At 41.2% G+C, this 125879-nt stretch overlaps 3 protein-coding genes, 2 long non-coding RNA genes and 1 other non-coding gene across 8 annotated transcripts; 4 read left to right on the top strand and 2 right to left on the bottom strand.

Moving 5' to 3' along the window:
• Positions 1-4259: 4259 nt before the first annotated feature.
• RPL37 (ribosomal protein L37) lies at positions 4260-7144 on the bottom strand. Of its 2 annotated transcripts, none has more exons than XM_045904232.3 (4): positions 6990-7144; positions 6147-6330; positions 5649-5733; positions 4260-4375 (listed from the first exon to the last, which is right to left on the bottom strand). In XM_045904232.3, exons 1-4 carry the CDS (start codon positions 6990-6992, stop codon positions 4306-4308), a joined length of 342 nt encoding a protein of 113 aa, XP_045760188.1. In that variant the 5' UTR covers positions 6993-7144; the 3' UTR covers positions 4260-4305. The 2 variants fall into 2 exon arrangements, with proteins under 2 accessions (XP_045760188.1, XP_045760198.1); XM_045904242.3 differs by having other exon boundaries at positions 6195-6330; positions 6990-7135.
• LOC123836800 (small nucleolar RNA SNORD72) lies at positions 4456-4536 on the bottom strand. The gene has a single exon (XR_006789070.1). It is a non-coding gene; the product is annotated as a small nucleolar RNA SNORD72 (small nucleolar RNA).
• A 159-nt stretch (positions 7145-7303) lies between the features above and the next one.
• LOC135365438 (uncharacterized) lies at positions 7304-12065 on the top strand. Its single transcript, XR_010413297.1, has 2 exons — positions 7304-7692; positions 9465-12065. It is a non-coding gene; the product is annotated as an uncharacterized LOC135365438 (long non-coding RNA).
• A 1136-nt stretch (positions 12066-13201) lies between these two features.
• CARD6 (caspase recruitment domain family member 6) lies at positions 13202-25967 on the top strand. 2 transcript variants are annotated; one of them, XM_045904212.3, is made up of 3 exons: positions 13202-13792; positions 14924-15475; positions 22440-25967. In XM_045904212.3, the coding sequence occupies exons 1-3, from the start codon at positions 13510-13512 to the stop codon at positions 24851-24853; spliced, it is 3249 nt and encodes a 1082-aa protein (XP_045760168.1). In that variant the 5' UTR covers positions 13202-13509; the 3' UTR covers positions 24854-25967. The 2 variants fall into 2 exon arrangements, with proteins under 2 accessions (XP_045760168.1, XP_045760176.1); XM_045904220.3 differs by having other exon boundaries at positions 13578-13716.
• Positions 25968-39568: 13601 nt separating this feature from the next.
• On the top strand, positions 39569-49281 carry LOC129046196 (uncharacterized). The gene is made up of 3 exons (XR_008507071.2): positions 39569-45172; positions 48614-48664; positions 49059-49281. It is a non-coding gene; the product is annotated as an uncharacterized LOC129046196 (long non-coding RNA).
• Positions 49282-54955: 5674 nt separating this feature from the next.
• C7 (complement C7) lies at positions 54956-113341 on the top strand. Its single transcript, XM_045904190.3, is given in 19 exon segments — positions 54956-55111; positions 57430-57485; positions 59407-59482; positions 63235-63376; positions 65494-65641; positions 67016-67154; positions 73106-73276; positions 75374-75617; positions 77998-78108; positions 81508-81610; positions 81612-81669; positions 84020-84248; positions 86315-86486; positions 88272-88359; positions 90758-90890; positions 101998-102189; positions 106765-106855; positions 110286-110470; positions 112104-113341. Coding segments are annotated over 19 exon segments (2526 nt in total). The 5' UTR covers positions 54956-55105; the 3' UTR covers positions 112286-113341.
• The last annotated feature ends 12538 nt before the right edge of the window (positions 113342-125879 follow it).

The following is a 125879-nucleotide window of genomic DNA, read 5'->3' as shown; positions in this document are numbered from 1 at the left end:
TGCTGAATCCCTAGAAAACTGGCTTTATTCTCAATTCTCTACTGAAATAAAGCTTATGGAAAGTAAACACTAACCCAAATTTTACCAAATCTGGAAGTCTTTATTGTTAAAGACTTTATTTATTTGAGAGTGTGTGTGCACACGAGGCGGGGGGAGAGGCAGAAGCAGACTCCCTGCTGAGCAGGGAACCTGACTCAGGGCTCCACTCATGACCCCGGGATCATGACCTGAGCCAAAGGCAGACACTCAACCTGCCTAAGCCACCCAGGCACCCCTGGAAGTCTTTATTTTTAAAATCTTCATTTTCAAAAACCAAAAACAAACCAAAAAAACCCTTCATTTTTCTTGACCTCAGCCAGGTGACTGAGTGCCCCTCGCGTGTTTTTGTTCCCACTGCACCTCTAACATGGCCTGCCACATAGTAGGTACATTACCAGACACATTTATGTTGAATAAATGAATGAACCACTCTCTCTAGTCTATGGACATCTCCCCAAATCTTTCTTTGAGCCTATCTACATTGTCTTTTTTCCTTGAGTTTGTATATTTTCAAACAGCTTCAACTGTCAAGGATGGCTACTGAAGTTCCTCAGTCAAGAAATTGCATCCTCTTCTCTCACCACCATTTCTATATGCCCACTAGGTCTCACCATCACCTCTTATCTCTGTGTAAATTATCTTCACCATTCTAACCCTTAAAATCCCTTTCCCAACTCTATGTTCACTACTTCCAGTGTAGAGCTCCAGCCCCGCCTTCTGCTCCAACTGCCACCAGGTTTACTCAATTCTTCCGGAACATTTCCTTGTGATGTCCCACGGGCATTGCAACAAAACCAACTTTAGTATTTCCCCCTCTTGCCTCCATTCTACTCTACTCCATCTCAGTGAAATGCACAAACCACCTCTTTGCCCTGGTCAGAACCCTATCATCCAAGACTCCTATCTTCCTGGTAATATTTTTGCACATATGACCTCATGGAATCCTCACACAGGCTATGTTACAGAAGGAAACAGGGCTCAGAAGCTCCCTTCAATTCAAATTTCAGGTATTCTCATTAGAGACCTTCCCAATACAGCCAGCCCCACTGCCACTACTTCAGTCCATATCCTTATGATTTTCACATAAACTTCAGAACCTGCTGCCTGATCTTCCAGCTTCAGTGACATCCGTATCACCACCTTCTACACTTATCTTGCTAGTGAAAACGAATCATGCCACGGCAGGGTTGGAACCTTCAATGATTTACCATTCCTTCAGGCTAAAGTCCAAACTCCTTAGCTATGGTACTCGAAACCTTTCATGATTTGTTCAGCTTACCCCTCCAGATGCTTCTCTTGCCAACTCTCTCCCTGTCTCCTGACCTGATAAACCACAGTATCTGTGATTAAAGAGCCAGGTAAATAATACATGAGACATGAAGCACTTGATTATTTCTGCATCTCATTTCAGCAACACACTGGTATTACTCAACTGGTCCTGAGTACCCTCTGCCCAAGAAACAAAAATTTCTCAGCAGTTCAGTATGGGTAACTGAGCTACCTGAGTGGGTCAGGTGTACCTTTTACTGTCTTAATATAATTAAGTGGGACATCTTTTGTCAGATTGGGATCCACTGCCCAAACCTCAACCAATGCTCAGGACATCATCAGATACATCAGACAAGACCTGAACTTTCTGCAAACTATGACTCATCTGAATCCACCTGTTTGCTCTCTATTCTAAATGTGCCAACCCAGCATCATCTCTTTCCCATTTCTTCTCCCTGGGCCTTAAAATCAATTTAACTGAGCAGGGTGGTTTCATTTGGTCCATGAGCCTTCTATGATCTGCAGGGATAATTACCATAGCACCAGAGTAATTTTCCAAACTTAGTCCGTGCTAAGGGCCATAGGCACTGGCAAATGAAGTCAGCTCACCTTACACTCAATAAACACAAGCCTTTGTTAATACATCACTGCCCACCTGGCCCCTTACCCTTTGCACCAATGCTTTTCCTGACCCAGAATTCGTAATTTCACAGGTGTTCAGGTCAGTGCCCATTTGTCCCACAGCCTACTATTTATTACATACTGGCCAATACCTAGCTTAGTGGGTCCCTCCATTACTCAGGAACCATTAGTGACACTGGAAGATTTCAGAAAGATGTTGACAGCTAATCAGATTTCAATTCTCTCAAGTACAGCTGAGTCTGAACAATGCAGGTGTTGGGGTACCAACAGCCCATGTAGTCAAAATGCACATGTAAGTTTCAACTCTCCAAAACCTTAGTCTACTGTTGATTATAAGCGTTACTGGTTAAGTCAACACACATTGTGTGTATATATTATACATTGTACTCTTACAATAAAGGTAGATAAAATGTTAAACTTAGTAAAGTTCATAGTACTGTTACTGCATTTATTGAAAACTCACAATTCAGGGGCGCCTGGGTGGTTCAGTCATTACTCAGGGTCCTGGGATCGAGCCCCACATCGGGCTCCCTGCTCAGCGGAAAGCCTGCTTCCTCTCCCACTCCCCCTGCTTGTGTTCCCTCTCTCGCTGTGTCTGTCAAATAACTAAAATCTTAAAAAAAAAAAAAAAAAAAATTCCAATGTGTGTTGTTCAAAGGCGACCTGTATATTAAAATTGCTGTTTTTCAATTTCATTAACTTGACTCTAATTACTTTAGGTTGTGACTATGGTAAAAGCAACTTCACTTCCTTACTATTGACTGTGCTCACAAGTCCATAAAGTTACCATCAGCCCTCCAGTTTGCCAGTGAACAGAGGCATGTAAGTTAGTAAAATCACACTAACGAATGACAACCAGCCTCCAGGAACCAGGCTCTAACAATACATCTCTGGAGCAGAGCTGCCACTCTGGTCTCACACCGGGAAGTCCAGTATGTTTAGATAAGCTGGGGCTCCCCCAAGTGAATGGAAGCCGTGATCTTAAGGATGTTAGAAGCTAAAGAAAAAAAGCAGGGCGGCGCCTGGGTTGCTCAATCGTTAAACACCCCACTCTTGATTTTGGCTCAGGTCATGATCTCAGGGTCTTGAGATCACTCAGCAGGGTGTCTGCTTGAGATTCTTTCCCTCTGCCCCTACCCCTGCTCACACACACCTGTGCTTGCTCTCTCAAATAAATGGATCTTAAAAAAAAAAAGGCAGGAAGGCAGGACTTAGCTAGTATCTTGGGAAAGCATTACAGGGTGCAGTAAAGGTTAAGGTTGGGAAGGCACTGAAGATCATGAAAGTCCTTTATAGGTCAGGTTGTGATGAATGGGAAGCCGCAAATTACTCAGTACCTGGCCACTTTATTAACACTTGCGCTCCACTTAATCTCTGTTCTCTCACTCAGCAGTCCCAACTACATTGGCCTTGTCTCCTCATTGCAAAATACTGGCAATAAACCACCAGAACTGGGAAAGCGTGGCGAAAAATTTCAGTCTTTTAACACAGAAAAATCAATTATCACTCAGTTGACGGTTAAAGAAACTCTACTGGGGACCTATGTATCATTGCCTTTCATCTACAAATGTTAAGTTTATCTGTTTGGCTTTCCTTTACTTTGTACTCAATCCACTGAATTTGCATGTGACCCAACATTCTCTTAACCCATCCCACTCCAGGGTCTTTGACTCACACCTAGCAAGTAGCTTCAAATACTCAGCTGGCCACCTACATCACACACAAGCCTATATGCTAGATACCAAGCAAGCATTTTAGAGACTAGAATGAATTAAGATCACCTTTCCAAAAACAACTCATTCAATCACTATATCCTTCATGTTCTCACTGGTCTCCAAACCCTATGACGTAAGATTGATGACCACTCCCCAAAGTCATTAGACTATAACAGATGGATACTACTAAAAGCAATTACGCTTTTTCATTTACTTTTTTTTTAAGTTTTACTTAAGTCTCTACACCCCACACGGGGCTCAAACTCGACCCTGAAATCAAGAGTTCCATGCTCCTCCAACTGAGCCAGCCAGATGCCCCTACTCTTAACATCTTAAACACCCATATGTATCATGAGCTCTGCTGTGCTCATACTGCATTCTTTAAATCGTTTTCCAGTGTTATGTGCTTGAAGGAATCCTGGAATTCTGCTTGTTTCTTATCCTTCTAAGCAGTATCACAACCCCAGTTCAAAAGGTAGTGCTCCAGAACAGTCACTTAACAAGTAAATCTAAATATTACGCTGTCCCATCCCCAATCCTATGGCAATTCAATGATACTACAAGGCTATTAAAAATACCTTAGCACACCAGGTATTTTTTTTAAAACCAGAACGTTTATTGTGACTAATCGTTGAAATCCTTAAGATGAACTGGATGCTGCAACAGCTGCCCTCTTGGGCTTAGGTGTTGTTCCTTCACGGAATCCATGCCTGCATTGTATTAAAAATGAAAACCAGTTACTTCAGCAATAATATATACATTTCAATTTTTATTAATACAGATTTAAATGAGCTTATCTCAGTTAAATGCTGAAATCAGTATCAGATTCATATGTTCAGACATTTATTTTTACAACCATCATCGATAAGCTACAATATTTTATTTACTTCCTTCTGCTTCAAGATACCTGTTTTAAACATACACTTAACTGCAATTAGAAAAAAGGTCAAGAATTTATTTGGTTGTCCCGATCACTGGGCCAATACTTCTCTCCTGCTTGCGTTGAGAGACCCATTTCTGAAAATGGGTCCCTAGGTTACCAGGCAGAGACCCTAAGTACTTTCCTTTAGTCAAGGCAAAACAAGGAGCATGTTTAATCGCTGACATTTTCCAAACTGCTTAACTATGCTTTACATTTTAACTCATTTATTATACATACACATCCTAAGGAGAAAGTGTACTGTTACCCCATTTTTAAAGGTTAGTCTGCCTTCAGTTCATGCTCTCAAACTCCTACATTACATAGCAGTGCACTCACTACAAGCCCACACTATTGTATTATGCTTTGAAGTGCAAAGAAGGTCTCCTCAGCACATAAACACATCGAAGGGTGTTGTGTTTACAAAGCCCCAAAATGCCTGGTGATCTTTTAGAGCTAGAAAATCTGGAATTGAGGGGGCAAAGGCCAGGGATTCTGCTAAGTATCACACAGCACAGGACAGTCTACCCAACAAAGAATTATCTTAGTTGAGACCTAAATGACTAACGCTTTAAAAGACACCGTTAAAATGCAGTTTCTCTGTAAGTTGGGGCTGAAATTCTCCATTTCTAACAACTCTAAAGCCTGACTTTAACAAGACAGTAAGATATCTTTCTATACAAATGCAGTAATTATGATGGTTTTCTATAGCAGATTTGCACAAAGCCACATTAAGTGAAGGCCCAATCCCGGACCTCAATCACCACTCTTGTCTTGACGAATTTTGGTAAGAAAGTGAGGTGTAACCTATCCCTAAGAAATATTATTACATTTTGGGGTGTCTAGCTCAAACCGCACTCTAGACATTTACTTATAATGTTGCTCATTGAGAGATTAACAAAATCCAGATTAACTGATCTGAAGGTTACAGTGGCAGCAGAAAAAAATACCCTCCAACACTTCATCCCCACTAACCGGGATAGTATCCTTATTTTAAAGCAGATTAAGGAGGTTCTTCTCCAAGCTCACAGAACCAGTTACGATGAAAACACAAAAAACTGTACCTGAATCTGCGGTATACGATTTTTAGGTGTCTCATTCGACCGGTCCCAGTGGTGTTTCGTCTTTTAGCCTTGGCACTCCAGTTATCTAAATAACACAAATTCAATCAAATGAGAGGGCGCCTGAGTGGCTCAGTCGGTTAAGCGACTGCCTTCGGCTCAGGTCATGATCCTGGAGTCCCGGGATCGAGTCCCGCATCGGGCTCCCTGCTCGGCGGGGAGCCTGCTTCTCCCTCTGACCCTCCCCCCTCTCATGAGCGCGCTCTCTCTCTCTCTCTCATTCTGTCTTAAATAAATAAATAAAATCTTTAAAACACAAATTCAGGTAAGGTTCTGACCTTCCCCACATACGTTATGGGCACCGTTGGTCAACATGCTTAAAGACTGCCTGCCTTGTTTTTTTAAATCCACTTCACCCCTATACAGATGCCCTTTTACGTTAAGTACCAACTAACGTCCCAAGCCACGCCCACTTCCCTACATCGCACACAGACTACTGACCTCCATCCCAACACCGGACACAGTCGGCCCGAAACACAGTCCACTTACACTTTCTCTTGCGCTTGGCAGGATAGCCGCACTTGCCGCAGGTGGACTTCTGAAGGTGGTAGGCCTTCGAGCCACAGCGGCGGCACAGCGTGTGCGTCTTATTGCGACGCTTCCCAAACGATGACGTCCCCTTCGTCTGCAAAGAGGAGGAACGATTTTGAGATCTCCTGATTTCTATACATATCCCGACATTTTCAGGAAAAGAAATTACTAAGATGTAAAGACAGGTAGAGAAAAGTTTAAAGACAATCTAGGGCTGAAACTGTGGCGAACTTCCTAACTCCTTAAATGCAAAATCAGAGACCACTACCAGCATTTCACGGTATCTAAAGCCTTCTGCAGGGGTTGCTTTATTTTGAAATCGACTACATTCTTTGAAGGAGAGAGAAAAAAGACAAGCCGCAAGACGAAATAACGTGGTGGTTTTCCCACCTACCCCGACCCCCAAACCTAAGAGCTCCTGCCAGGCCTCATCAACAATGAATTTTTTTGCTTACAGAGCCAAACACTCCCAGACCACGCTTCTTCCTTCAGTTCTCATCCGAGGGCAACGCTTCTCCAAAGATCAAAAGAAAACAAGGAACCTAGAGTGGCTCCTACTCCACGACTGTAGACTCAGCATCCCCAGGTACAGTTAGGAGCCATTCTTCTGGCTCTTGAGGGCCACCGCATGCCCCTTTCCTGCCCACCCGCTCCCTCTATCAGCGACCTTGCCGGCCCCCTAAGGATGGCAGGGAGCGCGACGCACAGGACGAGGATGGAAGGCGATTCGGAGAACCACTGGAAACAACTCACCATCTTGTTTCCGCGGCAGACCCCAAAGAGGCCGGAAGAGGAGGCACTTCCGCTATATCGTGCTCAGAAGCTTCCGCCCAGGGAAGTACTTCCGGCAGGGCGCGGTGCACCGTTCTCAAACGTCCGTAGCCGCAGTGGGGGTGGGGTCTAAAGGAGGATGCAGAGCAAGGCAGGGCCAATAGGGGTTTCGGCGCTCCGCCGACGGGAGGGCTCACGGCTTCCTGGCGTCGGAACGGGTGTGTGTTCGCCGGACCCGCCGTGGCCGAGAACTACCTTGATGCCAGAACTCGGTTCTTTGTGCGGATGCTCCTGCTCTCCCGCCGCCTCGTGTTCTCGGATTTGTGGCCACATCGCGGATTTCGGTCCCCGAGCTGGTGGGGAACCTGTGGGGGTACCTCCGCGCTCCCGGCGTGGAGGGTTCCGGATGGGACTGGGATTCCCATCTGGGAGAAACTGGCCTCTCCGGATCCCTCCTCACCCGGCTAGAAGCTTGTGGCTGACGCTGGTTCTCCGGGAGGTCGCCGGCGGTTAGGAGGCACGGACCGGCCTCTGAGGAGCTGGGCTCCGAATGTTAAAAAGAAAGGCGAATAATGTTTTTTCTAACTGTAGTAGTTTAGAGGCAAATTTTTGATGTAAAATTTAAGTATGCTAAGGGATCACACGTGGAACCTTTGAATATAGGAAATCTGATTCGCCCCTTTAGGTAGGTAGGGCCTGGAAGTCTGTACTTAAGCCCTTTCTAAATAGATTCTGAGTTGGTGGTTTCCAGATCTTGATAGACGCTAATCCAGTTGTAACCTCTTACCCAGCAACGCCCCCACTCTCGCAAAACAACAAAAAATTAAAACATTTAAGAGTTAACAGGGAAAAAGATCCCAAAGAGCCATATAATGTGCTTACATTCTATGTAAACCGAGAATTCTTTACCTGTCACATGTGAAATAGCAAAAGTGACGGACTAGTCGGTGGCAGAACAAAATGAGCTCTAGGAATCAGGGGTTTATAGGACAGTCCCTGTCCTCATGGAAACGGTAAATAGGGGGTAAAGAGGAAGCCAACTTGTGAATGCTTGGACCAAACTGCCATTCAGGGGGCTTTCTGGATTAGATGCTGTATTAGTTTCTTACTACTGTTCTAAGTAGTTACCACAAAGTTAGTGGCTTAAAACAAAACAAATTAATTAAGCTATACTGCTTTTTAAAAAATTTCATTTATCCAGAGGAATAAATTCTGGAGCTATGTTGTACCTCATTGTGCCTATAGTTAACAATACTGTATATGTACACCTAAAATCTGTTAAGAGGGTAGATCTCTAGTTAAGTGTTCTTCTTAACTGCAGTTAAAACACACATTACGGTTGTGGTCACAAGGCTGAGATTGGTCTCACTGGGCCCAAGTCAAAGTGTGGGCAGGGCTGCATTATTTTCTTGGAGGCTCTGGAAGATCTGTTGTCACCTTTTTAAGTTTCTAGAGGCTGTCAGCATTCCTTGGCTTATTTAAATCCAGTTAAGAGTCTCCTATCACACCCTTCTGTGTCCCTCTTCTACTTTTAAGGCCCTGTTAAGTTAAACAAGGAGGTCATTGAACTGAGGTGGCTCTAATGCATTGGGGACCTACTAAGCAAACAGAAATCTAAGCCCGTAAATGCCTCAGGATTGGAAAACCAAAACACTAAGGACAGGATGCCTGGCTGGCTCAGTCAGAGGAGCATGGACTCTTGATCTTGGGTAGTGAGTTCGAGCCCCATGTTGCCTGTAGAGATTATTTAAATAAAAGCCAACAAACAAAACAACCACTAAGGACAACCAATCACAAACCACTAGGCCTAAAGCTATAGCCAATCAATTTCCTTTCTTTACTTTTGCACTTTCTCCTTCCCCTGGCTCCAGGAGGCTGAGCATTCCTAACCCACTTCTCATTTGGCACTGCCCTGTTAGAACTGAATTTTGCTCAAACTTCAAATTTTAAATATGCCTCTGTTTACTTTTTAACAGCCGCTTGTGATTGCATTGGCCCCACCAGACAACTTCCTCAGCTCAAGATCAGCTGATTTAGCAACCTTTATTTGTAACCTTAATTGTCCCTTGGTATGTAACCTAACATATTTATAGGTTGTATTAATTAGGACATAGACATTGGGAAGGACAGTGGGAGATCATTATTCTGCCTAGTACGGGTGTTAGAAGAAATGCGATTAGGAAAGGTAAGGCAGGTGGCAACCACTGAGGACCCAAGCAAGCAGTTTGACAGGCACTGTGTGAAGTTCTCTTTTACCTCAGACCCTCCCAGAACTGTAGACAAAGTGAAATATTTTTCCTGCTCCTTGATGTAAAGTGGTTGTTTCTGATACCATACTATTTTGGCCCTGATCAGGAAAACCCCTGGCTCTTCAAAGCCAGTTTATAACTTCCAGGTTCCTATCCAAATGCCAGGGTTAGGTGGCATGGATCAACTTTTTTTTTTTTTTTTTGACAGAGACACAGCGAGAGAGGGAACACAAGCAGGGGGAGTGGTAGAGGGAGAAGCAGACTTCCCGCCGAGCCGGGATCGATGCAGGGCTCGATCCCAGGATGCTGGGATCACAACCTAAGCCGAAGGCAGACGCCCAACGACTGAGCCACCCAGGCGCCCCAGCATGAATCAACTTTTGAAACAGATGGTATATGCTATTCCTGACGTATTTGCTCTATGAAATGTTGCCTTTCAGCAGAGAATAATGGAGACTACGTAAATCCTGCATCCGTGATTCTGATACAGTTCAAGTCTCTTGACCAGAACTTGGCACTAGATCTGCTTTTCTCCCCCTACAATAAATGAAATTACTGCTGCCTTTTCTCTTTAAGACATCACATAAATTTCTTAGCTGCAAACAAAATTTTTACTCCTTGTGATTGATTTGATTTGAGGGATGTATTTTCAAATCTGTATCTCCTGGCCACCCTTCCCCAGCTCCCTTACATTTGCATTCTAAGCCAGTGCAATGCGAATTTGCTATTACCAAAGAACTGAATTTAAACTTCCTAAGTTTAAATTTCTTTGCTAAATATCCCACTTAAACACTTTCCTTCCCATCAACTTTGAAATCTCCCAGGGCAGGTTCTTGTGGGAGGGGAGGGTATTTAGGGTGGAGCAGTGGGGAGGAGATGGGGTTTGAGGAGCCTATTATAGAATGCCTTACCAACCGAAGGGAATAAAAAAAGGGTTGGCAAACTTACTGATATTGCCTTGTCAAATTGTTAGTATTAGCTGGGATGCACCTCAAAATTCCTACTTTTTTTTTTCTTTAAAGATTTTATTTATTTGACAGAGGGAGACACAGCGAGAGAGGGAACACAAGCAGGGGGAGCGGGAGAGGGAGAAGCAGGCTTCCCGCGGAGCAGGGAACCCGATGTGGGGCTCGATCCCAGGACCCTGGGATCATGACCTGAGCCGAAGGCAGATGCTTAACGACTGAGCCAGGCGCCCCAAAATTCCTACTTTTGAGGCACATTTAGTTAAAACTCTTACCTAAAATTAATTTTTAGTATTACATAAGGATTTGCTTAATCTTTTTTCAACCTCAGGGACAGTAGAATTGAATTATTATCCTTGATTCTTAATACATCCTCAGTATTGGTCCATGCAGCATTGATCCCTGCCTTTATTTACATATTTAATTACCTTTAATAATATAGTAAGGACCTTTAAACTCATCCCTAGATGATATCCTACGTCTAACTCCATAATCTCCCTGTCCCCTTATCCCATCTTATCCCCAACTTCTCCTGAACCTAGGAAACCACCCTTCTTAACTTCATTATTTCCTTACTTTTCATTTTATATAATTTTTTAAAGATTTTATTTTTTTTAAGATTTTATTTATTTAACAGAGAGATGCAGAGAGAGAGGGAACACAAGCAGGGGGAGTGGGAGAGGGAGAAGCAGGCTTCCCGCTGAGCAGGGAGCCCGATGCGGGGCTTGATCCCAGGACCTTGGGATCGTGACCTGAGCCGAAGGCAGACACTTAATGACTGAGCCACCCCGGCGCCCTAAAGATTTTATTTTTAAGTAATCTCTACACCCAACGTGGGGCTTGAACTTAAAACCCCAAGATCAAGAGTTGCATGCTTTACCAAGTGAGCTAGGCACCCACACTTTATACAATTTTAATGACTCCATGTATATTCCTAAAATGTGTGTATGCATGTGTATGTATTTAAATTACATTCAACTTTTAAAAAGGGTATCATGCGGTATATAATCTTTTGGGACTTAAAGTTTTCCTTTTATATTTTTATGATTATATTGTGGGTCACTGAAGTTCATTCTTTTTGAATAGTGCATACTGGTACATGAAATACTACAGTTTATTCATCTAGTATCCTGTTGATAGTTACTTAGATTGTCTTCAGGTTCTTGTGAACTATGGCACTGTAAATAAAGACCAACTAGGGGAGCTTGGGTAGTTCAGTCAGTTAAGTGTATGACTCCTGGTTTCCACTCAGGTTATGATCTTGGTGTTGTGGGAGAGGCCCTGGGTTGGGCTCTGTGCTCAGCGTGGAGTCTGCCTGGGATTCTCCCTCTGTCCCTCCCTCCCGTGTGCTCTCTCTCTCAAATAAATAAATAAATACTAAAAAAAAAAAAAAAAAAAAGACCAACTAGATAGTTGGGTGTTTGGGTGGCTTAATTGGTTAAGCCTTCTACTCTTGATTTCAGCTCAGGTCATGATCTCAGGGTCGTGAGATCGAGCTGTGTATGGTAAGGAAAATTGTGCCCTAAGATGGCCGACTGAGCCAGTGAGAGTCCCAGTCCTTGCCCTGGGGCTCTTCTGGGTTCTTCTCCCTGCTCTGCTTCCTGCGCACACCAATCTGGGTTCTTCTCCCTGTCCCGCTTCTCGCACGTGCCAAAAGTGCCAAGTATGCGGAAGTAGAAGTGTATAAATTGCCCCCTTTGTACTCGGGGCTGAGACCTTTGGAGACCACTCTCCTCTGAGCGTGCTGGCATTAAATGAACTTCCTGTCCTCCAAGATCTCCAGGTGCCACTTGGTTCTTCCAACGGGCAATCCAGTCCAGGTTCCGTAACATGTAGGTCTCTGTGCTCAGCACAGAATCTGCTTGTCTACCCCCTCCCCCACCTTGCACGCACATGCACTCACACATACTCACTCTCTCTCTCAAATAAATAAATAAATAAAATCTAAAAAATAAATAAAAACTGAAGTCTGCTAATAGAAACAAAAATGTAAACTATTAAATATGCAGTAGTGTTTAAAGTATCCCCAGAGATAACCAGTGTTACAATTGGGGTATCTCTCTCCTGTCTTCTTTTAAATATATATCTATATATACATTTTATATATGTACATTATACACATTTTAATTTTTTAAACAAAAGTGGGATGTGTAACTTTCTGTCTTTCATAACAATATATCATGGATAGCACTAGTTGTCAATATACATAGACTTACTTCATCCTTTTATTTATTTCTTTATTTTTCTTTAAGTAAACTCTACCCCCAATGTGGGGGTTGTGCTCGTGACCCTGAGATCAAGAGTCTCATGCTCTACAGACTGAGCCAGCCAGGCACCCTGCTTCATCCTTTTAAACGGTTCTTTTCTGTTTCACTGCTGATGTATCAACATTTATTCCACAAATCCCCAATTTATGGAAATCCTGGTTATTTTAAGTTTTCCGCTGTTATAAACAATGTTGTCATGCAGATTCTTGCACATATATCTTTGGGCATTTGTCTGATTATTTCCTTAAGATAATTTCCTAGAAATGAAGTTGCTGAGTCAAATGGTATAAATTTGTGTGTTTATCAGCATTTATTTATTTTTTGCTGCCTATTGCCAGATTTCTCTCCTGAAAGAGTTAATCAATTCACATTCTTATCACAAATAGAGCTCAGAGCAGGGAATACCTAGTCCAAACTGAAGTTCAAGAGAGCCTTCTCGGAGCAATTGACCCTGGGGCTGAGTCAAGATGAGATGGACTCAAGTCATCAAAAGAGTAGATAATCTAATGTCCGCCATGCTACGGAAGGGAAAAATGAAGCGGGGGTGGGGGGTGGGGGAGTGGAATCGAAGGGGAGACAAACCATGAGAGACTATGGACTCTGAAAAACAAACTGAGGGTTCTAGAGGGGAGGGGGTGGGGGGATGGGCTAGCCCGGTGATGGGTATTAAGGAGGACACATACTGCATGGAGCACTAGGTGTTATACGAAAACAATGAAGCGTTCAACACTACATCAAAAACTAATGACGTATTGTACGGTGACTAACATAACATGATAAAATAAAAAAAAAGGGGGGGGAAGATAGATAATCTATAAGGAGCCAGGCCTGGGTGGGCTCAGGGCTAGATTTCCACACTGTCTTGCCTTGTTTGTACCCACTCTCTCCAGTGCCGGGCATCTTTGACCTGTTTAATCTTTGACAAATAGAATTATTCTTTGCCATTTTTTTTTAAACCTGTATTTATGTACTATTGGAACGGTTTCGTAATCCATTTCCTGGTCTAGAGGACAGAAGAACAATGGCTGCGGGGAGTGTTCCTTCAGAGATCATAGAAAGAGAACGAAAAAAGTTACTTGAAATCCTCCAACAAGATCCTGATTCTGTCTTAGATACATTAACCTCTCGGAGGCTGGTTTCTGAGGAAGAGTATGAGACTCTGGAGAAAATTACAGATCCCCTGAAGAAAAGTCGAAAGCTGTTAATTTTGGTACAGAAAAAGGGAGAGGTGAGCTGTCAGCATTTTCTCAAGTGTTTACTTAGTACTTTTCCAGAGTCAGCTACCATTTGGGGCTTACGGCATGGTAAGTTGGATTTCTATACTTTTTGGGGGGTGAGAAAGATAAGGCAGATTTCCTGAAAAAAGAAAATGATTGCCTTTTGTTTTCATTGGTCTATTTCCCAGAGATATTTTTCACTGAAATGTGATAGAGGGTAAAAGTGTCCAGGATCTTAAAAGCAGGGAACAATGTATCTTATTGGTTTAGGGGATTGATAATTTTTTGTTGAAACTGTATCCAAAACTTAAAGGTTTTTTTTGTTTTTGTTTTTGTTTTTAGTGCTAGTATAAACTGCTTACTATTCAATAAGTAAATTCATGGATATTTAACAACCCCAAGACCAAAGCTGCCTCTTTCACTTAGTATAACGATTTTGGAAATATCAGAAAAATGATTTTTAGCACACATACATGGTGGATCAGTAATTTCATTTTTTTTCTGTGATAAGAATGCCAGCAGAAGCCTACTTTTCTGGAGCAATTCAAATGCTAATTCTCCAATATTTAAAGATAGTTCGCGGCAGATAAAGGAGTAATTCTTCCAGAATGGATTTAGCAATTCTGTAGATTATCACTAGAGGCAGGTGCAGCTCCTTTTTCTAAAGTTCTAAAAAATATTGAAAATTATTTTAAGAGATATTAGAGAGGTAGAGGCTCAGATAAAAAAGGTTAATGCAAATGATCTCTAATGCAGGACAAGACCCATGTGCTTAGAGAAATAGATACTATTATTTCTAGGACTTACTATTCCAAATTCGAGCTGTTTGCTTCCTGATTAGAAATTATTAGGATCAGATTTCATTAGCAATGGCCCTAGGAAATCTGAGTTGGTTTTGGGTTACAGTAAAACCACAAGTAAGCACTATTTATAGGATTCACATTTTCTGTTTTACTCATGTACTCTTAGAGTTTGTTAAGAAGAACTCAAACTTTTGAGCAAGGTAGGAATGTGATCTGATTTTTTTCCAGTGAGAGAAAGAATGACAGTTGACTTGTTATTTGTGTGGGAAATGCTAGGTATTCCTATCCTCCAGTTTTGAAATAAAGAAGAGAGATGATGCTTTGAGGTCTTGGAAACTCAAGATATTATAAAATTTCTTTTTGTTAATTTGGAAAAATGAAACAACTGCCCCCCCCCCTTTCTTGTTCTTTTCAGAATTTTTAAAGCATGATAATATAGGACCTCCTCAGCCTATAAGGGTAAGCAAGAATTCAGAAGATGTTTTTTCCTCTGGAGAGAAACAGCCTGAGAATCCTGAGATCACAGTGTCCTTCACAGAGAAAGAACACCTGGATATGGGAACCTCTGAATCCTTCGGGGACAAGAAAACTAGTCATAAAGAAACTGCTTGGACCCCCAGGGAAAATGAGGAGGAATACAACACACCCAAAGTCATATTGCCACCTTCATTTGAGAACACTGAATATGAAATTCCAGCAACTATTGCATATTTACAGGATGGACAGAGATACAAGGAGCCAGATGATTCTCTGTACTTAGGAAAAGAGGAATATCTAGAATCTCTTGGATACTCTGAAGATGCAGAGCCTGCTGTGGAAGAAGAGAATTATAATGACTCAGAACACAGTGTTTATGATGGTGAAGAGGGTTCTGCATTTTCAGAAACCACGCACTTCTCTGATGAAGAACAGAGCTATGAGGATTCAGAAACTGGCATGTCATTGGAGGAGGAGAAAAGGATTGAAGGTATGGGAACAATTTATTTTTAGGTTTCCATGCCCTAATGGGGAGAAGGGGTGAGGAAGGGCACCAGATGTCAGCAGAAAAGCAGCTGCTCAGAGATTCTTTATGCCTCCCTAACCTGGAATTTCCTTAGAGGTGGGTGTTGACAGAGAGGAAGACCCAGGACCTACACAGTGGTGGACAGTATAAGCAAAAATAAATACTGATTGTCAGCTTACAGGTTTCTGCAGTCACCTCCATGATATATATAAGAAGTTGCTAACCACTTATTTTAGGTGTTACCTTCTAATGCTCAAATTAAGTCATTTTAGTGCCTTTGTGACCAATGGGATATGGAGGCTATGGGCCTAACTACTAAAGTGAAAATCAGAGAGGAGCCTGTGATGAATGAATAAGATCCCAAAATATTGTTACTTGGTTTGATCTAGTCATAAATTGCCATCGTGGTAAGGGAAATTAAATAAGTATCTTTAATTGGAATATTTCTCAATGAAAATTAGAAAACTGAGAAATGTTTCATTTGGAGAGATACTGTTTATGAAAATAAATATCACCAAATATCACCAAGTTCTGAGTAGAGGAGGGGAAAGGTAACTATCATCGCCCATTCAGTTCAAATCCTGGGGATTCATCATCCAGTTCTAGGTAGGAGAGGAGTAATGTCCTCCTCACCATACCTTGTATTAGTTTGCTAGGGCTGCTTTAGTCAAGTACCACAAATGGGGGACCTTAAACAATAAACAACAGAAATTTATTATTATCTCAGTTTGGAGGCTAGAAGGCAGAAATCAAGGTGTCTATAAGGTTGGTTACTTCTGAAGGCTGTAAAGGAGAATCTGTTCCTAGTTTCTGGTGGTTTGCTGGAAATCTTTGGCATTCTTTGGCTTGTAAAAATATCCTTCTCATCTGCCTTCATCTTCACCAGTTGTCTCCCTGAGTGCATTCCTCTAGGTCCAAACTTCCCCCTTTTGTAAGGACATTAGTCATATTGGATTAGGGCCCACCCTAATGACCTCATCTTAACTAATTATATCTGCAGTGACCCTACTTCCAAATAATGTCACATCCTGAGCTACTGGGGGTTACGATTCCAACATATGAATTTGAGGGGTACATAATTTAACCCACAACACAAATCTTGTCCCACCCCCATACCTCTCCAGTCCATAATTATTTTTAGGCCTCATTATTAATTTTTATTTATTTACATATTTCACTTTTTGTATAGTGTTGACTTAATTATTCATTGCATAGTATCACTATTCTGCAAAAAACAAAACAAAACAAAACAAAACCCTTTTGTCTGCTTATTCCATTTTTTCTTCATTCTCCATTCCTCCATAGGTAACATTCTAATATGATGTGTTTCTTACATGTTACTGTTTGGTTTGTGTGATCTTGTTTTCTGTATCAGTTATTTATTGCAACAGTAGTTCTGCATAACAAAGCTTATCAAAATGGTAAGAGTCTCTGTTGGTGGCTAGGCAGTTCTTCTGGTCTTTCCTGGGTTTATTCAAGTGTCTGTGGTCAGCTGGCTATGGACTGGTCTGTCATCTCTTGGCTGGCTAGTCCGGACTTATTCTCAGACTTATTCTAGATGGGGCATATTCTTTTTTTTTTTTTTTTTTTTAAAGATTTTATTTATTTATTTGACAGAGAGAGAGCACAAGTAGGCAGAGTGGTAGACAGAGGGAGAAGGAGAAGCAGGCTCCCCGCTCAGCAGGGAGCCCGATGCGGGGCTCGATCCCAGGACCCTGGGATCATGACCCGAGCCGAAGGCAGACGCTTAACGACCGAGCCACCCAGGCGCCCCTAGATGGGGCATATTCTTATGGTGAGGACAGAGGAGTATAAGAGAGAGAAGGTGAGAGAGAGGGAGAGAGAAAGAGAGACAGAGAGTGGAGGAGGCTTAGACTCAGAACTATCATGCCATCCATATTAGTTTCCTAGGGCTCACCAAAGTACTACAAAGGGTGGCTTAGAACAATGGGAAATTTATTGTCTCATGGTTATGGAGGCCAGAGGTCTGAAGCCAAGGTGTTAGCAGGGTCATACCATCTCTGCAGGCATTGGGGAAGGAGCTGTTCCAGTCTTCTCTCCCTAGTTTCTCGTAGCCTCAGTTATTCCCTGGCTTGTAGATGACCATCTTCTCTCTGTGTCTTCACATCATTTTCCCTCTGTGCATGTCTCTGTTTTCAATTTCCCCTTTTTGTAAGGATACCAGTCATATTGGACAGGGCCAACCCTAGTGCCCTCATTTTAACTTGACCTCTGTGAAGATTTTATTTACAGATCAGGCCACATACTGAGGTACTGGGGACTTCAACACAACTTTTTTTTTTTTTGCAGGGGAGTGGGGAGTAGACATAATTCAACCCATTACACCATCACTCTGCCACATTCTTTTGGTCAAAGTATATCACAAAGACAATGCAAATTAAAGGACTGGGGAAAATTACATACCACTTCTTTTTTTTTTTTTAATGAAGTTTTTAATTTTACTTCCAGTATAGTTAACATACAGTGTTATACCAGTTTCAGGTATACAGTATAGTGACTCAGCACTTCCATACAACATCCAGTGCTCATCATGATAAGTGTGCTCTTTAATCCCCATCCCCTATTTCACCCATCCCTCACCCATCTCCCCTCTGGTAACCATCAGTTTGTTCTCGATAGTTAAAAGTCTGTTTCTTGGTTTGTCTTTTTCCCTCTCTCTCTCTCTTTTTTTTCCCCTTTTTTTCATTTGTTTTGTTTCTTTTTTCTTTTTTTTTTGCTGATGTCCTTTTTTTTTTATTATGTTATGTTAATCACCATACAGTACATCATTAGTTTTTGATGTAGTGTTCCATGATTCATTGTTTGCGTATAACACCCAGTGCTCCATGCAGTACGTGCCCTCTTTAATACCCATCACCAGGCTAACCCATCCTCCCACCCCCCTCCCCTCTAGAACCCTCAGTTTGTTTCTCAGAGTCCATAATCTCTCATGGTTTGTCTCCCCCTCTGATCCCCCCCCCCTTTATTTTTCCCTTCTTGCTATCTTCTTCTTTTTCCTTTTGTTCAACATATAATGTATTATTTGTTTCAGAGGTACAGGTCTGTGATTCAACAGTCTTACACAATTCACAGCGCTTACCATAGCACATACCCTCCCCAATGTCTATCACCCAGCCACCCCATCCCTCCCACCCCCCACCACTCCAGCAACCCTCAGTTTGTTTCCTGAGATTAAGAATTCCTCATGTCAGTGAGGTCACATGATACATGTCTTTCTCTCATTGACTTTTTCGCTCAGCATAATACCCTCCAGTTCCATCCACATCGTTGCAAATGGCAAGATTTCATTCCTTTTGATGGCTGCATAATATTCCATTGTATATATATACCACATCTTCTTCTTACAAAGTAATATTGCAGAAAGCCAAAATATATCCAGAAAGCCATTAATTGGGGCTAATTTTTGCAACCAATCTAACACCTTTAGGAAAACAGGTCAAGAAAAGTTTCAGTAAGGGGCACCTGGGTGGCTCAGTCGTTAAGCGTCTGCCTTTGGCTCAGGTCATGATCTCAGGGTCCTGGGATCGAGCCTCACATCAGGCTCCCTGCTCAGAGGGGAGCCTGCTTCTCCCTCTCCAACTCCCCCTGCTGGTGTTCCCTCTCTCACTGTGTCTCTCTCTGTCAAATAAATTAAAAAATCTTTAAAAAAAAAAAAAAAAGAAAGAAAAGTTTCAGTAATAATGTAGTTATGACTTGCAATGTAATTCTAATAGCTAACCAATCCACTCTAGTTGACTGGAGGCATATGGCTATCCTCTGTCTCTTTCGTCTGTAATATTTATTTATATATGTAGCTAGGAACTGAAAAAAAATCCAAATTAATCTGATTCAAAGGAGAAGAGTCGTCATGCTTTTTGTTATGTTAAATTTCATGACAAAAAAATATCAGTGTCGAATCTAAGTCTCAGGAAGGCTATGGTGTTGCTCTATGTGCTCTGTACTGTATAAGGTCGACTTGTATATAGACTGTATCAATCTCCTCCCTTCCCTTCCAGTTTATAGTTGAGTTCATCCAGTGGGAGGAACCCATAGATTTACCATTTTCTGCGCCCTTTCCCTCTTCCTGAAGGTCTAAGTTTTTTTTTTTTTTTTAAGATTTTATTTATTTATTTGACACACAGAGAGAGATAGCGAGAGCAGGAACACAAGCAGGGGGAGTGGGAGAGGGAGAAGCAGGCTTCCCGCCGAGCAGGGAGCCCAATGCAGGGCTCGATCCCAGGACCCTGGGATCATGACCTGAGCTGAAGGCAGACACTTAATGACTGAGCCACCCAGGCGCCCCTGAAGGTCTAAGTTTTAATGTGATGTTGTTTCCCTTTAGTCTGAAGAATTTTATTTATTATTTCTTTTAGTGCAGGTCTGTTGGTGGGAAATTTTCTTGGGTTTTGTTTATTGAAAAATGTCTATTTTGCTTTCATTCCAGAATGATATTTTTGCTAGGTATAGAATTAGAGATTGGCAATTTTTCTGCCTTCAGCACTTTATGGATGCCATTCCTTTGTCTTTTGGCTTCCATTGTTTCTGATGCTAGGCCTGCAGTTTTGTTTTGTTTTGTTTTGTTTTTTCATTGTTTCCTATAAGTGTCATTTTTATTCTGGGTGATTTCAGGATTTTTTTCTTAAAATTTTTTTTAGCCATTTTGTTTTTATCCTCGTTAGGGTTTAGAGAGTTTTGTGAATCTGTAAAACTTTTTTTTTAAATCAAATTTGGAAAATCTTCAGCCACTATTTATCCAAATATTTTTTTCTGTCCCAGTTGCTCCCTCCTCTCTGAGACTACAAGTCTCTTTCTAAGACTAAAGTTTTTGTTTTTGTTTTTTTAAGATTTTATTTATTCATTTGACAGAGAGAGAGAGAGAGAGAGTGCACAAGCAGGGGGAGCAGCAGACATAGGGAGGGGGTGAAGCAGGCTCCCTGTGGAGCAGGGAACCCAATGCAGGGCTCAATCCCAGGACCCTGAGATCATGACCTGAGCCCAAGGCAGGTGCTTAATTGACTGAACCACCCAGGTGCCCTTCTAGATTGCTAAATATCTCCAAAGAGACTTAGTTTTTTTGTTTTTTTGTTTTTTAATCTGTTTTAGTTTCCAATTAACCTAACTGGACTCAGATTTGAAATTCTCGTTTCAGTGGTTGGCAGCTAAAATCTCTGATCATTTCTTTTTGCCTTAGCTGGGCTGTTTTCATGAATTTTAAATTTATAAAAATGTATTGGGTTCTAGATATTATTGCTTCTTAACTTTTTCTTTTTCTTTGTATCCAGCTCTGTGCTTATTGATTGTATCATTGTTGCTGTGTATAAGATTTACTCTGTTGCTTCTTGGGGGTATCCCAAATGAGCTCCATAGTAACCCTGTTATTTTTTTTTTTTTAAGATTTTTATTTATTTATTTGACAGAGAGACACAGCGAGAGAGGGAACACAAGCAGGGGGAGTGGGAGAGGGAGAAGCAGGCTTCCCATGGAGTGGAGAGCCCGATATGGGGCTCGATCCCAGGACCCTGGGATCATGACCTGAGCTGAAGGCAGACGCTTAACGACTGAGCCACCCAGGAGCCCCCATAGTAACCCTGTTATTACCTTGTCAAGAGTAGACATCTGGCCTGGCCTGTGTGAGTCCTGGTTTTTGTGCTGAAGAAATAGTGGGTTGTTGTCCAAAGACAAAATAGGTGATAGACAAGAACAGGACCTAAAAGCTTTCCTGCAACCTATCCTCTCACTGCCTCCTCTGGGAATCCATTTTGCTAGCCTCAACTCTTCCCTCACCTTCTTACCCCAAAACATATTCTAATTCAAGCAACTTTTAGACTGCCCAAGGATTTCTTAGAGTTACCTTTGTTAGTTCTTAAAATCCGTACTCTTTGCTCACTTCTGTTGTTTCTTCCAGGGTTTTTTTTTTTTTAAAGATATATTTATTTGAGAAAGAGAGAGAGAGCAGGAAGAGGGGCAGAGGGAGAGGGAGAGAGAGAATCTCAAGTAGACTCCCTGCTGAGTGCAGAGCCCAACACAGGGCTCTATCCCACAACCCTGAGATCGTGACCTGAGCTGAAATCAAGAGTCAGATGCTTAACTGACTGAGCCACCCAGGCACCCCTCTTCCAGGTTATTTTTATAGGGGACCCAAGAATCTTATGCTAGTTTGCCCTCTACCAGAAGTAGAAAATGCTCTCTGGTCTTCTTTCTCTACTAAGCACTATTTCTGTATTCCCAAGAAGTGGTTAGGAGGTATATTAGAAAATGGGAGATCAGGAGAAATTAGGTACAACACATAAATTCTGAGAAATGTTTAATGGAAATAAAATCTTCCATTTCTCCAAACTTTAGCAAGAGATACATTTAAGAAAGAAAACAGTATCAACCTAGAAAATTCCTCACACATGTATATCATGAAGCATTAACAATGTTTTTCATTGCTGCATATAAACATTAGTCAAAAAATTGAAAAACCTAAATGATCATCAGTAGACAATGGTTAAATAAGTAATGGTCCATCTAAATCATGAAATATGATGGATTAGCTAAAATGAATTAAGTCAATCTCTGTATAAACTGATTTGGAAGAATTTGCAAAGAATACCATTAAGTGAAAAGAAGTTGAAGAATCATTTGTTTAGTATAATATCATTTATGTAAAAATAAAATAGCATCCACTAAATCAAAAGGTATATTTCTCTATATGCATGCATACTTATGTACTTGCACGTAATAAGGATAGGAAGCAAACATTCGTAACATGTTGACATCTCTTAGAAGAAAAGTGGAATTGGCAGAGTGGAAAAAGGGCAATTTCACTTTATTTGTGTTCCATCTTTTCATAATGAAAATGTCAATTACTTATTTAATTTTAAAACTCCATGAAGGAAGCTTAGACTCTGAATGTGACATTCACTGAGTATCTTCTTCCCTACAGAAAGAAAAAATATGTTTAAAGATGTCCTGTCATGTTTGAACATGGATAGGAGCAGAAAGCTTCTGCCAGATGTTGTCAAACAATTCTCCTTAGATCGAGGATGTATGTGGACCCCTGAGACTCCAGGAGACTTAGCCTGGAATTTCCTGATGAAAGTTCAAGCTCTGGATGTGACAGCCAGAGATACAATCCTCAGACACAAGGTTCCGGGTGAGGATGGCAAAGAGGAATTGCTGGCTGGAGTAGAGAATTTGGAAATCAGGGACATACAAACCATTCATCCCTTTGATGTTCTTTGTGCCTCTATGCTCTGTTCAGACAGCTTGTTGCAGCGTGAAATCATGTCAAACATGTATCAGTGCCGGTTTGCTCTTCCCCTGCTCCTGCCAGATGCAGAAAACAACAAAACTATCTTAATGCTAGAGGCCATGAAGGACATTGTGAAACAGTGGTCAACACAGTCTTCAGGAGGGCCTACAGTGGACACAGAAACGTTTCCGAAGATGCCTATCATCTCTTTTGTGCGCCTAGGATACTGTAGCTTCTCCAAGTCCAGAATCCTTAACAGACTGCTTGGTCCTGCCCAACCAGGACAATCACACAAAATCTTTCTCCATCAGGATTTTACTGTCCCAGTGCTTCCCCGGCAAATCTCTGATGGCCTGGTTGAGATAATGTGGCATTTTCCTGAGAGCGATAGTCTAAAGGAAAACCCTAGTTTTTTCCAAAAGCCTGTTGCTCTGGCCAACCTCCGTGGAGACTTAGAAAGTTTTTGGACACAGTTTGGTTTTTTGGTGGAAGTTTCCTCAGCTGTATTTTTTTTCACTGACTACATAGGTGAGAAGGAGTGGGACTTGCTAATGTTTTTAGGAGAAGCTGCCACTGAAAGATTCTACTTTGTCCTCAGTCCCCAGGCCCAGGAGAGTGAAGAGGCTCAGCTTTTCCAGAGGATTCTAAAGTTGAAGCTATCACAGCTACTGTTTTGGGAGGGGGAGGAAGCTGGGGAGAAAGGGAAAAATATGGAGGGTCTTCAAGCAGCTCTGCAGGAAGTGATGTCCTCTCCACTCAGATGTGTGTCTATGGAGGACATGGGCTCCCTGGCCAGGGAGTTGGGAATCCAGGTAGACCAAGACTTTGAGAACGTTCAGGGAATTCACAGTTCCCCTAGTGAAAACCTGGCTGGAACAGCTAAAGATGAGAGACAACAAAGATACAGTCAGCCAGAAAGCTCATCTGAAAGCCCAGCTGAGATGCCTGTAAGAGAGCCTGGGGCTAGCTGGAATCTTCAGAATTTCCACCACACCCCAGTATTGGAAAACTTCTGTCCTTTACCAACCAGAATTGGAGGTGACTTTAACCATGTTTCTTTGAAAGCCCCCTGGGTTATGGGCTCCTATTTTTGGTCAGAGCAGAGGTCTAAGTGGTTCCGTCCCTGGCCCTTTCAGAAAACAAGGGACTATGGTCGAGGTAAATGTTTTAGGTTTCAGGACTTCCAACCCCAGAGATTTTATTCACCTGAAAGATTTATGAAATTTTCAAGAACTGCTTGGGGACATCGCACGGATAAAACATTTGGGAGACCACCAAGACCTAAATCTCATCATGTACAGGCCTGGCCTGAGAGACCACAGACAACGGGAGCTCTTGAAAGATCTGGGGAAGTGGTCTCCCACTTAGGTCACTTCCATTCCCTGAGTTTGCAGTCAGCAGGAACAGCTGGGAAGCCACAGCCTAAGCAAGCCTATACCCAGAGAACACAGCCAACTAGGGCAACCGGGAAGCTTATGAAAACAATACCCCATATTGAAGGTCTTTACCCCCAGGCCTTTCAACCAGCAGGAGCCATACAAAAACCTGTAAGACCTGCTTCTCAGCAAGGAGCCAAACTGAAGACACAGGATGGGCCTTCAAATCCAGCTTTCCAAATGGGATCCTATCCCAGGCCCAATAGCAAATGTTTACCCAGCTCCCAGTTCACATCCAACCAGCCCAAGCCATCCCAGTTCAAGCAATCCCAACCTGTGCCCTCTCAACCCAAACCCACTCACACAAAACCCACTCAGCCCTGGCCCTCCCAAGCTAAACCCTTCCCACCCAAACCCACTCAACCCCAGCCCTCCCAAGCTAAACCCTCTCCACCCAGACCCACTCAGCCCAAGCCATGCCCACCCCAGGGCTCCCAATCTAACCCTTCTCAGCCCAGACCCACTCAGCCCAAGCCATGCCCACCCCAGGTCTCCCAATCTAAGCCTTCTCAGCCCAGACCCACTCAGCCCAAGCCATGCCCACCCCAGGTCTCCCAATCTAAGCCTTCTCAGCCCAGACCCACTCAGCACAAGTCATGTAGGACCAGTCCTTCACAGGCTAAGTCATACAATCCAGGAGCAGGGCCCAAGAGGGCAGGGAAACGTTAAAATGCTTACTATGAAACAAATCCTTCACCCAGGCCGTTGCTATCATACGGCTACCTAAAGAAGAGTGGCAGTGATGGTAAGAGATTCCTATCATTATCATGACAGAAAAAAAAAAAGATATGCACAGCCTAACTGGTATCATTAAAATATCTATAAGAATTGTGTCTACCAAAAGGAAAAATATGAAAAGAATTAAGAATAGAATCAAGGAGTAAATAAATTAACTGAACCCAATCTTAAGTATTAGGTAATATATAACCTGAATCCGAGGACTGGGGCTGTTGAGACCACCCCATAAAATAAGGCTCAGGCAGCCTCAGTGTTGCAAGAAAAACTGCTTTAGATGTTGGCTGCTCCAGAGGTGCCTTAGTCAAAGCTTTTTGGTTCAATATCAGCCACTAAGCAGATAATCTTGTTTGTTTGGGATGTTTAAATCCATTTACTTGTGATAACAGCTCCAATTTGCTTTGATGATGTAAATATCTCATCTGACCCTTACAGAAATAATGAGCTAAAAACCAATGAAATAAGTTATTTTGCATTAACTTGGGTATGATTTGTGTATGTTTTATATTTAAAGTACTTGTAATAGTTAAGGTAATTTGGCTTATTAAAAGATCTGATATCCTCATGATTTCAACTTAAAATGTATAATTAAAATTTTAATTTTAGAGTTATAAAGCTTGTAAAGAGCATTGCAATGTTTTTTTTTTTTTTTAAGATTTTATTTATTTTTTAGAGAGCGAGCGAGAGAGAAACAGCATGAGAGGGGAGAGGGTCAGAGGGAGAAGCAGGCTCCCCACTGAGCCCGGAGCCCGATGTGGGACTCGATCCCAGGACCCTGGGATCATGACCTGAGCCGAAGGCAGACGCTTAACCATCTGAGCCACCCAGGCGCCCCAGAGCATTGCAATGTTTAAGAGAACATAAGATTCACAAAATTTTACAATTTTACTGTATTAGATTCATTCCTGTCCTAAACATTTGAGTAAGTTCTGCCAGTGAAGTTTAGTTAAGTTTGTAAATAATAGCAAATATTAATAAAGGGCCACTTAAAGATTGATGTTAAAATTTGCTAGGTGTAGAAATAAAATAATAAGATTTGTAAATTGGATCAAGACCTCTTGTTTTTGAATTTACAACTTTTAAAAAATTAATACTAATTTTAAGTATTAAAATAGCCCCACATTGTCTTTTCTGGGTTAAAAAATTTTTTTCACCTTCAAGGACGCCAAGGGAAAAGAATCATATTGATAAATAGATGAAAAATGATCTTTGAAAAGGAATAACTAATTTCTGAAAACATTCTCATACTACAATAGGCATCCTTCATTTATGAATGTTTTAAACAATTAATATTGAGTATTTAGAGGGTGTTAAATCTCTAAAGTTACTGTAAGGATGAAGAAAGAAAGGACTATGCATGTAGATTTTTTATCTTTTCAAGAGAAAAAGCATAATAACTAGTTCATAACTACAAAATCTTTGGTGTAAAACTGGAGTTCCTCAATGAGAATAATCTTTTTGTTGTTTAAACCTTTTTTTTTTTAAGATCTTATTTATTTATTTGACAGAGAGAGACACAGCGAGAGAGGGAACACAAGCAGGCGGAGTGGGAGAGGGAGAAGCAGGCTCCCTGCTGAGCAGGGAACCCGATGCAGGGCTCAATCCCAGGACCCTGGGATCATGACCTGAGCCAAAGGCAGACGCTTAACGACAGCCACCCAGGTGCCCCTTGTTTAAACCTTTGAAATGAGCAATACTTGGTGATGTTTTTAAAAACATTTTTCTGAATCCTTCAAGATTAGTTCCTGGAGGACAGAACTTGTTGGATTCTTTTGTCACCAACAGAGTCTTTATCAGTCTGGGTCTCAGCAATATATAAATGGTACATCCAGTTTAGACACTTTGAGGAGCGTCTCATAAAGGAACTATTTATAAAGGGCTGGACAAGATGTAAAAATGGGGCAAAAGAGAGTGCAGCCCCTTGCATCTAGTTAAAGTGAGGCACATTGCCACCCCAAGATCCAAAGGGAGAGAGGGGGCAATGCTCTGTGTGGGAAGGGTCTTGGGTCTGGTTGGTTGAGGGGGACAGCAGCCTGCAGTGACCCACAGGGAGCTGCCCTAGGGAATACATAGCTATTTATTCCACACCTCTGATCTGTCAGTGCATCCCCTTGGCCAAAGCCAACTGGAAACCAGAGAATAAGGAGCTCACCAAGGCAGTTCATGCTGGTCAGTCTTCGGGTTCAAAGGAGGGTGGAGAGTGAATCTGGAGGGGCAAACAGATGGTACCTAGCAGATTTCTCCCTTTCCATTTCATTCTTCCTTTTCGTTTTTTTTTTTTTCCTTTCTTCCTTCTCTTGCATTTATTTATTGAGCATCTATTATGTGTGAGGCAGTGCAGTAAGAACTGAGAAGACACGGAAAGAGAATGAGAAATCCTGCTACAGTAGTGAGATCCTATAGATCTGTTTCCTCTTTATTATAAAACTATAAGCTCATTATATATAGTTTTGAAAATGCAGAAATAGACAAGACAGGAACGTAAAAATAGTCTGTAATCTCATAACTCAGGGTAAGTGGTAATGTAGTCCTCTAACTCACTAATGACATTTTCATGTATTTTTTCTGTGTAAATATGTTTACAGGCAGCACTCAGTTACATATTCGAGTCTGTTTTGGGGTCGAATGTGGCAAAATCAAATACAGTGTTGGGGCAGGCAGTATGAGCAGTATGAAATGTTGGTTTTCCAGATGTCTTAAGAAAGTCTGAATTCAAGACATGAAATACAGTTTAAGGGCATCTTTATATAATGCACAAGTTCAATTGTTTTAAGTCAAACATATAAAAACTCAGAACCACTTTTTTGTATGTGTGTTATTTACTAAATTGAGAGCATTCAATTTGTACCTTTTTTTTGGATAGCAAATTGAAGAGTCTACTCAATGACTTACCTCTTTCAACACCCGAAAATCCTTTCTTAAACACCTTAAATCAATTTATATTTTGTACAAGAAACCAAATACTTTTTTTAAACAGTGAAAAAAGTGTGCTCTTTGTTGAGATGCTTGAAAGGAATATATTCCAATGGGATACAAAGACAGGTCCTAGGGACAAAGCTGCCTCATAAATCATACTAACCTCATAAATCTAGGTTTTACCTACATGCATAGTGACCTTCTGCATTTGCTTATGTCTTAGAATTTTTTTTATAGTCCCCTTATGTGTTCCATTGTCCATGTACACATAGTGTCTATTAGGGAGGATAAATATGACACTGACTTAAAGGATTCAGAAATCTGATTTAATGGGTGGCTTTAAGTGGTAATTGGCTAAGGGTAGTTTTTAGTGTTCGTTAGGGTAAAGGCTGAGATGCTATAGCAAAGAGAAGGCTAAAACTTAGTGGCTTAAATAATTTGGGAGCTAATTTTTCCTTCATGTAACAATCCAGCCTGTCTAAGCTGGTGGAACATCTCTTCTCATTAGGGTTAATCAAGAACTAAGTCCCTTCCGTTTTGTTATTCCATCTCTTTGGACATGGTCTTTTTCTGCACGATTGAAGCCACTTTCTCGTTTCCTTGATGCGATTTACAGAATGTGAGAAAAGCCAAATTCCAGAGAGACCAGCCTGACTTAAGTTAGGGATGATTTGGAAATTGTATACATCTTTCAATCACACTCCATTGGCTCAAACTTGGTCATATGGCCACATGTGGCTGTAAATGAGGTTGGGAAATGTAGTCACCAGCTGAGTGGCCATGCATCCAGGAAAGAGAGAAGCAGCATTTTGCCAAAATATCATAGAATATCAAGAATATCAGAGAGAGGGGCGCCTGGGTGGTTCAGTTGGTTAAGCGACTGCCTTCGGCTCAGGTCATGATCCTGGAGTCCCGGGATCGAGTCCCACATCGGGCTCCCTGCTCAGCAGGGAGTCTGCTTCTCCCTCTGACCCTCCTCCCTCTCATGCTCTCTGTCTCTCATTCTCTCTCTCTCAAATAAATAAATAAAATCTTAAAAAAAAAAAAAAGTGCGTCATTTAATTGACAGTACTTTTAAAAAAAGAATATCAGAGAGAGGCCCAGAAGAGGAAGATAAAGTCACCAGATGGAATCCTAAAACACATCAAATGTTCATTCCTACCACCTGAATCATAATTTTTTGTTATTTATAGAATATATTATTTTAGTGATGGGAAGGGGTAATAATTACCTGAATTGATGGGAAGATTTTGAATGATGTTGCAGTGAAGAGAAGATTTTAGTTTATATACTTTTTATTTAAATAAAATAATTATTCTATAATAGAAATATAGACTGTTCCCTAATGCAAGGTGTCAACATTCTTCACACCCTCTTGGCAAGTTTCCTTAAATTCTGAGGCAGTGAGTGTATAATCTGAGCATGCATAAAAGTCACCTGAGGTGGTTGTTAACATTGCATATTATTAGGGTTCCCCTTAGAGATTGATTTAGTAAGTCCGGGGTAAGTCTGAGGAATGGCCTCTTAACAGGGACTATCACTGTTGCAGAAGATCGAGGGCCACATTCTGAAAACCCAGATATGGCCTGGGCTACAAACCTGTTTTCTGGTGCTCAGAGAAAGAAATTTTCATCTGCACCAGGAATTCAGTCTGGGATAATTTCCCTTCATTATCATTTTTATTAAATTCATTATTCATCTCCTGCTGGAAAATTGGGCACTAAAAAGCTGGTTTAATGAAGCAATAATGAGGTAAAAAGTCTTAGCCATTTAAGATCAGGACTGTTCTGTTCTACCCATAGGTTTCTTTCTTTTTTTTTTTTTAAGATTTTATTTATTTATCTGAGACAGAGAGAATGAGAGAGACAGAGAGCACATGAGAGGGGGGAGGGTCAGAGAGAGAAGCAGGCTCCCCGCCGAGCAGGGAGCCCGAGGCAGGACTCTATCCCAGGACTCCAGGATCATGACCTGAGCCGAAGGCAGTCGCTTAACCAACTGAGCCACCCAGGCACCCTACCTATAGGTTTCTATATCTAACATTTCCCATTTTGTTTGCAACTTTTGTACCTGATTAAATTTATTTATTTATTTTTTTTAAAGATTTTATTTATTTATTTGACAGAGAGAGAAAGACAGCACAAGCAGGGAGCTGCAGAGGTAGAGGGAGAAGCAGGCTCCCCACTGAACAAAGAGCTGGATGCGGGGCTTGATCCCAGGACCCTGGGATCATGACCTGAGCGGAAGGCAGACACTTAACCGACTGAGCCACTCAGGCGCCCCTGTACCTGATTAAATTTAAAACGCATCCTTTTATTTTTCAAAATGTGCTTTCTCCTCGCTCCATGCCTAAGACTTGATTTTTTTTCCCCTCAAGCCTCAGCCCTTTCTTCTTCCCCAATGTCACCAGTTAATATCATACTATTCTTTCACTAATTGGGTCTTGATTTGACACTCCCATGTCTCTAGGCCTCGCAGACCAGATAAACTTCTCTGGGTTGGCAGAAGCAGAGAGAAAGGAGAAGAGATCAAGATACTGACATGTTGTGTGTGTCCTCCAGATGGGCCCTTGCTGCCTATCCCCAGTCCTTGGTAAATTCCCCACTCCCACTTCTGGACCCAAGGTGGGAGCAATACAACCCAAACAGATGTGAATACTGTGGGCCTTTAATGTCTGTTCCACTTCCCATGTTTGGATTGGGTTAAGGGATGAGGTAAGAGAGGAGTAAATACTATTAACAAAAAAGTATATTAATTAGTCCTTCAAATATCATCGCGACCCGACAGGAACCTGGGTAGTGGGGACAGAATGCCAGCAGCTTGAGGAAGGGCTGCATTTAAGGGACAGGCAGGGGGCACCTGGGTGGCTCAGTTGGTTAAGCGACTGCCTTCGGCTCAGGTCATGATCCTGGAGTCCCTGGATCGAGTCCCGCATCGGGCTCCCTGCTCGGCAGGGAGTCTGCTTCTCCCTCTGACCCTCCCCCCTCTCATGTACTCGCTCTCTCTCATTCTCTCTGTCTCAAATAAATAAATAAAATCTTAAAAAAAAAAAAAAAAATAAGGGACAGGCAGGGGATCAGTGAGGTGCCAAGGGGAGGACTGGATAGAGAAGAGCCAAGAAGGGTGTGGAGGACGCCCCCGGGCGGGGTGCGTTTCAAGAGGACAGCGCAGTCTATCTCGAGCGTTTTCTCAAATCAGGGCCCATTTCCTTACTTTGAGACTAGACTTACTTTTGATGCTTTTAAGATAGGAATGAGATGAAAGTTTCAGAAACGAAAAGGAAGACCTGTCAAAGGGCTGTTATGCTGCCTCTTCACTCTGCCCCCACCGTATTTGAAACTCAACTGCCCATACGGTTTCAGTCCTGGGCAGCCCTGGCTTGCGCGGCTCGGTTCTCTCGACCGCGCTTGCCGCGGTGCCGCCTTGAGAATCCACTGCAGCGTCCGGAAGCCACACGCGGGGGCGCTGCTCCCGCCAGTGACTCAGCATGGCGCGGGTACTGGAGCTGGGGGCGGGGAGCCTCCCCAAGTGGGGGGACTCCAGCCGGCCGCCTCTGCGCTGGGCTCTGTGCCGGCAGAGACCTCTGAGCTGCACGGTGCTCTGAGGCTCACACACCCACCGTGCCCCCCCCCCCCCCCCCAGTCCTGCCGCTTCTCTTTGCCTCCCGGGGTGTCAGGCCCGCATGGCAGCGGGAGGCCCTTCCCTGCCCACTCCTGCTACCTTCTCCCTTTTGCTTCACAGACTTTTCTCGCACGTGAATTCTTTTTTTTTTTTTTAAAGATTTTATTTATTTATTCATGAGAGACACAGAGAGGCAGAGGGAGAAGCAGGCTTCCCGCCGAGCAGGGAGCCCGATGCGGGACTCGATCCCAGGACCCTGGGATCATGACCTGAGCCGAAGGCAGACGCTCAACCATCTGAGCCACCCAGGGGCCCTCTCGCACTTGAATTCTATCTTAGCATATGCTTCGTGAAGGACTTGAACTGGCACAAGATCTTTATGAAAAAAGTTCCTTCTTTTTTCCAAATGTCTGTGCCTTCTTGGACACATCTCCTCCTCCCCCAACCCTTCCATGAGAGAGCAGACCCGGCGAATGTTGTCTATCATGCTGAGGGTCAACTTCAAAGAGGGAGGAATGCTTTGAGTCTTTTTAATGACCTCTTTTAGGCTGGACTTTAATTTGGAACATGGAGGGTTTGTTTGTTTGTCTGTTTTTACAAGATCTTGGCATGCACTGCATATTTCATCTGTTGCCCTGTCTTTAAGCATTCTTCTTTGCTTCAAGATAACAAAAAATCATTCACAATCTGCTATTCTCTTGTAGCCCATAAGAAAGAAGAAAAAAATCATAATATGGTGAGTGCCAGAATATTGCTTTAGGTCCCTCAGATCTCTTACAACGCGGGCTAACCGTGTCAAATACCTCTGAAAGATCCATAGGCTCAGAACCGAGCCAGGTGTCCTTGCATTGTGTGCTCATGTCAGTTCAGTTTTGGGAAGATAAAGGCACAGAAGCCAGGCTGAGCAGGGTCAAGATGGTAATGGGAAGCGAAGTGGACACTTCAGGAAATTTGATTGAGAAGGAAAGTGCTTCACTTATTTGGTCAAGAGAGGCTTTTCTGGGGTGCCTGGGTGGCTCAGTCAGTTAAGTATCTGCCTTCGGCTCAGGTCCTGATCTTGGGGTCCTAGGATCGAGCCCTGCATCAGGCCCTGTGCTCAGGGGTGAGTCTGCTTCTCCCTCTGCCTCTGCCCCTTCCTTGTCCACCCTCCCATCCCCCGCCCTGCGCTTGTGCTCTATTTATTTGACAGAGAGAGAGAGAGAGGGAGAGAGAGAGAGCATGTGCACAAGTAGGCAGAGCCGCAGGCAAAGGCTTTTCTTTTTATCATCCTCCTCCCTGCCTCTCCCCCTCCCTTTTTCCATCCTTCCTTTTCCTTTTCCCCTTTTTCTTCTAATCCATCTTCCTGTTTTCTAAAAAAAAAAAAAAAAAAAAAAAAACCAAGGTAAAATAATATTTGGAAAAAATTTCAAACACTGGGGAAATATATGTTGTTAGAAGTTCCTCATAATTCTACCCTCTGGGAAGCAGGAGTTCTCAATATCGGTTGCATATTAGAATATCTAGAGAGATACTTGAGCCTGATGTCAAGCCCACAGCCCATGTCAAAAACATGGCACCCAGATATCAGCATTCTTTAAGATTCTCTAGGTGGTTCCACTACACAGTCACGGTTGAGAACCACTGTTCCAGGACTTTGCTACTCCAAGTGTAGTCTGTAGACCAGTGGCATGAGCATCAGCATTTAACAGAATCTCAGCTCTGCATTTTAACAAGATCCCTTGATATTTCATATGCACTATAAAAATAGAGAAGCACTTTCTATAGAAAAATCATAAAAAGCAATAAGGAAGACTTTTTTTTTTTTTTAAGGTGGCATTGATTCATGCTTATAGACTGAGAGGAAAAAGCGATAAAGGGGAAAAAATAGAAAGTATAAAACAGGATGTCATAATTGGTAGGGGATTGTCCCAGAAGTGGTGGGAGGTATAGAGCTGACAGCCTGTTGGGAAAAATGAACTTTGAAGAGGAAAGGGTATTTGTCATCTTATGACCCTGGAAGGAAGGATGATAGACTTACAAGCAGATCTGAGGGCGGGGACAGCAGTTGCCTCCTGATGGCTTTTGTTTTCTGCTTTCCTCTGGGAAGAAAGAGGAGAGGTCATCTGCTAAAAATGAAGAGGGCAAAGAGGACTAATGGCTACTGAACACTCACTTTGTGTCACACAGTCTTGTTTTTTTTTTTTTTTTAAGATTTATTTATTTATTTGAGAAGGGGGAAGGGGCAGAGGGAGAAGGGGAGAGAATCTCAGGCAGACTCCCCGATGACTCTCTCTACCCTGAGATCATGACCTGACCCAAAATCAAGAGTCGGTTCCTTAACTGACTGAGCCATCCAGGCGCCCCTCACACAGTGTTTTACATACAAAAATCATATGTAATCCCTCCAACAGCCCTATGACGATTCTGTTATCCAGATGGGGACATTGATGAGGAAAAACATCTGTAAACATCTGTCCTGAGGTTCCTTCTCTATGTCTTCACTCCTTGGGTGACATGACTCAGTCTCCGGACTGTAAATGTTATCCACACGACCTCTAGTCCCCGATCTGTGCTACAAACTCCCCCCAGTCGTCAACTTGACCTTTCTAAAATGGTGCCTGCCTGATGGGTATCCCAAACTAGGCAGAAGAGAACTCATCCCAAAGCTGCACCCCAGCCTGGACCGCACTCACCATAATAAAGCTGAAAAGCCAGGACTTCTCCTGGTGGTGCTTCCTCCCCTCCCTTTACCCGTCCCAGGTCACTAAGGAATCTTGTCAACTTGATCTCCCTAGTATTCTGAGTCCCTGCACTTGGCTAACATCTCCGGTGTTACTGGGCCAGCCTAAGCCACCGTCGCCTCCTGCTGGGCCAACTGCCCTCTCCTCCCTTGCCATTGACTCCCTCTGACCTGTTCTCTGCCTCTCAGCCAGAGTGAGGTGTGTGAGTGTACGTGGCCATTTAACATCATACCCCCAATCAGGGTGGTATAACCACCCCATCACAGCTGCTCCGAGAGTGATCAATCATTTGCCGATCTTGTTTTACCGATGTTCACACCTTCACATTTTTCTTTCTTTCTTTTTTTAAGTCTTTAAAAGCAAATCCAAGATATTCATGTCATTTCAATCATAAATATTTCAGTGGATAGCTCTCATGGAGAAGGATTTTTAAAAGAACTAGAAGCAGAATGATGATGGCATTCTTAGTGCCCCAGTATGCTGTCCACGTTTATATATTTTATCGCATTTAGCCTTCACAGTGGTTTTGTGGGGTGGGCATTGCTAGATGATTTTACCTACAAGAAAACGTAGATTTAGAGAGTAAGGGACTTGCCCAGAGGGCTGAAATTTGAATCGGGAGTCCTTAAATTCCGTGGTGGTCACCCTTCCCACCTAGTCCCTGTTCCTCTTTCCTACGTGTGAGGGCTTCTGTCCTCATTCCTTAGTGCCTTGCATCTTGTGATCTTGCACTACTGTAAGAAAAGAGAAAATAAAAATGGGAACAATCCATATATTTTCATCGCTGAAAAAACAAAACAAAACCCATATAGTTTCAGATTTTCCTAAATATTTTCCTCCCAAAATTTAGGAAAAACATTATTATGCTGCCATCTTCTGGATCTTTTGAAATCTAACACATCAACAATGATACAGACCATTTAAAACCAGTTCTGTCCCGCTCTTTCTAATCTAGGGCTGACATACTAAACTGTGTATAATTAAAAGTATTTAGTTAATTGGAAAATTCTTTAAAAACTTAATACCTATCAAATAGGAAGTCTAAAGCTATATGTATTTATATATATAAATCTCAAAATATAAGTTATTTTTCTTTATAGGGGATGGAGACAAACATACACAGTAAAAATTTACAAGTAATTCAGCAGCCATTAATTTCAACCTCATCCAATGATAGTTTTTAAGATTAATGTTAATAGAGGTGGTGGGTAAAAAAGCTATTCATTGCTGGTGGGAGTATAAATTATTATAGTCCTCTGGGAAGGCAATTTGACTACATATATAAGAAATAAAGATAAAACACGTGTAACTCTTGGCCCAGCAAACTTACTTTATGAATTAATCCTACATATATTCTTTTTTTTTTTAAAGATTTTATTTATTTATATGACAGAGAGACACAGCGAGAGAGGGAACACAAGCAGGGGGAGTGGGAGAGGGAGAAGCAGGCTTCCCGCGGAGCAGGGAGCCCGATGCGGGGCTCGATCCCAGGACCCTGAGCCGAAGACAGACGCATAACGACTGAGCCACCCAGGTGCCCCTAATCCTACATATATTCTTATTGATATATGCAAAGATGTATATATGTGAAGAATGTACAATCTCACATTGTTTATAAAGGACTAGAAAAACCCAGAATACTTAAGCAAATGTGTTACTACACCTGTATGTAATTCTGTGAAGTTGGTTGAAAATAATGTTGTAGTTGTTAATATGCTGGTAATAATAACTGATCTTGTAAGATTTTTTTTAAAAAGACGTTTTTAAAAAATACTTTGGCCCAGAACTGGAAATGCAGTTTTGCATGCTATGCTATGCAAAATAAGTACCCTTTCCTATTTTTTTTTTTTTTACCAGCAGACATTTATGTAGTAGAATCTACATTTGATTTCTGTCACTAGAAGAATGATACACTCAGATTTTTAAGAATGGAACATGAGGCAGTAAAGTATAATCTTAGCTTCATAATCTGATACTATAAATAAGATAAAAATGATTTGAGTGTAAGTTATATTGTGTGGTTTTTACTCAAGAAAAATTTAAATTAACAGGAAGAAAACTTTGGTGCTCTGTGAAATCCGTACCATGAGGCTAAATTTATAGTGCAATGTCTTTTTACTTACTCATTATTTAATAATAAAATATTAGAGTAATCATGACTGATATTTATTGAGTTTTTTCTATGTGCTGAGTGCTGTTCTAAGTGCTTAGCATTGGAGATGTCGGTTGACTCCTCCAGGACTCTGGAAAGACAGTGTAAAGATAATATTCCTTCTTATTTAATAAAATTGAGAGTAAGGGAAGCTGAGTGACTTGCAAAGATCACACAACCAGCAAAGGGTCAAATCAGGAATTGAGTCTAAATACTTTGAATTCCTATGCAGTGTTCTTTCTGTTATACCCAAAAGGGTCAAAGGGAAAAAATCAGTGCAAATGTCTGTACCGAAATGTTTCATAACATGTAAGACGTGCTAGGCCCGCTGCTAGGCTCATCGTAAGTACTCAGAAAATACTGACCATAATTCTTCTTGTTGTTATTATTATGCTAAAAGGAAACAAGCCTAGGTATTTTTCTGAATGACACTGACAAGCATCCTTTCCCCACAACTCTTCCACTGAAAAGTCTCAATTGCATTGTAATGTTTTCATACTAGTATGCAGCGTAAGACCCCTGAGGGCAGGTGTTTGGTCTGTTCTGTTTACTGCTACACCCTGACGCCTAGGTCACAGCTCAGACTCAAATGCTCAGCAAGTATTTAGTAAATAGATTGGGAAACTGGAAGTTTTTCTTGTTCTTCTTTTCTTTTCTTTTTTTTTGACTGTGACATCGTTGGCCTACTATTGGTCTGCCATTCTGTATAATTTTTTTTTTAAGATTTTATTTATTCATTTGCGAGAGAGACAGAGAGAGAACAAGCAGGGGGAGAGGCAGAGGGAGAGGGAGAAGCAGACTCCCTGCTGAGCAAGGAGCCTGATGCGGAACTCGATCCCAGGACCCTGGGATCATGACCTGAGCCGAAGGCAGAAGCTTAACCATCTGAGCCACCCAGGCGCCCTGCCATTCTGTATAATTTGTATGCTTTAGAGTAATGCTTCTCAAGTCTTAGTGGTTATGAAACTTCCTTGTCCAACATATAGATACCAGAAAAAAAGTAGATCCCTAGAAAACTTCATTAAATATTTGTATACCTTGATGAATACACCTCCACCCAGGGTTTGGTTTGGGCCTCAAGACTGATGATGCCATGCACACATCAAAAGGGTATAAAAATACATAAAGAAGTTTCTGGGGATAAGATATCCCCTGGGTAGGCTTCCCAGCTGGCCCGAGAATGGTGTGAGAACAGGGAGAGGGGCTGGCTTGATGTTTTATTGTGATTTGGGTGTGAGACTGGGGTCTCTTCCAGGAAGCTGCACACATCACTTTTGCTGGCATCCTTGGCCAGAGCTTAGCATCATGTCCTCGCCTAACTGCAAGGGAGATTATAAAATGTAGTCTTCACATCATCATGTGCCCAGTTCAACATCAGAGTTCCATTACTGCATAAAAAGGGAAGAATGAACATCAGGGGACCAAAACACTCTTGGATCCAGTTACTGAATGACATTAGGTGGAATAACATTAATTATTTCAAGTCTTCTGTGTATAGTTTGCTACTTTTATAATTTCTAGTTAGTGTTCCAAAGGTTGCTATTTTGTAACTTATTTATGGGTTTTAATATGTTCCATAGCATACTAGGTAGGCTGGGGAGATGAAGTTTAATGGAACAGAAAAGGGGGAAGGTGCTTGGGTGGCTTAGCTGGTTAAGCCCCTGACTCTTGATTTCAGCTCAGATTAATGATCTCAGGTTTGTGAGATTGAGCCCCGTGTCAGGCTCGGTGTTGAGCAATGGGGCCTGCTTAAGATTTTCTTTTTCCCTGTGCTCCTCCTTCCTCCCCCCGCCCCCCCAAATAAAGAAAACTAAGATTTATTTCTGGCAATATGCCAGGTACCTGATTGGAGACTTTCATATATATTTTCTCATTTGGACAAGGCAAGAGAGACAAGCAGAAAGAATTATTTCATTCAGGGCCAATCATTGGCAAAATGGTAAAGAAGGCAGTTTTTTTTTTTTTTTTTCCATAACTCAGGTTTTCACTTTCAATAGGTCTTTTCTAAAACGTGTTTTTTTTTTTTCCCCAAGATTTTATTTATTTGTCAGAGAGGTAGAGAGAGAGGGAGAGAGCGAGCACAAGTAGGGGGAGTGGCAGGCAGAGGGAGAAGCAGGCTTCCTGCTGAGCAGGGAGCCCGATGCAGGACTCGATCCCAGGACCCTGGGATCATGTCCCGAGCCGAAGGCAGATGCTTAACCGACTGAGCCACCCGGTGTCCCTCTAAAACGTGTTCTGTGTGTCTATTCTTTTACAGCAAAATATCCAACATAGAACATAACTGAAAATACTCTGCTGTGCAAAATGGTATGTAGGACTTAAGTACAAGTGGAAACGTCATTTGTCCAAATAAATACTTAGACATAATCTGGGGTCTTATAAAATAGTATTTCAATTAGATGGTTTCTAAATCTGATTGGTTGAGTTGCCTGATCTCTGGACCCCAAATAACAGTCGTTCTTTCCCTGCCCAAACTGAAATAACCAAAATGTGGGAGCATCAGGGCCGGTGGTTGGTGTGATTGCACTTGGTTCCTTTTCCTAAACTTTTCCCTTCCATCATACAAAAATGAGTTGACTTGGGTAAAAGACAATAGAATTTTCTCAAAGGAGAGTGGTTCATATGGTAAATATGGTGAGTATTCTACACGAATCCCTTGGTTCCTATTTCTAGTGAGATTGCAACCAGATGACTTTCTTTGATTTATTATACAGAACAAAAACAAGGGCTCTGTGATATTGTGATTCATAATAAGAAATTTATATTTGGTCTTCTTCCCCTTTCTGGCACGGAGATCCTAAAACTCTTAGAATGTTCCTGTGATGAAAGCCATAAAAGTATGTCTTGTTATGTCAATGCAATGACTTTTAGACAGCACCTAAGTGTCAGGGCTGATTGCCAGGCGAACCAACCATGTGATTAGAGGGTTGGAACTTTCAGTCCCACCCCCTGACCTCTAGGGAGGAGAGTGGGACTAGAGGTTGAATCAATGGCCAGTAATGTAATCAATCATGACTATGTAATGAAGTCTTTATAAAAACCCAAAAAAGGGACTCCTGGGTGGCTCAGTCGTTAAGCGTCTGCCTTCAACTTGGGTCGTGATCCCAGGGTCCTGGGATCGAGCCCCGCATCAGGCTCCCTGCTCCGCGGGAAGCCTGCTTCTCCCTCTCCCACTCCCCCTGCTTGTGTTCCCTCTCTCGATGTGTCTCTTTCTGTCAAACAAATAAATAAAATCTTAAAACAAACAAACAAACAAACAAAAACAAAAACCCCAAAACACCGGGTTTGGAGAGTTTCCTGGTTGGTGAACAGGTGGAGGTGCTGGAAGAGGGCATAGAAACTCTGCATCCTTTCCTCATGCCCTGTCCTAGGTATCTCTTCTATCTGGCTCTTCCTGAGTTATATACGCTTTTATGATAAATTGCTGATCTGGTAAGTAAGATGTTTCTTTGAGTTCTGTGAGCCTCTCTAGCAAATTAACTGAACCTGAGTAGGCGGTCATACGAACCTTTCACTTATAACCAGTCAGTCATAAATATAGGGAAAAACCTGGACGTGAGGTTGGCATCCCCGGTTGGAGGGGGGCTCCTTAGAACCTCCAATTTTTAGTCGGTTGGTCAGAATGCAGGTAACAGCCAGGGTTTGCAACTGGAAGCTAGAGTGGTGTGGGGGTGGGGGCAGTCTGGTAGGACCGAGTCCTCAACCTGTGGAATCTGGAGCGATCTCCTGGTAGACAGTGTCAGAATTGAGTTGAATCCTTGGACACCTTACTTGTGTCCTAGAATTGCTTGGTGTTGTATGGAAAGACTCCCCCAGCCCCATTTTCAAGTTGAGTCTCAGAACACTGGAAGGGGCTCCATCCAGCCCTTGAGAATGCTGGATCATGCACCTGGAGAAAGGCTCTTCCACCTGAGGGTTTGGCAATCCTCCAGCATTCGAGGCGCCCAGGGTACGTGACGTCAGCTCCTTTGTGTTCACGCTGCAAAGCCAGCCACCGGCTCACAGTGTTGCAGGCATAGGAAACCGCCTTGGCTTTTCAATTCGGCTTGCTTGGCAGATTTTCTAACATCAGCTGCCGGACTGGGAAAATCTGCTGGGTAGATGAAAGAGAGTGAAAGCTGTAGCTGCTCCACGAGAGGCCGTATTACCAGCAAACTCCCTCTGGTGCTATGTGTGCTTGCCTCTTCTTCCTAAGAACACCTCCTTGTAGTTACCCTGAAAGGCAAAGAGCAGGGCTGGAGCAAGAAATGTCTGTTGACACTTGTCAGAGTGGCCTTCCAGAAGGAGAACACCTCTTGCCCTTTGGGAAGATGGAATATATAATCCACTGTGCCTTCGTCCAAGGAGTCAGCAGCAACCTGTTGGCTCACACGTGGCATCCGCCATAGCAGCTTCACCCACTCGCTGGGCCACTGCAGTCGTGGAGATGGCAGTGGTGATGCTGTCGTCAAGAAGCAGCTGACTTGCCGAGTCCCGGCAGCAGAATGGGCTGGAGGGGGAGGTGAGGCCAGAGTGGGAGCTTTGAGAGCCGGGAGTGTTGGTATCGGCTGGCTTGGCCCTGCCACTGCCGAGACGGAAACACTAAGGTGTTGCTTGATTTCTTTCTTAGGTTTTTCCTTGCCTTTCTTTTTTCTTTTCCCTTTCAAGTAGGACTCTTTAGTGGCCCAGCCCGGAGAAGGATTATTTGAAGCAAAGAATAAATTGTTGTTGTTGTTTTTTTAAGATTTTATTTATTTACTTGACAGAGAAAGACATAGCAAGAGCAGGAACACAAGCAGGGGGAGTGGGAGAGGGAGAAGCAGGCTTCCCGTGGAGCAGGGAGCCCGATGCGGGACTCGATCCCAGGACCCTGGGACCATGACCTGAGCCGAAGGCAGACGCTTAATGACTGAGCCACCCAGGCGCCCAAGAATAAATTGTTAAAGCTAAATTTTAGGCTTCATGACGGATAAATATTTGGATAAAAGGTATCTGGAAAGTATACCCTGAATAAGTGCGTGAAAATCGGCATGGGGGATTTTTTCATTGAAAGAGAAGCGAAAAAAGAGAGGGCAGAAGACAGAGGCTGGGGCACCTGGAAAAGTCTTTGCAACGTGCTAGGGTTGCTGCTAACTCAGGAGAAACACTGCTTTACTGTACTGAATCTATCCTAGAAACAACAGGCTCAATAGCTCCTTTCATTACCTGGGAGCGTAATTCATCCCTGGCATTCTTTCTGCATGTTTTGAAGGCTGTTCTCAGATGGAATATAAAATGCTTTAGAAACCAATTTTAGTAATTGGCAGCATCATATTTTTTATATTCTTGCTGAAGGGACTTAGGGTGAACAGTGGGTCAATTTTATCTTTTTTTTTTTTTTTTTTTAGCCAAAAGGGCACATCACTCAGCAGAATACTTAGTGGCTATGAGAGTGAAAACCAGTTCCCCCAGCATAAGGTGTGAGCAACATATTGGATTAGAAAGCATAATATGCTTTCTTTCATGAAATAGGCCTAATCAATATACTTTTTATACTTTATCAGGATCATTCATCAATTATTATTTATTTTTTTTTAAAGATTTTATTTATTTTTTTGACAGAGAGAGACACAGTGAGAGCAGGAACACAAGTAGGGGGAGTGGGAGAGGGAGAAGCAGGCTTCCCGCGGAGCAGGGAGCCCGATGTGGGACTCGATCCCAGGACCCTGGGATCATGACCTGAGCCGAAGGCAGACGCTTAACGACTGAGCCACCCAGGCGCCCCTCATTCATCAATTATTGATGAAACACTAGGCAAAGCTTTTCTTGAGAGCGTTAGAAACTCTGGCTGGAGTTGCAGCCCTGGGATCTGGGATTGTATCTGTGAATGTTATTCTGCAAAATACCCTGAGCACTCACTATGGGCCCAAATGAAGAGTGTCACTGGGTCTCAGAAATGCACTTGTTTGGGGAAACATTTAAATATCTCTGCTGGAACGAGGGTCACATAATCATTCCATCACGCAATGCTTACTTGTAAAGGGAATGGGGATGCAGTCTCACTGAGTGCAGGGTTGTTTCCAAGCAGAGTTTTTAAGGATAAGGAAGGCTGGCTCCTTAGGTTCTTACCGTGAGTAGACAGGATGGGATCTGGGCAACAAGGGGAAGAATTGGCCTCAGTTAGGAGCACAGAGAGTTCACCTGTGGTAGCAGAGGGGAAGGCAGAGAATTGGAGCACGGATGCTGGTGGGCATATACAATGGGAGCGTGTGGAAGTCCTCTTATAATGCATTCCGTTTCATTAATGAAATAAGAAAGGTGTGGGTTAAGAATGAGTGTGAGGCAGTAGATATCAGAGGTATGGTATGAGGGAAAAATTAAGTATGAAGTACTTATCTGCAAGTGTTCCCATGTAAGAAGTCTTGGATTCTTTTTAGTCTAGGTTACACTCACCAACTTTCCCCGTTGCACCCACTACCTATCCCTAGCATCCTGATTATCAATATTAACTAGAAGCCAGTGAAGAAAGATTGAATGTCAAACTTGACAAGATGCGTGAGAGAGGAATGTCATAGGGGACGGACATGCAAGACAAAGAATGGTTAAGCCCAGGATCGATTCTTCCAAGCCCTCAGGGGCTGAGAGAGAGCTCTGTTTCTGTCACTTAAAATTACTCATTTTCATGTTTACCCCAGTGCCTCAGAAGACACCAGTTTAGTTCCAGGGGTGAAAGTTGGGGCAGAGGCACTTTTTCTGGATAGACTGAGTACTGTAAACCAATTTTCTCTGACAGGCATTGCGGGGAATCTGGAGATCAAAAAGACTCGGTGTGGGGCACCTGGGTGGCTCAGTCGGTTAAGCGACTGCCTTCGGCTCAGGTCATGGTCCTGGAGTCCCGGGATCGAGTCCCGCATCGGCCTCCCTGCTCGGCGGGGAGTCTGCTTCTCCCTCTGACCCTCCTCCCTCTCACGCTCTCTGTCTCTCATTCTCTCTCTCGCAAATAAATAAATAAAATCTTAAAAAAAAAAAAAAAGACTCGGTGTGAGTCCAAAGTTACCTTCCTTCTCTTCAGAGCTTCTGATTCTACGTGAGGTAGAGTATCAGCTACTGAGTTAGGAGTATAAAGAACAAATACATTGTAACCAGAGGGGACACAGTGTACATTTGTTCCCTGGGAGTAGTGGAAGCTCTCAGTGAAATGGAGAACAAGGTTATTACCAGAGACAGGAGTTAAGTTCATAGGAGAAGTTTAAAAAGGGAAGTGTGAAATAGTCATACGGAACAACTGAATGGACTAGGCAGAGTAGTGTGATTACCACTTAAAGAACCACCTGAGGCTCATGGTCATGAATTTAAAGTAAGACCAGTCAGAGCGTACAGGAAGAGAAGTGGACTGGATTTAACCAGGTTTGTGATTTTGATAAATAAATAAATAAGTACACACACATACACATACACACACACACGCTAGGGATCGATGATGGGATGAGATGGGGAGAATTGACTAGGGGAGCTTCAATCAAAAGAATGCAAGAATTCTTACACTGAGGCGCTTGTGGATAACTACTTCATCCTTTTCCTCTCTTCTCATGCATTCAATCTCCCTCTTTTTCCCCCTCTCTCTCTTCACACATACACACACACACACAGTTTAAATATATAAATTATATGTAATAAAGAGGGGAAATAAAAGCATAAATTTGTATTTTCCTATATTTGCATAAAAGAAACCCCAGAAAGATATACTAAAACTAATACAAATGGTTACTTACCCAAATGCTTACTAATAGGAGGGTAGGGGGACAGAGATGGAGTCCTTCCAGTCCTTCAAAAATTCTTCCCAAAAATAGTAGAGGGCAGAATATGTTCCAACTTACACTATGAGGCTAGTATTACCCTGATATAGAATCTAGAGATAGACATCACAGGAAAACTACAGACTAATATCTCTTATTGTTATAGCCACAAAATTTCTCAAGGAAAAACTAGCAAACTAAATCTGGCAGCACATAAAAAGGGTTACATACCATGGCTAAATGGAGATTTATTCCAGGAATGCAAGACTGGTTCAACATACGAACATTAATCATTGTAATACACTTTATTAAAAGAATAAAGGACATAACCCATACAATCATCTTAAGATGCAGAAAAAGCTTTTGACAAAATCCAATGCCCTCTCATGATATAAACACTTAACAAAATAGGAGTAGAAGAGAACTTTCTCAACATTTATGAAAAACCACATTATAAAAAACATTTATGAAAAACCCATAGCTGCCGTCACACTTTTCCATTATTATTATATTTGTTATGGTGTTCTGCGCTCGGTGATTACAGATTGCTGAAAGCTCGGATGATGGTTAGCATTTTTAGTAATAAAGCATTTTTTTTTTAAAGATTTTATTTATTTATTTGACAGAGAGAGACACAGCAAGAGAGGGAATACAAGCAGGGGGAATGGGAGAGGGAGAAGCAGGCTTCCCGCGGAGCAGGGAGCCCGATGCGGGGCTCGATCCCAGGACCCTGGGATCATGACCTGAGCCGAAGGCAGACGCTTAACGACTGAGCCACCCAGGCGCCCCAGTAATAAAGCATTTTTTAAACATTTTTTATTGTTATGTTAATCCCCATACATTACATCATTAGTTTTAGATGTAGTGTTCCATGATTCATTGTTTGTGCATAACACCCAGTAATAAAGTATTTTGAAATTAAGGTGCGCACATTGTGTTTTTAAACTTTATGCTGTTGCACATTTAATAGACTACAGTATAGTGTAAATTAACTTTTATATGCACTGGGAAACCAAAAACTTTATTTGATTCACTTTATTGTGATATTTACTCTATTGCAGTGGCCTGGAACCGAACCCACAATATCTCTGAGGTACGTCTGTATATTCTCAAGAAAAAAAAAATGAAGTGGTATATATACAAAATATTATTGATATATATCCACAGACTATTGTATATTCTGGTACATCCATAGAATACTATTTAGCCATAAAAGGAATGAAGTACTGATACATGGGCTACAAAATGGATAAACCTTGAAAACATTATGCTAAGTAAGAAGTCAGACACAAAAAGGCACATATTAGTGATTTTATTTGTATGAAATATCCAGAAGAGGCACATCGATAGAGCCAGAAAGTAGATTAGTGGTTTCCAGGAGCTAGAGGTTGTGGGCAATGGGGAGTGACTGCTAATGGATATGGGATTTCTTTTGGGAATGATGGAAATATTCCGGAATTAGATAGTGGTGATGGCTTCTCATCCACGTGAATATTTTTTAAACCACTAAGTTATGCACTTTAGAAGGGTGAGTTTTATGTTGTGTGAATTATATCCCAATAAATAAATATACCGGACAGTCAATAAGGGAGGAAATGATATGGAGGGTGGGGCTATCCACTGACAGTATGGATGAATGAAGGGGTATATAAATCAGAGATATATTCTACAGAACTGATGACTGATTGGGTGTGGGAGGCAGTGAGAGGGAGGAGAAATTCAGGAATGATTCAGAGGTGCCTTATCATCTTGTATTTCATTGATTTATTTATGTATCTGCCCATCCCATTAGAATACATCTTCCTCCACCTACCCTGTCTAAATACATAGGGTCCGTTCTGCAGGGAAAGGGAAATAAGTGGCAATTTCAGACACACTTCAGATAAAACATCAACAAGGATTTCTATTTTCATGGTTCTGTTTTATGCACTTCAAGAGCGTTGCTCAGTTTCCCCTGGGAAGAGAGAGGTTGCTTCCTGTGGACATCCTTTGGACGATTTTGAGGTTTCCCCATTTTAGTCTTGATGAGAGAAGCACTAACCTTTATTGACTCCACATTAAGTGTTGGATGTTCTTTTTCCCAAAGAGGTGCTGTCTTTACTTCACCTGGCCACAGGTTTTGGAAAACTTTTTTTTTTTTTAAAGATTTTATTTATTTGTCAGAGAGAGAGCGTGAGCACCTGAGCCAAGCAGGAGGAGCAGCAGGCAGAGGGAGAGGGAGAATAGACTCCCCGCTGAGCAGGGAGCCCGATGCGGGGCTCAATCCCAGGACCCTGGGATAATGACCTGAGCCAAAGGCAGATGCTTAACTGGCTGAGCCACCCAGGCGCCCCTGAAGACTTTTTTTGGACAATAAAAACTTTTATTAATATAAGTTGATTTCACTTTTTGCTTAATCAAAGTTATAATAATGCAGCTGTCAGCTGGGCCTTCTCATTGGTATGAACCATCACTCACAATGCTAGTTGATACAATTTTAATCTAAAGAAAAGGATCTTGATACTTTGATAAGCCTGTACATTCTCATTAAATTTAATTAATTATTTATTTTACATTCTCATTTTAGATCATGTAAATTTCAATCAGTAAAATAGCTCTTGGTCCTGGTGACTATCTTCACAGACCCGTAAGAATCTAACGTCACATAGTTGGTAATTTCCCTGGTAATTAATTATTAATCAGTTTCCTTCTGATTAATTGCAAGTTGATTGTTCTCAGGAAGTCACTCAAATTGTGTATCATTGGAGGAATATCTCTGGATAAACTGGTTTGCTAAAATTTTTCTTTGGTTCACATTTGTTTATGGATATATTTTAAAAACTCACTTATTCATGAGTGTGGAAGGTGTGGAGTTCTATATGTACTCAAGATGCTTCAGTGTGCATTTTACATATTTTGAATTTCATCAGCCCTACAAAGATTTCGTCATCCTTTTATTTTTCTTTTAAGAAAACTGCAGGTTGGGGCAGCTGGGTGGCTCAGTCGGTTAAATGTCTGCCTTCGGCTCAGGTCATGATCCCAGGGTCCTGGGATCAAGCCCTGCATCAGGCTCCCTGCTCAGCGGGTGTCTGCTTCTTCCTCTTCCTCTGTCTCTCCCCTAGCTTGTGCTCTGTCTCTCTCGTGAGCTCATTCTCTCTCCCTCTTGAATAAATAAATAAAATCTTTAAAAAAAAAAAAGAAAAAAAAAATTGAGGGTTAAGGGGCACCTGGCTGGCTCAATTGGAAGAGCATGTGGCTCTTGATCTTAGGGTCATGAGTCCGAGCCCCACATTGGGTGTAGAGATTACTTAAAAATAAAATCTTAAAAAAAACAAGAAAGAAAATTGAGAGTTAAGAGGAGAACCCAGACAGCAAGTGGTAAAACTTAAATTTGAGACAGGGTTTGTCCGATGTCCTTCCTGGCAAACGACATTCTCCCGAGAAGCAGGCCCACACTAGCTGAAGCTGAAGAAGGAGCAAGAAGAATGTGAAACGAATTTCTTGATGCATATGGGTGTCTTACTACATCTTCACGTGTACTGAAATACATATGACCAGTGCCTGTTATTCATATGCTCACTATGAAATGAAGTAGCATACATTTGTAAACATGATCACATAAAAATTTAGGAAATATATCAACGGTGCACTCAAGTGAAGATCTATGAATCACCAGATCCACCTGGCCTCCAGACCAATCTTTCGGCCCTGGTAATCATGAGGCATTTCATTAAGATGCTTGTTTCTATTATTGCAGTGTGCATCCTCACAATCTACCCCAACTCCTTCACACAAATGAATAAGCAAACAAGCCAAGGAAAGACAGAGAATCTTTAGGATGCTATTCTACAGTACTATGAGATAAAACAATGACAGAATAAAATTAAGTAATTTTCAATTTCTTTTTTTTGAATAGGTAATGCATTCATTAATGTATTAGAAATATAAGCTAGGATAAGGTAAAAGGTCTTAGTCCCATCTCTTTTTCTATCCTATTTCCATCTTTCCACCTAGTGCCCTTCTCATATGTATGCCCCATGAGATAACAAGATAACGATTTTTATTAGTTTCTTGTGTATTCTTCCAGCATTTCTTCATGCAAGTATAAACCAGTATGAATATATACTCCTTTTAACCCCAAAGTAACTACTGCTCTGTATTTTTCCTTTTTCTCCTTAACAGTGTATTTTATAGATCTTTCCATATCAGTACGTAGAGAACCTCTTCAGTTTTTTAGATGTGTGTAATGTTCTATTTAATGTGTATGCCATTATTTACCTAACCAATCCACTATTGATGCTTGTTTGCGTTGTTTCTTTCTTTTCTTTTTTTAAAGTAGGCGCTATGCCCTATGTGGGGCTTGAACTCACAGCCCTGATATCAAGAGTCACATGCTTTACTGACTGAGCCAGCCAGGCGCCCCTAATCTTTTGCATTCTAGTTCACATTTATGGGATGAGGCTTACTATAGTCTAGGCATGGTGATAATTGCTTTACCTGGATTTATTTAATAGAACAACCCTATGAATTAGATAATATTATTTCTACTTTTCAGATGGCAAGGAAGGAAGCAAGAGGATCAAAGAGGCTGAGCAGCTTGCCCAAGGTTTGAATCCAGACTCTCTGCCTTTAGAACACGTATTTGTACACAGATCAGTGCCTTATTGCTTTCAGGAGAATTCTTACTTTTAAGAAGTCTCTAGTTATGTATTTGTGACTGTTCTTCACTGTTTTCTAAAACTTTTTCACAAACATTTGAAGAGTTGTATAAGTCAGGATTTTATTTCTTTCTACTACTCATTCTTTATTTTTTTCTTGGCCTGTGGAACATGTAATGATTAATCTGATATCTAAATATATCTCTAGAGACAGCTTAAGGAGATAAAACTTAAAATCATGACATAGATTTGACATTTTCCGAAAGTGATTACTTTTCATTTTAGAGCTATAATATGCTGAACTTTTTTTTTAAAGATTTTTTTTATTTATTCATTTGTCAGAGAGAGAGCACAAGCAGGGGGAGATGGGGCAGAGGGAGAAGCAGGTTCCCGCTGAGCAAGGAGCCCGATGCGGGACTCGATCCCAGGACCCTGGGATCATGACCTGAGCCGAAGGCAGATGCTAAACCGACTGAGCCACCCAGGCGTCCCAATATGCTGATATCTTGATCTGGATAAACAACAACAACAACATCAACAAACCAGCTTTCTGCATAGACACCCCAAGGTACTGTGCAGATCAGATAAATGACCTTGTCCTTTGCTATTCACCCTTCCTCTGCAGGTCTTTACACAAGGCAGGTGTGGAACCACGAAAATCTTTGCATTTTGTGTCTTCCTTCTCAGAGCTCTTTGACTTAATTCAAATTTAAACCAAATGAACTATATCTCGGCCTTGCAGACTACTGCCACAGGGTGATTGCAGAAAACTGAAAAACCCAGATGTTAGAAACCCAAACCAAGCCAGGCCTTCTCCTAAATTTAGCAGGTGCCTGCCACTATTGAAAACCTTGAAACGCATTAACGACAAAGTGTCGTATTGCTTCCTGATTGTATTTGGATCCTTGCCATCTGCAGCCATCGGGGCCACCGAGGCAAAGGCTAGTCCTGTGTTGTAAATGACAACAACTGTCTACAAGGAAGTGTAATGCCCTGGAAGTATTTCTTAATCTATTTAAACCTTAAACATCATTCTTAGGGACTGGATACCAACGGAGAGTACTAATCTTGCGACCCCACTTTTTTTTTTTGGTGACCTCACTTTAATGCAGGCAGATAGTCTCTCCTTTGCTGTCCTGCCCGCCGCTCCCTTGTGGTGTATTCAATAAACTTCTATCTCCTTTAAAATAAATAAGTAAGTAAATAAATTAACTAAATAATGCGCAAATCACAGTATTGAATGCAGTGCTCCCAGCAGAGATGGGCAGCTTCTTATTAGGTATATAATAAAGCCATTTAACAGTCATTGTTTTGCTGAAAAATTCCTTTAGATAAGGAATTGCCTGCCATATTTCATTCTCAAACTATTCACACCATGACACTTTAATGGAAAAAGAGATACCACCTGGAGTACTTACTAGCTTAACAAGCACTTGACTGGGAGACTAAGAAGATTCAACGGTTCTCGCTCCTGAGCGGTTTAACTCCAGAGCCTAATGCTATTCGATTACTCGAGGCACTGCAGCATGCCTGCCACTAGGGGGTAGTGTTGCTTTTTGCTCCAATTCCTGGCCGGTTCAATTCTGACCTTATCAGACTTAACAGAAGATAGGAAAGGAGGCTTTATTTTTCCTCAGCAAGTTTATTCCTCTTAGGCGCCTACAGTCAGCGGAACAATTTAGGATAAGATGAATGGCTAGCAAATGAAATAGGCTTGTTAAAATGTTTTCAAATATCTCCCCAAGGTGGACCATAACAGCTTCTTGATATCATCAGCGGTCTGTTTCATTAGGGTCTGGGGATGTTCAAGTTTTTGAAGTGCTACCAAGGGAAGTGAAGACTAATGGGGAATAGGGAGTGTGTCATAGCAGGAGATACGGAGAGGCCTGAGCCCTTGTGGACCCTTCCCCAGTCTGGCAGAAATCTGCTTTCCTCTTCCCTGGATTCAGTATTGGCTCCGATACCATTTGCTAAAGCATGTCTGCTATGCCAGTTTTGAAGCTTGTCAGAAATACAAGTTCTGGGGTCACATGAGTTTGGGAAATTCTGGTTTGAAAAAAGTTTTAAGAAATTTTACTTGGTGTACAACTTTTAGAACATTTACTTTACAAAGCACTGTGCAGTGTGCTTTGTGAATCTAAGGCTGAGCATTTGCTAGAGGTAGACACCGTAACAGTGGTTCTCAATGGAGGAGGGCTGATTTTGCCTCCTGGGGGCATTTGGCAATATTTGGAGACAATTTTGACTGCCATGACTAAGGAGGAGTGTTACTGGCATCAAGTGGGTAGATACCAAGGATACTGCTGAGTGTCCTCCAGTGCACAGGACAAACTCCCCCAACCCCCCTCTACCAACCAAGAATGATCACGTCCTAAAGGCCAATAATTCAGAGGTTGAGAAACCCTTCTCTATAATATATGCAGCTTCTTATACTTATTTTTTTTTAAAAGATTTTATTTATTTATTTGACAGAGAGAGACACAGTGAGAGCAGGAACACAAGCAGAGGGAGTGGGAGAGGGAGAAGCAGGCTTCCCGCCAAGCAGGGAGCCTGATGTGGGGCTCGATCCCAGGACCCTGGGATCATGACCTGAGCTGAAGGCAGACGCTTAATGACTGAGCCAACCAGGCGCCCTTCTTATACTTATTTAAACATAAAATTAATTATTTTTCTTGAGGTATCTTGTAGCACCAGAGTGGAAAATATGTGGGGAAACTCTGCCCTCAGTTTATCCACAGTGTTTTAATTATGTTTCAATTGCAATGTAGTGTGGTTTTCCCTCAATACTCCTTCTCTTTGATCTCCACTTGTCATTGTTGACTGACATCTCTGTGATTCTCCTGAACTGGTTTGACAGTGTGTTGTTTTCATTTTACTTCTCCTTCTGTAACCTCTCTCTTTCCTTTTTGTCTCTTCCCCGTTCTTCTGCTCCCTGGGAAGTGGCATGTCTTATGGTTTTATACTTCATTGTGATCATTGTCCCATGACTTCACTTCTCTATGATCCTCCTGCCATTGGCTCTACCTATATCCCTATCCAAGGTATTTTTTTTTTTTTAAAGATTTTATTTATTTATTTGACAGAGAGAGACAGTGAGAGAGGAACACAAGCAGGGGGAGTGGAGGGGGGAGAGGCAGGCTTCCCGCCAAGTGGGGAGCCCGATGCGGGGCTCGATCCCAGAACGCTGGGATCATGACCTGAGCCGAAGGCAGGCGCTTAACGACTGAGCCACCCAGGCGCCCCCAAGGTATTTCTTATATTCCTTTTCAAAAAGATAGACATTTCTGGTTATGTGTTGGTTGTTTTCTCCAAAATAAAATGTCCCCTCTCCAAAATCACCTCTTCCTCTTCAACTTCCTGTTTCTCTCCTTTATTAATTTGTTAAATTTTTCCAGTTTTCTCAGTCAGACGTGGAACCATGTTTAATCACTAAGCCTTGTGAATTTCCTGGTCTTTTGTCCATCTCTTCGTGAATGAGGCCTTGATTACCCTTTGTCTGACCACTCAGATAAATTCCAAATCATGTGTCCTGCTTCCACTCCTTACCTATGTGGTCTGTGTACTACCACTGTTTTGATCACCTGAAAACATCTCTTTGATTCTTTCTTCAAAACTTCCATTGAGTGAGTTCCCGTTGTCCTTTGAATAAAGTCCATACAACTTACACCAGTAGTCACATTTCCCACAGTAAGGCTCCCACCTGCACTTAAAGCCTTTGTTCTAATGACTCCTCCATTGAAATTCCTCCTGTTGAAGAAACACTGTTCATGTGAGAGCAAAGATATGGAGATGGGAGAGTGCAAAACACTTGGGGAAAGGAAGGTTTTGTAAACTTTTTAATTGATCTCTGGGATACAGTCTCTGTGAACTGAACAATTCAAGTTCTAAATTATTGTAGATACACTATATGCATGTGACATCCTCTAGACTAAGGATACTCTATACATGGGCTCATATGATCTTTATAGCATGTAAGGAATAAAAATAATAAGAGATATTGCTCAAGGCTTCTATCTGTCAAAATCTTTAGCCTGTTATATTATGCGTCCTCAGTAAACATTTGTTGAGGGGCGTCTGGGTGGCTCAGTCGGTTAAGTGTCTGCCTTCGGCTCAGGTCATGATCCCAGGGTCCTGGGATCGAGCCCCTCATCGGGCTCCCTGATCCGCGGGAAGCCTGCTTCTCCCTCTCCCACTCCCCCTGCTTGTGTTCCCCCTCTCTCTGTGTCTCTCTCTGTCAAATAAATAAATCTTTAAGAAAAAAAAGAAAAAATAAACATTTGTTGAATTAGAATAAACAAATTAATGAATGCATTCATGTACGAATGACAAGCTACCACAGCAGTGCTGTTGGTATCTACTTATATCCCCTCAACACTCATTGCTACGTGACAAAGGCAAATATCTGCAAATACTGCTGATACCTGCAACAGTCTACTTGAAGGCGCTTTCCCCTCCTAGCTACCAGTGCTGCTCAGCCTACTGCCAAGGCAAACTAGAAGTGTTGGAGAGTTGAGTCTAGAGCCACCCTCAATCAATGATAGGGTGTTGGTTGATATATCCGCTTAGTTGGAATAACTCTGAGAAGTACTCTGCAGTGTCCCCCAGATTTCCACACTGGGACTGAGTTTTAATTGCCACAGTGGTACCTTGCAAGGTAAAGTACCATTTACTGACTACCTCTCCTTTCTTGTCTCACTTTCCCACCCCTCAACAGTGCTTTGTAGGAGCACTTCTCAAAGCAGAAAACAAAACAAAAACAAACAAAACCCAACCAAAACCCAAACCAAACCCCCCCAACCCCCCAAAAAGTCTACTTGCAATTGATTTCCTGTCTGAGAATCTGCTTTTGGGGGAATGTAAATGAAGCCCTTGAATGTGGAATTGTACATTGAGTACTTTTTTTTTTTTTTAAAGATTTCATTTTTCAGTAATCTCCACACCCAACACTGGGCTTGACCTCATAGCCCTGAGATCAAGAGTCACACACTCCACTGACTGAGCCAGCCAGGCGCCCCTGCACAATGAGTACTTTAGAAGAGTCCATAACATTTGGAAATCATGCAATTGGAGTTCAACAACAACAACAACAAAATCTTTCAGGAATTATGGGTCATCTTCTCTGTGGCAAAATTTCTTCCACACAAATCACTAATGGTTTTAACAAAAGATATGGAAGATTTGTCTCTGGAAGCCCATTAATTTATGAGGGTAGGGTAGGGGTTGGTCTCTATTATTCAAGTTCTTTGGATAAAGAAAGAAAGAAATCATTAAAACTAGAAAATATTCACTAATGGAATGTTTAGTTATAAAATTACTCTCAACTCAAAAAACCCTTCCCACTTAACACTTACGTCTCTCCTATTAATGCCCTAGCAGCAAGTGTCAGAATATTTGGCCAAACCATGTGAATCAAACCATAGCTTCAGAAAATCTGAAATATTGCCCCCAAAATGCAGCATTCATGCAATCTATGAAAGTGATGTTGAGAACTGCTAGGATCAGTGCAAACCTGTGGGGATCGAGGATCTGGCAGAATTAGCCAAGATAATAACCAAAGAGGAGACAATGGACAGAGGATGATGAACATGATAGGAACTTTCCAACAGTGATCTCCACATCAAAGGATTAGGGTAAGAACTTGGGAAAATTAGTGAATGCTCTTTAATATGTTTGCAAAACATGATGCTGTTTTTGACCTTTCTGTTGAAGTCAAGCATGAGGGGATGGATATAATATTGTGTTAGGCCATTGTGTGTGTGTGTGTGTGTGTGTGTGCCTGTGTGTATTTGTTGTTTCGTTTTCCTTTTTTTGTGTGGGGGGAGGGGTGGAAATTCCACCCCAGAATATTCCATTTATATTCTGAGTGACAGAACTGCATTTAGATCTTTTTTTTTCTCACAGTGTTTAATCTCAAAGTCTAGTGTACAACACCCTTTAAGAGAATCATGAAAACATCCGCTTAGTTTAGAAGATTGAAATAGAAAGGAGGCTTATCCCTTGCCTTACACAGAGTCTCCTTTGGTTGAAAATCACTTAAACATCAAACTGAGAACATTGGCTGCCTTTCTTGATTTACAGATGTTTTCTTAGAACTATACTTCCAAACAGTTCCAGCTGGCTATAGTTAAGGCCTGTGTAAGTTGATAAGATGCATCTGGCTTCAGGACATGGACTAAATAGAGGCACAGGCTCTTCGTGTCCCCAGAGAATCTGGTTGGGGTAGGAGCTAAGTCTCAGAACCACTTGCTTTATTTATGAGTGCCAAGTTAATCTCCAGCAGGGAGAGACAGGGAGGGAGCAGGCTGCTGGGCTCTTCCTGCTGTTGAAAATTCACCAGGCACTCAGTGGAAATTTTCTTCCTTTCTTCTGCCCTGAATGTTTCCCCAAACATGAAGGTAAGATAATAATTTCATTACTTTTGTAAATGAAGCAATCTCAAAAGGGAGTGAGGCTTAACCAAAATGACTCAAATAAGGAGAAGACATGGGAAAATAGGAAAGAGAAAGATCTGGGGATAACTTAAAAAAAATCCTTCTTTAAATATATTTAACAATTCAGCCAAAGTGAATTCCTTTTTCTTGTTTTGCAGTAAAATTACTGGTTCGGAGGTCTGGGAATCAGAGATTGGAGACAATGTTTATGAAAGTCCTGAGAAAGCCATTGAGAAATACAGTAGTACCATTGTTATTTCTTAGGGAAAAATTCCCTCCAGTGTATTTTGTTCGTTTATTTGTTTAATTTGGGGCCACGCCATGAAACCCCATGATTTGACTTATCTAAGAGCTTTAAAGAAGCGAGTTTGGAGACTTGGAATTTTAGAATTTGGAATCCTGGATGAAAGAAAGGGTCAGGAATGTGAGAGTGGAAGATACAGATGGATGGAAGGCAATTGAAAGTTTACCAAGTACACGTGTTGGTCCAGTGCAATGTATCCCTCTCCCAACTTGAAAGTATATAATCAGTCACCTGTCACAACCCCAGTGCAGCTCCTTCTGACCAGGGGTCCTGTCCCTGTGCTTTAATAAAACCACCTTTTTGCACTGAAGACATCTCAAGAATTCTTTCTTGACCGTTTGCTCTGAACCCCAACATTTCCACATCAGGGAATGATACTCTAGTCATGTCTGGGAAAATCTAAAGGCACAAGCTAACAGACAGAGTAAATCAACACAGCAGTATTGGTTACATCCTGGATATCCAGAGTTTGACAGGATCAGGGTGTGTGCAGATCTCCAAGGGACCCAGTGTGGACCCCCTTTTTGGCTCTTGCTCTCTCCTTCCTGCTGCTGTGACTCTGGAGAAGACAGAGGCAGCTTGGAGAGGTGGGGAAGGAAAGCAGAAGAACGAGGAGAAGGAATTCTGAAGCAAACACCACCCCACCTGTGTTAGGAGCATCTGGGACAAGGGAGTAGGAGAGAGATTTAAAATCAGATGCTGAATTGAAATTTGCCTATTTAGATTGTTTCAGAATTTTTGTTTTCTGAAAATGCGACTATTTGTTAGTGCCTGGGAGTGACTAAAAAAGCTGTAAGACAGGCTTTCCCAGAGGGAGGAAAAATGAGTTGACATAGCACAGAGTAAAGACATTATTGAAAAATAATTATTGTAGTTTTTAATTAAAAAGAAGAAAACCCTTTAAAGGACTTTTACACTGGGTCATGAATTGGATACATTTGATAATGTACAGAGTCTCTAGTAAAGATTTGAATTATATTCACGGACACCTTCAGTGGTCAAAGTAGGGAAATACATAAAAATAAAAATAAGATAATAGAAATCACCTATAATTTTGTAACAGAAATAAATGATTACTCTTTTTTTTTACTCTTTTTTTTAAAAAGATTTTATTTATTTATTTGACAGAGAGAGAGACATAGCAAGAGAGGGAACACAAGCAGGGGGAGTGGGAGAGGGAGAAACAGGCTTCCTGCTGAGCAGGGAGCCCTATGTGGGGCTCGATCCCAGGACCCTGGGACCATGACCTGAGCCGAAGGCAGACGCTTAATGACTGAGCCACCCAGGCGCTCCATAAATGATTACTCTTTACTATATTTCTTTCTAGATTTGTTTTTAATACATGTTTGATTTTTCAAGCAAAATGTAACCCTATTTTACATACAGTTTTGTGACCTGCCAGATCTTCAATATTTAGGCTGGTGCTATCACATAAAGAAGATTACAAAAGGCCTTGGAGGTGTTTTACACCTGAGCCAGCCACAGAACTAAGGGTCACGGTGAGCATCACCGCCCTCTGGCTAGAGAAGTGCTTCAACTTTGGTTAACTTTTCATTTATAAAGCTTATTTCCCGTCTAACTACTTATTCTTGGCTGGTCTTTCTTCGAGGCTTCCTCCGCTCCGCGTGTCCTTAATGAGTGTTGAGGTTAGAACGAAGGAGAATGGAGAAAGGAATGAAAAGATCCCTAAAGAAATGCTCTAATGAGTTAAGTTTTCTATTTGTTTGGCCACGACATTCCCCTGCCCCTAGTTGTCTTTACCAGAATGAAGAGTAGGAGATGAGTTCAACAGAACTGTATTAAACTTTGATTTAGAATGGAAATTTAAAGGACAAGCAGAGTCGTTGAGCCTGGCCGTGGTTCCTTCCTTCTTTATATTCCCAACTCAAAAATCTTGACTTGTACAAATGTATTCGCTTTCAACTCATTAAAGAAATGCAAACTAATGTTTTATTCCTCCCTCCCTTGCCATCCCCAGGTAATAACTTTATTCATCTTGGTGGGATTTACAGGAGAGTTCCAAGTTTTTTCAAGGTGAGAGTTTTTTTGGGATTGTGTTGGAAATCATTAAAAATTGTTTTTTTATTTTTAGGAAGATCTTTAATACATGACCTGATTTTTACATTGCAGCCTGAACATCCTTATCCCTTCAATACTTTATCTTTCCACACTTTGAGAAAAGGCAATGATAGCGAAAGCTTGTTTTATTCTTATTCTTATTTTATTTTTTTCCCGTAAGGAAGAAACCTGAAGGCTAAAAATACCTAAAGGTTTTCTTCTTGTCCTAGTACCATGATTTTCCCTGCAATTCAGATTATTACACCAACCTTAGAATTGACGTATCTTAGAGCAAAATTTGATTTTTGAATGTAGTCATTGCAAAACATTCTTTGGATTTTAAAGGTTGACAGGTTTTTTTTTTTTCTTAATTGAAATATAGTTGATACACAATGTTACATTAGTTTACGTTGTACAACATAGTGATTTGACAAGTTTATACGTTATGCTATGCTCACCGCAAGTGTAGTTCCCATCTGGTTGAGAGTTGTTTTTTTTTTTTTTTTTTTTTTAAGAAATTAGGTTTATTGACTCTTGAGATCTGGAAAAAAGCCAACCTCATTTATCCATGGCCTTGTTTTGCTCTTACTGTCGGTTGGATGGGATAGGACCAGGTCAGTTCACTTTATCGAGCTATCAGAATATGTGCCAGGAGCTGATCTAGTGACGGGGATGCAAAGCGGACCAACACAGTACTGAGAGTCCACTGGATGATTCAGATCTTGAAATAGTCAATTTCAGTACAGATGTGCTAAGATTTCTGGAAGAGGCCTGCATGCCCTACTGTGGGAGCACAGACGAGAGAAGGCCAAGCTAGCTCCCCTTCCTAACCCTTGCTGTTTGGGGAAGGCTTCTGTCTGTCCCTGGGACGCAACATAGAAAAATAGCAAGTTCCAATTGTTCAAAGGTCACAAACACTGAGGAATTTGGATCATTGTTGCCATGTCACAACGACAGATTAGCAAGCTTGGCTCCATAAAAGCATGTGAGGGACACACACTACAGGGGGGACACCTTACTTTCAGGGTCACCTCACAGACTTAAGGTGAGCACAAATCACCTTGACTCCAGATGTCTCCAAGGCTAGGAATGTGCTCGAAATCCAGGAATCAGGAGTCTGAGTTCCTTTACCCCTTGTAAAATGTGCTTTTGGGCTAGGCCAAGCCGTGTGATCTTCTTGACAAAGCTGGAGTTAAGCATCACATGAGAACGGACTCTCCATTTTTCATGTATTTTAGTGGAGTGGAGTTGTTTAAACTCAAATTGACCCTACTTGGGTGTGTTCTTGAGAAGTAGCCTAAATGAACGGGGGAATATCTAAAAATAAATTTCTGTCCCTTTAGTCTTGGCCAGTTTTTAGTTTCTCACTTCTCATAGGGTCTTTTTAGAGCTTTTTCTCTTCCAGTGAAGAGTTTCTGTATAACTCTTCCATTCATTATTCAGAATCCTCTCAAAGGCCAGAATACCTTCCTTCTATATGTTCTCACCTACCCTCCCAAATGTGAACACTCCCTCATCTATATTTCCACAACACATTGTACCGGACACATTTCTGTTATGAAATCGATCAAATTAAATATATTGTATGATCGTATTAGGATTATTTGTTTATACCTCTGCATCTTTGTCCTCTCCTCTATCCATAGTCAGTGACCTATCTCTCATTGTGTCTACAGCTCAGGTGTCTAAATAGTGTCTGGTACATTATAGATGCTTAATAAATGTTAATCTCTAAAAAAGCTGGTCCCTTCCCCGTATATTTTTATATGTCTCGGGATGCTTTTGGTGCCTCTTACAAAATTGTGAAGGATTTTTTTTTCTTTTTTTTACTATTTTTGACCATTCTTTGTGTTTCCCCTCTCTTTATCTTTCTATCTGATTTATAACAATTTGACAGAGCCCCCACTCCAGTCACTTGCCAGTGGGATTCCTATGGATCGTGGTCAGAATGCAATGGTTGTACCAAGACTCAGGTAGGACCATACAAAAACTTTGCTCTTGGGGCGCCTGGGTGGCTCAGTCATTAAGCATCTGCCTTCGGCTAAGGTCATGATCCCAGGGTCCTGGGATCGAGCCCCGCACCAGGTTCCCTGCTCGGCCAGGAGCCTGCTTCTCCCTCTCCCACTCCCCCTGCTTGCATTTCCTCTCTCGCTGTCTCTCTCTGTCAAATAAATAAATAAAATCTTTAAAAAAAAAAAAAAGATATTCATGAGACCATATAACATTGGAATATTTTAAAAGGCAGAAATTAGACTTGAGAGCCATGGAAATAGCTTTTAAAAATCTACCTGTGTTAATACAGATTGTGTATTTATACATCATTAAGGATATACCAAAAATAGGGGTGCCTGGGTGGCTCAGTCATTAAGTGTCTGCCTTCGGCTCAGGTCATGATCCCAGGTCCTGGGATCGAGCCCCGTGTCGGACTCCCTGCTCGGTGGGGAGCCTGCTTCTCCCTCTCCCACTCCCTCTGCTTGTGTTCCCTCTCTCGCTGTGCCTCTCTCTGTCAAATAAATAAAATCTTAAAAAAAAACAAACAAAAAAACCCCACTTTGCTCTTATTCTTTATTTATTGTATATATTGTTTATATTGAAATAGCTGATGTATAGACAAATGACATTAGCTTTTGACATGTTATTTTTTGTTTCTTAATATAATTATTAATTTAAAGGGAGAAAAGTATGGCTTTAGTAATTAATAATGTAATAAAGTAATTCCTGCATTCTTATTTTTCTTGCAGGACTTTTCTAAATCTTACATTAGAGCCTAGAAACATACATAGGATAAAGCAATTCGCTAACTCTTTAACTATTAGAGAAATAGAAGAGCATGAAATGAAGTTAGTAGGTAGTTCAAAATCTCACTACTGGGTTCAACTTTTCTTCTTATTTAAAACTAACACTAGCAAGTACAAAATGGCTGCTTTGTTTTACCTCACAAATAGTGAATGACCACAAAGAGTGAAACATTTTGCACTTTTTTTTTTTTTTTTTAAGATTTTACTTTTAAGTAATGTCTACACCCAACGTGGGCCTCGAACCCACTACCTGGAGATGAAAAGTTGCCTGCTCCACTGACTGAGCCAGCTAGGCCCCTCTGCATTTTTAAACTTTTTAAAGTTTAATTTCTAAGTAATACAAATAAAATGCTGGACTTGATCTGGAGATAATAGAGTACTTCTAAAAGTGTCTGTTTTATTCCCTTTATTGTAAGTTATTCACTGGAGAAAACATGGGAAAGTATATATAAAGAAGATGCTACTTATAATTCCACCATTTAAAAGAAACCAATATACCATCATTTGGTATTTATTTTCTCAATTTATCTTCTCTGTGTGTTTATAATTTTTAAAAATAGAATTGTTTGATTAAGTTTTATATTCCACTATTAAAAATTTTTTTTGTTTATTTAAAAAAATTTTTTTTAAGTAAACTCCATGCCACACGTAGGGTTTGAACTCATGACCCCAAGATCAGGAGTCACATGTTCAACCAACTGACCCAGCCAGGGGTCCCTATATCTTACTGTTTTTTTGTTTTTGTTTTTTTTTTGTAAGTAGCCTCTGCACCCAGCATGGAGCCCAACATGGGGTTTGAACTCACAACTGTGAGATCAAGATCTGAGCTGAGAGCAAGATCGGGCGCTTAACCAACTGAGCCACCAAGGCACCCCTCTACTATTTTAAAATTATACTTTTGGCATGAATTTTAACAGCTCTATTATTTTCCATTATATGCATATACCGATCTTATTTATCCACTTTCCTATTGTTTGAGACTTAGGATATGTACATTTTTGTTATTATAAATAAAACTTCAGTGAACATTTTTGTACATAGAAATCTGTCCTCTGTTCTGATAATTTTCTCAGGATAAATTCCAAAAATATAATGCTTGTTTTAAAGGTTCTAAACATTTGAATGATTAAGTATGTTTTTATTGAAATATAATTAGCACATGACATTATTTTAATTTCAGGTATACAACATGATTCTATATTTGCAAAATATTTTAAAGGTGGTTCAGCTTGAATAAAAATGTGTATTTAAAAACCACTTTTTAATTATTAAGAAAACAGAACCATATTACAGAAGATAATTTCTGTTTTGAAGCATCATCATGATCATCATTTTCATCAAGCATTTGGTACCTACATGAGTGGTATTTACAAAGCAAGTTACACGAATGCAGAATTTGGCTCTGGGGAAATAGATGACTACTCTGATTACGTGAATAACAAGGCGAAAGTCAAACACCAACTACAGAAAACATTTTTATAATTTAAAAACAAGTTAAGAAGGAATGCTAAAAAGAAAGAGATGGAAAGTATTTTTCATATTAGCAATTTTTTTCTTTGCATGAAGGTCATCATGCAATGATTACGTCCCTAGGTTATAACGACAAAATTTTCATCCAGAAAGAGACAAGTGAGGATGAAAATAGGGTCATAAGATCAGAATCTGTCAGGTGAGAATTTGATTGTTTGCAGTGGGCAGCACCATCCAGAGAGAGGGAAGCACTCTTTAGACAAACAACACAATCTGTGCTTTGGAACTTCAGAAAAGGACAATTTAATAAGACACATGTGAGAGGTGTCATCATCAATTAAACAGAGAGACTAAAAACTTATCAAGGAACTGTACTGAGTCCCATTCCCCACTCCTGTTCCTCCACAGCTCCTCTGCTTAGACACAATGGAAGGTGCCACTGTCAGGCCCAGGCTGACAAAGCTGCTCACAGAGTAAATTACACTACTGCGACCCTATGTCCGAAAGAATCCCCACTTCTAACCCAACTTAGGATGGATGAAAAGATTCAACTTTGGCTTGTGATGAAGGATAGAAGCAGAAGTGTGTTCACAGTTAGCCCAGAAGCCTGACCTATAGCCTGCATAGTTCCCACAAGGATCAGATACTGAGGGTCTCATGATTGCCTGTTCATCTCGCTGATAGTTAATACTGAGCCCAATGATAAGCACCAGAGAGATCCTGCAAAAGTAGTTTTATGAGTAGAAATTCGAAAAAGACATTTATGATCTGATACTCCCTGCACGTCTCCTCCCCCTTGAGACTAAGTATATAACCACCAGCTTCATAGAGCAAAAGTACAGCTCCTTCTGCCCATGGGCCCTTGTCCCTGCGCTATAATAAAAGCACCTTTTTGCACCAAAAGCATCTCAAGAATTCTTTCTTGACTGTTCCACTCCTGGCCCCACATCAGTTTGTATATATCCTGTCTTCCCTGTTGGTATTTGCTCAAGGCTTAAATTCTCTGGAAGGTCAGATTTTGTTTATTTTTTTTTAATAGGGAAAAGGTGAGTACAGGAAGAGGCTTACACAATGCATTTGATTGCTGTTGGGAGGGAAAAGGATTTTGTGGACCTCTTTTTGTTTAAATATTAGATACATGTCTTCATATTGATTAAGTGAATTTTAGAATGAATTATTTGTTTCTCAAGTAGCTTGATGAGTTCCTCTATTTTTCCCATACTTTCTTTCCCAGAGATTTGCCTTGACATATTTCCCATTTCAGAGGCCATTGATTTTGATTGTCTAGTAGAATTCCATTGCAGAGGTAGCTTCATCTTTGGACTAGGAGGTTTTACATCTGCCCCCCAGAACAATTTCCTGAACACTGATTCTTCAATTGTATTAATGTCTCTTAGATTTTGTTTCTCAGATAAAGGAAAGGACATGTCAAAACGCATTGCCTGTTTTGTGTTTAGACTCGCAGGCGGTCAGTTGCTGTTTATGGGCAGTACGGGGGCCATCCTTGCGTTGGAAGTGCATTTGAAACACAATCGTGTGAACCTATAGTAGGATGTCCGACAGAAGAGGGATGTGGAGAGCGGTTCAGGTGTTTCTCAGGTATCTATTTTCCATTGGCTTGGACACTCCAAGCAGAGTGTAGATTCAAATGCTATTTGATTAACTTGCTCAGTATGTATTTGTTCAATTTTACTGAATTTATAGTGGCCTAAGAATTGATTTTATTGGCATATTAATTATACACTCAGCTATCATTATTTCAAATGCAATATCATTATTTCATCTGGTAATAAAGGTGGAGCTACTCCTTGCTTCTTTGAAAAGAAATATGACTATTGACAGACCCAAGCAGCCCTTGACACTGCATTTTTGGTGAAGATGCAGAGTGAGTCTGGTACATCAAGATTGGGCAAAAACAGCGTTACTGCCCAAATTACTACTATGTTCACAAAAAAGCAACACTGATTACCTAGTCAAGAAGCAGTACAGGTCACTCCTATGCACAGGGTGATTGAAACCTAATTTCAAGTTTGGGCACTGAGTATTTTTTGCCCTACTGTTTAGGTAGTGTTTGTGCAGTCAGATTAATTCAACAACCTTTAGCAGATATTTATTATTCTTATTAGGCTCCAGATATAGTGGTGAGGGTTGTGGATATGTAAATGAAACACATAGCCTCTTCCTTCACAAATATTGAAGTTTATGGGCAGAATAGTACATAAATAATCCCTGTGTTAGAAGTGCTCCTCCACAATACCTGTTGAACTCCTAGTTTTCTTTCAAAACCAAAATCAGATGACTCATCTTTTAGGAAGCATTCTTTAACTCCTAAACTGATAGAGATAACTAACAAATCACTTCTCTGTGTTCCCTATGTACATCGTACCATCTATAATCTGGAGTTATCTGTTGGCCTGGTTATCTCTCTTGTGAACTCCTTGAGGATATGGATAATATTCCTTTAATTTTTGCATCTGAAGTAACACAGTAGACTCTCAACAAATGTTTTTTTGCGTTGGATTGAGTGAGACCCCAGTGGGGTGCATGCTTTACCATCAGAACAGTTGTATGCAATACATACTCTGAGGACATAAACGAAGGACTTGTATTATAGCCTGTGGTGTAGGGATGGAGATAATATTTAATTTGATTTTTGAGGAACAAGTATGTGGCAGGTAGAGAAACCCTCCTAGGCTGAGAGAAGTGTAAGTGCAAGGTCAGTGGAGATGACAGAAAGCCTGGCCTTTTAGTCATGTAGGTGTGATGAGGGGATAGGAAGCAGGTAGAAGAATGGCTGCGGACGATGCTGGGGAGGTAGGCAAGGGTTAGATCATCTGGTGCCCTTCAGTGCTTCCTTGGCGCCTGGGATGTAGATCTATCAGAACAATTACATTGCAGGATTATAATGATCTATGTCTTCATAGTCCTTCCTACTAGATTGTAAAGTATATGAAAAGCCCAACATACCATTTTTATTTATATTTGTGCCCTAACATCTGGAAGAGTGCCTTGCCCAGAGTAGGTGCTAAAGAAATGTGGAATTTTAAACTTTTGACCCAGTTTCCATGCTCTCAAAAGCTTACACATCAAATCACCAAAAAAAAGCAGAGCTTTGGCATCTTGGTCAGTGATTACAAAAAAATAAACTGAAAGTTGAAGGGCAGGATGTCAATGTATCCTCCCAGTGGTTGGCGCCTTTTGATTTTGGGAAGATTCAGACAAACAGCTTGATTATGGGTGGAAGGCTGGATTTTGAATTCAGCTTTTATTTTCAATTTTGTTTCCAGATGAGATCAGAATCAATTTTGTGTGTTAGAATATGAGGGCCAAAATAATCACCAGGCCTTTCCTGGACACCTTGAAAATTGATCTCAAATTCACAGTAAAATATTAATGCAGTGTTGGGGGTCAGGGGCAAAACCTTTTTTTTTTTTTAAAGATTTATTTATTTATTTTAGAAAGAGCAATCATGAATCGGGGGAGGGGCAGAGGGAGAGGGAGAGGGAGAGAATCTTCAAGAAGACTCCCTGCTGAGCACGGAGCCCCACACGGGGTTCCAACTCATGACCCTGAGATCAGGACCTGAGCTGAAGCCAAGAGTCAAAGCTCAATCTACTGAGCCACCCAGGCACCTCTGAGGCAAAACTTTTTTGATCCCAGGTAGTTTTTGCCTTCTTCCCTCTTTTATTTTGTGTGGGGGCTTGTCTTGTGTATAGGCCAGTGCATCAGCAAATCTTTGGTTTGCAACGGGGATTCTGACTGTGAAGAGGACAGCGCTGATGAAGACAGATGCGAGAACTCAGAAAGCAGAACTTCCTGCGACCTTGATAAACCTCCTCCCAACATAGAACTTACTGGAAATGGGTAAGGTACTGGGCAGCTTCCTGTGCATATGGATGGGTTGTAGCTTTTCATTTTGTTTTTATTTTATGGCTTGGTAAATCTAATAACAAATCATAATAGCTAAGCTTTTGGCTCAGAGCTCTTTGCCACATCCTAAAACATTTAAAACAAAATTTTTTGAAGTTTTATTTATTTAAGTAATTTCTACCCCCAATGTAGAGCTCGAACTCACAACCCCGAGATCGAGTTGCACGCTCCCCGACTGAGCCAGCTGGGTGCCCCAGAACTTTTAATTCATACCTGTATACCTGAAAATATATGTGGAAAATGTAGAGTGTCCAATTGTCCCTGGACTATCCTGCTTTTAGCATTGGAAATCCTATGTCCAGGGAAACCCCTCAGACCTGGGAAAACCTGGATGTTGGTCACCTTCTGGGAGAGAGGTAGAAATAGAGAGACAGAGGGAGAACTGGTGCAGTGACAATGATGGGAAGCTACTTAAGAGAATGAAGAGATAATAGAATAAGAACAGAGAAAGAAGAGAGAAAGTGGTGTGTTGGAATATTTAGGCTTGAAAAGTAATTGTCTAAACCAGCTGGAAACTTTCATTTTCAAGTGAAGTTGGGACAATCCCATGTTTGTCTTTTCAAAAAGAATTGTGAAGAACTTTTAAGGGTCAGATCCAAGCTGAGATTTCAAGGCTTTAAAATAGTCTATTTTAGAATGATAGTTAGAGGTGGTTTTTCTATAATATTTTAAAATTCATTAACAGAGAAATGGTAAAATTACTCTAAAGGGTATACCATTCAGTATGCTAAGAGGCAATTTAGTTGAAATTCCCTGTAGAAAGTTCCCTTTTGGGGCACCTGGATGGCTCAGTTGGTTAAGCATCTGCCTTCGGCTCAGGTCATGATCCCAGAGTCCTGGGATTGAGCCCCGCATCGGGCTCTTTGCTTAGTGGGGAGCCTGCTTCTCCCTCTGCCTGCCGCCCCTGCTGCTTGTGCTCTCTCTCTGTCAAATAAACAAAATCTTAAAAAAAAGAAAAGAAAGTTCCCTCTCCTCAAGAGTAATCTTAATTGTATTGGTTTTATCTATAGATTCAACTCAAAACCAGCTTTTGCTATAGATACAAAAGGGCTGTGTGTTTCCCAAACATGTTCTTAGGCTGAAGGGATGTTGGATTTCCCCAGCTATTAGTTTTAGCTATTACACCACCCAGGGGAGGTGGATAATGTATGGTGTGCATTAGGATACTGTTCTCTTTATTTGAGCTCTCTTGAAGAGATGCTTAACTGTAATATATTTCAAGATTTTCTAGAATTCCTTTTTCAGCAAGTGCTGTTTCTGGTTTTTAATCATCTTTTCTTCCTTCCTTTTTTTTTTTTTTTTAAACAGTTACAATGAACTCACTGGCCAGTTTAGGAAGAGAGTCATCAACACTAAAAGTTTTGGTGGTCAATGCAGAAAAGTGTTTAGTGGGGATGGAAAAGATTTCTATAGACTGAGTGGAAATATCCTTTCCTATACATTCCAGGTACTTAATTTCATTGATTTAATTTATTTTTAACGTGTGAATTATTGCCAGAGATCATTACTTATATGATATTGATTTTTTGGTATTTGTTGAGAATTTATTTGTGGCATAATACTTGGTATTTGTTGAGAATTTATTTGTGGCTTAATATTTGGCTTAAACAAATGTTTTATATGGGCCTAAAAAGGATACATATTCTTTAACTCTGGGGTACAAGGCAATGATACTTTAAATTTGTCTCATTTAAACTGAACTATTCTGTTGTCTCATTTTCAAGTCTGTGGACCATATGGGCCCCAGACTGGATGGTCTGTCCCTGTGTGGGTGTCAAAACTCAAGGCCCTGGTCAGGACTGGTTGTAATAATCTTAGTGTCAGCTCACTTAAAAATGCTTTTGTTTTTAAATTGTGAAATATTTCATGTATACAAAAGTGTGACAAATGTAAACATACAGTTTGAAGAAAACTAATAAAACAAATACTCATATATGCCCACCACCCACCTTAAGAAATAGAATATTGCCAAAGACTGATTTAAATGCTCTCATCTACCCCTCTCTGGCCACATCCTCCCCACCCCCACTCCCTAGACAACCACTGTCTTCTGTTTTGTATTAATCACTTCTTTGTCTTTCCATATACATTTATCTCATATGTCTTTGTCCCTAAATAAAAACTTATGATTATTTGTGCCTGTTTTTTGGCCACTTATAAAAGTAAATCCTATAGTATATATTCTATGACTTTTTTTTTACTCAAAATTATGGTTTTGAAATTTATTCATGCTGATGTAGATGACATTTTTATTGCTGGTTCCATTTTTTTTTCTTATGAAAATGCCTTGCACATTCTTGTGCATGAGTTCCATGCAAATGAGCTAGAGTTTCTCTAAGGCACTTGAGTTGCTGCCACACAGGTTATGTATAGGTTACACTCTGCTCAGCAAAGTTTCCAAAATGGATGTGCCATCAACTTATACCAGATCAGCAGTGTGGAAGGGGGGCCCTGTGCTCCCTATCCTTAGCAATGTCTGCATTGCCAGAATTTTCCATTTGACTTAGGGTCGCAGGGACTCCATTCCAGGCTTCTGCTTCTTGTAAGCTGTTTCTGTCATACACACCTAAACTTGTTCTGTTCCAGGATTTCCACACAAAATCCACTCACACAGAAACAGTTATGGTTTTAGGGGGAGAATCCTGAGCATATGAAGGGAATATAGAGGAAAGATTTTCTGTTGCAGTCATGCCAACGCATTCAACAAAAAAGGTTGACATCCTCCATCACAAAACATCTATCCTTCTAGAACTTCAACAAATCAAAGTTTCTGGTCTCATCCTATTTCAGCCTCTTGTTCTCTTCTGCCAAGACCTCCTCTTTCACTTCTTTGCTCTCTTCTTCCCAGAATTCTGAAAATTTCCAGTTCAGTGCTTCTTACCTATTACTCCCGAATTTGTAGACCAAAACTATTAGGATGTTCAGACAGAAGGGCTTTTTGTTTACCAAACTTAACCCTCTTCAGAATGCAGTTTTAATTATAAATAGCAAACAGCATCCTCCTCTGACTTACAGTAGAATAAGTTACATTTACGAACTACTGTGTCATGGGGGCACCTGGGTGGCTTAGTCGGTTGAGCATCTGACTCTTGATTTTGGCTCAGGTCATGATCTCATGGGTCATGAGATCGAGCCCTGTTTTGGGCTCTGTGGTCAGTGAGGAGTCTGCTTGAGATTCTGTCTGTCTCTCTCTCTCTCCCCCTCCCTTGCTCTCTCTCTCTTAAATAAATAAATAAAAATTTTTAAAAGACTTTATTTATTTGACAGAGAGAGACAGTGAGAGAGGGAACACAAGCAGGGGGAGTGGGAGAGGGAGAAGCAGGCTTCCCGCCGAGCAGGGAGCCCGATGCGGGGCCCGATCCCAGGACCCTGGGATCATGACCTGAGCCAAAGGCAAATGCTTAACTGGCTAAGCCAGCCAGGTGCCCCAAAGATAAATTTGGCCAGAAAGAAAGTCAGTCGTTGAAGAGGTAACCCAGTGTGAAGATTGGGATAGTAAATGCTCTCCACAGCTCAGATAGACCTGAGGCCCCTGGGCATTCAGCTCTTTTGAGTGGAAGATGGCTTTTGGCTTGTTGGCACATAAATATTAGTAAATAAACATGTAACAACAATCAGTCAGTCCATCTTATAATCTCTGTTTCAGTTATCAGGAGTGTAGTTTATCCAGGGCAAACCTGGTTTCTTGTTGACTAAGCCATTATCTTTGATGCCATGCACTTTCTCTGTTTGCTCATATTTTTCTTACCACAAGGAAGCCTTGGACACAGAAACACGTTCCTCTTCCATGGCCACTTTGGGAAGGTACCACTTTGCTAGTTCAGTCTGGAGAATGTTGAAAGACTGTTATGTTCATCGTCAGCTTGGAAAGAGTTGCAGAGGGGAGTAAAGATGAAGGTAGAGAAAATGAATTACTTCCTGGATCCTCCTGTATTTAGTCTTGAATGTACTTCATTATATTTTTGGAACAGAGATCCTATGTGCATATCAAGTAAATAACAAAATCATATTCTTTTTAAAAAGACTTATTTATTTATTTTAGAGAGAAAGAGAGAGAGAGCATGAGCAGGGGGAAGGGCAGTGGGAGAGGGAGAGAATCTCAAGCAGATTCCCTGCTGAGCATGGAGCTCAGTGTGGGGTTTGATCTCACCACCCTGAGATCATGACCTGAGCTGAAATCAGGAGTCGGACGCTTAGCCGACTGAGCTACCCAGGCACCCCGGATCTTTTCTTTTCTTTTCCCTTCTTTTCTTTTTTAAAAAATACTTTATTTATTTATTTGACAGAGAGAGAGCGAGGGTGAGAGAGCACAGCAGCGGGAGGAGCAGAGGGAGAGGGAGAAGCAGGCTTCCAGCAGAGCAGGGAGCCCGATGTGGGACTCGATCCCAGGACCCTGGGATCATGACCTTAGCTGAAGGCAGATGCTTAACCAACTGAGCCACCCAGGTGCCCCCTTCTTTTCTCTGTAATAATCTAAAAATGTGGGTACTGTCATTTCTATTTTACAGTTGAGGAAACTCAAGACAAAAAATGCTGAAGAGTTTACCCACAATCATAAAGTTAATAGATAACAAATATGGACTCTGAACCCAAGAAGTGTGTGTGCAGAGCCCTTGCAGTACACTCTACTTAGGTGGGGTTAGAATATACATACATTTGATAGGAATGAGCCAGTAGAGAATGAAAAATTGAAGCTGTGGGAGAGGGAGTAAGCAATCAATTTAATAAATCCTTAGAAGTGGTGGGAGGGAATGCAATAGAGATGAGACAGAAATTAGCTTTAGATGGAGGAAGGACACCTGTGGAGGAAAGGAAGTGAAGAAATGTAAATACATTTGTGGATTTGTTAGCCAGAAGTTTAGGAGCTCTCATGTCTGATAATGGGAATGTTTGGAAAGAAAGAGGTTAAGGTCATTTTCTGAGAGTGAGGGAAGTGGTTCTAAGATTGAGGGACTGAGGTAGGTGCAGAACCTTTGAAATAGATACTGTAGAGAATGGGAGAGAAAGAGAATGGAAATATAGGGCTGCTGCACTGCTTTGAGGGTTCCCCTGAGACTGGAAATCATGAGTGGACTTACAATGGTACTGATCGGTTAGCTGTGTGATTTTTCTATCATAGTGCTAAGCAGCTTGGCTGCGAGCATTGAACCGGGGCTGGAATTCTGCCAGGCAAACATGATGGCAGAGCAGATCTAGGCAAGGGAGTTAAGGTCATTGGCGAGAGACTGGTTGAAGTCATGAACCATGAGGTCTATCTGAAAAGGAAGGAAGTGAAAAAATGAAGGTGCTGATAGAGAGAGAGAAGGGAAGCCAAGTAGAGGAACTTGTGTCTATAAAGTTGAATAATGGCTCTGGTGATAATAGAATGAGAGTCAAACGAGTAAGAGGTGGCAGGATGTAGGATGTTTGAATTTGTGATTTCAGAGGAGGGATCAGTCTGGGTGAGTCTAAGTTGGATGGAGAGAGTCATTTTAGGTCATTTAAGTCAATTAAGGGTCATTTAAGAAGATCACATTACCTTGAAAAAGATGACTCTTGCAGCTCTGTGTAGAGTAGATGAGAGTGAGGAGATGCTGAACTAAAGCAGCTAAAGAGGCTTATTTGCATTAATCAAGTACTTGAATTGCAGATTTGAAGATGAGGGAAAATAGGCTTTTTTTTTCTTGCATTGAAAGGAAGATAGATAACTTCTCTTTCTTAAGAGAGATAAAAAGTAAATTTGTGTCGATCTAAAACCAAATAGGACCGAAACACTATCTAGTGGTTGCAGAAATCTCTGATGGCATTCTTATTAATGTCCTCTTTCTAGTCAATAATAATACATATATTCTCCATCTCAGTCTGAGCTGAATTTTTGCCTTTGACTTTTAAACAAACCAATTTCATAATGTAATGAAAATAATGCTCTAACAAAAGATATGAGTAAATCTATCTTTTCTTGTCTTCTGGCATGTTCTTAGCATGCATGCATAATTTTTAACATGGGCAGTGATAAAAGTAATACAATATTTTCTGGCATTTTGATGAATTTTTTTCTAGTCTCTTCTTCTTCTTCTTCTTTTTTTTTTTTTTTTTAAGTAGACTCCATGCCCAGCATGGAGCCCAAGGTGGGGCTTGAACTCACAACCCTGAGACCATGACCTGAGCTGAGATCAAGAGTCAGACACTTACCTGACTGAGCCACCCAGGCACCCCTGAATTTCTTTCTAGTCTTTTTTTGACTGGGGAATATACTTGTATGGTTGTAATGAACAGGATTATCACATTTATACCCACTTTCTCATTTAACATGAATATTTTTCTTCATAGGCATCATTTAAAATGGCTACATGGTATTCTGTCATTTTCATTCTTCTTAGGTTTGTGTTTAAAGTGTATCATATCCATCAGTTTAATGTTCCCTGTGCTTATTTATACTTTGATCTCAAACACAGATGTGTATGGCTATATGCTAAGAACACAAATGCTTGTGGAAGGACAGTTACTGATTTGACTATTTATGCAGAGCAGACACTGAGAGAGGGAGTCAGCTTGTGTGTCTTGTTTTATTTTCATGGTGCTTGACATTTTTTAGCAAATTAATTGCCCACAATTTAAAAAAAGTCTGGAAATCTTTGTGTCAAGATTTCAGATTTTTCTCTTTTCTTGAAAACAGATAATCTGTCAATGCTAGAACTTGTAGTTACATATGGTAACTGTATGATGGATTTGAGTGTTGGTGTCCCTTTTCAACAGTGTGTGTGTTCACTTCATCACCCTGCCTTCCACGGGATGCCTCCAACATTTATATTACATGCCAGCCCCCATGGACATTTTATTTTGACACTTGATCTAGGATAAAATAAGGAAGGGATAAATAAATGATTGTCTTCTTTGTCAGTGCTGGGGCTCTCCCTTCCCTGTTAGCCACATGTGACTATCCTGTTGTCTGCCTCAAAATTCCTTTGGGATGGCCTTTTCTTCTACCCTCGCTCATAAGGAAAAAAAATTGCATCTCTGTTCCCCTCTTTTAGCTGAAAAATCAAGAACCAAGGGCTTTTCAGTTCTCTGTTAGTGTAATTCTGTTGATTTGCTGACTTCTGGGTTAACTGTTGACATTAAAAGAAAGTGGGAGATGTTTGTACACAGATGTGTTCTGTGAATTACTTGGAATTGCCATTATTGACACCATGTCTCCTTCTTAACTAAGAGTGGTTGTAGAATGGACTCTATTCCTTATACTCATATGGGCCCGGTTGTAATGAGAGCCACAGTCATTTTGTGTCAATGAAGAGCTTTGTCTTTTTGGAGAAGACTGTTTGAAGAAAGTATCCACGTTAAAGGATCCATGGCAAAAGATTTTTGGTTATATCCAAGGCCTTAATTTGGTCACAGCAAAATTTTTCATTTTCTTTATAGGTGAAAATAAATAATGATTTTAATTATGAATTTTACAACAGTAGCTGGTCTTATGTAAAGCTTACCTCGGCAGAACATACATCATCTAGTAGGAAAAGCTCCTTTTTCAGATCTTCATCATCTTCTTCATCTACTCATACTTCACATACCAGTGAAATCCACAAGAAAAAGGTTAGTATGAAATATTAGTTGACTTTTCCATATTTTACTGCTTAAATATTTCTAACATTAACAAAAGTGTATTTACCAAACAGATCAGCTTTCTTTTTTAAATTAGGGTAATAATATCCTCTTCAAAGGGACAATGTAATATATTTCTTTAAAAGGTAAGATTGTGTCTTGTTAGTTCTCTTGGATAATATATTTATTTATACTTTTTCTTTTCTTTTTTTTTCTTCTTCTTTTTTTTAAGTAAGCTCCATACCCAATGTGGAGCTCGAACTCAGGACCCTGAGATTAAGAGTTATGTGCTCCACTGACTGAGCCAGCCAGGCGCCTCTATACTTTTTCTTTAAGATTTTATTTATTTATTTGACAGACAGAGAGAGAGAGAGAGAGAGCTGTAGGCAGAGGGAGAGGGAGAAGCAGGCTCCCCGCCAAGCAGGGAGCCCGATGGGGCACTCGATCCCAGGACCCTGGGATCATGACCTGAGCCGAAGGCAGACGCTTAACGACTGAGCCACCCAGGCGCCCCCTTATTTGAAAATCTTAAAAAAACATTACTTTCAGATCTACTAGTTAAAATTTTCTTAAATTTCTAATTCATGATTACTATACATGGTTATATAAATGTTATATACAGTTTAAAAAATCCAATTAGTATGTGCTTCCTAAACACTAACACTTAGAAGGTGCATAAAACTAAAAGATTTTGGAACACTTTATTACTTTTGAAATACCCAAATTTTTGTCTGAGGAAGTTAAAAGCCTTATTTTTAGATACTTTGTTGTTTTGAGATACTAAAACTTTTACCTTGGGCAAGCTGAACAGTTGTGAGAGATTGCACTGGCTGATGCACACCCTGCTGAAGAAGTTTTCATGCTGACCATCATTCTAAATCTGCATATTTCATCTCATTCTTGAAGTCAGTAACTTGATTAATAAATCACAGGAAGTATAAAGGAATAGTGGTTTTGCTTGTTTCATGACTAAGAAGCTGACTGTGGAGATAGGAGTTATATAAACATTTATTATTTTTATACTACATTGTTCACAGAAGTGAGGATTTGGTATAAGGTAGATCTGTCTTGGACATCATTACAAGGTGCTTAGGAAGTGTTCAAAGACCTCATTGTATCCACTACTGGGTACTTACCCAAAGAATACAAACACTAATCCAAAAAGAGAGATGCCCCTATGTTTACGGCAGCATTATTTACAATAGCCGAATTATGGAAGCAGCCCAAGCGTCTATGGATAGACAAATGGATACAGAAGATGTGGCATATTTATACAATGGAATATTACTCAGCCAGAAAGAAGAATGAAATGTTGCCATTTGCAACAACATGGATAGATCCAGAGAGTATGATGTTAAATGAAATAAATCAGAGAAAGACAAATGCCATATGATTTCACTCATATGTAGGATTAAGAAAATGAATGAACAACAACAAAAAAGAGACAAACCAAAAAGCAGACTCTTAATTATAGAGAACAAACTGGTGATTACCAGGGGGGAGCTGGGTGGAGGGATGGGTGAAATAGGAGATGGGGATGAAAAAGTGCATTTGTTGTGATGAGGACTGGGTGATGTATGGAATTGTTGGTTCACTATATAGTACACCTGCAACTAATACAGCACTCTAGGTTCATGACCTTAAAATAGAAAAACCCCTCATTATGAAGTGAGGGACCCCAGTATGGAATATAATTTATATGGTCACCTTACCTATAAGTCATTGTGTACACCCTAGGGTCATACTATTTTACATACTTATTTGTGAAATTGTTTAGCAGTTAACGGAGCTGATTCTCTTTTTTTCTAGTTGGGAAGGGCATAACTCCTTGGTTTTGAGATTTTAAATGTCATATATGCAAGAAATTACCATGTTATCACTCAGATATTATTCCTGTTTGGGATTCCAAAAATCCCATAGACTGCGTCAAGTGAGTGGACCCAGAAAAGACCTCATCAAGCATCAAAAATAGAAATTCATATAGTCTGGTTGGGGGTGGCAGCTGATGGAGACACTGGGCAGCAAACTAATTCCACTGCCTTTTTATCACCAACCTAAAACTCTTTTTATGCTCTCTTCTTTCCATAGAGTCATCATTTGTTGGTTGTCCAGAACACCGTGGAAGTGGCTCAGTTTGTCAATAACAATCCGGAATTTTTACAACTTGCGGAGCCATTCTGGAAGGAACTCTCCTTCCTTCCCTCTCTGTATGACTACAGTGCCTACCGAAGATTAATCGACCAGTATGGGACACATTATCTGCAGTCTGGGTCCCTAGGAGGAGAGTACAAAGTTCTATTTTATGTGGACTCAGAAAAAATCAAAAACAATGGTAAAGTATTAAAAAATTATTAAATACAAGCATTGTAGGAATTTTAATGGGGGAAATAACATGTAGTTAGCTTAAACTTTCAGAGCTTTAAAATGTGACAAATAGAGATTAAATTACAAAGGAATCCAAAATGGCAAGAATCCATTATATTCTACTCAAAATTTTTAGGCTCTAAGAAAAGCCAGCCTACTCTTTTGGATAGTACCCTGAAACGTGAGATAGTCATCATCATTGGCTATCCTCAGAGGGTGTTGATTGGGTTTTTGGAATACTTTTTAACCTTATCCATTTCTCAGCTTAAGTAATATTCTTCAAGGAAAAGCTAATGAGGAATTATATTTCAGAAATCAAAATGTTTTAAAGAAGTATTTTGTTTACCTCTGTTATTACCACTCACATTCCTTTAAGAAAATCTGCTCTGGATATCACAAGTTTGCTTACTACATAATTCTTGTAACAATAGCTTAAATTTATCAGAGGCCTTTCTTTCTTTCTTTCTTTTTTTTTTTTTTTTAAAGATTTTATTTATTTATTTGAGAGAGAGAGAATGAGAGAGAGCACATGAGAGGGGTTAGGGTCAGAGGGAGAAGCAGACTCCCTGCCGAGCAGGGAGCCCGATGCGGGACTCGATCCCGGGACTCCAGGATCATGACCTGAGCCGAAGGCAATAGCTTAACCGACTGAGCCACCCAGGCGCCCTATCAGAGGCCTTTCTTACAACAGGCAAGTTACATATGTTAGCAATGATCCTCACTGCTACCCAGTGAGGGGGCCACTACAATTCCTGTCTTACAGACTGAGAAACGGCGACTCAGTGCTATGATAAGATTCATCCTAGGGCATATAGATTGTAAGGAGGTCTAACTGGCTCCAAAGTCAGCTGAGCTTTTTCCTTATGCTATGTTGTTGCTAGAATTGCCTGATTTTTGTTAGAACCAGTGCACACCACTGAGTTTATGATTTTTTTGACCTCATAGAGGAGAGTCCTCGCCAGCTGTCCCAGTGCGGGAGGGGAGAGGGTGATGTCTCAGTGTCCATTCCTTCTCTCCAAAGACCTTTTGGCTCTGGTTTACTAATATTCTAAGTCAAACCTTCTCCTTCCCAACTTTGTTAAGTTGATATTCACAAATCCTTCTCCATCCAAATCACCTCTTTAGGGTCTTTCTCTTCAGTCAAGCCTCTTTACAACCGTGGAGGAGAGTAAGACTTATTACATGAGATTCAGGGGAGATCTTGTAACCTTCCTTCCCTTGTGGCTGAACTACAATATTTTTCTATGTTTCTATTGCCTTATTTTTTTTTCCATTGAGCTTAATTTTTACCAATTAAGATTTAGCCAGAATTTGAACTTTTCTAACTTCCCTGGTTAGAAATGAATGTACAAACACAGGTTTTTTGTTTGTTTGTTTTGTTTTTGTTTTTTGTAGCAACAACAAAGGCAATGTTTCTTTGGAAAATTAGTCCAGCAATGGCTTAACCTAAATTCAGTTTCACTGTTCCCCCCACTTTTTTCCTTAGTATTTAAAGAAATGGAGAGAACTTTTTTAAAGCTTTCCAAGTTGGTCAAAGTATTTTTTTTGAGTAAAAATTTTACTCTTGAGCAGTTTCTGTTCTTCCTAAAAGTTCTAATGGAAATATAATTAAAACTGCTGAGTTATAATAATATATGCCCCCAACTGTTCTTTAAGAAATATTGAGATTATTATAGTAGAGTTAGCAAAATTATATGAGAAAAATATATTTTCACACTTTATTATTTTCTATCCTTCTTAAAAAATGCATTGGCAAAACTCTATTTGATAATGGATAGAAATTGTTACATTCTAAGGTTATGAGTCATGAGAGGGAAATGTTGGAAACCAGAGATGGTAAAGATATTAAAATAGAGAGATTAAAGCAGTAGACCTCGGGTTTTAGGAATTAATTACTGTAGAACCAGAACCCAGTTTGGGGTTTCCAGCAGGTGGATGGGGACGATTACATGCCTACTTTTATTGATTTGCTGTATGCTTGAGCAGCTGACTGTGGATGGGCCAAAGATATCACTCTTTGGGGTGTTCAGTTTCTGTTCCTTCCGCTGTTTCATGTAGAAATCATCCCAGTCTTCTCCCCTCTCTGGTCAAAGCTAATAGGAGCCAAAATTTGCATTTGAAAGTAAGTTTCAGACACATGATGCTTCATTCCTAGATATATACATGTATGATTATTTTGTTTAATAACAAATATCAAATATTCCTTTTTCTGACCCTTGACCCTTCTAGAGCTCTTGAGCTCAATAGTAGGACATAACCTCTTATCTCCATTCTCACACCTGGCTGCATCTCAAAAGGAGTTTTTTAACAAATGCAAAAATTAAGCACCTTTACAACTTTTCCCTCAGGTCTTGGTTCAGCAGATCTGAAGAGATGTGCTTCCTCAAGTTTCAAATTTTTCTTTACATCATCAAAGGGCAAATGCCAAAAGCTGGAAGAGGCCTTAAAATCAGATTCAGGTAAATAAGAAAGGGGCAATTTGCTTTACAAACTTAATCTCCATCCCTCTCTCTTGTGGCTAATTCCTGGCCTCCAAGGGCCTTTGAGATTTTAACAGGTGTTCTATTTTATGTTTTTTATGTATTTGGTTATGTTTGCCTCTGATCTCTCTTTCATATGTCATGGCAGTGAGACATCATGCAGAGTGGGAAGTTCACTGGTTATCTCTGTGCACTGTAAATGTGTCCTCAGTGTATCCTACCTTTGTCCCCTATGATGACTGCTGGCAATCAAGCTTAGAAAAAGGACACCAGCAGGAGAAGATTCAGTTCCACTCTGACATGGATGCTCAGTGCACTTTTTGGTGCATGCTGCTGCTGGTGCTGGTGCTGGTGGGAGAGGGAGTGGGGAAGGTGGTGTGCTATTCTTTGAGTGATTGAAAAAGGAACTGGAAAAATAAACTGATTTAGATTGTATCTAGATGCCATGTTCAGGAATTGGGATTTCATTCTGATGACAAGGGGTGCCGTTAAAGGATTTAATACAGGGAGTGACTAAATGAAAGATTACAAAGAACATTGTAGAGAAAGAAGAGGGACTGAGAAAGGATAAACTGATAGGATAAGAACCAGGAAAGAAGTGCCTGGCTGGCTCGGTTGGTAGAACATGCGACTCTTGATTTCAGGGTCATTGAGTTTGAGCCCCACGTTGGGCATAGACCCCACTTAACCAAAAAAGAAGAAAAAAATTAAGAAAAACAGGAAAAAAAATGAACCTGAAAAGATCAGTGATATTAAAAGTAAAGGAGAAGGAGAGATAAACAGAGAAATTCTAGAGAGAAGCTAAATAAGAGAAGGACTGGAGACTGACTCTTCATTGAATTTGGTGATTTCAACTTACTGGCCTTACAGTGAAGAGATTCTTAGTGTGGTAGCAATGGACTGAGTGGTACTAGAGCTTAAGTTCTCCCAGGGTGGTGGCAGAAATTGGGGCAAAGGTGAAGACTGACTCAGGTGTCAGAGTTCTTACCGAGGAAGTGGGGATTCTTGGGATGCTGGCAGATGACTGCAGGAAGGAGGGAGACAGAGGAGTGAAACCAGGTTTATTTACTCATTCACCTCCTTCATTCATCAACTGTTTCTGGGGCCTGGGTGGAATTTGTTCTAGGCGTTGGGGTACAAGCGGTGGCATGCCCAAGAGAATGCCTGTCTTCATGGAGCTGACATGACAAAGGAGGAGGACAGGTTTTTGAAAGAAAGGGAAATATAGTGATCTGGAAATAGAAATGAGAGTGGGAGCTTTGGGAAGCTCAGTAACATGAGCAACTGGAAGCTGCTCACTGATTTTATTTTATTTTGTGTTTAGCAAACACATAGTGTTTACTATGTGCCCAGCACACTTTTAAGTGATTTACAAAAATTAGCCAACATATTCTTCCTATCTAAGAGTTAGGTATTATTCATATTCCCATTATACAGACAGGGACACTGAGTCACGGAAAGGTTGCCCAAGATCGCAGTTGGTAAGTGTCAGACATGAGATTCAAGGGCATGACATTTGGCTTCACAGTCAGGGCTCCTCATTGTCGCACCAGGCTGATTGTCTAGGGGAAGACAGATTGCCAGCTGGAGCAGGGAGCTCACTGAGGTGTGGACGCAGAGGCTACAGGCTTAAAAATAAAATTAAAACTGATTTCTTAGAATCTGTAATTCGTAAAAAGGTCTGCCAGTGAAGCCCGCGATTTCTCCAACTTTAGTATACACCGAGATAATCTGAGGAAGCTTGTTAAAATGCTGATTACAGGGCTTTCCTCCCAGCTGTTCTCTCATACATCTTGGAGCCCAGAAATGTGTAGTCATTCCAGGTGGTTTGGAGTCAGGTCCTGCAGGGACTGGATGTTGTGACACGCTGCCTTCAAAGGGAGACTGTTTGCATATTAAAAACAGAGCTAATGATGAAGATGAGGAAATACTTGGTAATTTATTAAAAACATCAGGCTTTAATAATTTCTGATAAATGTACAGTTTTTGAATTTGAAAAATTTTATGAAAATTTTATGAAATTGCAAAATTTAGTTAAAAGAAGTGAACTGAAAATCACCCCAAATCCGGTCTGCAAGAGAGGAATTTCCAATCATGACCAGTGTAAAAATCAACCACAAATGGAGACAAAAAGATTCCTGAAATTATAGGGCACATAAATGTGGAAAAGAATTCAATTAATATTCACTGCTTAGAACACTCTTCATGTGTTAATGTATGCCTGTTAATTAATAGCTTTTTTGCTTATTGTTAGTATTCCAGATGCAATGAACTCCCCCCATTTTATTATGAAAAATTTCAAACAAACAGAAAGAACATAGTAATAAATACCCATATACCCACCTCCTCTATGTAACGATTATTATGACATTTTCCTGTATATAATGGACATATAATATTTATAATGTGGATTATTCAACAATATATAAATATTATATATTTAAAATATTTATAATTGTACTTGAACCATTTGGAAGTAAATTTCATGATGCTTCATCCCAAAATTTATGCATATATTTTCTAAGAAGGAATACAGTCTCCTATATAACGTAATGCTCTTATTATACCAAGAACATTAAGAATATGAACAATAATTCCCTAAAATCATCTACTTTCAGGTAATGATTATGATTTTCTTTTTTTTAAGATTTTATTTTTTAAAAGATTTTATTTATTTATTTGAGAGAGAGAGAGAACGAGCATGTGTGTTCCTGTGCATGCACAAGCAGGGGGAGGGGCGGAGGGCAAGGGAGCCAGAGAATCCCGAGCTTAATGCGGGGCTTGATCCCACAACGCTGAGATCATGACCTCAGCCGGAGCCAAGAGTTGGATGCTCCACCGACTGAGCCAGCCAAGCGTCCCTTCTCTTTTCTTTTAATAGACATTTTTTTTAAAGAGTAGTTTTAGGTTTACAGCACAATTGAGCAAAAAGGACAGGGTTTCCATATACTCCTGTCAGAAACTGAGGCCTCCCCACGATCAGCATTCCCCACCATAGTGGAATGTTTGTTCCAATTGATGAACCTGCATTGACACATCATGATCACCCACAGTCCACAGTTACGTTCAAGTTCAGCCTTGGTGTTGTACATTCTGTGGGTTTGGACGGATGTCTAATGCTCTGTATCCACCATATAGGATCATACAGTGCATTTTCACTGCTCTAAAAATCCTCCGTGCTCCACCTATTTATTTCTCTCACCCACCACTGCTGACAATCACTGATCTTTTTACTGTCGCTATAGTTCTTCCTTTTCCCGAACGTCATAAAGTTGGATGGGTTGTGTTTTAGTGCTTGATAGACTTTTCACTTTCATGTTCTCCTTTTCGTTTCGTTTGTGCATCCTGACTTACTTGATTTGATTTCTCCTTGTGTAGGAACTCAGCTCAACGTGCTGCGAGGGGACCCGTTTGTCAGGGGGGGAGGTTCAGGCTTCGTGTCTGGTCTCAGTTTCCTGGAGCTGGACAATATTCCTCCTGGGCAGATATTCCTCCTGGGCAGAATCTGTGACTGGTCTTCCCCAAGTCATAAAACAAAAGGTATGTCCTGCTCTGTTGAAAGCAGCACAAAGCAGGCATGTTTCTTCGCACTGGGAAAATGAGATTAAATCAAGGTGGTTAAACAGAGACAGCTGTGATTAGCATTTTCTGTATCCCAATTATGTTTTGTATAGTGAAATGAATGCATACATAATAATAAACAGAAGCTTCATTATCTTCTATGTCCATAATTCAATTGTAAAGGTTAAATGTCTTGTAAATACCAAGAGAAATTAATAACGAAATTTGCATATTAAGCTTTTGACCAAAATTTGATTATGTTTTCCTTGGTCTCTTATTCAGAGAATTATAGATTCTTGCAAGAGGAAAGCATTTAGGCTTGTCTAGTGTCCCATCAGATTACCTTTCTTCCTCTGGCCATGGCATGTAGGCTCTTGGAGACGTGTACATTAAGATAGAACAAATTTGTCTGGCCGAATTTTAGGATGTTTTATTGACACAGTTCTTTTATAATGCAACATATGTGCTTCTAAAAATCCGAGAACTAGGCAGAATTGCACAGTAAAGACCACCTGACTTATGGGGAAAATGGGGTTAAGGACACCAAACTCAAAAACTTATCTGTGATAACTCATTTAAAAAAAAAAGACAGACATCAGTAAAAACAATAGCATGGGTTTCTATGTGTTAAATTGTTAAGAAATGCAGCTACTACATTAAGGTGGCACAATTCCTAGAAAAAGACTTGAAGCTTGCTGGGTGATGGGAGGGCTGGAGCTTCTGAATGATTGTGAAGCGTTAGAAGGAGAGCTACCAGAGGACAGACAGCTGTAGCCCCAGATGTGGATGGGTGAAGGTTAGTACAGGCAGTGACCCTGATGATGTCTGAAGTGTGTGTTTGTATGTGTGCGTTTTGTGCAATCCTATCTTGGGTTGTGTCCACTTTTCTGATTTCACCTGGTTTTTCTTGTGGATGAAATTGTACATAAGAACACGCAAAATTTGCGATACGATCATAGTGTTCCCTAATACATCTGTCTCAATGCAACAAACTCACATTTTCAAAACAAATGCTGTAGCAGAACTGATTCTCTGATCTGTTCACTGTCATGGGAATCAAGCAATGTCCCAGGTGAAACTTGGATACATTTTACAACCCCCCAAATCACAATAGCTCCTTGAGTACCCTCCTAACACCACATGCACCCACTTGCCTCGGAATAAGGGTGAAGGGAGGAGGGTAGTTTTCCCAGCAGGTCTTATCCTGAAGTGCCACCATCGATATTCACAATGACCTATTTTCAATACCAGAGCCCCATAACAAATCTTGAAAAATTCGAAATTGTTGATTAGGGAGAAACAGACATTCCTTCTCATTCTCACCTCTGCTCTTCTCCACATCGGACTGTAACTATCATAGGTAGCTGTGCTAACTCACTATCAGTGTATGTCCACGCGAGGCCATGCAGTCTGTTCTTTCATGATGCGGTGTAAGAGAGCTCGGGCCGAGATGGAGGGAGATGTGGCTGAGTTTTTGAGTTATCCTCATCCTTGCAGTGATGTGCTGCCACCAACTCAGACCTTCACAAGAGCCAGTGGTGCCTATATCTTCCCAATTCCACGGTCATTGGCATTCCAGTGGCAACCTGAGATTGGCCATGGGGAGAGTTCTTATACTGCAGAAACTGGCAAATGCTACAAATCAGAGCATTTTTGCTCTTAGGAGAGCAGATTGTTAAAGCTTAGCCAGCACATCTAGGGTCTCCAAGTTGCTTTTCACTAGACGTATTCAACACAGAACAATAATGCCTATCTGTTTTATTTTTATTATTTATATTTTATTTTTGGGGGGGCAGCAAAACAAGGTTTATTGAGCGAGAGTAAAGCTTATTGAATGATAGAATGCAAAGCTCCCAAAGAGGGAGGGGACCCGAGAGGGTTGCCCTATCTATCTGTTTTAAACTTCTTCAGGGAAAAATAGTCACGGTCTCCATTAAGAGACATGTTAAGTCTCTTAGAGTCAGGGTATTTAATTGTAAATTTATTTGCACTTGCTTCTTCACTGTAATTTAAATGTATTTCCTTTTCTTCTGTCCTCTGCAAGGGTGGAAATGTACTGCCTTCAAAATAATCTTTCAATAACTAGAAAATGGATGTCTTGTTGGTTTTGAAAAATTTTATGCAAAATACTTCTTCCTTATTTATTCCTATTTTTCCTTTTGCCTTGCAAAGAAAGTGAATTGCTTTCTTTTTGTTTGAACAAGAAACAATTGGAATTAACATGAGTGGCTTTTCATTTTATTTTAATGGGGATTGATCCTAAATGCCAGAAGAAAAGTGTTCTTGCCTAAAACCCTGATTATTGACCATGATGTCTTTATCTGTATAGCTGACACCTTTGTATGAGCTGGTAAAAGAAGTACCCTGTGCCTCCGTGAAAAGACTATACCTGAGGCAAGCGCTTGAGGAATATCTGGATGAATTTGACCCCTGCCATTGCCGACCTTGTCAAAATGGTGGCATTGCCACCGTTGAGGGGACCCAATGTCAGTGCCACTGCAAACCATATACATTTGGTGTGGCTTGTGAGCAAGGAGTCCTCGTAGGGAATGATGCAGGTCAGTGTGCTGAATTTTTGCTGGTTATGCTGGACACCATGAAAAGGGAATCACTCTTTCCGTCTGGCCCTTGACATTGTGCTTCTTTGTGTATGGGCATTTTAATTTAGTGTCTCCCTTCCTATTTCACTTCTGGGTTCAAGCTACTGGGTCAAGGCCCTCTGTTGTCTCTGTTTTCCTGTCTTTTTTTTTTTTTTTAAGATTTATTTATTTATTTGAGAGAGTGTGCACGCAAGGAGGGGGAGGGGCGGGAGAAGAAGAGAGACAAAATCTCAAGTCAGACTCCCTGCTGAGCATGGAGCCTGAGGGATGCAGGGCTCGATCTTACGACCATGTGATCATGACCTGAGCCGAAATTAAGAGTTGGACACTCAACTGACTGAGCCACCCAGGAACCCCTCTGTTTTCCTGTCTTAATTAACAGACCCACCATGCCCTCCATTGGAATGGATTAATGCCTAATACACCTCTGTCCTTCCATAGTCATCTCATTAAAGTTTTGTCATAACATAGGTCTGTGGAGCTGGTGTATGCATAGCTTAACCTTTCTGATGGTAAGCTCTTTGAAATATCTCTTTTTATTTTATATTATGTTCCATCAATCAATTATTCACAAATACTTTTGAACATCTGCTGAATGTGCCCAACTGAATGCTTGGTACTTTAAGTACCTTAGTACAGAACTATGTGAGGTTGACTTTATGAGTAGACAACGTACGAGACAATTTTGTATTTATTTATGTCTCTCTCCTCTAGGAAGCTCATTTCTTAAGGTCAGAACGATGATTGCTTTTTTTATCCCAGAGCCCACAGGGCTTGATTCATAGAAGTCACTTAATAAATGTTTGATGAATGAATGACTACATGACTAAACTATGGTTGCTTATAGACAAGCATCAAGAAGGCATCCTTGCCTCCCATTCTCTTCCCAAGTGGCCTGTCTGGTCAATTGAAATTCCACCACTTTGATTTCATTTCTTTGTGGCTTGGATGTCCTGTTATTTGAGAAAATGGAAGCTCCCCCTGCTGGTAAGGGTTGGGGTAACAATCATAATATATCAAGCTATTATTACGCCCTGTTAATATGCTCAGGGGACTACTTTATTAGCTCAATTTCTAATTATGGAAGAAAGCATAAGGAAGCTCACGGGAAAATATTACAAAATTAGTTTAGTTTTGGCGTGTGTGATACTGAGGAGTGGGTCACACAGTAGAAATAGCTAAGGAGCGGTGAACATATCTGTCTATCATCAGGAAGTAATGCTTCGGCGGCATGGTTTCTGAGATCAGTTTCTAACTAGGAAAGCCAAGTTCTTAGACTATAGTGCAAGTTCTCTCTTGCCTCCCCCAAGGAATATGATGGGGGGAAATTGTAAAAGCACTGTTAGTGGTGAATTGGCCCTGAGTTGGAAGGTGGCCAGCCTGGGCTGAGCAAGTGCCTCTGGACTGAGGGATGTGGACAGGAGGCAGATGCATTTCTCCTGCTTAGGCACTTCCTCATTTAATAGTGCCAGCTCTGGGGTCAGGAGTAGGGAATACTCAGTAGATTATGTTCTCATGCTCCATCACTGCTTTTATAATAGAAAGGTTCACAATAGGAACTGCTGTAACGAGAGGAGCCTGGACTCCGCGGTAAGGCCATGTTGCTGTCTGGACGTGGCTCTTGGCAGCCATTAGGGCACTGGGCATGACGTTCAACCACCTTGTCTTAGATTCCACACCTATCAACTGAGAATGGTCACAGACCTCCTGCCCATCTCGATTCATTCTGGAGAGAATTAAATGAACGGTAGAATGTCTGTAAAAGTGCTCTGAAACAGTTGCAAAATAATAAACAAATTTAAGATATTATTGCAAGAAGCTCGTTAATGCAGCCTTAATCTGGACAAACCTAGTCGGGATGCAGAGACATTCTGGTCATTGTAGAAGAACTCCTGAACCGAGTGAAGGGAGTGGGTGCCCAGACCGTCCCCTCCCCCAGGAACCACCTGAGCGGGAAGCTCAGCACTAAGCTCTGAAATCTTCCTCTCCGAGGCTTTCTGAACCAGCTCTCTCTTATCTTACAGGAGGAGTGGATGGGGGCTGGAGTTGCTGGTCCTCTTGGGGCCCCTGTGTTCAAGGGAAGAAAACAAGGAGACGAGAATGCAATAACCCACTGCCCAGTGAGGGTGGGCGATCCTGTATTGGAGAACCATCGGAAAGCAGCCCATGCGAGCATGAGGAGCTGGAGCATTTGCGGTAATAGCGGCCGGACCTCCTGGCAATTGCATAGAACGCAGTGCCCTTGGCAGTAAGCTTGAGGCCATCTGGCCGAGGAGATCTGAGCAGCTTTGGCATCAAGCAGATCCGCCACCTACTTGCTGGGTGACCTTGGGCAAGTTACTTGCCACACCTCTAAAATTAGTATAATCATAGAAGGTAAAACAATGGTAGGGTGTTGTCAGAATTAAATGAGATTCAGCACAGAAAGTGATCAGCACCGTGCCTGGCACATAGTAAGCATTCATTAATAGTTGTATTACTTTTCAGATATACCAATCCTATTCATTCATTCATTCATTCATTCATTCAGGAGTAAGCATAAAGCCAGATGCTGGATACGGGCTAATATCAAGACTGATTAGCCCAGCTGTCTGACACCAACTTCTCATTTGCCAGGACCTTGCAAAAGCTATCTCAAAATGCTTAGTTGATGAATTATACCCATCGGTCAGAATTCTTCAGGCCACACCTTACTGTTTTACACTGTCTTTACTAACCTCTTTTGATCAGGAATTGGCAAAACATTCTAGTAAGATAATTGGAAGGTCATGTGAGTTGAAGAAAGCTATAAGATAGTTAGGTATCTGGTAGAAGCATAGGGAGGTGGGATGCCTTTTTCCTAGGTATTTGGTGCTTCATAATCCAACAATAATGAATATCTCATGACCAGGAGGCTGGTGAGCATATGGCATTATGGTAGGAGGAAAAGATGAGGGTCTCCATTGGAGAAGCCCTCTGCCAGAGTTGCCATATTTCCCCTGCCTCTAGACAGAAAGCTGGAGGGAAAGGAGCATCCTAAGGAAGGCATTGAAGGAATTCTCGCTCTTCTTGGTGCTTAGAGGGGAAATCTCCTCCTGTTCCACACAAAGAGGAAAATTACAACCAAGACTTCACACTTGTGAGTTTCCTCAGAATATGGCAAGCGTATAAGGAACTCAGCTGAGGAGGAGGCAACACTCAGAGGCCATTTGTCATGTTTTCCCTCAGATTTCAAATCTCTGGAGTGGGGGTAATACTGGTGGCATGCTAGTTTTGGGGGAACTACTGAAAACTATTGTTTAATGTTGGATATCACTGTGACTATTATCAGGAGCTTCGTCTAGAGATGGCCTTGTGGGAGGTAGAAAGAGCATGACTTTAGGAGCCTAACTGACTACAATGTGAATGCAGCCTTGATATTTATTACTTTATAACCTTGGACAAGTCATTCAAACTTCCTGAGCCACTGTTTTTTTCACATACCTCTTAGGGCTACGGTGAATGTGAGTAGAGATAATGCACATTTGTAGAGCGGCCGCCAAGGTACCTAGCATATAATAAACGCTCAATCAAAGCTCGTTACTATTTTTGTGTTACTTCTCTTGCAGGATCGGTGTTACTGCCTTATTTTTAATACAGAGTTAATTCTGTGTTAAAGGCATTTCAGAAGCAGACAGCAGGAGAAAAAGTAGGTCTGAGACAGGTGACCTCTAGAAATCACATAAAGTAGGTGTGTTGTCCAGTGACTTCTATTTTCTTCTCTTTCTTTTTGTTCTTCATACTACTGACTTACTAGCTATTTTTTGGAAGCTTGCGTTTATATTTGAGTCTTCTAGTACAGGATATGATCAGATAGCGATTCTGAGAATGGCAGTCACATCCACGTATTTATGTGGATGGAGTCCCTTCAGATGTAAATGAAAAACTCACTGTGCTGTAAAATATTTATTCTTCTGTGGAAATCCATCACATTAATTATGTTTTGTTTCCTTTTCCTTTCAGATTGCTTGAACCACATTGTTTTCCTTTGTCTTTGGCTCCAAAAGAATTCTGTCCATCACCTCCTGCCTTGAAAGATGGATTTGTTCAAGTTGGTTATGGAAGATATATTATTTTCCTTTACATATATACCCTTTGCTCCAAGTTCTCTCTCTCTACTGATGTCATAATCTATTTCCTTCTTCCATGACGAAACAGAGCTAAAAATAGTTTATATGTGCATTTCAGTTTAGTGGTTTGTGACTTTTCTTCTTTGGCCCAAGGTGATTAGAATTCTGCAGAAGGCAGTAGATCTTCTGTGGTCAGGTAAATTAGTACTGCTGCCCAGTGAAATTAGAAATGTAATCATGCCAGAGGGCTGCTGAACATTTCCATTTTGAACACTAAAATAGGAATCCATAAGCAAGTTCTTCAACAAAGAGAACTTTATTCTTGCCACTGAAAAATGTCTTTAAAAATTTTTTTCATAAATATGAGGTTTGGGATGAAATACTGGGTTTATTCCAGAAGCCAGTAAGACATTTTGCCAGTGTTGGTGAGATACGGGTCATTATACTTTGAGCAATTTTCTCGTTCAGGAAGGAACACAGGTCATCTGCCACTTGTCGTTCTAGGGCATTTTTTTGGCTTTGGGGCCATATTAATTCATGTTCTTCTCACTGCTTGTTATGATGAGGCTTTGGCCCCAAGCAGTGAAGTGTCTTTCTGGCTCACATAAGAGATACTGTCCATCAGGACCCTCTCAGTGCTGCCAGTCTTTCTTTCTCCACAAGGATTTGCCTTTCAAATTCCAGGCCCTTAAACATACACTCACTGACATTTCACTGAAGTTTCCCCAAATGTAGGTAATGGAAATGGAGGAGGTGTGTGTGTGTGTGTGTATGTGTGTGTGTGTAGAGAGAGAGAGAGAGAGAGACAGAGAGAGACAGGGGAATGAACCCAGCCTCTCTAACACTCATATGTCCCAATACAGTTACCACAATCGATAAAATTCCTGAAGGAAACATAGGCTTGGAGAACAAGGCCAAGCAAACTTGTGTGGTTCAGCAAATTGTGAACTGTTGTCCCAAACTCCAGTGCATGTGTGTCCTGTAAGGAGCCAGGGGTTCTGAACACTGCCCCACAGATGGGCTGCATCACCCAGGGAACTTAACAATAGAGATTGCTGCTTGTCCCTTATCTTCCATTTTTTTCTCATTTTGTATATTTAGGGTAGAGCCTGAGAGTTGTGTGGTTTTTTATTTTTAAGTTTTTACTTATTTATTTGAGAGAGAGAGTGAGAGGGCATGAGTTGGGGGGGGCGCACAGGGACAGGGAGAATCAGACTCCCCACTGAGCAGGGAGCTTGATGTAATGGGGCTCCATCCCAGGACCCTGAGATCATGACATGAGGTGAAGTCAGTCACTTAACCAACTGAGCCCACCCAGGTCCTCCCCCCGCCCAACTTTTAATTGCTACTAGTTGTTCTGATACAGAGTTAAGTTTGGGCACTGTTGAGTTCAACTTCCCCATATAGCAGTCCCCTTTGCAAGGCAAAGGGAGGCCTAGAGACTAGCACCTTAACAAATCAAGTGTCCTTCCCCATTTTCTTCAAACCTCGGTATTAACTTGGGCCCTCTGTTTCCTACCAACTCCCATGATGGAGCCAGCCTGGGCTAGGACTGACAGTGAAGAGAAAAAGGCACCATGGGATTTTGTTCTAATACCTGGAGCAGAACAGGTCCAGCTTCCAACCCTCCCCTTGGGGTCATTCCTAAAAGATGAGGAAAGGAACTAAGAGAAACCCCAGAAGAGCATGATCACATCCTTAGGTCTTAGACTTCAAATTCTTCCTTGCTTCACTGTGAAAGCTCACCTCCTGGGATCACAGGCCAACACCATGTGCTTGAATCTGGCCCAGTCCCAGCAGCACTTCCCAGACAGGGTAGGGGTTGGAGGGTGGAATGGGAGAAGATCAGCGTTCTGCTTCCTCTAAACGTCATCAGTGAGAAACTTAAACTTTCATGCACACGCTGATAGGATCTGAATATTTCTGTCTGTTCCTACTGGCTTTTATTAGGCAGTATTGCCAATGAAGAGTCCATAACATCTTAGTGTGAAGAATTGACTGACAAGTACCTTTCCAAAATCCAAAAACAAACTGTCTTTTCCTGAAACATGGGGGAAAGCAGTGACGTGGGCAGTGTCCACTAAAGTAATTTTAATAAATGCTTACGACAGTGCTTGGTATCTTGGGGACAATCAATAAATTATAGTAGAGTAGCGTTAATGGCTTTATTTCAATTAATGGTAGTACAAGTGTTGTTGATTAGGACCGTACAGGGAAAAATGTTTTTATAGATAATTTTCTAAATTAGTTATTTGAACTTAGTTTGCCTGATGATTCAAAGAAGGCATGATTGATAGGCCAAATATATCTAAAGAAACATTCTGTTAATGCACAATAGACATATTTTTTTCTCTCTGTCTCTCTTTCATTTCTGTATAGGATGAAGGTGCGATGTTTCCTGTTGGGAAAAACATAGTATATACTTGCAATGAAGGATACTCTCTTATTGGAGACCCTGTAGCCAGATGCGGAGACGATTTACAGTGGCTTGTTGGGGAAATGCACTGTCAGAGTGAGTGGCCTTGGCTGTAGTGTATAACTTAAAATGAGAGAATCATGGGGAAGAGAATGAATCAAGATGAACCTCTGCTCACTGTGTGGCCCGTGTCTTGACCTCCCTTTCCTGAGAGGCTCATATGATCCTGTCCAGGTTTCAGTTGTGTCTTGAAAAAGTCCTCAGCGCTCTCTAGCTGATAGTGCTCCTGTTAGGGGAGGCACATTTTACTGCAATTTTAAAGTTTCTGGTGCAAATTAGAATAGGTCAGGGAGCTCAGGTCTGGCGCAGACCTTCAGAACATCCTCTATAACTCAATTTCTAGGGATGTACCATCATCAGTGTACTTCTTCAAATGCTTTGGGTCCTATTCTGTTCAGATGTAGGCACCTGAGTACGTGCTTCTGCTAACCAAGCTAACGCTACTGTTGGCCTTCCATCTCACTCGTACTGCAGTGTAAGTTGGTTTGGTGGATGGATAGAGCTGTAGAGACATATTTTTCCTCTATCAGTTGGTCTATGCGATGTGAAAAAAGCCCTAGTGTACACATGTACATTTTTTTTCTCTTGGGTATGTATCTCCTAGTGAAATTTTGAATCATAGGGTGTATATACATTTAGACTTAGTAGATGCTACCAGTCTTCCAAATGGTTGTACCAACTTACATCCCTACCAGAACCTGGGAAGCCAAGATAGCTCTGTATCCTCACCAACACTTGACATCATCATTCTTTTAAAAATTTTAGCTGTACTGGTGAGTGTGTAGCAATAACTTATTTTTTAATTTGTATTTTTTTCTGGTGACTATGATGTCATGCCTGTTTTCATGTTTATTGGCCATTTGCATATCCTCTTTGATGAAGTGACTGTTCAACTTTTGGCCCCTATTTTCTGTTTGTCTTCTTCTTTTTGATCTGTAGAACCTCTCCTCTTCCTCTTTGTCTTTGTCTCTGTCTGTCTCTCACTCCTAGAGTCCTTGAGCAGAAATTACTGAAATAGAATATAAACATTTCCTACCTCGGAGTGATAAAGCCAAAAGTTAGTTCTTCAAAATGTTTAATGAGATGCTTGTGCTTGAAGAGCTTTTTTCCTTTATTGTGAATCTACTGATAAGAAATGGTCCCAGTCTTTGTTCATCTTAAAATGTCTTTATTAAAAAAAAAAAATGTCTTTATTTTATCTTTGTTTTTGAAGGATATTTTTATTGGGTAAGGAATTCTAGGTTAGCAGTTATTTTACTTAAGGCCTTTAAAGATTTTATTCCTTCCCTTTTGACTTCACTGTTTTCTAGTGAGACATTTACTCTGAATCTTACTGTTTCTGGTTTGAAAATCTTATGTCCAGCTACTTTTGAGAATTTCCTTTTTTCCCCAGTGCTTGGGTCTCAGAAGCACCTCCACTGTGATGTGCCTAGGTGTGACTTTCTTTGTCTTTACCGTGGTTGATATTCGAAGCACTTCTTGAATCTGGCTTTAGTGTCTTTTGTCAATTTTAGGAAATTCTTGACTATTGTGTCCTCATTGACTCTGTCCCATTCTTGCTCATTTCTCCTTGTGAGACACAAATGATGTATTTTTTAGACTGTATATATTACCTACATTCTTTTCTTTGTTTTACATCATTTTCCCCCACTCTTTGTTCCATTCTAAATGATTTTTTAGATTTTATTTTTTATTTATTTGAGAGATAGCGGGTGAGAAAGAGAGAGCACAAGCAGGGGGAGAGGCAGAGGCAGAGGGAGAAGCATGGGGCTCCATCCCAGGACCCTGGGATCATGACTTGAACTGAAGGCAGACACTTAATGGACTGAGCCACCCAGTCGCCCTCTCTGTTTCATTCTAAATACTTCCTATTGATCTACCTTCCAGTTTATTAAGTCTCTATACGGTTGTATATGATCCGCTTTTAAGAACTGTTGTGTTCTTAATTTCATTTTCCAATTCTAGATATTTAATTTGTCCACTCTTCTATACTTTCTTATTCTCTGTTGAAATTCTGCACCTTGTTATTTAATTTTTTCCCAACATGTTAATCACAGTTATTTCAAGGTCTGTTGCTGTTAATCCCAATATCTGGACCTGCTGTGGATCTGTTTCTATTGTCTTTTTTGGGGAGTTTGTTTAATTCTTGTCCTTTTGAATGTTAGATTAGTTTTGATTAAATGACAGACTTTATGTGTAAAAAAATAGAGGAATCATTTGAGGTTTTGGGTGATGTTCTTCTCTTCCTATAGAAAAGATTTGATTTTGTTTCTGGCAAGCAGTGAGGCTGTTTTATGTCTTGTTTACCTTTATTCCTAGGGTGTGGCCATTAAGGGATCCCAATAGAAAGTCTGGGATTTCTCCCTAGGTTCCTCCTTTGTGATGGGAGTAGACTTAACTCTTGATCCCTTAGTCCTATAAGATTGTTAAAAACTACCAGCTTTTCAGCCTCTGAGCTGCAGTTCCTCCTTAGTTCAGCAGTCTTTCAGCTTTTTTTTTTTTTTCAAACTACAGATACCTCAAGGAGAAAGGCATTACCAAATGTTGTAGACTTGTATCTGTTACATCCCCAGCAGCACACAACATAATTGGCTAAATATAGGCACTCAATAGATGTTTTTTTTTTTTTTTAAGTTAAGCATGTTTAATATATTTAAAGAAAAAAAAATTTAAGGTACAGAGATTATGAAAAATAAACAGGCATATTTGAAAGCCAACCAAAAAGAACTTTTAACAAAAGACAAACATAAAAACTGAAATAAGAAGAACCTCAAATGATGATTTTTTTTTTTTGAGTAGAGAATAAAGAATGTGAAATGCTTTATTTGATTTATTTTCTCCTTTTTTTTAAAAAGATTTTTAGAATTTTTTTTTACTAATATATATATATTTTTTATTCTTATGTTAATCCCCATACATTACATCATTAGTTTTAGATGAAGTGTTCCATGATTCATTGTTTGTGCACAACACCCAGTGCTCCATGCAGAACGTGCCCTCCTCAATACCCACCACCAGGCTAACCCATCCTCCCACCCCCCTCCCCTCTAGAACCCCGTTTGTTTCTCAGAGTCCACCATCTCTCATGGTTCGTCTACCCCTCCGATTTCCCCCGCTTCATTCTTTCCCTCCCGCTACCTTCTTCTTCTTCTTTTTTTTTTCTTAACATATATTGCATTATTTGTTTCAGAGGTACAGATCTGAGATTCAACAGTCTTGCACAATTCACAGCGCTTACCAGAGCACATACTCTCCCCAGTGTCTATCACCCAGTCACCCCATCCCTCCCACCCCCCCCCACTCCAACAACACTCAGTTTGTTTCCTGTGATTAAGAATTCCTCATATCAGTGAGATCATATGATACATGTCTTTCTCTGTTTGACTTATTTCACTCAACATAATACCCTCCAGTCCCATCCACGTCATTGCAAATGGCAATATCTCATTCCTTTGGATGGCTGCATAATATTCCATTGTATATATATACCACATCTTCTTTATCCATTCATCTGTCGATGGACATCTTGGCTCTTTCCACAGTTTGGCTATTGTGGACATTGCTGCTATAAACATCGGGGTGCACGTACCCCTTCGGATTCCTACTTTTGTATCTTTGGGGTAAATACCCAGTAGTGCAATTGCTGGATCATATGGTAGCTCTATTTTCAACTTTTTGAGGAACCTCCATACAGTTTTCCAGAGTGGCTGCACCAGCTTGCATTCCCACCAACAGTGTAGGAGGGTTCCCCTTTCTCCGCATCCCTGCCAACATCTGTCGTTTCCTGACTTGTTAATTTTAGCCATTCTGACTGGTGTGAGGTGGTATCTCACTGAGGTTTTGATTTGGATTTCCCTGATGCTGAGCGATATTGAGCACTTTTTCATGTGTCTGTTGGCCATTTGGATGTCTTCTTTGGAAAAATGTCTGTTCATGTCTTCTGCCCATTTCTTGATTGGATTCTTTGTTCTTTGGGTGTTGAGTTTGATAAGTTCTTTATAGATTTTGGATACTAGCCCTTTATCTGATATGTCATTTGCAAATATCTTCTCCCATTCTGTCAGTTGTCTTTTGGTTTTGTTGACTGTTTCCTTTGCTTTGCAAAAGCTTTTTATCTTGATGAAGTCCCAATAGTTCATTTTTGCCCTTGCTTCCCTTGCCTTTGGCGATGTTTCTAGGAAGAAGTTGCTTCGGCTGAGGTCAAAGAGGTTGCTGCCTGTGTTCTCCTTTAGGATTTGGATGGACTCCTGTCTCACATTGAGGTCTTTCAACCATTTGGAGTCTATTTTTGTGTGTGGTGTAAGGAAATGGTCCAGTTTCATTCTTCTGCATGTGGCTGTCCAATTTTCCCAACACCATTTGTTGAAGAGACTGTCTTTGTTCCATTGGACATTCTTTCCTGCTTTGTCGAAGATTAGTTGACCATAGAGTTGAGGGTCCATTTCTGGGCTCTCTATTCTGTTCCATTGATCTATGTGTCTGTTTTTGTGCCAGTACCATGCTGTCTTGATGATGACAGCTTTGTAATAGAGCTGGAAGTCCGGAATTGTGATGCCGCCGGCTTTGCTTTTCTTTTTCAACATTCCTCTGGCTATGCGGGGTCTTTTCTGGTTCCATACAAATTTTAGGATTATTTGTTCCATTTCTTTGAAAAAAGTGGATGGTATTTTGATGGGGATTGCATTGAATGTGTAGATTGCTCTAGGTAGCATTGACATCTTCACAATATTTGTTCTTCCAATCCATGAGCATGGAACGTTTTTCTATTTCTTTGTGTCTTCCTCAATTTCTTTCATGAGTATTTTATAGTTTTCTGAGTACAGATCCTTTGTCTCTTTGGTTAGATTTATTCCTAGGTATCTTATGGTTTTGGGTGCAATTGTAAATGGGATCGACTCCTTAATTTCTCTTTCTTCTGTCTTGTTGTTGGTGTATAGGAATGCCACTGACTTCTGTGCATTGATTTTATATCCTGCCATTTAACTGAATTCCTGTATGAGTTCTAGCAGTTTTGGGGTGGAGTCTTTTGGGTTTTCCACATAAAGTATCATATCATCTGCAAAGAGTGAGAGTTTGACTTCTTCTTTGCCAATTTGGATGCCTTTGATTTCTTTTTGTTGTCTGTTTGCTGTGGCTAGGACTTCCAATACTATGTTGAATAGCAGTGGTGATAGTGGACATCCCTGCCACGTTCCTGACCTTAGGGGGAAAGCTCGCAGTTTTTCCCCGTTGAGAATGATATTCGCTGTAGGTTTTTCATAGATGGCTTTTATGATATTGAGGTATGTACCCTCTATCCCTATACTCTGAAGAGTTTTGATCAAGAAAGGATGCTGTACTTTGTCAAAAGCTTTTTCTGCATCTATTGAGAGGATCATATGATTCTTGTTCTTTCTTTTGTTAATGTATTGTATCACATTGATTGATTTGTGGATGTTGAACCAACCTTGCAGCCCAGGGATAAATCCCACTTGGTCGTGGTGAATAATCCTTTTAATGTACTGTTGGATCCTATTGGCTAGTATTTTGGTGAGAATTTTTGCATCCATGTTCATCAGGGATATTGGTCTGTAATTCTCCTTTTTGATGGGGTCTTTGTCTGGTTTTGGGATCAAGGTAATGCTGGCCTCATAAAATGAGTTTGGAAGTTTTCCTTCCGTTTCTATTTTTTGGAACAGTTTCAGAAGAATAGGTATTAATTCTTCTTGAAATGTTTGGTAGAATTCCCCTGGGAAGCCGTCTGGCCCTGGGCTTTTGTTTTTTGGGAGATTTTTGATGACTGCTTCAATTTTCTTAGTGGTTATAGGTCTGTTCAGATTTTCTATTTCATCCTGGTTCAGTTTTGGTAGTTGATACATCTCTAGGAATGCATCCATCTCTTCCAGGTTATCTAATTTGCTGGCATAGAGTTGTTCATAATATGTTCTTATAATTGTTTGTATTTCTTTGGTGTTGGTTGTGATCTCTCCTCTTTCATTCATGATTTTGTTGATTTGGGTCATTTCTCTTCTCTTTTTGATAAGTCTGGCCAGGGGTTTATCAGTCTTGTTAATTCTTTCAAAGAACCAGCTCCTAGTTTCGTTGATCTGTTCTACTGTTCTTTTAGTTTCTATTTCATTGACTTCTGCTCTGATCTTTATTATTTCTCTTCTCCTGCTGGGTTTAGGCTTTATTTGCTGTTCTTTCTCCAGCTCCTTTAGGTGTAGAGTTAGGTTGTGTACTTGAGACCTTTCTTGTTTCTTGAGAAAAGCTTGTATTGCTATATACTTTCCTCTTAGGACTGCCTTTGCTGCATCCCAAAGATTTTGAATAGTTGTGTTTTCATTTTCATTGGTTTCCATGTATTTTTTTAATTCTTCTTTAATTTCCAGGTTGACCCATTCATTCTTCAGTAGGATGCTCTTTAGCCTCCATGTATTTGAGTTCTTTCCGACTTTCCTCTTGTGATTGAGTTCTAGTTTCAAAGCATTGTGGTCTGAAAATAGGCAGGGAATGATCCCAATCTTTTGGTACCGGTTGAGACCTGATTTTTGACCTAGTATGTGATCTATTCTGGAGAATGTTCCATGGGCACTAGAGAAGAATGTGTATTCCGTTGCTTTGGGGTGGAATGTTCTGAATATGTCTGTGAAGTCCATTTGGTCCAGTGTGTCATTTATTTTTTTTTTTAAAGATTTTATTTATTTATTTGAGAGGGAGAGAATGAGAGAGAGCACATGAGAGGGGGGAGTGTCAGAGGGAGAAGCAGACTCCCTGCCAAGCAGAGAGCCCGATGTGGGACTCGATCCAGAGACTCCAGGATCATGACCTGAGCCGAAGGCAGTCGCTTAACCAACTGAGCCACCCAGGCGCCCCCAGTGTGTCATTTAAAGTCTTTATTTCCTTGTTGATCTTTTGCTTAGACGATCTGTCCATTTCAGTGAGGGGGGTGTTAAAGTCCCCCACTATTATTGTATTGTTGTTGATGTGTTTCTTTGCTTTTGTTATTAATTGCCTTATATAATTGGCTGCTCCCATGTTAGGGGCATAGATATTTACAATTGTTAGATCTTCTTGTTGGATAGATCCTTTAAATATGATATAGTGTCCTTCCTCATCTCTTATTACAGTCTTTGGTTTAAAATCTAATTTGTCTGATATAAGGATTGCCACCCTAGCTTTCTTTTGGTGTCCATTAGCATGGTAAATGGTTTTCCACCCCCTCACTTTCAATCTGGGGGTGTCTTTGGGTCTAAAATGAGTCTCTTGCAGACAGCATATCGATGGGTCTTGTTTTTTAATCCAGTCTGTTAGCCTGTGTCTTTTGATTGGGGCATTTAGCCCATTTACATTCAGGGTAACTATTGAAAGATAGGAATTTAGTGCCATTGTATTGCCTGTAAGGTGACTGTTACCGTATATTGTCTGTGTTCCTTTCCGGTCTATGTTGCTTTTAGGCTCTCTCTTTGCTTAGAGGACCCCTTTCAAGATTTCCTGTAGGGCTGGTTTTGTGTTTGCAAATTCCTTTAGTTTTTGTTTGTCCTGGAAGCTTTTTATCTCTCCTTCAATTTTCAATGACAGCCTAGCTGGATAGAGTATTCTTGGCTGCATATTTTTCTCATTTAGTGCTCTGAATATATCCTGCCAGTCCTTTCTGGCCTGCCAGGTCTCTGTGGATAGGTCTGTTGCCAATCGAATGTTTCTACCATTGTAGGTTACATATCTCTTGTCCCGAGCTGCTTTCAGGATTTTCTCTTTGTCTATGAGACTCGTAAGTTTTACTATTAGATGTCGGGGTGTTGACCTATTTTTATTGATTTTGAGAGGGGTTCTCTGTGCTTCCTGGATTTTCATGCCTGTTTCTTTCCCCAAATTAGGGAAGTTCTCTGCTATAATTTGCTCCATTATACCTTCTGCCCCCCTCTCTCTTTCTTCTTCTTCTGGGATCCCAATTATTCTAATGTTGTTTCGTCTTATGGTATCGCTTATCTCTCGAATTCTGCCCTCGTGATCCAGTAGTTGTTTATCTCTCTTTTTCTCAGCTTCTTTATTTTCCATCATTTCATCTTCTATATTACTGATTCTCTCTTCTGCCTCATTTATTCTAGCACTTAGCGCCCCCATTTTTGACTGCACCTCATTAATAGCCTTTTTGATTTCTACTTGGTTGGATTTTAGCTCTTTTACTTCTCCAGAAAGGGTTTCTCTAATAACTTCCATATTTTTTTCAAGCCCAGCTAGTATCTTTAAAGTGATGATTCTGAACTCTAGATCTGACATCGTACTAATGTCCATATTGAGTAGGTCCCTGGCAGTCGGTACTACCTCTTGTTCTTTTTGTTGAGGTGATTTTTTCCGTCTTGTCATTTTGTGCAGAGGAGAATAGATTAATGAGAGAACAGAATGCTAGCAGAGTAACCACGTCCCCAGAAAATATACTCTAAACAAATCAGAAAAGACCTGAAGCAGTGGGATAAGAAAGGGAAAGAGAGAAAAAAGAAAAAGAAAAAAAAGAAAAAGATAAAGATAAAAACAAAAACAAACAAAACAAAACAACAACAACAACAACAAAAAAAAACAGAATGTGATCAAATATGATCAGGCTGGTATATAGATCAGTGCCACACACTAGATTTGGGGTGTATTTTCGTCTTTTAGAAGAAAGTGCCTCCCAAAATTTTAAAGAAAGAAAAACTTATATATGTACAAAAATAAGGGTTGATATGATGAAGGGATGGACTATGACTGTAAAAATGGAAATTATAAAAAATTTTATAAAAGGAGTTGATAAGAAGTTGTTTGAAAAAAGAAAGAAGAGGATTTAAAAAAAGAAAAAAGAAAAAGAGAAAAAAAAAGGGAGAGGATGTGATCAGGCAGGGGAATAGAAAACACCATATACTAGAGATTTAGGGTATATTTTAATCTGTTAGAAGAAACTATCTCAAAATTTTAAAGGGAGAACAACTTATATATATAAGCCAAAAATATGGGTAACTACTATTAAGGGATAGAATATGACTCTAAAAATGAAAAATAAAAATGTTTTTTTTTTAAAAAGGGGTTGATAAGATGTTGGTTGAAAAAGGGAAAAAGAAAAATTCAAAAAAGAAATAAAAAGACAAAAAGACAGTTAAAAAAAATTAACTTTAAAAGACTAAAGAATCATGGTAAAAAAGCCGTGAATTCTATGTGCAGTATTCCCCTAGCGCTGGAGTTCTGCCGTTCTCATTGATCGGTAAACTTGGTCTTGGCTGGCTGTTCTCGCTGATCTTCTGGGGAGGGGCCTGTTGCCGTGGTTTCCAAATGTCTCTGCCGGAGGCGGAATTGCCCCGCCCTTGCCCCCTCCCGGCTGAGTAATCTGCTCGGGTTTGCTCTCCGGGGCTTTTGTTCCCTGCGAGCTTTCCGTGCAGCTTTGGAGGCAGAGAGTGAAAACGGTGGCCTCCCAATCTCTGCCCCGGAGGAGCCGAGAACTCGGGGCCCCGCTCCTCAGTGAGCCCCCAGAGAAAAGCCGTCCGTCACTCCCGTCTCCCCGGTCTCCGGCCGCACTCCGTGCTCTCCCGGCCTGTGACCGCGCGCCTCTATCTCTGGCCCCCGACCCCGGGTGGAGTCTCCAAACCCAGCCGATCCCTGCGGTGCACTCCCGCGCGGCTCCTCCCGGGGGAGGAAGGGGAGTCTCCCCGGATCTGCCGCTTGTTGGGTCCCTGCTGGAGGAGCAGTGGCCCGGCTGTGCCGCGGATCACGGTTTATGGCCACCCCGAGCTGAGAGCCCGCGCCTGGGCTCCGCCTCTGCAGCCGGCTTCCCTGCTCCGATATTGGGAGCTCTGCCACACTCAGGCACCCCCGGTCTTTCTGTGACCCCGAGGGTCCTGAGACCACACTGTCCCGGAGGGTTCCACCCCCCACTTAGCCACCAGAGTGACGTCCCTCGGCGGAGCAGACTTTTAAAAGTTCCGATTTTGTGCTCCGCGGCTCTATCACTTGCCAGAAGCGGCCAACGGAGGCCCCTCCCCCGCCGTCTATCCTCCCGAATATCGCCTCGGATTCACCGCACGTCCTACCTTCCAGAAAGTGGTCGCTTTTCTGATGAGAGAGTTGTTGCTCTTCTTTTCTTCGATCTCCTGTTGAGTTTGTAGGTGTTCAGAATGGTTTGATCCCTATCCAGCTGAATTCCTGAGAGGAGACGAAATCCAGGTCTCCTATTCCTCCGCCATCTTGCTCCGCCCCCTAGATGTTGTTTTTGAATTAATGAATGAATGGAGTTTCTGATGGAAATGGTAAAGAAACAGAGCAGGATTTTTTTTTTAAAGATTTTATTTATTTATTTGAGAGAGAGAGAATGAGAGAGAGCACATGAGAGGGGGGAGGGTCAGAGGGAGGAGCAGACGCCCTGCCGAGCAAGGAGCCCGATGCGGGACTCGATCCAGGGACTCCAGGATCATGACCTGAGCCGAAGGCAGTCGCTTAACCAACTGAGCCACCCAGGCGCCCCAGAGCAGGATTTTGTAGAATATTGTCCAAAGTCATTAGAGAGATTGCCAAGATTTTTTTTTAAATCATAAATTATGACTTGCGTCCCATAACTATGCATGTTTCTCATATTTCTCTTTTGCTGTTTTCTCAAGTAGAAGATTTGAGCTAATGAATGTAATCGAGTGAGAAAGACTAGAGATGGAAAACCAAAGACTAATACTTGTATGGTTGTAAGGTTAAAGGTGGTTCTTTAAAACTTTCAGATAGTAAAAATATCTAATTGGATATATGTTAATGATATGCAGATGAATAGTGCTTTTGGGAAAATTTTGGTGGGACTTCACCAGACCCGAGAGATAAGTGGCAGCTGTGATAATCGTGGTACACAGCAGCCTGGGCTTTAGGACTCTGTTTATAAGTCTGGTTCATTTTAAGTGAGCATGTTGCTTTGAGGGTAGGGGTGGAGGATGGGAACTGTTTTGGTCTTCAGTCTTTCACTGGTTAATTACATGCCAGGCACTGTGGGACATGTCTTTCAGGGTATCCCAGGAGTGAACTTACCTCTTCGAAGCTCTTTGTCCTCTAATGTGAAAAAGCAGAGCATGTGTATTAGCACTATTCAAAGCTATCATTAAAAAAAAAAGATGGCTTAGGAAAGCAATGACCCTTGTATTCTGTTTTCTTTTATCTTTAGAAATTGCCTGCGTTCTACCTGCACTGATGGATGGCATACAGAGTCATCCCCGCAAACCATTCTATGGAGTTGGTGAGAAGGTGACCATTTCCTGTTCACGTGGCATGTCCTTAGAAGGTCCTTCAGCATTTCTCTGTGGATCCAGCCTTAAGTGGAGTCCTGATATGAAGAGTGTTCAGTGTGTGCAAAAAGGTGAGTAGCTCATAGGTCTGTCCAAGGACACCTGCACTCAGTGCCACTCCTTTATGGCACTGAATGGACATAACTGTGAGTCATTCCCTCCATCCCTGCCCGTCTACAAGAAGGTCAGTTCGTAGACTGGATAACAGACTCTTTTTCACATGGCACAGGTAGACTCATGGGATGCAAGGAACAGCAAGGAGAGCCCTGGTGATTCTGAAACTAACTTAAATCCTTCTTACCGAAGATTAGATAAGTTTTGGTGCTAAGAAAATAAAGAATTTTTAAAAAATAATTTCTGGTTTTCTCCAGATTTTTGGAATGTAATTTTATTAAGTACAGAGTTGAGTTGAAGATTTATAAAAAAATCTATGTTTCACTCCTGGGCTTTCAGAGAGTTTATTAGCATTATTGAAATAGAAAATTTAGAAGCATTTACACTTAACACTGCAAAGCAGAAGTTATTGAAAGCAAAGTGTTGTGGTTTGTACGGATGTTCTTAATAGTGGAAATCCAAAAATTCAGTATTTTGAACACCAAGCGAATTAAAATGATCTTTTAAGAAGCTACAGTGAGAAGAGGTTTAGAAAGCCAAACCATTTTTTTTTAGAGGTATTTAAGGTAGGATGGATTTATTTTTAAAATCACCTCCTGTTTCTTCTTTGTTTGCATTTTAAAAAATAAATGGAAAACACATGTTTGTGACAATTAAGAAACAGGAAGGAAGGAAAACGCATTTACATTCCATTTTGTATGGTATTCTTATTTTTCTGGTGAATGACTTTAATCCAATGCTAAAATTTGCCTTTTATGGTGAGGATGAAGTACTAGATTCTGTGAGTGATACCGTCAGGTGAATTCGATGGTCACAGCTAAAGAGAGGGCAGGCTGTACAGAATCCTCTGCAGCTGAAGGTGGACGTGGGCTGTGGTGTTAAACATAGACATTAATTGTCATCAGGAGGCAGCAGGGCCAGCCGGGTGCCCGCCATGCTGGTGCCCATGTGCTCATTAGCTGTCAGAGGTCCACAGCAGAGACAAGTGCTTTGTTTTCTACGGCACTGACACATCAATATGAATTTATCAGGGATATTTGAAGTAATGGACCTGTACCAGGAATTCTAAAATTAAAGAGAACAATGTACACTTGCTGAGGTTGCTCTTTCATTCCAAAGGAGATATTACATACTTGTCTTTCTAAAATGTCTGCTCCAGTCATTTTGTAGCACAATTTGGTATGAATTTTCTCCTACTCAGTAGCAAATTCTATTAAAGTTTCAGTTAAGGATATTCTTCAGGCCTGCGTGTTTTTCAGAAGACATTATGAATAAGAATAGTAACTTCCCTTAAAATAAGCCTATCACAAATAGAAAACTCCAGGTTTGTCAGCCTCCAAGGCTGATGTTTTAAAATAACTGCTATCAGTAGTTAGTCTTTTTATTTTTATTGCAGTAAAACAGACATAACATAACATTTACCATTTTAGCCATTTGTCAATGTACAGTTCAGTGCATTAAGTACATTCCCATTATTGTGCAACCATCATCAGCATCCATCTCCAGAGCTTTCTCATCTTCCCAAACTGACACTCCGTGCTCATTAAACACTAACCACTCATTTCTCCCTCCCTCCATCAATATGTAGTCTTGACGTAAAGATATATGAACATAACCAAGCTATATGTTCTTTCTTTCTTTTTTTTTTAAAGATCTTATTTATTTATTTGACAGAGAGAGAGATAGCGAGAGCAGGAACACAAGCAGGGGGAGTGGGAGAGCGAGAAGCAGGCTTCCTGCTGAGCAGGGAGCCCGATGTGGGACTCAATTCCAGGACCCTGGGATCATGACCTGAGCCAAAGGCAGCCGCTTAACGACTGAGCCACCCAGGTGCCCCCAAGCTATATGTTCTTAAATGCAAAGGTCTTTGGTCTAGCTAATTCTACCAGTGATTTTTCATAAAGAAATTATAATAACTTCTAGAAAACATTTAAAATCTAGAATTTCATTCTTATGAATGATTAGTAAATAAAGTTTAAAAAATATTTTTTCGGGGCGCCTGGGTGGCTCAGTTGGTTAAGCAACTGCCTTCGGCTCAGGTCATGATCCTGGAGTCCCTGGATCGAGTCCCACATTGGGCTCCCTGCTCAGCAGGGAGTCTGCTTCTCCCTCTCCCACTCCCCCCTCTTGTGCTCTCTCTCTCTCTCAAATAAATAAATAAAATCTTTAAAAATATATATATATTTTTTCTAGTTTTATTGAGAAATAATTGACATACATCACTGTAGAAGTTCAAGGTGTACATCATTGATGGTTTGATTTATATCTATTGTGGAATGATTACCACAGTAGGTCTAGTTGACATCCATCATCTCGCTAAAATACAATAAAAAAAAAAGAAAATTTCTCCTTGTGGTGAGAACTCGCAGGATCCACTCTCCCAACAGCCTACCCGTATATCATAGAGCAGTGTTAACCATAGTCTCTGTGTTGCACTTTACATCCCCAGTACCCATCTGTCTTATAACTGGAATTTTGTACCCTTTGACCACCTTCTTTGCATTCCCTCTCCCCTCTCCCCTGCCTCTAGCAAATAAACTTCTAAGCGTAATGCAGAACTCATTTATATGACTTTATCATTGAACTTTAGTTTTGGTACATTTAGATTAGACTTTCTCATCCCCAACACTATTGGAATTTTGAACCTGGTAATTCTTTGTTGTGGGAGCCTGACCTGTGCATTGTAAGATATTTAGCAGCATCCCTGGTCTTCACCTACTAGATGCCTGTAGCACCCCCTCACCCCTGGTTATGCAAAAATGTCTCTAGACATTGCCGAATTGCCACTGGTTGAGAAGCACTGATCTAGATAACACCATCTTTTTGTTGTTGTTCAGTGAGGGAGGGGCAGAGGGAGAGTGTGAGGGATGGAATCTGCTAAGTGTGGTGGCCCAAGGTGGGGCTGGATCTCATGACTCTGAGATCATGACCTGATCCGAAATCAAGAGTTGGACACTTAACCGACTAAGCCACCCAGGCGCTCCCTGGAGAACACCATCTTAAAAAACATTTTATTTTGGAACAATATTAGATTTCAGAAAAGTTGCAAATACAGTTTTTGTATACCCTTCACCATGTTCTCAAAATATTAACATCTCATATAACTTGACATAATTTAGTGGGTTAATTAAGACATTTAATATTAGTATAATACTATTGACTAAACTACAGATTTTATTTTTTCTACTATATCCATTTAATGGTCTAGGATCCAATTCAGAATACTACATTGCATTTAGGATAATAGACTTTTAAAGGGAAGTGTTTAAAGAATGAGTACTCATTACAGATGTGGCTGGACATGGCAGGCTATGCTTTACATTGCTGCCATTTTTTACAAGTTATGAATTGTTCATGAGATTTTACTGTCATGTCTAAAGCTCTTACGTTTTCCAAATTAAGGAAGTATTGCACAGTTTGTGCATCCATAAAAATATGCTCCTCAGATAAATTACCTTTATAGATATATCCAACAAAGAACTAGTTTTATGATGGGAAAGTATATGCCACTGAATTCCATTGTCATGAAGCTGGCAGGCAGTGGAAATAGCAGGATATTTTAGGCTATTCACCTTGTAATCAGGGATAGCTGAGGAGATGGCCGTCAAATCAAGCTCTTGTAAGCTGGACCAAGGTGTTTTCCTGTCAAAATTGGAATGATGGTTGACTTCGATCAGTTTGTAGAAAGCACAAAGCAATGGAAAGGATTTTATTAAATGTAAATACCTCTAGATATTGATTCACTATTGAAGGGAAACCAATTAGACATTTACATGTGAGAGGTTATTATACATCTTGGGGTACTAGGGAGTTCTCCATGTATAGATCACATTATGTTGCTTTCTGTCCCACTATAGACAGAGTGGGTAAAATGCAGTCCAGACAACAGTTTATAAATCGCAATTTATTAATGAAAGGGAGCCTTCTCCCCTGGCCTTGAGTTGAGACAAACATGGACTTAAATCCTGGCTTGGCCAATCTGTTAAATATGTGAACTAGCACTAATTTCTTAGCTTTTCTGACCCTTTGTTTGTTTCTTTTTTTTTTTTTTTAAGATTTTTATTTATTTATTTGACACAGAGAGAGCACAAGCAGGGGGAGCGGCAGGCGGAGGGAGAGGGAGAAGCAGGCTCCCCGCTGAGGAGGGAGCTTGATGTGGGGCTCGATCCCAGGATCCCGGAATTGTGACTTGAACCGAAGGCAGACGTTTAACCGACTGAACCACCCAGGTGCCCTTGACCCTTAATGTCTTTAACTCTGAAGTGGGCATCTGTTAAGGAGGATTAAATATCACAATAGTCAATGCTCACACAATAGGAAATGCTCAAGAAGTGGTAACAATGAAATTATTTGTAGGGTACTCCTAGGAATGCTCTGTCTCCTGTAAAATGCTTTACAGCTTTGTTTTTCAACTGTACAAATTTGTGGCAGTTGAGAATATTACAGAACCTGGTTCAACAATTAAAATAACATCTTGTTTACCATAAAGAAGCTCTTCGAATGACTGCATCTCCCTTATCCTTTTCTTTCAGAGGCCCCTTTGCCACCAGCAGTGCCCGAATGTCAGCGCTGGGAGAAACTGCAGAATTCAAGATGTGTTTGTAAAATGCCCTATGAATGTGGGTAAGCTCTGCTTTTGCTTTTTTAAAAATTTTTATTTTATTTTATTATTTTTATATTTTATTTTTATTTGTTTTATTTTATTCAAGATAAAAAAAAGTGTGTCAATAGATGCTAGTCTCTCTGTTAGATCGAAGGTGCTGCTGACCAAGGGTTAAGGATCTTTGTTTGCGTCTTAGCCTGGCCCATCTACTGTCTGTTATTTGCCTGGGTCACCCCAGGCCTGGCAACCAGCGGCGTTACGCAGTGTTCTATTCCGTCTAGAGAAAGGCTGAAGGACTCGGGCACTGCTTGTTTTATACATGAAATGGGGCAAAATGAAAACACTGTTACTCGAGGATTTAGAGCTTGAGGAAATTAGGGTTGAAATTCCCTTGAAATATAAACTCTTATGCAGTGTTCCAACAGAGATAACAAGTAGCTGCTTTTCCGATTCTCGAAATGGCTGTGTCTTGAGATGGGCATTATAAGAATGCCACCCAGCTTGCAATCACTCTGCTGTAGGTGGATAGCTGAAGTAGGTACTAGATGTCTGGGTTATGGTCCTAGTGGGACAAGGGAGTCTGACTGCCTTAGGACAAGAGGAGCTTTCCCTAGCGGGACTATTTATAGACATGTGGGCAGAGGGAAGGAAACTGCACGCCAGGGGGCAGTAGTCCCTGACTGCCAACAGCCAAGGTGCATATCTGTGCCCGGGGCCTGAAGCAGTGACAAGAGGGGCTTTTATGCAAAGCTGGAGACAGAGAAGACTGTGCAGATGGCAGCTGAGGAAGAGCTGAGTCCCTCATTTTAGGAACCTCAGAGAACGCCCCCCCCCCCGCCCCCCGCCACCCTGGAGTGAGCCAGGGCACTAAACATCCCTCCAATCTCCTGCCATTGATCAAATGCACCTGAAGCTAGAAGATAAGGAAGTGGTTCATAGTGTCAGCCTTCCTGGCAGTGGGGCGGAGAATGGAGAGTGAATCTGGGGAGGCAAATGGGAGAAATCTAAGCCCCCAGATTTATTGGTCATCTTTAAGTTTGAATCAAAACATATGATTACTGACGAACCATGAGAGACGATGGACTCTGAAAAACAAACTGAGGGTTCTAGAGGGGAGGGGGGTGGGAGGATGGGTTAGCCTGGTGGTGAGTATTGAGGAGGGCACATTCTGCGTGGAGCACTGGGTGTTATGCACAATGAATCATGGAACACTTCATCTAGAACTAATGATGTAATGTATGGGGATTAACATAAGAATAAAAAAAAAAACCATACGATTACTGACCAATTACAGTTGACCCTTGAACAATACGGGGGTTGGGGTGCCGAACCCTTCACACAGTCAAAAATCCACATACAGCTTTTGACTCCCCCCAGAACTTAACTACTGATAGCCTACTATTGGCTGGAAACCTTACCAATAACATAAATATTTTTTTAAAAAAGATTTTTATTTATTTATTTGAGAGAGAGAGAGGGTGAGAGAGCACAAGCAGGGGGAGTGGCAGGGAGAGGGAGAAGCAGACTCCCTGTTGAGTAGGGAGCCTGTTTTGGGGCTCCATCCCAGGACCTTGGGATCATAACCCGAGCCGAAGGCAGACGCCTAACCGACTGAACCACCCAGGCGTATATACTGTATTCTTACAATAAAGTGATCTATAGAGAAGAAAATACTATTGAGAAAATCATAAGGAAGAGAAAATACATTTGTAGTATCAAAACAAATCTCTGTATAAGTGGACCGGCAGTGCAGTTCAAACCAGTGTTGCTGGAGGGTGAGCTGTACTTGGCTTTCAATTATTATTGTCCCCGAAACACACACCTAACTCCTTGAACACCTACAGTGGGTAATGGTGATTGTGGCAGTATCTTATTTTTTTTTCTTTTTTAAAGATTTTATTTATTCATCTGAGACACAGAGATAGAGAGAGAGCACGAGCAGGGGGAGAGGCAAAGGGAGAGGGAGAAGCAAGCTCCCCGCCAAGTCAGGAGCCCGATGCGGGGCTCGATCCCAGGACCCCGGGATCATGACCTGAGCCGAAGGCAGACGCTTAACCATCTGAGCCACCCAGGCGCCCCTGTGGCAGTATCTTATAAGAAGTAACTTCTTTCAAGAAAAATATAGCCAAACAGTGTAAATTGTAGTGGTCGTCCGCCCAGGGTGTTCTGACTGTGGTGTTATTTTTTTATGAATCATTGTTGACTTTGATTCACTTTCATCCTCTTTCCAACTTTTCTGATTCATTTACTTTATCTGTAGCCTGCTGTTTATAGACATGGTGTGAGCTTTCTATCAGATACTGATAACAAGGTGGCTTTGCCAGGTCTCTGCCCTTTGAGCTGTTCTGAGTAGTTCAATTTAAAGCTTAAATAAGCAGATAAAAGAAAGATACAAGGATTTGTTTTTGTGATGTAAATAACTCCAAGTAAATTTAGCTCTTGGTATTGAAGAAAATATTAGAGCTAAATATATATAAAAATAAATATAAACTCCATCTACCATACAAAAATACTTTGTTGTCTAAGCGTTCACTACAGTAATGCCTTCCTTATCTATCAACATTCAGGAAGGTGTTTGTTTTTATTAGTGACCTTTCCAAAAAGCCGAATCTCACCATTTTAGCATGCATGCTTAAGAAACAAAAAAGTAATATATTTTTATAGAAATATTTCTAAACTACTTTGTAAACATCAATACTTTAAAAAAATCCCATTGATTATGTTAACTTTGTTTTCGTTTTTTGAGAGACAATGAAAGACTAAGGAACTGGTCCAGGTTAAAGGAGATTAAAGAGACATGGCAACTGAATGGAGTGTGTGATCCTTGGACTTTGGAGAGGGAAAAAAAGATGTAAAGGGCATTTAGGGAACAGTTGACAAATATTGTCTATGAAATAGATAGTAGTATTGTATCAATATTAAAAATCCTGATTTTGATAACTATACTGTAAAAAAAAAATCCCATTGAAAAATACAATTTCATCTTCTCTTGAGGATTTGGTCATCAAGTGTTGGACAATGCCATACAGGCCTGCTGGCTTGGGAGGACCTAATTTCTGCAGTCAACAGTCCCAACAGACTACAGTCTCTGAGTGTGTGATCTTTGCTGATTTTCTGCCTCCTTCCTGCTTGTCAACCCACCAGTGTCCTGAGCAGACCTTGCCTTCTCTTCTAATTTGCTGTATCTGATCTGCTCTAGATGAAACTAGAGCAACACGAGACACCTAAGCTTGTAAAAATTGTGAGCAAATAGGAGCAAAATATGTTCATTTTGAAGATCTGAGGAGGGTGAGCCCCAGGCATGAAGGAGATCGAAGTTTCTGCTCCATCTTTTTGCTGTGGCTGGTAACGTCAGAGGCCCTGAGCTCAGAGCCTCTCCTTTCGCTTCTCATCCTCCATTTCGAAGACTGAAAATCTTCTAAGTAATGTAATTTAAAAAATTTGTTTCAGATCCTCCTTGGGTGTATGTGCTCGAGATGAGAGAAGCAAAAGGATACTGCCTCTGACAGTTTGCAAGATGCATGTTCTCCACTGTCAGGGTAGAAATTACACCCTTGCTGGGAGGGACAGTTGCACTCTGCCTGTCCCCACTGAGAAAGCCTGTGGTGCCTGCCCACTCTGGGGAAAATGTGATGGTAAGGGGCATTTCATATTTGTAACTATAACAATGCGAAGGTAGTAGTACTGAGGTTTTTAAAACTGGGGGTTCTAGTTTAGCAGCAAATCCAAGCAGATCCCTGAGGATGTGAAAGTCTAGGCTGGTCCAAGAGTGAACTGTCCTTGCCCACAGCCTTCCCTGGGGAGCCGGGGCGGGGGGATCGAGTACCTAAGAGAACAAAAACCCATCCTCAATGGTTTGACTGTCCTCCCAAACCCTGGTGCTTCCCATTTCCCCTTCATGGTTCTTGCTCCTTGTATTATCCAGATTATGTATTCATTTTAAAAAATAGACTCACATAAAAATACCTATTTTTAAAAAAGGACATTTTCTTATCACTTTCTTAAAAGGAACTATCGCGTGCCATAAATATTAGGTAACTATAAAAATACATGTAAAGAAACAAAATAAGGTTGTAGAGTCTAGCCAGATGGGGCTGGCAGCTTGAGGAGTACTGCTTCTGTGGGAGAAAGGGAGTTTAAAAGATTTTATTTTTATTTATTTGAGAGAGAGAGAATGAGAGAGAGAGAACACCTGAGAGGGGATAGGGTCAGAGGACGAAGCAGACTCCCTGCCGAGCAGGAAGCCTGATGTGGGACTCAATCCAGGGACTCCAGGATCATGACCTGAGCCGAAGGCAGTCGCTTAACCAACTGAGCCACCCAGGCGCCCTGAGAAAGGGAGTTTAGCAAGTGTTAGGGGAGTGTTAAAAGCCTGTCAGTGCCAAGGTGACACTTTCTCCTAGAAGTACTCAGAAGAATTTGAAGACGATAGAAAAAGGAGTTACTTTTTCAGCTCGTGGCTCGAGATTTGCCAGCACTACGTCCCAGTAGCACTTAACGATGATCTTAAATAGTACCCTTGCATGGCCTTCCTCTCAGTTTTAGCTACACTACTAAGGGGGAAAGCCTGCGTGGCCGGAGCCAAGTCACTGCCCTCAGTTTCCCCATCTGGGGAAATTTGGGAGCTGGACTGTGTGATCTGTGAGATCTCTGCCAGCAACTCATGCCCTCCCCGTGGCCTGTACCAGCGGGGCCCTTTTCCTCTCACTCCGGGACAGTTCGTGGCCCAAGCCAGGACGTACTGAACCCCAACCACTGGGTCACATTAGGATTGGCAGTCACCAGTGGGCTGGCCAGCACCTGCAGCGCACACGGTGAATTCCTCCCCAACTCATTTCTGGCTTATTTTTACAGGCTATATGGCCTTTTGCGTTTTATGCCCTGTGTCTCAAAGCGAATTGAATTCTTTTCTTTGTCCTTGTTTGAGCCTTGCAGCAACTTGGTCTTTGCTGAGGTCTGCTTATCTGTCAGGGGTTGAGGGATTTATATTCAGTTTCCGGCTTCCCTAGACAGCACGAGAGAGGACTGGGGAGCCCTTGACTTGGAGAGAGCTGGCGCACGTGGGTCCGGCCAATCGGCCTGGCCAGCCTCAAACCCTGCTTATCCTCACTTTCCCGGTCCTACTGCTTTCCCAAGGGGGGCTGGTTGCGGCCCCCGAGGCAGGCGCTTCTAGAGATCTCTGTAGAGCATCGTGATTTTGGAGGTTATGTGCCTGGACTCTCCCCGCTCCACCGCGTGCCATTAAGCCTGCGTCGTTTATGTTTCCAGCCCAGAGCGGCAGGTGTGTCTGCAGAGAAGCCTCGGAGTGCGAGGAAGGCGGCTTTCGCGTCTGCGTGGAAGTGGACGGCGTGGAGCAGACGATGAGCGAGTGCGCGGCTGGCGCGCTCAGGTGCCGAGGGCAGGACGTCACTGTCACCAGCACAGGGCCCTGCGCCGCGGGGACCCCGTAGGCTCCCGGGCCCCGGGCGGAATCCCACAGCCCGCTGTGGCTGAGTTCAAACACACGTAACTGAGTGCTTGAGGCGACTCTGCCCGCCGGGGGGCCCCTTCCTTCTCCGGGCCCTGCACCGTCTCTCCCCAACGCCCAGCTGCGCGCACCAGCACAGCGCCCCCCGCCCCCCGCCCGGTTCTGCCAAACCCGAATCCAGATAATAGGCCTTCTCTTCTTATGTAAAGTGTCAGTCAGGATGAACAACGCACACGAACCTGTGCAAGAGCTGACTGTGTGTGCTTGGACACATTGCTCACTTGTCTGGACCTTGACTTTCTAAATCCGAAAATTAGAGGCTTAGACCAGAGAAACTCGAATCCTCCGTTCAGCCCTAGGATTCTTTAACACATGATCGACCCCACCCATGGGCCAGAACACACTGTACAGATGGATTAGGAGAAGAGGTAAGATGAGAGAGGTTGGCTTCGCTCAGGGAAGCTGAATGCTTAGGGGACCGTGAATGGAAAAAGACAGATACAATTATCCACCCCAAGCAGCCGTCTCAGGCTTCCCCCTGTGACTCCAGCACCACAGGCAGGGATCCGAACCCCGGAAATGTCAGAACCACTGTGCTATCCTCTCTGGCACCTTCTGCCTTCTTGTCTGAGCACAAATACAATCCCCTCTTCTCTCTGGGGCTTTTCTCTAGGGCGTGTCAAGCGCAAGAACTGCAGTTTGCCGCCTTTCCCCCCTTTTCTTTTGTAGGAAGCGTGAGTTCATGCCTGAGCTATTGAGAGATTGTGTATTTGACAGCTCAGTTTTCTCGCATATGAATACATGCTTGGATTTTTCAGGGGCCGCACAGGTACATCAATTTGAGACATTGGCCTTTTTATTCCTTATTCATCTTTCTGCAAAACAAAAAAGCAGCTGTGGGAGATGGAATGAGTGGGCTTAAGTGGAATTTAAAATATGCTTTCATATACAAATAATAACTGTACTTTTCTGGTACTGATAAATACATTTCAACAAAAGCTTAGTTAAAACGACAATGATTAAAATCTCATTAAAGATACTATTCTTTGGAGTTTTTTTCAACCGTATTATGTTTAATTTTAAAGAATGTTTCCACGAAGAATGGCTAATATGTTCTTTTTAAATATATTTTTACTTTTTAAATTACTTTACAGAGGTATGATTGACATGTAAAAAGCTATACAAATTTAATGTATACAACTCCGATGAGTTTGGGGATAAGTACGCATCAATCAAGACCATAAACATCTATCACCTCCTGAAGTTTTCCCCCACCTCTCTTCTCATTGTTGTTGTTATTTATTTATTTTATGGTAAGAACACAACATAATATCTTCCTTCTCAGAAAACATTTTTAAAAAGAGTTTATTTATTTATTTTAAAGAGAGGGCTTGCACGGGACAAGGGGGAGGAGCAGAGGGGAAGGGGAGAGGGAGATAACCTTCAGCAGACTCTGCATGCTGAGTATATCCTGAGCGTAGAGCCTAATGTGGGGCTCCATCCCACCACCCAGGGATGATGACCTGAGCCAAAACCAAGAGTCACGCACTCAACTGACTGAGCCATGCAGGCGACCCCTTCTTAGAAAATTTTAAGTATATGTTAAAGTATTGTTAGCGATAGGCATTTTGGCTAACACATAGCTACAGCAATGCCGTATAGTGGATCTCCAGAACTTCCTCATCTTGCATAACTAAACCTTGCTACTCTTTGACCATCATGTCCCCAAATCCCCCCTCTCCTCAGCTCCTAGAAGCCACCATTCTACTACTCTTTTCTTTATGAACTTGACTATTTTAGGTTATACACATAAGTGAGATTATATAGTATATCTTGCGCTGTTTGCTTTATTTCATTTAGCATAGTGTCCACTACGTCCATCCATATTGTTGTAAATGGCAGGATTTCCCTCTTTTTTCTAAGGCTGAATAACATTTCATTGTATGTATATACCACATTTTCTTTATTTACTCATCCATGGATGGACACTTAGGTTGTTTCTATATCTTGGGTATTATGAATACCTCTTCAGGATCCTGATTTCAATTCCTTTCGATATTTGCTCAGAAGTAGAATTGCAGATCATATGGTAGTTTTTTTTTTAAAATAATTTTTCGAGTAAACTCCATACTATTTTCCACAATGGCCATGCCAGTGTGTTCTTACCTGAAACCCAGGTCTGATTCAGGTCCAGCTTTATATACCACATTGTCCCTTGAATGAAGATTCAGATAGAATATATGGAAGTTACAAGGAGGCAGGTTTTGGGATGCCTGGGTGGCTCAGTTGGTTAAGCGTCTGCCTTCAGCTCAGGTCATGATCCCAGGGTCTTTCCTGGGATTGAGCCCCACATCGGACTCTCTGCTCAGTGGGGAATCTGCTTCTCTCTCTCTCAAATAAACAAAATAAAAAAATACAAGGAGGCAGGTTTAAATAGATTGAAAATGATAGCGTTCAGAAATGTTTAATTGAGGCCAACTGCATTTGTTAGAGGTTATTAGGGAGTTAATTTCTATCCTGGGTAGGGGGATAGGTTTGAAAATGCCAGGACCACATGTAGATCCCAGAACAAAATTGAACAAGTAATTTCTTTGGGAGGAAGAGATCAGTATCCTTCCAATAACTTCTCCTCTTGTCTTACGCTAGTATAGAGTTAAACGTCTACTACTTATGCACCATCACCCTCCTTTCCTAACTAGTACAGAGGATATGGTCAAATTATCAAGTGCTATAGGAGAGGTCAAATGAAGTCTGAAAAAAAACAAATTAGCAGATTTGACAACTAAGGTTTGAGAAAGAAGTTTCCCAGAGTTAATGAAGGAAAAGTAAGGGGTTAGTGAAGAGTTGGTGGGGAAGGAAGGAGCAGTGAATGAAGTTGTAGAGAGATGCCATCTTGAAAAATTAAATTTTGTGCCTTTTTTCTTTTCTGAACATTCTTACACTTGACCTTTCCTCTAGTAGAGATCTTCACAGTTGCTTATAAAAGAATTAGGATCATTGCAATGAGTCTGCAAGGAGAAAGTAACTTTCAATATTAAGTCTTTTAAAATGTTTTGAAACTTTGAAAATAAGCTCTTGAACATCTAAAGAGAAGGCTTTGAGGAAAGCCAGGAGGACTGTTTATACCATGAAAATTGACTGCATGGAGAATGTGGTAGGTAGTGTGAGAATTTCCTCTGCTTGCCCTTCCTGCTGCTCAGACAGGTGAGGGTCCTCTGGGTTAGAGTGGGATATAACCTTGGAGGAGAAGGCAGAAAGTGTTGATGTCAAAGTTGTCTGGACCTAGTCGGGGACAGAGGAGGAGGAAGGAATTGGCAGTTGCATAAACCATTACTAGCTTTAGGGAGCTATGTGCGAGCCAAGCCACATCCCACAAGTCATCACTCACAATTTAAAGGGACACTGCAAGTCACCTGGGCAGAGAAGCTGCTTTGGAAGATCTTCTAATCACACCGGAGAGTGTCTTTTTTAAAAAAAATTTATTTAAATTCAATTAATTAACAGATATTGTATTACTAATTTTAGAGGTAGAGTTCAGTGCTTCATCAGTTGCATATAACACCCAGTGCTCATTACATCATGTGCCCTCCTTATTATCATATGATTTCACTCATATGTGGAATTTAAGAAACAAAACAGGATCATAGGGGAAGGGAGGGAAAAATAAAATAAGACGAAATGGAGAGTGTCTTCTTATGACACTTCACACATTTCCTAATAACTGACCAACGGAAGTGCTGCTTATCAATGCCATGAGATTTTGTGAACCCCATCCAGACTGCTCTCCCTCCCTTCCACCAACAATCTGGGATACTTGTAATCCCTTAAAACAGAGGGAAGGTTCTTACGTTTAGGTGAGGTATAGTGGGGGTGTGGAGTGGCAAGCGGAAATATCTGACAAATGACCCCTGGAACTCTGAGTTACCTGGCAACTAGCCAGCTAACCGGTTAATATGATCAAGGGCTCCCCCCTCAGCTGGAAATGTCATGGCTAATCTCAGCTTCATATGAGAACTGTGAACCCATCCTGTTGTTAAGCAGTCACTCAGCGCTACAGGTGCTGGGCAGATGGTGTACCCAGCATCCAGAAAACAGGTTGTTATGTGCCTTTACCTTTTGCTTAAGGTAAGTATGTGTATTAATGAATATTCTTGAACCCCATAGCTTATCATCCGTTCTACATTTTCTTTCTATGGATACCAAATTTTCTTACACCCACACACTCACTGACTTGCTAACCCACCATAGGCATTCGGATTATTTCTAATAGCTGGTGGAGGAGGTCATCATGAACTTGAAGTTAAACTAAGATGCTACATGATTTGCGTAGGAAATGAAGTAAGTGTCCAGGTGTACCTACTCTACCTACTCTTTATCTGAGGTTGGAGAGAGAGGCAGATGAGGGACAAGACAAGAGAAAAGAAATGAAAAAGAGAGAGAGAAAGCATTTTTAGTACAGGATTAGCAGAACCGAGCAGTCACATTTGTCCTGCTACCTACCAGTGCGCCGAGATTTTTCCTTCTTGATGGACTAACGTGTATTCAATACTTGTGCTCGAAATGGAATGACCTGTTTCTCTTTCAGAACACTGAGCCAGAAAGCAACCACAGTAGGAGGCAATTTCCGTTAATATCTGAGAAACCAGAGGTATATGCATGCCTTTCAGTTACCCTGGTCTTTCAGGCAGCTCACACATTTGGGGACAAGAAAGCTGATGGCATGATAGGACTCCCTGCTGTGAAAACCAAAGCACTTACAATTTGTCTTTTTATTTATTCCTGTCAGACAAAGCTCCAGATTTACACTAAAAACATCAATCACGTAGGGAAATTTGCTTTTTTAAGCCAAGGGTTAACAAGACCAGATAGAAAGACTGTTGTTTGAGAAGAAACGGGATGATGGTGACTAGGTGGATAGAAGAAAGACAATAAAATGTTATTTTTGATTCGCAGGCTGAGGACAATTTCCTGCAAAAGGACAAACATAAAGAACTGCCCCGTTATCACTGCTATTTGCACGCATCTTTAGGAGAGGAGACTTGTACTGAATATCCAGGGGCGGGGCCTTAGGTACATAGCAGATCAGTGATGTTCAGGACAGAGATGCACTGACTTGAGGCAGAAAGCATATGTGCTGCAGAATCATTCTCTTGATGCTGATCAAGTCGGCTAGGAACACAGAGAGGTCAAGGAATTTTCTATAATTGTGAAATGGAATTTTCTCATCAAAGGAAATTTTCCCAGACATCCTCAAGAGGAAGTGATTAACACGAAAGGCTCAGCACTGGTGTATTATTAGACTATATGCAACCCACGAGTACATTATGACAGTATTTAATAAAGGGCTCCAACTGAACTCCAAGTCTGGAAATTCTTCTCTGCACAGTTACTGAGCATTAAGAGGAACTCCTGAGGTCAGGTGTGATGTCAAACTGGACAAGCCCACTAACTGGATGATTACAGCTCTATGGGATTACATACTTTGGTATGATGATAAGGAGCCCTCCAAAGTACCTTGAGTCTCTTAAAAATATGGTGATTGGCTTTTTACGATGGACATGGTGCACAGAATTCATTAGATGTGAGAGAAGGCACCTTTGAGGAGATCTTGCCCCCCAAATTCCTCTAGACTGGTCAGGATAGGGACTTGTCTTATAGGGTTCTGTGCTTCTTGTAGCTCAGTGCATTGGCTGTTTGTGCTCAATAAAATGTCTATTTTATAGTCATATTTCTATAGTCACATAGCTAGTTAGCAGAAGACCTAGTTTGGAAATGGCTTCCTAGGGTAATGCTCACCTTGTTTCACTGCAGTGCTGGCCTTTTTTCTGTGCTGTAGCCGTGTGGTTGTTGTTTGAGTTGTGTCTTGCCAGATGTGGGAGAGGTAATGAGCCATGTGATGTGGCCTTTGGTTCACATGCGGGGGCTGGTATTCTGAAATACTAACTTGGCCTTAAATAGGTACACTTTGTCTTTGGTGCCATGGAAGTATGCCCCTCCTATCTCTCTTCTTTTTTTCTTTTGCATAAAGATGGCAGATTTCCTCTCACTGTCCCTGTGGAGGATTGATTAAGGGTGAAGAAGCTTGCTGTTGAGAATCATGGTAGAGAATGAGGCAGAGGACTTAAAGAAGAAACTTAGAAATTCCTGAATCTAAATAATATTGACACACAAGCCTACATTCTGGGAAAGTTAATCTTGGGATGCTGGATTATTAAGAGATCGCTGCTCCTTTAGCAGTGGAAGTGGCTGGAGTTGACAGTTCCCTTGGACATAGACTGGGAATTATGAGCCTATGATGGACATTCTTTCCCATTTCGTTGAGCAAAAGAACAAGACTGTCTAGTCAGTTCTGGTGGCTATAACAAAATATCATAGACTGGGTGGCTGAAACAATAAACATTTAGAGGTACCTGGCTGGCTCAACTGGTAGAGCTTGTGACTCGATCTTGGGGTGTGAGTTTGAGCCCCATGTTAGCTGTAGAGATTACTTGAAAATAAATAAGTAAACTTAAAAAATATTAAAAACTAACAAACAAGCATTTATTTCTCACAGTTCTGGAGGCTGGGAAGTCCAAGATTAAGCTCCCGGCAGATTGGGTGTCTGGTAAGGAGGACTCTTCCTGGTTTGTTGGCAGCTATTTTCTTCCTGTGCCCTTACCTGGTGGAAAGACAGGGCTTTCTGGTCTCTTCCTCTCCTTCTGAGGGCACTAACCCCATTATGGGGGGTTCTACCCTTATGACCTCTGACCTCATCTAAACCTAGTTACCTCCTAAATGGTTCACCTCCAAATGCCATCACATGGGGGATTAGGGTTTCAACATACAAATTTTGAGGGGATACATTTAGTCCATGACAGAGACCACAAGCTGCTGTGATTTAATTGTCAAACGTGTTGCTTCATTCACTGGGTTTGTATGGAATCTTACTTCATGAGCTTGCCTTCTTGCAATCTTGGCAAGTAATGCAAAGACATCAAAGTAAATTTACTGAGCCAGATACATTTTTCTCTGCGTATTGTGGGAGACATTTTTCTTTCACATTTCTCTCGTATTAGTGCTTCAAATGCCTAATACAGGTCCTAAGCCGCTCAGGCTAGGACGTGCGATCTCTTCCGAGAAGGAATGTTGGAACTCAGTCCTGGGATGTGGAAAGCAAAGACCTGACTGCCAAAAAAGAGCAGCATTAATATTTAAACCGAAAACTTCTTTCGTGCTTATGGGTGTCAGTCCCTGCTGTGCGCACTTTATATATATACTAACTCATTTAATCAGTTCAACAGCACTATGAATAAATACCGTAATTAGCTTCAATTTACAAATGAGGATGTGGAGGCACAGAGAAGCTAAGAAATTTAGTGAACCTCACGCAGCAAATGGAGGAACCATGATTCGAATCCAAGCCCTTTGGTTCAGTTGATCATACCCTTAACCACTATTCTGATGTGTTACAGATGGTAATAGCACTTTGCATTGATATAAGACTTTAACAGATTCTAAAGTTTTTGGTATACTTGGTCTTATTCAAAATAAGCAAACATTCAGGATAAGATTTGGTTGCTGAAATAAAAAGTCAGTAGTTAATTTCTGTAACTTTTCAAAAAGATTCAGCTGTATAAAAATGATGAATTTCTCAGACTTACCTTTCAAAATGGATTGAAATAAATTTTTGGAGTTCTAGTGCTCCTTGATCTATACTGTGTGTATGGGTGTGTATGTGTTTGAATGGGTCCATGGATATATGCACCTGAAAATGGGACTAGTAAGGTTTGACCTTGAGGATATGGAGCTTTAATAAACACTGGCTTATTTTATTAAATAACATGTAACTTTCTAAATATTTTGGGGATTTCAAGATATCTTTCTGTTGTTGATTTCTAGTTTAGTTCTATAGCAGTTATAGAAACTGCTTTATATGATTTCAATATTTTTCAATTTATAGAGATTTGTTTTATGGCCCAAAATGTGATCTTTTTGGTGCATAATCCATGTACACTTGAAAGGAAGTTGCATTCTGTGGTTCAGTGAAGTGTTCCATACATATCAATAAAGTCAAGTTGATTGATAGTCTTGCTTAAGTCTTCTATAACCTTGTTGATGTTCAGTCTGCTTGTTCTATCAGTTATTGAGAGTGTTGACATCTCCAACTGTAAATGTGGATTTATCTATTTCTCCTTTCAATTCTATCAGTATTTGTTTCATCTATTTTGAAGCTCTGGTATTAGGCACAAAAACTTTTAGGATCATTATGTCCTCTTGATGAAGTGACCCACTTATTGTCATGAAATGTCTCTTTATCTCTGATGAATTCTTTGTGTTGAAGTCTACTTTGTCTGGTATTAATATAGCTATTCCAATTTTCCTTTGACTAGTATTAAAGTAACATATATAAGTAGTGTATATATAAGTAGAGTGTTTTAGCATTCTCCAGAGAAAGAGAACCTCTCTCTCTCTCTCTCTAGATATAAAATATATGTATATTATATGTTTATTATTAGGAGTTTTCTCTGTGATTGTGGAGGTTAAGAAGTCCCATTATCTACCATCTGCAAGCTGTAGATCCAGAAAGCCCCTGGTATAAATGCGAGTCCACTTACATGTGACTGCATATTGCACAGAATTATCCGTAAACCAGGCCCGAGTTTTCTCTTCCTCTGTCAACTGATTATAGGGAGCACCCCGTGAGGCCACAGGTGCACATTGGGAGAGAGAAGGCAGCGTAGCTGGAGTAAGAATATTTCGGGTCACTTCTTCACGTAACTTGTGCCTTTAGGACCTGCTTGGGCCTGATCACTTCTATGTGATGATGGAGTGCTGCTGTGCATGCCCAACTTCATGGCTTGGTGTGTCAGATAATATCCAGTAAATGATGGGCAGCTCAGGGTGCATGGTAACTTGGTGGTCCACGATTAAGCATTTGGGCTCTACTAAGGCCTACTAGCAGGCCAAGAACTCTTTCTCAAAAGGAAGGTAGTTTTCTGTGGAGGATGGCAGGGCTTTGTTCCAAAATCCTAAGGCCCTGGACTGGGATTCCCCTGTAGGGACCTGCCCAAGGCTCTACCAGCATCCCTATCTGCCGCCAACACTTCAAGCACCATTGGATGTGCTGCATCCTGTAGCACAGCAGCTCACAGAGCAGCCCGGATCTGCTGCAGAACCTTTTCTTATTCTATGATCCACTCAGCACTGGGATCTTTGGGGTCAGTCAGTAAATGGACTGGGGTGACATACCCAGTTGAGGAATATGTTGCCTCTAAAATCCAAAGAAGTTCAGTAGGCATTGTGCCTTTCTTGGTTGTAGGAGGGGCCAGATGCAACAACCCGTCCTCCACCTTAGATAGGATGTCTTGACATGCCTAGACACTGGCCTCCTAAAAATTTCACTGAGGTCCTTGAATTTAGTCAGATTTGTGTCCCACCCTCTGATATGCAAATGTTGTACCAGTAAGTCTAGACTAGCTGCTATTTCTTCCTTATTTGGTCCAGTCAGTGTAATGTCATCAATGCAATGAGTTGGTGTGTTATAGAAAAGGAAGGTGATTGAGATCTCTGTGAACTAAATAATGACATAAATTCCACTTGATCATGGTGTATGATCCTTTAAATGTGCCTGCATTTGGTTGGCTAATATTTTGTTGAAGATTTTTGCATCTGTGTTCATCAGGAATATTGGTCTGTAATTTTCTTGTGGCTTCCTTTCTGGGTTTGGTATCAGAGTAATTCTGGCTTCATAAAATGAGTTTGGAAGTGTTCCCTCCCATCTTCCAGATGCAGTATAATTTGATTCTTCATTCGGTATTTAGCTGTCTTTATTTCTTAATAAAACCTTTCTGCTGTAGTCAGGTTTCACTCTATCTAGAATGTTACAGACTAGAAAATGGCCATGCCCATAGGCCTGTCTACCCTCATCCACAGGCCTGAGCAGAACCTCCAAGGGTTGGATAAGATTTTCTTATGATTCCAATGGGATCAGAGTAAAGATAAGTTCCTTTTTTAAAAGATTTTATGTATTTATTTGAGAGAGAGAGAGAACTAGCCAGGAGGTGGGGGGCAGGGGTGGCAGGGAGAGGGAGAAATAGGCTCCCCGCTGAGCAAGGATCCTGAAGCGGGGTTTGATCCCAGGACCCTGGGATCATGACCTGAGCCAAAGGCAGATGGTTAACCAACTGAGCCCCCAGGTGCCCCTAAAGATAAATTTCTATTCCCCCTCTACTCTCTGAAAAATTAAACGAGTCTTAGTTAACCTATCCTTCAGGCTAATAAACAATTCTCCAGGCTCTCCAACTCCAAGACAGGGCCGCTTTTGACCACTGTGCAGTTAAGAAGTTGTTAGGCATTGGTCAGTTTAAGCCTCAGGATTTATCTCTGAGAATATTTGGAGAAAGTGGTAGGTAATGTAGAAGGATTTCTTATCTTGTGGTTTTTAGTGGCTCCCAAATTGAAAAAGAAGCTATGAGTCACATATATTTATAAAATTGTGCTCTCCAAATTTATCTTGCTTGCAGGATAACTACATAATTCAATAAATAAAATCCAGGACGGTTTGTCCAGAAGGAATACAAATAAGTAAGGATGTTTTGTTGGGTAAATAAAGTTTGACAAAGTAGAAGAAGCAAATACCATTTCTCATGTCACGACTTGGCCATTTTATACACACGCACACGCACACACTTTTGTAACGAATCCCACTGTCTTCCCCTCAGGTTGCTCTTGACTCTATATGTTTTCTACTGTCCCAGTTTTAGGGATACCTGCCAAAAATGAGTAAGAAAGAGAAATTCCAAGAAATGATAATTCCCAGAGTGCCGCCAGATAAAATTGCTTGTCAGAAAGTTGCTCTCTGTCAGGGGCTTAGATGAAAGCTCCTGATTAGCTCACAGGTTCCTACCATGTTCAATGGACCATCTATTCTCTAGTTACATACTTAGGTAATCTAAAGGATAATGGTAGGGTTGGGGGCTAAATCTAGTAATAAAAGAACACTATTAGAAAATCTTTGTTACAGGGCGCCTGGGTGGCTCAGTTGGTTAAGCGACTGCCTTCGGCTCAGGTCATGATCCTGGAGTCCCTGGATCGAGTCCCGCATCGGGCTCCCTGCTCAGCAGAGGGTCTGCTTCCCCTTCTGCCCTCTTCCCTCTCGTGCTCTCTGTCTCTCATTCTCTCTCTCTCTCAAATAAATAAATAAAATCTTAAAAAAAAAAAAATCTTTGTTACAATTTCAGAGTGTCTTGAGGGTTCCAGATTCTTCTGGAATCTGGTCTTGTACTTTATCCTTTAAAACTAAGGCTGTGGAGGGACAGTGCCAATTAAGCAATTCCCTGGCTTCTTTCCATGGAAGTCCATTTCTTTCTTCTCATCTATGATCTTTGTTCTCTTTTCTGGTAAAACTATTTTAGCAGGGTCAGCCAAGCTAAATCCCTGATTTACCAGCAGAGCCCTGGCTTTCACTGTTGGGTCAAAGGGCAGAGTACTGAATTGCAAAACAAGTGCTCTTGAGCCCTTTAAAGAAGTGCTAGCCCATTAAGCATCTCTAGCCTAAAGTAAACACGAGTTAAAAATGATTATTTGTACAAATAATAGTGAGGCAACCAACAGGAGTGAGGAAACTGTTAATTTCTTCAGTGGTTCTTGAACATGCTTTTCCTCCGTAACTCTAATTTCCCTGAGACCTTCCCGAAGTGTTTCTCCCTTGGGCGATATGCATCTATTTGAACCACGGAGATGAACCCGTTGGAGGACTGACTGGCAAGAGAGGCTTCGAGGCAGGCTGGGGGCAACGCTGAGAGGGAGGGATTAATAGAAATAATTGTTGGGGAGAGCAAAGAGCTCTAAACTGTTCCTGCCACACAGCCTGACTGTGGCTAGTGTGATGTGAGAGCAAGTCAGAAGGCTTTGATGTGTACTTCAAGGACTCTGAAGTAGGCACAGCAGGAGTACCAGCTGCTGAGCTGAGATCTTCTGACTCGGGCGGGGGTGGGGGAGCTTGGGGGGTGGGGACAGTCTCATTTTCAGCCTCCCAAGGAGGGCAGCAGCTTTCATGGGGCCAGCAACATGGCCCCATGGAGGTGGTGTAATCAGCGGGCTTTATATACCAATTGCTGAGGTTACATTAAAATTTGTGAGTCTAATGATACATTTGTTCATGTTATTAATATATATATTGTATAGATAACATTTACTTAACCATGATCCTGGGCCAGGTTTCTAAATGCTTTGCATGTACATTAATACATTTAATCCCCGCAATAGCACCTTGAAGTAGATATTATTATCCTAATTTTATAGATGCGGAAATTGAAGTACAGAGGGGTGAGTTAAATGGTTTCCCCAAGTCACACACAGCTTGTAAGGGCTGTTGCTGGGATGTGATAAAAATTTGCTGGGAATTCTTGTCAAGAGAGAATCCTTCTAAGATTAGGGTTTAGACAGATAAAATTTCAATGGCAATGTGGGTTTCATGTAGCTGTACTACCTAATTTATTTTTAAAATGAAGTACAGTTGACGCACAATGTTACATTAGTTTCAGGTGTCCAACAGTGTTTCAACAAGTCTAGATGTTATGCTGTGCTTACTGCAAGTGTAGTTTCCATCTGTCCCCATGCAACACTATTACAATGCCATGTTCTGCTTAATTTCTCTCAATCAGTGATGAGGAAGGCTCTTTGTTGGATGCTAGGAGGGGTGGAGAGTGGTAGTGGAGATATATAAATTAGTATCAGACAAAGTCCTGTGTCAGTCAATTTATACTTACGTTGAGAATGTCCTATAGTTCTGAGGTGGCTCAGCTCAAATTCTCTTAGGACTCTTTGCCCCAGGTTTGGAAACTTGTCTTGTATCCACTACTACTACTTGTATGTACTACTGTGGCTACTAGCTACATATGGCTACTTAAATTAAACTTAAAATGTTAATTCCTCAGAGTAGCTACATTTCAAGAGTTCCATTGCCCTAGGTGGCTAGTGGCTACCATATTAGTCAGTGCAGATATAGAATGTATCCTTCACTGCAGAAAGTTTTAGTGGACAGTGCTATTTTGAAAAGTCTTTTGGGGCGCCTGGGTGGCTCAGTCGTTAAGCGTCTGTCTTCGGCTCAGGTCATGATTCCAGGTCCTGGGATCGAGCCCCGCATCGGGCTCCCTGCTCCGCGGGAAGACTGCTTCTCCCTCTCCCACGTCCCCTGCTTGTGTTCCCTCTCTCGCTGTGTCTCTCTCTGTCAAATAAATAAATAAAATCTTAAAAAAAAAAAAAAAAAGTCTTTTGACTTGAGATGACCTGCCAAAAGAGGCTGAATAAACCCATATCTCTTATTTTCTTTTTCTTGCTCTGTTTCATATATATTATGCTTGGGAATAGCTTCTGACTTCATTAAGAATTTAATGAAAGCCGTTACCCCGAAAATGCACCGACACAATTATACACAGAAATTTGCATATAACTTTGGTGGTATCATGGACTCTTCGTGTAATAGTTACCCACCGGTGCATAGCAAATTACCCCAAAACTTAGTGGCTTAAAACAACAAAGATTTATTATCTCATATAGTTTTGTGGTCCAGGAATTCAGTAGTTCAGCTCAGTGAT

Source organism: Mirounga angustirostris, unplaced genomic scaffold (assembly GCF_029215605.1).
Source record: "Mirounga angustirostris isolate CCGP_5_RB_7025 unplaced genomic scaffold, mMirAng1.0.hap1 SCAF_7, whole genome shotgun sequence".
NCBI classification, from domain to species: domain Eukaryota; kingdom Metazoa; phylum Chordata; class Mammalia; order Carnivora; family Phocidae; genus Mirounga; species Mirounga angustirostris.
Note: the sequence above shows the minus strand (reverse complement) of the source record. Positions and strands in the feature narration are given on the sequence as shown.

Bases quoted from the DNA above. Each gene is read 5' to 3' on its own strand.
- RPL37 (XM_045904232.3), bottom strand. The intron at 5,734-6,146 runs GTCAGTAGTCTG...TGTGTTATTTAG, and splicing joins TGTCCGGTGTTGGGATGGAG to ATAACTGGAGTGCCAAGGCT. The intron at 4,376-5,648 runs GTACAGTTTTTT...AATACAATGCAG, and splicing joins ATCGTATACCGCAGATTCAG to GCATGGATTCCGTGAAGGAA.
- CARD6 (XM_045904212.3), top strand. From the start codon at position 13,510: ATGGCTGCGGGGAGTGTTCCTTCAGAGATCATAGAAAGAGAACGAAAA. The intron at 13,793-14,923 runs GTAAGTTGGATT...TGTTCTTTTCAG, and splicing joins CATTTGGGGCTTACGGCATG to AATTTTTAAAGCATGATAAT. The intron at 15,476-22,439 runs GTATGGGAACAA...TCTTCCCTACAG, and splicing joins GGAGGAGAAAAGGATTGAAG to AAAGAAAAAATATGTTTAAA.